This window comes from Rhinichthys klamathensis, unplaced genomic scaffold, assembly GCF_029890125.1.
Source record: "Rhinichthys klamathensis goyatoka isolate OS25496 unplaced genomic scaffold, OSU_Roscu_1.1 h1tg000395l_1, whole genome shotgun sequence".
Taxonomy (NCBI): domain Eukaryota; kingdom Metazoa; phylum Chordata; class Actinopteri; order Cypriniformes; family Leuciscidae; genus Rhinichthys; species Rhinichthys klamathensis.
Window position 1 is genome coordinate 2,685,399 of NW_026606897.1, and position 123,848 is coordinate 2,809,246.

Below are 123,848 nucleotides of genomic sequence, written 5' to 3' on the forward strand. Positions count from 1 at the left end.
AGACTATAAAACAGCAAATACAAGATCAAGACGTTCTCCAAAGACAAGGTACTCACAGGTAGACTCTCACAAAGTGTGACACAATGAACCGGCACAGGACAGCAAACACAAGGGGATGAAATAGGGGAACACTAATGACAAAGACAGGTGAAGCTGACTAGACAATAATGACGAGACGAGGATAACAAGGGGGCGGGGTAACGTAACGAGACAACACAAGCACATGGCTCAAAACACAAGACCATGTGCTTGCACACAAAACATGATTCTGTCATGATCCTGCCTCAAGACTAGAGAAAATCAAGGACAGAATCATGACAGAACCCCCACCTTAAGGAGCGGCTACCAGACGCTCCTCAAGGGGACATCAAACACGGGACATGACAGACTGAGACATCGACACAAACCAACAAAACATGACAAATAACAGTAACGGCAAACACGAAAACACAACAACAGGGTTAGGATGAAACATTAAAAATAATAAACAAGGAAGAGGTGGCGGAGGAAACACAGAGTTCATGGGGGGTGGTCCAGGGTGGATGGGTGTGCTGGGGGTCTTAGGTCCACGGGATGAGGGCTTGGGACGAGGATTCTGGGCGGACTTGGGTGGAGGCACTCGAGGAGAAGCCATAGGGGAACTAGACTGAGACAGGGTGACACGTGGAGAAGCGCTGGGGGAACTTGACTGGGACAGGGAAGGAGACAGCACAGGACAGGAGACAGGGTGAGAAGTAATCGACTCAGACTCAGATGTAGTGCTCATATTAAACTCGGAAGCGCTCTCCTGTGCAGTAGTGCTCATATTAAACTCGGAAGCGCTCTCCTGTGCAGTACTCTCAGGAGCTGGAGCAGCGAGCTCGGAAACAGCTCTCTCAGAAGTAAGCTCAGGAACTGTTCTCTCAGCAGCGGGTGCTGGGACCGCCTTCACAGCGGCGGGCTCTGTGACTGCAGCGGGCTCTGTGACTGCAGCGGGCTCTGTGACTGCAGCGGGCTCTGTGACTGCAGCGGGCTCTGTGACTGCACTCGCTGGAGTGGGATCTGGGATGGCGCTTGAAGAACGGGAGGCTCCCCCCTTCCTCCTCTTTCTCCTAGGTCGAGAAGCAGAGACCATCGCCGGAGCTGAGACGGGTTGGGGAAGCACGGCGGCGACTGTGTCATGCGAAGGAGGGGTTATCTCTGGCAGGATTGACTCCGACGCTGAGGACTCTGAAGGAGAGTCCCACGAGGTTCGCCTCCCTCGAAGACCGAAGGGGGTAGAAGAAGTGCCAGGAGTAGTGAGGGAGCCAGCCTGGTCCCCAAGTGTCGCGACGCCTATCATTCGACCCTCGGGAATAGCTGGCAGGCAGGCAGAAGGTGGAGAGCCCGTGGAGGAGCCCTGCTGCTCCTCCTGACACAAACAGTCCACCATGTCCCGAAACGGGCGGTGGACCAGCCTCTCCCGTTCAGCCAGAGGAGGGGGAACATTGAGACCTGCGATGAGGTAACGGTTGGTGAGGATCTCAGGTAAGAAAAGCCTCCTTGCTTCCACGGCCTGGGCATATCTCCTCAGGGACCTCTCTCCCTGGGGAGGGAAAGGAAGCTTGCCCAACTTGCTGTCGGCGATGGCCGACTGCCACCACAATTCCTGGTCAGTCGACTGTCGAATAGCAGGAAAAGACATACAGTCTGCTGGGTTCTGTTTTGGCCGGTTCATTCTGTTATGAGGGTGGAAGGTGAACCCAAGCGCAGACAGGATGCAGTGAAACGAAAGTTTATTATAAACAGAAAACAGGGAAAACAAAACCCACGAGGGGGCAAAACATGAGGCAATACAAACGAGGGATAACTAAACTAGATAACACTAGACAAACACTAGACTATAAAACAGCAAATACAAGATCAAGACGTTCTCCAAAGACAAGGTACTCACAGGTAGACTCTCACAAAGTGTGACACAATGAACCGGCACAGGACAGCAAACACAAGGGGATGAAATAGGGGAACACTAATGACAAAGACAGGTGAAGCTGACTAGACAATAATGACGAGACGAGGATAACAAGGGGGCGGGGTAACGTAACGAGACAACACAAGCACATGGCTCAAAACACAAGACCATGTGCTTGCACACAAAACATGATTCTGTCATGATCCTGCCTCAAGACTAGAGAAAATCAAGGACACGAGGGCAGAATCATGACAGAAATTAAATGATATTTAAATTAACTTTTTTCAAGACTAAAGCCTGAAGAAATGGCTGCTTTATCATCGTATTTTAAAATATATAGGCCTACACATAGAAATAGTTCTTTTAAATTTTAATAATATTTTACAATACGACTGTTTTTACTGTATTTTGTTTAAATAAATACAGCATTGACTTCTCACAAAAAACAAACAAAAAAACATTTCAAAAATCTGAATCATTCCAAACTTTTGACCAGTTGTGTACATTCAGTCAGTTGGTTTCACATTTTATAAGTTTAGTTTAGTAAGTTTAGTCTAAATAAAGATATTTTTCTCTTTTCATATATATAAATATTTTTTTTTAGAAAATACTAATTTTATTATTTAATAGTTTTCTTTAAATAGTTAATTGTTTATTATATATTTATATATTACATGTATTTATTTGCTTTACATTTTCTTATTTATTTTGTGATATTATTAACCAACAAAACCGTTTTACACACGCCGTATCCTTCATGCGCCATATAATCAGTCATTACGGCAGATTACACTCAAGTTACCTGAATGATAACAAATTCGCATGTAAGATGTCCGATCCCAGGAACTGCACGCGGAGAACAAGACAGCTGAAACTAACTGCAATTTGACATCGCGTTGATTCACATTAGACAGAAGAAAACCTTGAGGTTATTGGCAACAAACACAACTGTGAGATGTGTTTAATCAGCTCTTTGACTTAAATTGACCTTGGACTAGATTCACCTTTGATTGTGAACATGTCCAACAACAGTTGAATTATATTCATAAGATTGGAATGGTTACATGGAGAACATCAGTACAGGTGATTCACAGACACTTATATACATAGGCCTACGGTAAAAGCTTCTAACTATCTATTATATTTATTTATCTTTTTAGTCTTGTAAAACTGTGCAAATTAGAATATAAACTGCACTTTTATAGGTGTAAAATAAAGATTTGAAATATACAAGGGTTTTCCTCTACATTCATTCATTCATATTTATACTATACAAGGGGTTTTGCCTACTTGGTATTTATTTGTTTGTTTATTGCATTCTAAATGGATCCATATTTATATCAGTCCAATGTGTGTGTGTGTGTGTGTGTGTGTGTGTGTGTGTGTGTGTGTGTGTGTGTGTGTGGCTTACCATGACATAACCGTGATGTATTATAAGAACTGTAATCTGATTTTGATAGTTGCTTGACTCCAGTATTATGTCACAATTCAAGATGTATTTTACATTCACGTGAATGCAACTAAAAGTCAAATGCATGTCTCAAAGAGGTTTGAACGATTCTAAGAATGATCAAGCAAGGAAGTGGATTGGCTGTTTGATCTTCTTAACGGAATGTTCCATCTTCTCATGTCTTGAAGTGCCTGCAGGGATGGAAATGTTGATGTATATACAGCTTGGTATAATAACACACGCTTTCTCCCCCAACAAAGCTCATTGTTTTGCTCAAAGTGGTGGTTTACAACAGAAGAATACTTTTAGATAGAAACTTATTATTATTATATGATGCCCTGCAATTGATTATATTGTCAGAGGAAGTGAAATTTCACTATGGGCACTATAAGAGGTCATCTAGATTCTGAATCTTCAGAGGGTTTTTCCAGTAGCACCTCATTGCAGTACACGAGATCCAGGGGGCGGAGTTGGATCCAGATCAAGGGGTGGAGATGGGTAGGATTAGGGGTGGGGTTAGGGATCAGGGGGCGGAGATGGGTAGGTTTAGGGGTGGGGTTAGGGATCAGGGGGGCGGAGATGGGTAGGTTTAGAGGTGGGGTTAGGGATCAGGGGGTGGAGATGGGTAGGTTTAGGTATATATAAGGTGGGAGGAGTTGGATCTGGATCCAACTCCTCCCCCTGGATTTCATGTTCTGCAGTGAGGACCATCTCGGTTTTTCACAAAAAAATAAAAAAGATAAAAAGATTAACCCTTGGTCATTCTGGGTTTGACACGGATCAATTTTGACCCAGCATTAAGAATTATTCTATTCAGGTATTGAGATGTCATGATTTACATTCATAAAGCATGGGTTGATGTTCTCATTTACATATTTGCGATGTCAGTTTAATTTATTAGACAAACACATGACCTTTAAAGTCGGCATTAAATGAAAATTCACCCTATCTATTTTCTTGATGCATATTATCTTATTATGATCATCCATATTTATGTAAGCAATAGAGGCTGTGCTGTATCGTGAATAAGTAACGGCTGAAGGGCGTTGTTAGGCACGACGCGAAGCGGAGTGCCTAACCCTAACCCTAACCCTAACCCTGCTTTTATAAAACGGTTACCACACAATACAAATATTTAAGTAAAAAAAATATGTATTAGTGCAACTTTCATGAAGTAAAATCACTAAAAGCCTTCCTTCCGCTAGAAAAAAAATAGTCCCTGACCGTGAACAGCAACAACGTTCCAATGTGTAATATGCATGAAAGCTCAAATAAAAACAACATAGGAACTGCAGTGTTGCGCAGTGATAAATAGAACCGTTGGGTGAAGCGGTCATAGCCGTGTTTTATCATGAATAAAGCACAGCTATTGACCAATCAGAATCAAGGATTGGAACTTACCGTTTTATAAGTATATATATATTTCTCATACATATGAAAATGACAGACACGCATGTTTCTGCATAACATCTGCAAAGTTATGACGTTCAAAGTTCAATGCAAAGGGAGATTTTACAGAATAATTGCTTTTTAAGGACTACAACAAACAGCTGGTAGGGACTACAACGAGCTTCTTCCCGGGTTGTTGACATCACAAACCTTAAAATGTACATAAATCCTGCCCCCGGGAACACGCAACAAAGGGGGCAGAGGAAGAGTTGTTGTTGCAGTTTTTACCCCACCCGGAAAAAGTTTGTCCTAAGGCTGATGAACTTAGAGAGGTTAAAATGTATTTTTAACACTGTTCCTGAACATTATAACCTCAACGTTTGTCTGCGCTCCACATTTAATGGAGAACAGCTTCCAGAAGAGACTATGATGCATGCTATACGCACAAAAGCTTCTCCTGAAAGGCGTAGCCATTCCCATTTTGTCGGGACAATCTGTTGTTTATGGATCACAACTTGTAAGTAAAGTATGTCTTATTTGTAGCTGTGTTTTCTATTAACAGTTCCAATTATAAGCTTTATGTTGCTATGATAGCTATGATGTAAACGAAGAGCAAAGCTTTGCTTCCGCTAGCCTGCTAACTAACATTACAGTATTGATGTAGTGTTTACTTTAGCTTTTGTAAGCTCTTGCTTTTGTAAGACTGTTCACCGACCCTTAGGAAAATTAGCCATGATTTTGTGATCGATTACTGTTTGTATTACCGTAGTTTTCCAACAAATATGATTAAATGGTGGATAACATTGTATTTATAAGAAAATTACAAAAAAATATATCACTCTGAAACGTCCTGTTAAATCTGTGCTTGCAAAGTCTGCACAATCCTCTTGTTCGTTAACATTGTCAGGGTCTGAATCGGGTTTGAAATTGACGGCATCGTTAATATTTAAATCTCAGTAGAGCTTGTGGTTATGAAGGGGTGTGACATTTCCAAACATGCCTAAAGCTAGCTAACTAATCACAACACATTTCGTATTTTGGAAGGCGGGGCTTCATCGAAAACAATGTGTTGAACCAGACTGGGGAGAGAGGAGCTGTAATAGTGTAAAACATGTGAAAAATAATGCGTTTTTTGAACAATCAAGCATGAAAACATACGCTAGCACACCACAAAAACAAAATCAAGACTTCGTGAAAGGGCATAATTTAAAGCAATAGCCAATAACCTGGGCTTAGGAAAAGTGTAGAATGCCTATTAGAAAGTTATAATAAGCCATCGGGTCAAATAAAACCAAAAACCTTGTGATCTCAAAACCTGGCAACATTTAGACAAATACTGTACATAAGGCTACCACTGTACCACACTCAAGCGTTTATAAACCACACAGTGCATTATAATAGGCCTACTATTACCAACAGAAAGTGCACTAACTGTTTGAAGTGGAACAATGTAGCCATTACATAATGAACGACAGCATTTGTGAGTAGTTTATACAGTATGACTGCAGTGGTGAGGGCATGATGCCATGTGCGTCTGAGTTCTGCATTTTCCGTTGCCAACGAGGGAACTTGGGAAGGCCAGTATGTCTGAACATTATGTCATTTACTTCCTTAATGAGGTCTTGGGGTTTACGTTTGCTAACATTAGGAGACCGAATTACACTTTGTGGACCTTTGAAATCAAAATATTCAATGGCAGTGTCTTTACCCTATCAGTCAGCACATAATCTATTTGTGTGGTCTTGAACCAGATTTAATGTCCCCCCTAAATAATTTGTATCCCTTAAAAATCATATTTAATCACTAAAATTACATATTTAAAGTTTTTTCCTGTAAAAAACAATATTCATGCCTTAAAATTGCTTGAATGTAACTCTACACCCTTGCTTTATTTAGCATACGCGGATTTATTTGCCAAATATGCTATTGAGCCCCGCCTCCACTCACTCATACAGGGTCGTATTCGTCTACAAGTAGATGTACCAGAATGGTAATACGTTTTATGTATCGCTACAACATCAGACACATAACATGCGTGCAATTTTTTTTTAAAGTGCGAATATGAAGCTCCTACTCGAGGAGGAAAAAACATAAAATATAAAAATATATAAAAATATAAAATATCTGGTGCAGTTGCCGATATTTATATGGCCAAAAAGATGAAATTCTGATGCTTGTAATGTAAATCAATGAGATCTTTATAGACTACTTAGGCTACATAAAATGCATTGCATATGAATACAGTCACCAATCTATATCTCCCATATGTCAATGATGATTGAGAGATAAATAAATGTTCCTCAAAAACCTGATCATATTTGATACTCACTTTTTAACATGATTTTATATATACATATATATATATATATATATATATATATATGTATATATATAGGCCTATGGATCACCTTTTACTTAGTAAAAAAGTTATTCTTGCATTTACTACATTTATAAAATCATAAAAAAATTCACAGCAGAAAGCTAGACATTTTTAGACATTTGTTTTCAGACAATATACTTGCTGAAAAAGGTCATATGAATCAGATGACAGAAGGCATGTAGTTGATTGTGTACAACAGCAAATATTTGATATTTTTTTATAATTTAGAGGGCTTTGAAATGAATATGAAATATGATACAAGGCTTTAGGGTTAAACTACACAGCCTACATTAAACGGTTTCTGAGGTTCAACTTTCACCCCCAAAAAACGTGGCCTTGAGCAATAGAATCTGAATCTCATCAACAATCGCAAAGTCTGAGGTTGACAACTGACCATCCAATCAAATTTGACTATTTGCAGAATTGAAAGCAAAATTAAAGGCCGTAAGATCTGGAAAGCCTCAATGATGTAATGCTTTCACAGACATGTCCCATGGCGAGTTCCAGCGCTGGAAAAAGCAGGCCGATCAGGGTGCACAGCTGCCCATGCGCTCTGCTGTGGTGAGTTAGTACATGGGGCCCAACCCAACAAGGACCCCATTACACAGAACCGGGCACAACACCAGCACCAGCAACTTCTGCCAACAAACGTGAACAGGAAATCATGGAAAAACAGAGGCGGCGAGAGGGTGGGAGAGAGGGATGAAGCACATGGATGTGAACGCGAGTAAGAGGAAAGAAAACAGCAATAATGTAGTCCACACCACTGGGGCTCTCTATTACTGACGGAGAAACACTATAGTGATCGAGTCATCTGTGTGACCACATGGCCTTTTATAGCCTTTCTGCCATAAATGCACTGGCTAAATGTATATGACATTGAACATATACTGTATGCAAACGTATTAGGAGCTTTATGATAATATACAGAAGCTCAAAATCATTCAAATATTTATTAAAGAAATATAGAGCTTTATATGGACCACCCTCTATAGCCTATTAAATATAAATCACAACAACAACAAAAAAAGTTTTGGGAGCAGTATTCAACTACAACCCTTACATATACCCTATAAGGTTTTTACTAGGGCTGTCAAATGATTAATCGTGATTAATCACATCCAAAATAAAAGTTTTTTTTACATAATATATGTGGGTGCACTGTGTATAATTATTTTATATATATAAATACACACACATGCTTGTATATATTTAAGAAATATTTTCATGTATATACTGTATATAGATTTATATATAATTTATATTATATATAAATATAAATAATTTATATATAAATACTTTTTTTTTCTTAAATATACATGCATGTGTGTGTATTTATATATATACAAAATAATTATACACAGTGCACCCACATATATTATGTAAAAAAAACTTTTATTTTGGATGTGATTAATCACGATTAATCATTTGACAGCCCTAGTTTTTACGTTTATTTTTTTTAACAAAAAAGTGCTATAGGACTACAATGTTTCTGGACATGATACAGTGGTGCTTCAATGTTACAATGCTTATAATACGGATCTGAATTGTCGTAACAGTTCCGTTTGTAATTTCACACTGCCACCATGTGGATTTCTACTGCACTGCATTTGACTTCCTATGAACCGTTATTTACTGTTACTTCACATTTTATAGAAAGTTTTTTATTTACTGATGTTGATAAGGTACATATGCAGGTTATTACAAGACCTTGTTAAAATACCTCGACAACCCGCAGAGGAGGGAGTTTTCTGTGTTTGCAAAGCAAACAAAAAGTCCGTTACGTGCTTTTCAAAATCCACATTGCCAAACCGTAGCCTATACGAAAAAAACTAAATCATGTAAAGATGAATGGGTAGTGAAGATATGTAGTCTACACACATTAGGAATAGTAGCGATTATTTCATTTGGGTTCAAATGTGGAACTTTTCAATAGGAATAGGAAATTTCTATAATAAACTAATAAAGCTGCTATTATACCTAAACGTAGGCCTATTATAATAAAGAGAACAATTATAGTTTTAAATGACATACATTTATATTTTTTTCAATTACTTTTTCATATGTTTTTCATAAAGTGTTGAAATGTTGTATATATAGCCTAAACATTCTATTTTATTTGTAATAAAACTAATACATGTCAATCATTGTCTAATCATAGGCCTGTGTGTGTGTGTGTGTGTGTGTGTGTGTGAATACCAAAAACCCTTGACCTTGTGGGACTTTTATTTTTTGTCCCCATTGGAAAACAGCTTATAAATCATTACATTATAAATTTTTTGAAAATGTAAAAATGGAGAAAGTTTTCTGTGATGAGCAGGTTTAGGGGAAGGGTTAGGATAATTTTTGTACAGTATAAAAATCATTATGTCTATGGAAAGTCCCCATAAAACCCAACGTGTGTGTGTGTGTGTGTGTGTGTGTGTGTGATGTATTTGTATGAAGCTATGCATGCGTCTGCATTGTTTTAAATCAAATGTGACAGGGAACTGGGAAGCATATTTCACACACAATCATACTTTATACCTCTGGAAAGTTGACCAAAGCCATGATTATATCTTTATTTATAATTTTTTATTTTATTTTTTACAAATTCTGAAGTGTCCAAGCACAAATTCTTATGAAGCAGGACTTGTGCAGTAATTCATGTCAACAGGTATGACGTGTGTCAGTGGGCCCTCCTCTCCCTCTCCTGCTGCGTCGCGCGCTCTCGTCCTGCGTTGCTCCAGCTGCTGCCGCTGCTGCTGTTGTCTGCCTGCCTGACGGTGCGTGCGTGCGTGCGATCTCCTTTCCGCTCGCACCGTGCTGCTGCTCTTCAATGTAGCAAAGACCATGACAGGCATCGCCGCCGCCTCCTTCTTCTCCAACATTTGCCAGTTCGGAGGCTGCGGACTGCACTTCGAGTCGCTGGCCGAGCTCATCGTGCACATCGAGGATAATCACATCGGTAAGTGCGCTCGCGGAAACAGAATCGGTGCCGCTGCAGCGCGCGCAGCAATGGCCGGCTCGCGCGCACCACAATCTCGCTCACTTCCTGCGTCGCAGCGGCGCTGTTGCTAGGTGTGGTGAAGCGATGGGACTTCAGTGTTTTGCTCGATTTCGTGACGCTTATAGGTATCGATAGCACCAGTTCTGAACTCATTCGGGGTTTGTTAAGCCCCTTCAAAGTGACATGGTCTGAACGTGTAAACACAAGCGGTGGTATTACAATGTGAATGTTATTTTCTGCGCAAGGCCCCCAGACACGGAGCTGCTGCTGAGATGTATCCATCTCACCCGCTCAGAGCAGCTCATAAACACTAAACGCATGGATAATACGGATTAAAGTCCCCGAGAAGTGATTAAATACATGTTACTAATGCACCATCAGAGCTTCCTTAAAATGCTAAATGTAACGGGTACGTACGGTCATGATCCTTGCGTCATAATAATGATGTGCAGTGATCATGATGGACATACAAATGCATTAATAGGCTATAACATGCACACAATAGAAAGCAGTGGCATATCAGCATCAGATGACTATGCGAGTAGGTGTTAACTTATAGAATCATGCCCAGATATAGGCTATTATGTTGTGTGTATTAATGGTGTATTACAATGTCCTGTATGAAATATAGCACTATGATGGCTTCAATTTCAGTGCTATAAGATCTCAGTTGTCTCGTCAACAAAGTAATTAAAAGTAATTGTTAAAAGTAATTGTGTTTTTTACTGTTAAAATAAGTCACATTGTAAAATAAAAAGTCATAATTATGAGAAATAAAGACAGACAAAATATTAATTGCTGGCTGCAATATATTTAAAAATGTTTAACTAATTAGAATGAGTTGGGTTGAATGAATGATTAAATTACGGCTGTTTACACGACACCGTTTTCAACTAAAAACGTATGCCATTCGTTTACAGGACAACGGCGTTTTAGGTGCCTGAAAACGCAATCTTTTGAAAACGGGTTTCAAAGTGCAAGTTTTTGAAAACAGTCTCTGTGTGTAGCTACATAAAAAACGGGAATCTCTGAAAACAATGACGTCATGCACATGCGTATTATGTGTTCAGTCTATAGTTTTTCTTCGCCATCTAATGGGCTGGCAGCAGAATACTGCGTTTTTAGTCGGGTTTTTTTGTCGTTTTCGCGGATCGTTTTGACAATGGTGTCGTCTGCACGTGGAAAACTCAAAGGAAAAACTTCTTCGTTTTAAGTCCAATTTATACTTCTGCGTCGAACTCACGCCGTAGCTACGTCGTAGGCTGTGTGTAGCGCGCGTTCGGCGTACCCTGACGTGCACCTCTCCAAAAATGTAACAGCGCGTCAATTCTACGCGGACGCAAGCGCTGTGATGGGTCTACTAGAACCGCTCCCCGGGTTTCACATGCTCCCTCTGCATGTGTAATTGCGCGTCAACGCGGACAACGACGAGAAGTATAAATGAAAACCAACGCGTAGTCTATAGCGTAGAGGCTCCGGCATAGGTCCGACGCAGAAGTATAAATCAGAAGCATATCGTTGTTGTGTAAACGTACCCTTACGCATTAAGACTTCACTTGTTTCATTACTGGATGTAGATGAATCAAAATGTAACAGTCACTTGTCGCCACCTACTGGTGACAATCATTGAAGCGCTAAGTTACTTTCTAAAGGAGGTCTGCTCAGTTAATCGCTAATGTAGACATTGTATCCAAACTTTAAACTTTTATCCCAGTACTTTTGTGATAATATGAATGTTTGTAAGACAGAAATAAGAATACTGTGTAGTTGAAAAGACTGTTTGTAAAGCGGTTTCATACCTATACATGACAACTGCTTTCTCTGGCTCAGAGGCAGTGTGAACACAGATTTGAATGTTCCACTGTGATTTTGCCAAAGGTTTAATAGACAGCTGAATCGTTGTCATTTAAGAGTTAGATCGTGTGGGTGTTTGAATCGAGATCGCACTTTTTTAACGATTATTCATGCAACATGTCCAGATCTCAGTCATAAGGTGGCCCTGGAGCCTATCAGGGTCTGATTTGTTGTCATTCAGGGGTCGCACTGGGGTCAGGAAACCCTTTTGAATCCCAGCCTGCAGAACTCTTATCCAGTAGAACGGATGTGTAGGGTCAAGGCCCTTTTATGGCCTGTATTGCCTTGCTGAATCAATATAGTGTTATGGTTATCTTAATGCAGAAATAACTGTATAGATTTGTGCTTGTAAATGTGTGATAAATAAAATGGGTTCTTAAGGTTTTGCACAAAATCAACAGTGCTCGCTGGTTTTCTGGGCTGTTAGATACACAGAAATAGAGCGAAAGTAAACATGAAATGACCGAGGGCCTCTAAGTGACGTCTGAAAATGTAAGCATAGCATGAGATGGAATGCTGGTTTGCTTTGAGCACAGCTGAAAAAGGGTATTACATACCTGTCTGTCATTATCAATATGCTTTCTTGATATCTTTCATTTTTGTGTGATCTAGTCTCTATAGTGTTGATGGAATGTCTCAGTCAAGGGTGCTGGATCTGGACTCTGCTGCTGTAATTTAACTCCGTTGAACTACCTGTCCAGTAGACTCTGGCAGGAGCCTGTGTGGAGTGGATTTGTAAGGAGAAACCTGATTTCTAGAGACAAAGACCCCCCCCTCCCCCATACTTCCATGGTGACTGATGTTCCCTGTTAGCTCAGCTGGTCTGTGAGAGGGAGATCAGGAGAACTGGTGGAAATCATCAGTCCAGTCAACCGTTTTAGCCTGAGGTGCTTTCTGCCATCAATACACACTCTGCAGCTCAGAGACTCAGCAGTTGAATGAATTTTGCCATGTGTGCATCACTCTTTGAAAGTTTAGTGTGCTATCTCACAGAGTTTGTCAAATCAAAATTGACAATTCTTATTTTTTATGGAATATTGCAGTGTTTATTATAAATGATTTAATCCGAAATCGCAATTCCCCATGGTCAAAATCAAGTCCCGCCCCACATTTGTTTTTGTCCATTTCACTGGATATATGTCACAATAGAGATGAAAAGACTGTTTCATGCTGACTTTAAAGTAAGGCGGAAGTATTTGCAGAATTATGTGATCTAATGGTGCAAAATATACCAGTATCAGTTATAGATGTTAGAGATGAATTACATTTTTCATTATCAGTCCATGTTTGTATATTGTATATGATATTTATATTATTTGTATTATTTATTAATTAATTTGATTATTTTATTCATTTTTATTATTAATTATATTTATATTTTTATAATGAATACATTTTACTTTATTTAGATAAATCAGTATAGATTTTAATAATGGTGCATCCCTAACATGGTCTTTAATGTCTGATCTAAACTAGGCCTTCCTGTAGTTTGAAGTGTCAGATGCTAAAGGCTTGTTTTCAAATGAGATATTTTACATGCAAGTAGGTCATAAAGATTGTACAGGAGATATAGTAAGGGAACATTTTGCATACTAAATCAATCCTGCATATATAATCTTCAAAATCATCTGCAGTTGACCCAGTTCATAAGGACGCAGTGAAATCGCACAATTTATATTCACCTTGCTATGTAATATTTTGAATTTCTCTACTTGTCCCAACCTATGTTAAGGTCCACGCAACCTACGTTCAGTCATGCGACATTGATCTGAAGTGGAATAACAGCGACTGAAGGTTTTATCTAGTGATTGGGGCCATTACTATGCATAGTAGATGAGAGGCACCAACGAACGGCCCAATGTCAGTGGTAAAATTAACATTAATACTTTCCTTTTTAGCAGAATTAACCTTATATTAAGTACATTTAAGCAACCTCCACCGCCGTCCTGTCACTATGATTACAACCAATGTGGATGTGCACAGGGAGAGATCATTGAGCAAGTCTGACTTAAAAAATATGTCAAAAGCATGTTAAAGATGCACTCAGTAAGTAGCCTATAGCTGGGTATTATCATAGACAGTAAAAGAAATGGACACAGCGACCCCATAGACTTCAACGGAGAAAAGTGAAGTCAATTAGAAGCACTCACTTCCTGATTGCCAAGTGCACTGCGCAGGCTCAAACTGAGCTGGACGACGTAGATGTGACGTGAGCAACCTGTCTCACAGTTGTACGTCTTCTAGTAGCTGTGCCAAGAGGAATCTGAATCATTCCCTTCCGAATCTTGCAGAGCCGGAGATCGTGAGTATTAGCTGTCCATGAGCTAGCAGCAGGAGCAACTTTATGACTCTCTATGGGCTTCTCCCTTTACTTTATGCCTCCACGTCCCCCCGTTTGCGCGCGAGCTTCTACTTCTGTCTATACGGTAATTTCTGTACTGTGCGACAGAGAGTCGCGTGTTATGACGCAATCGTTAGCCTATTTTTACAGAAACTGCTTCTACGGGGCCATAACGTAAGATACAAGGTAATGGAGTCTTTTATACATAGTCGTGTTTCTTTAGAAATAAACAATGGACAAATGGAGTCTTTAAACGCCTCAGATGTAAAGTTATTCGCTGTCAAAGTGACGCCAAAATGAATGGGAGTCAATAGAATGCTAACAGCAAGTGAAGGCTTGTTAGCCAATGGCGGCCCCCGGGGAGACTTCAGTTTCCGGCTGGTGGATTACCCCCTTGGGTATTATTTGTCATACTAGTGTCAGCAGTCTTGGACTTTATACTGACACCTATTGGCCTGGATGCATTAAATTAGTTTAATAACTGATTCTGCTTCAGAGCAAAGTTCTTTGTTTATGTTGGGGGTAGTCGTGGCCTAATGGTTTGAGAGTCAGACTGGTAACGCAAAGGGTCGATTCTCAATACTGACAAGAAACGATTGTGGTGCCCTTGAGCAAGGCATCTAACCCCCAATCGCTACCCGGGCGCCACAGCTAAAATGGCTGCCCACTGCTCTGGGTGTGTGTGTCCACGGTTTGCTTTGTGTGTGTGTGTTCACTGCTCCTAATGTGTGCATTAACATGGATGGGTTAAAGGCAGAGGACAAATTCTGAGTATGGGTTACCAATACTTGGCCTTCACATGTCACTTTTTTCACTTTAAGTTCCTTTTTGTCCATGTTTTCTCCATCGACATTCTTGGAATTGAATCTCAAAATTGTTTTGTGTGTTGGTGGTTTGTTTTGTAATGAGGATGTTCTGTTGGATCATAAACGCGTTACTCTGGCCCCACTGTAGTTTAGTATGTAGTATATTGTTTGTTGTCATATCATTTGGTTTGCTTATGTCTGAAATCTTAATATAAAATTAAAAATATATTTACTTCATATATTTGAAGTCATATATTACAAGTCTGTCACGACATGGTTGGTCATGACATGTCAACATGGTGGCTTCCATGAGTGGGTGACCAGCCTGATTTTATAGAAAACTAATATGTCCTTATGTGAGTGAACTTAATTCTAATGACATTTCTCAAAAGTGTTGTTCATTCCTTTATGTGTAAAACGTTTTTTTTTAAAGTCACCCTGTGATGAAAATCAATCTTTTAAAGTGAAAACGCGAACTTTTGAAAACGGGTTTCAAAGTGCAAGTTTTTGAAAACCAGTCTCCGTGTAAACAACAAAAACACGAATCTCTGAAAACGATGACGTCATGCACATGCGTATTACGTTCAGTCTATAGTGTTTTACCGCCATCTAACGGCCTGGCAGCCGAATACTGCGTTTTTAGTCGTTTTCGCGGATCCGTGTGAATGGGGATCGTTTTGACAATGGTGTCTATATGCGTAAAACTCAAAGGAAAACTTCTCCGTTTTAAGCAAATCGTTGTTGTGTAAACGTACCCTAAATGAGGCAAGGCTGTAGTTACATTCAAGCTATTTTAAGGCATGAATCACTTTTTTTTCAAGGAAAAAACATTTAAATACTGTATGTAATTGTGATTAAAGATGAGTTTTAAGGGATAAAGTTATTGACGGGGGACTTTAAGTAGCAAATATTACTGTGTGCATCTTTAAATTCCACTGTGGCTGATTTGCATTTTTGTGTTTGCTGCGGTATTACTGTGGCTGAATGTTTGAGCGCAGGCTTGTTTTACAAAGACACACAAAATGTCTAGTTGCCACAATTGCAACACAAAAGAGCACCGCTCTAACAAAATAAAGTGACCTAGAAAAACATTACCGCTCCACTCAGCACTCTTAAACCTGTCGCTCTGAAAACTGATAGCCTTAGCCTGCCTGCCTTTGTTTAGCTTATTTTCAATGAAGGATTTATGTGCTAAGTTAAATTGCCCTGAGGACCATCATGTTTACATCTAAACTAAATGTGTCATCAACACACTGTGGTGCCCCATTCTCTGATGGGATGAGATGGAGGTCGATCAGCTCTAGGTCGCTGACCTGAGCTGAGCTTGTTTTAATGCCTCTTCTGCTCTCTGATCGCACGTCTCGCATGTGTCCGGGGTGTTAGTTGAAGGAGAGTGTGTCTAAAGTGACTTATTGCGCAGTAATGAGGCAATTAGTGTCCCGTGAAACCCCTCCCTCACCCACAGCCCTGCTCCTGGCGAGGTGTGAAATCTGGCATGGCCCCACATAGGCCTAATTACAAAGTGGGATGGTGGATTTTGGCCCCTCTTCCTTTTCATCTGGGGACCTGCTGCTAAAAACATTCTCTGTTTTAATTAACGCCCGGCTGAACAAAGCTCACATTCTAGCGGGTGAGGTGGGTTCATTGACAGGTGCTCTTGCATCCAGTAGGGGGCGATGGCACGCTATAAGAGAAACTGCATGGAGATTTGCGAGGTCGGGTGGAGAAATGTTGCCGATAGGCCTCATTGCTTACAACAAATGAGCTTGTGAAGTTTTAACGTTGTAATGTTTTATCACCTTCAAATTTTCCTCCGTCTTCAAGCAAATTCTAGTTTGTGGTTGCCACGCTCTCTAGGGTTTGATTGTTATATGTTACGAAGGCAACAATGTAAATACGGGGAAAGAGAAGACGGGGTGTGCTTAAAACTTTTACTGTTCGTACTTGTGAGTGTGGGTTCTGTAAGCAACGTGTCCTTCAAAAGATCCCTTCGAGACTATTGCTGGATGTGACAATTTATGCGATTCTTTTTCGACTTCCAGTGAATTTAAAACTGGCAGGCCGTGGCCTCTGAGGGGTTCACATTAAAAGTGTTAATATGACGTTGAGTTGATTTAGGAAGTTGAAAGGGTAACAGCGCTCAGAATAATTTTGACTACAGTGTTTAGCTAGCTTAAATCCTCCTGTTGATCGGAGACTATCATAAAAAATACAGTTTACACCATACGCTGAAGCTCTTTTTTAACATACACTGACTTAATCACGGTAAAAATGCCACCGTTTCTGAAACATCTGGCTTTCAAAACTTTGGCTTCATCCTGTTGGACAGAGGTCCAGTGTTTTTCTTCTTATTTATTTATTTTTATTTAAGATTTCAGTTTTGGTTGACTAGTAACCCTGCCAAGGTCTTCTGCTTTCAAGATGTCAGCTCTACAGGAGTGATCTCAGGTCTCTGAACAATGAACCTCTCTGAGTTCACTACACTGAGGGCTCCTGAAATGGCCTACGGAGAAAAAAAATCTCAACGGAAATAATAAATTTGAGCAGCGGTGACTGGTGCTCCCAGAGCTGCACCTGGTGAACCTAATTACCTCAAACCAACACCCCCTGTTCCCTCCCAGCCCTCCATCCAAACCCAGCGCAGGGCAGCTAATGACAGGAAGAGCTGATATTACCTGGATTAACCATGGCGGGGGGCTGCCGCTGATTTAGAACGTGTGTGTGTGTGTGTGTGTGTGTTGTGATCTTCACACGTACGAGACCACCCGTGCACAGAGAAGCAGCTAAATAATGTATCTTCTGATTCTGAATGACAACAGGTTACACAGCGTCAACTACTAGTGCAGTTTGGTTCTTGGAGTTTTTGTAATCGACCATGATTTATCTTTCCACGTTTTATTGAAGGTAATAATCATTCTATCTTAGTCACATATATTGCAACCCCCCTGGCTGTTATAAATATATCACAATATTGACAACATGGTTTGGTTTCCTTTAATGCTTTTGATGCCTAATGTGTCTGGTAGAGTAAAAAGAGGATTGTGGGTGGGGAAAAAGAGTGGAGAATACACTATTGACTAGGGTTGTGTCTGAAATCGCTCCCTATACCCTCATTCACTATTTCCTACATTACTCAACCAATATAGTTCACTTGAAGGAGTGAATGAAAACGAGTGAGTGAATTCGGACTCTGAGTGCGCCAAAAGCCCTGCCGCTTTTGCATATTTGTGCTCGCAACTATTTCAAATTTGGCAAACTTGCAGCTCCAGTTGTAATTAAAATATTTATCCTGAACTCTGTCATGGAAACTAGCATGTATAAACCGTAATTAAACAATTTAATAATAAATTAAAAAGGAATTTATATCTGTATGATATTACGCTGTAGCCACATTGGACCAGCACAGCAGTTTGTAAAATGGATGGATGGATTATTCAGCTGTCGGCACCATCTTCTGGTCAGACGCGGGAATTCATTCGGCGCGTGACTCACAGTGCATTATGGGTATTCTCTAGCCATTGAGTTGTACATATGTTGTACATTTGTTATTGGGGTGCATTGTGGGATTGAATGAGTGCACTCAATAATGTCCACTGTGGTCCATAAATGGTTGTTCCCTCAAATAGTGCCCTATTTAAGGGTATAGGGGCGATTTCAGACACAGCCTAGATCCCCAGCTGGCCCGAAAAGTGCAGCCAGTGCACAACACAAACACAAATTCACACAACTACACAATGAATGCCAAGAGTTTCTGAAAATAGTGCCAATTTCACATGTGTTTTTACTTTAAATCAATTAAATCATGCACACTACGTATGCATGATATATTGGTACCTTATCATGTATGCTGATATTGGGGATTTTTAAATGTTTTGTTCAGCATTGGACATTTAATTGTGCATGCTTATTATTTTTACATTTAGGTTAATTTTGACTCAAAACTCAGATAATCTTATTGCTGGTAATATGCTTTTTTTATACAGTATATATAGTTGACAGATGTTTTTTTAATGGGCAGTATACAGATATCTAGAGAGTAGGGTGACCAATGTCCGATTTAATACTATTATATATAATGCAGATATATATGTAATACAACTTCATGATGACAACTGAGATGTTAAGTATTCACCAATTTTGTTAAAGGGATACTCTACTGGTTTTTCATATTAAACTATGTTATTCCCTTAACTAAGACGAGTTGATACATACGTCTCTCGTCTCAGTGCGTGCACTACACAAAATAAAACGTTGCGCTTTTCTAAGCGTGTAAAATGGATAACTATATTGTATGGCAGAATACCATAGCAAGTGCTTGGGAGCACTTCGACTCGGCGCAGTAATATCATCACTCGTGAAAAATCCTGTGTGGAAGTGTTCCATTCAATAAAAGTGTTCTTTCTTGTTCCACAGAAGAAAGTAAGTCGTACAGGTTTGGAATGACATGAGGGTAAACTCAGTAAATGATGACAGAATTTAAATTTTGGGTGAACTGTCCCTTTAAATTCACTATTGTAAGCAAATGCTTATCTGTGAACAAGGTTGTCAGTTGATTTTGTAATTCATACAAGTTAGAACTAAGACTGTTTGAGATTGTCAGATGATGCAGATAATTGTTAGCCTAATTGGCCAAACTGTCTGTAGATCTATTCAACCTCTGAAAGTGTTCCTGGTCTTGAGCTCTAGTGAAATAATGTGTATGTGTGTGTGTGTGTGTGTGTGAGAGACCACCATGGTAGACCACCTGTTTGTGTACTTGTGGACCACCTCTCCCCGTAATGGGGTTCTGGTAGGCAGCAGCTCTGGGGCCCCTTAGTGACTTCAGGCCCTAAAGAACCTTGGCAATCCTATGTGTGATTTACGGAGTGTGTGTGCGGATTGATCCATGTGTGTGTGACTATATGCAGGTCTTCTTGTTTCTCCTCTTCTGGGGCTTTTTCCCTGCACGGGTCATATGCTCACGTACAAAACTCCTTTATCTTCTTGGCATAGGAACAGCGCGGTGCCTAATAATTTGTGTGTGTGTGTGTGTGTGTATGGCAGAAAGCTGTGGGGTCTTTCTCACAGTAGTTAAATCAATGCTAATGAAACACTTTAGCTGAGGTGCGGGCCGAGCTGAAAGCTTTAAACAATGAACTGAGACGGAACGACACACCTACATCCTACCTGCTCTCCAAGAACTCCAGCGTTCAGATGCCGATCGAAACCAACCCCACACTGGCCCTTATAATGCCATCGTCTGTGCTGTACTGTGAAGCATCATGTTTTTGGACAAATCGCATTTTATGCCGAAATGACCACCTCATGTTTTCTTGATCGGAAAGTCACCCAGTTCTCGATCTCATAAAAAAAAACACAACTATTTTACGAGGTGACGATTTCGTTTAAATTTATGAAAATTTTAGGGAAGAAAAGAAGGGAAAAACAGAGTATAAATGTATGTAGAAATGTACAAAAACATATGAATGGAATTGTACAAATTTGAAAATGAAACAGCTTCTCAATTATAAAAAAATATATTTGATTTTGTTAATCGGAAGTTGATTGAATGGTTGTATTTTGCTTTAGAGTGGAACAGTTGGGTTCCTGAAGTAAAAACTCATTTTCTCCATAAGGAAATTGACTTTGATCGATAACTTATTAACCTTTAAAGACAGACCTGTGAACTACGAGGTTGTCAATCCATCATGGCATTTGCTTCTGCTGAAGCCATCAGACTGCTTTATTTCAGGTTTTTTATTTTATTTTTTATAATCATGTTTAACAGCGGAATTCCTTGTGAAAAAATACATTACCCATGATGCTGTACATAAAATTAAACCAATCTAGACCAATCAAAATTAGACCAATCAAAAGTCTAAATAGCTCTTTAGCTCCGCCCACGCCAATGAAGCACTGCTAATGACATAATTGAATTGATCTCTCTTCACTCTCAAAATACTTTTGTGTGTGTGTGTGTATAGGCTTAGGCTATATATAAATTCAGGGTTTGAAATGAACTTTTTCACTCACTGGCCAATTTGGCTACAGAATTTTTAAGTTCATTCAGAACTTCTACTAGCCAAAAGAAAAAAAGAAATGAACCAGATTAACTACATCACAGTTTATATATGTCTTTGAATTAAAAAAATTGTTTTGCTCAAAATCAAAGTGTTATGATTCACCTTGTAGCTGATTGACATGGTTCATGGCTTTTATTTTTTTAAGAAAGACTGTTTTGAAATCCTTATATGGGAAAAATGAATGGAAAAAGTGGGCGGGCACTGTTGCACTCTTTTGGGTGATGTCACGTGAGTGACAGGTTTTCCCGCCCTCGCGCCAGTAAATACGTCATTAGAGATGTCGCTGCAAGTGGGAGGGGAAGTTGTCTTGAATATAGATTAAAAGGGCACATAACTGAACAGACAAATCGAATGCGAGAATCTGATCAAATATTCGTGCCGAACATTTGTCTTGTTGTGAGTGTGACCGAATTCCTATACCCACCAATTCTTTAAAACTTAAAATACCGTAGCATAACCAGGTGGCAGCGTCTGTGCCTGCGTAATTATGAGGTGGCAGGGCAGAGCCACGGAGTGTGTGATGCCACGCTGGCCGGAATCGCAGGTCTCACACGCCGGGGTGCCGCGTGGTGTCGGGGAGCTGAGACAAATATGGTTCGGGTTAAACGGGGCAGAAAGAAATGTTTACTCACAGCAGAAGCATAAAAAGAGGCATTGAGACGCATCACGGGGGGTGCACAGGGGAGGCTCATTAGATGAAACCGTGTTTTGGCAATGCTTGTGGTTAATGGTGTTGGAGAATGCCCTGAGAGACAGGCATCTGAAAAACATTACCCTGGCAGAGCCGCTGGTATGCGGGCACCGCCGACCACAGAAGGGACGTTAAGCGGATTTTTGCTCTTGTAGGCAATGGAACGCAGTTTAGAGACGTTTTAGCTGGGCTGTGTTCGAATGGAATCTTAAAATAATGACAAGCGAGTGTACTTAACCTAGAATGTTTAAAGAAAGCATTTTAAAATATACACATTCGCCACAAGGTGGCAGCGTAGTCCACAGTGGAGCATCAGGCAGGGACGCTTCGTGAGAGCATTGACCACATAATAAGAGGCCGTTTTGACAGAAAAGACCCAAAACAGATATCATCGTTTTTGAAGTCGACTCTTCAATATTCATAACTAAAACCAAGACAAAATCTATCTTTGCCATTTGGGCATTTGGATCCAGTTGGAGGTTGATCTGGGTGGCCCTGGAGTGCAGAAAATGAGCACATCTGGGAGGAATGGCAGGCAGAGAGCTCGTTGAGTGTGGTGTGACACTAACCAAATGGCTGTCTTAAGTTTTACCAAACAGCTATTGGATACGCTCTCCATAGCCCAGTCCAGTCTCTCTCTCATGCAGACGCTCTGGGAAGTGCTGATTTATTCCGCCGCTAAGCAGAGTTTAATGAAAAAAACTTGATTAATGGAGTTAATTGCCATCTGCAAGTGATTGTGGACATGTTGTGTGGCAGAATCTAGTATTGAGTTTGAAAGTCAATGACTTTAACAATAAAGTGAGTAATAGCTTCATTCTGGCAATGACACGTAAGCTTCCATAAACTCACTGACTCTGATGCCACAAAATGACTCTGGGGTGAGTGACACAGATTCAAACAGGTAAACAATGCTGTCACATGAAGAGTTGTATGCTTTTTGTGAATGTTGTGAATGTTCGCATATATTTTCATAGTACACAGAAAACCAAAAAGCCTCAAAGTGCTCTTGTTTGTTCTTTTGTGGTGTGTTTGTTTTTATCCATGTCAGTCTAGTAGTGAATTATTTATCTCTCTGTTTGGTTTAGATACAGATCCTCGTGTGTTGGAGAAACAGGAACTGCAGCAGCCCACATACGTCGCCCTCAGCTACATTAACAGGTACAGTACTATGCCTATATATGGTATTATTAGTATATATATATATATATATATATAAGAGAAAGATAGTTACACATATGAATGTACATACATTATGCACACACAGATACATTATATATATATTGTATATATTTGTACGTGTATGTAAAAGTTGTTTTTTATTTCATATTTCATAGATAAAGCGTATTTTCATTTTCCTTTTAGAAGGCCTCCTAACAGAGTTACAATAGTGTAAAATTCCTACTGTCAAATATTTCTGAGTAAATATTGTCTTTTTTGGCAAACGCCAAATTTTATTTGGATTAGTTTCTGTACTTTATTGTCCACAATGTATAAAATTTCTTTTGGAAAAACACAAACAGGTTTTATAAACAAAATACAAACGTAAAGATAAAACATAGTTTGAAATGGTATGCATTAAGTATGAATGAGTGTGTGAATGGGTGAATGTGAGGCAAATGTAAAGCGCTTTGGTGGCCATTGGGTCTGTGAAAGCGCTATATAAATGCAGTCCATTTACCATTAAAATATTAAAATGCATAAAAAAATGTACATATAGAAAATATTCAGCTAATTAATAGACTTCAGGTCATTATTAATTTATGTTGAATTGGGTTTTTCAACCTTGAAACTTACTGTTAAGCAGCCAAATAACAAAGATGATTCTCTTCATCATATATGGGAGCAGTCTAACATTTTTCTTAATGGGATTCTGTATTTTCTGGGAAATGGCCGTGTGGTCAAGTCTCCACTACATCCTCTAAGGTCAGTTTATGAAGCTATAATGAATTTCAAACCAGCACCCAAATTCTCTTCATATACACTCAGTTCGCTTGACTCAGTTGAATGTGGTTTGTGTAGGAATACTCAGAGCTCCAGTGTTAAAAACAGCTTTAATAGGCTGAATGGTGGTGGAAATTCTTGCAAAATGGAGACACTTTTGTCCTTGTATTACTGCTTTAAGTTGCTTCTACTGGTAATCTGTTAAATACACACCAGCCTTAATAATATCTGTGTGAACATTTATGCTTTATTACATAAATTTACTGACAGTTTTATAATGCAACAAAATAACTTGGAGCAAACAAGGTGTTATGAGGTGGATTTTAGACCCCACTGAATCAGCTGAATCACAACATATAGACTTATATGACAGATGGTTCATTTGTATAGAAGAAAGCTGTTGCAGGTTGTACCAGTATTTTGGAACTGAGAGAAAACATTTAATTTTTACTTTGTGGTCCTAATGGTTAGAGTTGGGACATGGATTGTACAGGAACACAGTACATCACTCTTGTTGGAAAGAATTGTGGGCCGTTGCTCACAGAACATGTTCTTGCATTCAGACACAGATAAATGGAATGCAACTGATCGAATGGAACAGAATGCAGATGTCTTAAGACATGTTTATTAAAGTTGAACCAAGACCAGTTTTAACTTGAAACAGACTCTTCCAGTCTAACAGCAAGGACGCCCGTCTGATACATTTACACTACTATTCAAAAGTTTCGGATTTGTACGATTTTTCAATGTTTTTGAAAGAAGACTCTGATGCTAACCAAGGCTGCATTTATTTGATCTTAAATACAGTAAAAACTAGGGGTGTGACAAGATCTCGTGCCACAATATTAAAACGTGACGATATTTCTCATGGAGGTGAAAAGCTGTCTGGTGATATCAGCATATTAAAACCACTTAAAAATCATAATATAGCATAGTGCTATTGTGAAATCACAAAGGCTGCGATTGAATTAAATAAACATGCGCTACATGTAAAGCGATTATTTGCTTTTGATAATTTTCCTCCTTGTTATTATATATGTATTTTAAGTCATTTGAAAGTCTATTGTTCACTTAGGTCTATTTTTATTACCACACAAAAAAAATTATCTGATTACTCGATTAACAAAATAATCATTAGTGACAGCCCGGTTTCAAGAAACGGTGGCGTGTTCCTTTAATTTATCTTTGTAAAAAAACTCATTGCTTAACTGGCTACTCTGCTGTCTCAGACACCGTGTTTGGGCCACCGTAACTTCTGTTGGTTGCAATTCACAACCTCACCACTAGATGCAGCTAAAAATTACACAGTGCACCTTTAAATACATTCCTTTTTTATTCATCTAATAAAGTTCACTTCTCTCTCTAGGTTTATGACAGACGCAGCACGGCGGGAGCATGAATCTCTGAAGAAGAAAGTTCAGCCAAAGCTGTCACTCTCACTGACCGGCAGCCTTTCACGCAATAGCGTAGCCACGCCCCCCCGCCACAACAGCGGTAACCTCACCCCACCCGTGACCCCGCCCATCACACCCTCGTCTTCATTCAGGAGCAGCACCCCCACAGGTAGTCCCATCAAACACACGCTCGTGCTGTTTATTCTGGCTTACACACACACACACACACACACACATTATCTGTAACGGCTTTTTATGTGCACTGTTTGTTGTATGCTTATTATATATATGTTTCCTAGAAAGATGAATTTTGGGTAATAACTGCATTAAACCTGCCATGCTTGTTTGATGCTCTCTTGTAATAGATAATAAAATAATCACAATCTGAGTCGCACACTGTTTTTTTTTTTCATAGCTGCTGTTTCCCATGGCCTTCTCTGGAGCAACATGTGCTCTCTCTCCCACAATTAGATGTTTTGGGCATTTTATTTGTGTGGGTTTGGAACACAAACTGAATAGTCTCCAAATTACTGGTATCATACTATTACTGTGCGTTAACCTTCTTAGACCTTCTTATGCCTTCCAGGCTCTTTCTCATAAAATGCAAATGCTTTGCTGCCTGGGCACAGTATTCTGATGAGGACTGTGAGAAAGATTACTGTACCAGTTTGCCTTAAAAAAATGAAATCACATGTTTTCTGGCACAAGGGCGGGACAACCTGTCACTCGCATGAGAACACAGCAATAGCAAAGCACAACCATCCATTCAATTCCTGATGGATAAAAATTTTTCTTTTCTTGTAGAAGCCTTTTCACTCTGATATACGTCACAATAGGGAAGATGAGACCATTTCTGTTTCATGCCGTCTTTAAAGCTTTTGTATTTGTGCTGTGGTGGCTGATGGGAAATGCTGTTTTCTGGTTCTGGTGGTGTAGTAGTTAAATATGTGGCCTAATAAGTTTTGAAGCATTGACTGTTCCATAACATGATCAATTACTAAATGATTCCTTGCTATGTGCTCTCAGGCAGCGAGTACGATGAGGAGGAAGCAGAATACGAAGAGTCCGACAGTGACGAGTCATGGACCACCGAAAGTGCCATTAGTTCTGAATCCATCCTCAGTTCCATGTGCATGAATGGCGGTGATGAGAAACCCTTCGCATGTCCCGTGCCTGGATGCAAAAAGAGATACAAGGTAAAAGGACTTCAAATAAATAGGTTCAAGTGTCTGTTCACTGTATATTTGTGAATGATCCTCAAGACCCTTATTGTTCAGATTATATACTTCAAGACATTTGTCAGGGTTTTGTTCTTAAAACACTCTTGTGTGTGTAGGACTTATTTCTTACGCATCTCATCCCAAGCCTCCATTGCTAATTCCAAAACGTCATTTTAGAGCTAGAAACGGAGGTTTGAGCCTCTGATAGCAGACTAATGCAGTTATTAAAGGGAGAGAGTGAATTACCTCAGTCCATGCGTGTCTCAACAGTGTTTAACATCAGCATCTCTACTAATAGTTTACCTGTAAGTTTATCTGCTCCAAGAATAGCGCCATTATTACCTTGTTAGTGAGAAAAGTGTACACGAAATGTAGCTTTTAAGTTGCTAAACTATTTTTTTGATAAAATCATCAGAGCAGCGCTGACAACACGTTTCTGTTCCGTGACCGTACTGTATGTGTGTGCATTTGAGTGGGAGAGAGAGCCGGAGAAAGAGAACATGTGCTTTCCGTGCATAATAAAATGTTATTATGTGGCAAAAAACATGGAAATAATTTTGTCGTTTTTATCCTATTGTTTACTGTATTTATTTGCTAGGTCTGTGTCATTGTGGGTTTTGGTTCTTTTGCTGTTATAGGCTGTAAGGACCTTTGAAATAACTGAAATTGTTTGGCGAAGTGATATGGAATTGTAATGCGGTCAAGACCTGCCTGGAACTACGTGCGTTTCCCTGAAAATAATTGCAGACCTCAGAACGTTTGTCAACCAATCAGATTCAAGCATTCAACAGCCCCGTAGTATAAATTATTTGAATAAATATATATATATATTCAAATAATTTATACTACGGGGCTGTTATATGTGTGTGTCTGTGTATATGTATATATATATATATTCATAATAATGTTGGTAATACATTTATCTTCACATATATATATATATATATATATACAGGTCCTTCTAAAAAAATTAGCATATTGTGATAGTTCATTATTTTCCATAATGTAATGATAAAAATTAAACTTTCATATATTTTAGATTCATTGCACACCAACTGAAATATTCCAGGTCTTTTATTGTTTTAATACTGATGATTTTGGCATACAGCTCATGAAAACCCAAAATTCCTGTCTCAAAAAATTAGCATATCATGAAAAGGGTCTCTAAACGAGCTATTAACCTAATCATCTGAATAAACTAATTAACTCTAAACACCTGCAAAAGATTCCTGAGGCTTTTAAAAACTCCCAGCCTGTTTCATTACTCAAAACCGCAATCATGGGTAAGACTGCCGACCTGACTGCTGTCCAGAAGGCCATCATTGACACCCTCAAGCAAGAGGGTAAGACAGAAAGAAATTTCTGAACAAATAGGCTGTTCCCAGAGTGCTGTATCAAGGCACCTCAGTGGGAAGTCTGTGGGAAGGAAAATAGTGTGGCAAAAAACGCTGCACAACGAGAAGAGGTGACCGGACCCTGAGGAAGATTGTGGAGAAGGACCGATTCCAGACCTTGGGGGACCTGCGGAAGCAGTGGACTGAGTCTGGAGTAGAAACATCCAGAGCCACTGTGCACAGGCGTGTGCAGGAAACGGGCTACAGGTGCCGCATTCCCCAGGTCAAGCCACTTTTGAACCAGAAACAGCGGCAGAAGCGCCTGACCTGGGCTACAGAGAAGCAGCACTGGACTGTTGCTCAGTTTTGCATGTCATTCGGAAATCAAGGTGCCAGAGTCTGGAGGAAGACTGGGGAGAAGGAAATGCCAAAATGCCTGAAGTCCAGTGTCAAGTACCCACAGTCAGTGATGGTCTGGGGTGCCATGTCAGCTGCTGGTGTTGGTGCACTGTGTTTTATCAGCTAGCTATCAGGAGATTTTGGAGCACTTCATGCTTCCATCTGCTGAAAAGCTTTATGGAGATGAAGATTTCATTTTTCAGCACGACCTGGCACCTGCTCACAGTGCCAAAACCACTGGTAAATGGTTTACTGACCATGGTATTACTGTGCTCAATTGGCCTGCCAACTCTCCTGACCTGAACCCCATAGAGAATCTGTGGGATATTGTGAAGAGAAAGTTGAGAGACGCAAGACCCAACATTCTGGATGAGCTTAAGGCCGCTATCGAAGCATCCTGGGCCTCCATAACACCTCAGCAGTGCCACAGGCTGATTGCCTCCATGCCACGCCGCATTGAAGCAGTCATTTCTGCAAAAGGATTCCCGACCAAGTATTGACTATTGAGTGCATAACTGAACATAATTATTTGAAGATTGACTCTTTTTTTGTATTAAAAACACTTCTTTTATTGGTCGGATGAAATATGCTAATTGTTTGAGACAGGAATTTTGGTTTTTCATGAGCTGTATGCCAAAATCATCAGAATTAAAACAATAAAAGACCTGAAATATTTCAGTTGGTGTGCAAGGAATCTAAAATATATGAAAATTTAATTTTTATCATTACATTATGGAAAATAATGAACTTTATCACAATATGCAAATTTTTTGAGGAGGACCTGTATATATATATGAAGATAAATGTATTACCACCATTATTTAAACGAGTTTATTGAGGTTTTCATTCTCTAAAAAGCAAGTTTACAGCACACACGTGTATCCCATTAACAATACCAATCACCAGTGGCACAAATGTGATCAAACAGTGAATGCTGGCCTCTCATTGTTTAGCCGTCAAAGACTTTATTAACACTAAGAGCTGTAATATGGACAAGACTGGTAGCTTGCTTGACATACATTTTAAAGACATACATGCAGTCCACTGCAAGGCCTGTGTGTTTTATGAGATTTTCCACTGCCATCTGGTTCTGGCTGCTGAGATAAATGATGTACAGCCTGTGAGAGCTGCATTCAGGCCGAGGAAATGCACGATGACAGCCTGTTCAGATGTGGCTTTATTCGTTTTCAGTCTTCACCTCTGTCAAACAGCTGACGGTTTCCTTCACGATTTCACACAACACTGGATGGTTTATGTCTGGAGTTATTAAAGGGCATTTTTAGTCACGCATCATTTTGTTTGCCATCATATTATTGATAATTATATGTTATAATATCAACACAGAATTTAAAACTGAATTGGATTGTAAGACAACATTTGTTTGCTCAGTTCCAGATAGGGACTGACAGAATTGTTCATGAAAACGGCACAGAGAGCACATTTGCAGCTTACAGTCCCTATCTGGAACTGAGTTTGCCTTGGACCTCAAACCCATTCCATTGGCTGAAAGAACTTTTGATGGATACTCTTTTCCCTTCCTGATTAGAAATCCTACATGCTGCTAACCAATTAGCTTGCTAGCTTAGCCTAAACCCTACGCTAATGTTCAATTATATGTTTTTATACACTACAATTTGGCGTTGGTAAGATTTGTTCAATGTTTTTCAAAGAAGTCAATACAGTAAATTACAATAAAAACATTAATATTGTGTAATATTTTTACAATTTAGAACCACTGCCTTCTATTTTAATTAGTGCTGTCAAATCGGTTAATCACGATTAATCGCATCTGACATAAAAGTTTGTATATGTGTGTGTGTCTGTGTGTATATAATGTATGTACACACACACACACACACACACTTTTATGTTAGATGTGATTAATCGTTTTGACAGCACTAATTGTAATATATTTTAACATGTAATTTTTTCCTGTGATGGCAAAGCTATATTTTAACTTCAGTGTCACATGATCCTTCAGAAAGCATTCTAATATGCTGATTTGGTGCTCAGGAAATATTTATTATTATCAATGTTGAAAACAGTTGTGCTGCTTAATACTTTTGTGGAAACTGGTACCTTTTTTCAGTATTCATTGACGAATAGAAAGTTTAAAAAACAGAATTTATTTGAAATCCTTTGTAACATTATTGTCTTTACTATCACTTTTCATAAATTTATTAGAAATATTAATTTCTTTAAAAATTCTTACTGACCTCAAACCTTTGATTGGTAGTGTTTATATTATAGATGCAGTTTTGTGGGTCAATCAAGAATTACTTCAAAACGAATCAAAACGCATCAGTGAATTGTTGAATTTTTTCCTGTGGTCAATTATGGTGAATATCTGTTGTGGATAGTGGATGATTGTCTGTTTTGTGCTTTTCTCTTTTGCAGAATGTGAATGGTATCAAGTACCACGCCAAGAACGGCCACCGCACTCAGATCCGTGTTCGCAAGCCCTTTAAGTGCCGGTGTGGTAAAAGTTACAAAAGCTCTCAGGGGCTTCGACACCACACCATCAACTTCCACCCGCCCGTCTCTGCCGACATCATCCGCAAGATGCAGCAGTAAAGAGTGCCAACGTCACACACACACACACACAGAACCGCTCCAAATCCATCCGCACCAGCAGCCGTGGCTGTCCATTAACTTTCATCCATCTCGTCCGCAGAGTTTTGGAGGACATCCCAAAAAGATTTGTCTCGAGGACGTTTTTGTCTGTATTTTACTCTTTTAAGAGTAAGCCTCATTTCCCCTGTTCATTCCACTCCTCACGAGGAGGAAACTTTAATCTTTTTATATTCCTCTTCCTCAGGGAAGAATCCCTGTATCATTCCGAACCTCCATGAGGAGGATTTGATCCAACCAATCCTTTCAAAACACTACACTCTGAATTGCATGCTTTTACTTTTTTGTTCATTTTGTATTATTTCTATTGCTATTTTTGCACATTCGCTATTATTCTTTTTATTTTCCTTGTTTCTTTCTTTTTTATGCAAGGTGCTTATTGTAAAAGACTGACGATATGTTTGGAAAGGAGATGATCGCGACTAGATTACCAGCCTCACACCGAACGGAAGACAAGGATTTGACGTGACGTCGGTGACTTTGTGAGAAACCGTAAGATAGGAAAGCCTTGAAAAGTCTAAATGTTTGTAATGTAACGATATCTACCCCTATATAAGCAACATTCATAGCTACAGATTGTGTATATATGCTATATTCTATAAGTGTTCATAGTCAGATCTAGATTCTATACTTTATTTCCTAAGTTTGATTTTGTATATTTTCATCCAAACTTCAGAGATGGATTGATTATGGATGTGCAGTTTTTCGGTTAATCTCAGAAAAGCACCAAATGACTCTCAGGTGACAAATCACCAGCATTTCACAACCATAATCCTGCCCGACTTCGATAGTATTTTAGAGTAAGCTGTTACACGCTTCCCGGGTCCGCTGTGGCCGGAGTGTTCTAGAGCGTTCTAGAACTCCACAGTGATCTTTAGGAGATCTGGTGAAGAACATAAAGCACTTTGTAGTGACCAGTTGCCAACCTGTTTAGGGCATTTTGTATTGCCAAGAAGTCTGATGCTGCAGAATGTTGTCTGCAAATCAGCTGCGAAATTCAAAGGACTAATATGGCACTTTGGAGGTTTCTGCTTCTAAGGTTTTTCTTCTTTTTCTTTCTAGCTAAGGGAATTCATTCTTTTGCTATACCTCCAGTGTGCTTGTTAGTTGTGAGATTATTGAAACTGGTTGCCTTGAATTGTGGTACACCACAGCATTCCAGTACAGTATATGTGTAGCCAAGTGATTCAGATTGTCTGTTGACCCTGATTCTGGCTCGTCTCTGGTGTTGTCCGTGTGACCTTTCATTGGGAAGATGTATAGTTCCAGCCAACCCAAAGATTCTCGAACCTTGAATCGGAAAGGTACTTGATTTGATTTGCTTTTGGACTTCACAGCGATCACAGCCAGATCAGGGCCTGCCAATCACTCATTATGACATCACTGCATGGACGTTAATGTTGTTGGAATTGCAGTGTCGGTTTAGATGCAACTTTGTAACAGTATTACACTGCCAGTATAGAGGGAAGTATTTGATATATTGTGTACTTAATGTATTGTCTCAATGTGAGTGATTTAAATTATATTTTCTTAAGTTTCTGGACAACAATGTTCCTACATGTAATGAAGTCAGACACCAGGGGTTGTTTTGGAACTGGTGACATTTTCTGCAACAAAATTCAAAAAAAAAAAAAAAAAAAAGAAGCTGCTTCGTAAATGTAAACATGGTTACATTTTAAATATTAAAATGGCCTTTGATCTGTTTAATGACTTTTCTTTGTCATTTATTCCCTCTAGGATTTTTTTAAATATCAAGCTTAAAATGTGGATTTAATATATATTATACACATGCACACATTACATTTTATATATATTGTAACGCAGTTCAGATGTTATGGGAAGAAGGAGGCGGGAACCGGTGAACATTTCACAAGTTTAATAAAATAAAACAAATACAAAACGAAAGTAAAAGACAGCAGCCCCTCACGGACGACTGCTGTCGCATTTAATAAAACAAAACACAACATAAGTTCAGGCCTGTTCCTCTCTCGATCTTCACAGTCGTCGCTCCTCATGCTTCCGCTCCTCCGTGAGAGATACGAGACCGGTGCGTCTCACAGGTGTCATTCATCATTAATCACGCCACCGACCTCGCACAGTTCTCTCACGTCCCTCGACCTCGTCCTGCTTGCCACATATATATATATATATATATATATACTGAACAAAATTATAAACGCAACACTTGTTTTTGCCCCCATTTTTCATGAGCTGAACTCAAAGATCTAAGACTTTTTCTATGTACACAAAAGGCCTATTTCTCTCAAATATTGTTCACAAATCTGTCTAAATCTGTGTTAGTGAGCACTTCTCCTTTGCCGAGATAATCCATTCACCTCACAGGTGTGGCATATCAAGATGCTGATTAGACAGCATGATTATTGCACAGGTGTGCCTTAGGCTGGCCACAATAAAAGGCACAATGCCACAAATGTCGCAAGTTTTAAGGGAGCGTCCAATTGGGATGCTGACTGCAGGAATTTCCGCCAGAGCTGTTGCCCGTGAACTGAATGTTCATTTCTCTACCATAAGCCATCTCCAAAGGGGTTTCAGAGAATTTGGCAGTACATCCAACCGGCCTCACAACCGCAGACCACGTGTAACCACACCAGCCCAGGACCTCCACATCCAGCATCTTCACCTCCAAGATCGTCTGAGACCAGCCACCTGGACAGCTGCTGCAAAAATGGGTTTGCATAACCAAAGAATTTCTGCACAAACTGTCAGAAACCGTCTCAGGGAAGCTCATCTGCATGCTCGTCGTCCTCATCGGGGTCTCGACCTGACTGCAGTTCGTCGCTGTAACCGACTTGAGTGGGCAAATGCTCACATTCAATGGCGTCTGGCACTTTGGAGAGGTGTTCTCTTCACGGATGAATCCGGGTTTTCACTGTACAGGGCAGACAGCGTGTATTTATATCGAGTGGCCCATGGTGGCGGTGGGGTTATGGTATGGGCAGGTGTATGTTCTGGACAACGAACACAGGTGCATTATATTGATGGCATTTTGAATGCACAGAGATACCGTGACGAGATCCTGAGGCCCATTGTTGTGCCCTTCATCCACGACCATCACCTCATGTTGCAGCATGATAATGCACGGCCCCATGTTGCAAGGATCTGTACACAATTCCTGGAAGCTGAAAACATCCCAGTTCTTGCATGGCCAGCATACTCACCGGACATGTCACCAATTGAGCATGTTTGGGATGCTCTGGATCGGCGTATACGACAGCATGTTCCAGGTCCTGCCAATATCCAGCAACTTTGCACAGCCATTGAAGAGGAGTGGACCAACATTTCACAGGCCACAATCAACAACCTGATCAACTCTATGTGAAGGATGGTGGTCACACCAGATACTGACTGGTTTTCGGACCCCCTCACCCGGACCCCCCAATACAGTAAAACGGCACATTTTAGAGTGGCCTTTTATTGTGGCCAGCCTAAGGCACACCTGTGCAATAATCATGCTGTCTAAACAGCATCTTGATATGCCACACCTGTGAGGTGGATGGATTATCTCATCAAAGGAGAAGTGCTCACTAACACAGATTTAGACAGATTTGTGAACAATATTTGAGAGAAATAGGCCTTTTGTGTACATAGAAAAATGAGTTCAGCTCATGAAAAATGGGGGCAAAAACAAAATGTTGTGTTTATAATTTTGTTCAGTGTATATATTTGTATATGTACGTGTGTGTATATATATATATATATATATATGAGTGTGTGTGTATACAGTTGTGTATAAGGGTTTATAATTATAATTATATATGTAACAGAGTAAAAGATAATAATTCAGCTGTTTCAGGCCACTTTTACACTGTTTTTATGGAACCCATTTAGTATGAGTATTCAATAATAATAATGATAACGTTTTGTAACCAGTATTAATTTTGTTTTTTTGTCTTAACAATATTGTCAAAGTTCTGGTGGGACAACTTCCAAAAACTTAAGTTCCCAAAAAGTAGTTATTTAAAATTGTACTATGTTCCTATAAAACTTTCCAATAATACTAATACTAATACTACTGTTATAAATATATTCTAATTGTTTTTTTGATTAATAATAAATGTGTTTTTTATTACTGATAATCCTCAAAATCAAGTTTTACAATGCAGTTTTATAAGCCAAGGTAAATATTTTAAATGATAACTCCACATGACCAGAATAAATATTGCTTAAGTAAATCTTTATTAGTTTAGATGTAAGACACACTCACACAGTAAGAGACCAAATGCATTTAACTAAAGAAATGGAACAACAAAAAAAGAGGTTTGTGATTTCAGTGCAGAGGAAATGTGAGCATGGAACTCAATTAAAATAAGTGACTTAAATAGATAAAGGAAAAAACGCTAACTCAAATAACGTGATTATCAAGGTTTATCTTTAAAAGCTTATTCTAAAATAATTTTATAATATAGAATCACCCTCTTAGCTGGTCACATATATGCCCTGACAGAAAAAGCTGTGCTCTGCCTTGCACAGAGTATAGTAGGTGATACCTGACTTTTACACTATTGAACCTGGGGACGGTTCGCAACAGAATGCTTTATTATGACATTTGCTCAGTGTTCCTAAAGTATTCTTCTCCACCTGCCCTGCCAACTTGATATGAGAGGCGTTAAAGTGAGCTACAACAAACAGTACAGTCCTATAGACAAAATTGATCCCCAACTAAAATGGACACAAATAAAAGACCCTAAAACGCCACCCATTCATTTGGAATTCATTAACAGTATCCAACCTTCACCTTGACTGTGTTTAAATAAAGAATCAGTTCTCTACAGATGAATGCTCAAAGCTAAACATGCTGTTTAAAGTGGCTGTTAACTGCAACACAAATGTGAATGGGAAGTGGAGGCAAGCATACTGTTTCCCCGACTAGAAGTTGAGGACGTTACTGTCGAAGTGGGTGAGGACATGCTTCTCGAAGAGCTGCTGGTCGCAGTCGAGAGGGAACTGTTCGCTGCACATGGGGCAGATCTTCCAGTGGCTCTCCACGTGCTCCTCAAACTTCGACTGGTCGTAATGAGGAGGGAAGATGACTTCACACAGTGGACAGCGCTTCTGCTCCCCACTGCAAGAGAGAGGAATAACATTAAACTGGGTGAAAGCAGGCTGATAAAAACACAAAACAAAAGACGTAGAACACAAATTGTGAATAAGTTGGTGCTGGACCAACAGGAGAGTAAACGGCAGTAAAACAACATCTGTGTGAAGGCGTTGTGGGTGGGCCGTTGAGCTAACGCACATTCACACCACAACCAAAGCTCAACCACATGATAGGTAACAGCCGTGAGGTTTGTGTGTGTGTTCTTTACCTGGGTTCAAAGCAGAACGGTATCTGTCCATCATTGAGGAATTCTGCAGGGTCAGTGGCTGTAGGCTGATCATTAGTTGGCTGGGGAGAGAAGAAAAACATTTCCTGTCAGCAAAAGCAGGAGTCGTAAAACACCTAAAAACCTATATTAGACAATTCACTGTGAATGATTAATATTGCGAGGAATCTTGTTGGTCTCTATATATGTGCAATTACGTTGGAGGAAATTGTAGTGTATTAGTTAACGGACTGGATGTGTTTCCTAAAAGCATCGTTAGCCAAATATGGTCGGAAGTTCTATCGTTACGGCATAATTTTGTGTGTATTTGGCCATGCGGACGAGAACTGTATTCGGGGCCGCGTGCTGTTCGAGAGGCAGTGTTATTAACGACAGCTTTCTGTGCGCAAGAATACAGCATTGAGTTCTTTGCGGCTTATTGTGCTTAACTCTTATTAACATTAAGCATGTCACAGTCATGTGTCCAGTCGATTCTCTGCTATCTGCGTTGTACTAAAACTTTGACTTTTATGAACTATTTAGAGTAGGCCTATTTAAAATTATTCAGTAATAATCGCGAGTCATTTACACTTGCAATATTTCAATAATTTTGATATAACGTGCAGCCCTACTTATAAAATAGTGCAAAGTATATAAATATGTAAAATAGTGCAAAGTCCTAAGATGCCATAGAAATGACAGGTAAAGCTGCTGACTGAATGAACCACTTGCATACAGGAGTAAAGTCTCTGCAAATGATATACTGCTTGTTAATGTGATTTTTTTTATTAATGGCTTTCTGTTGTTGGTCTAAATAAAAAAAATAATCATGAATTGCGATCAAGAATCAATTAATTAACAGACGTTATTACTCCACCGCCTGCGTGTGACATCATTAATGACAGTCCTATATTGTGGTATGACCATGTCACTACAGTTTTGGGAAATAGTCATGACTAGCTAGTTAATTTCTCAAACAATGCATCATACTATATGGTTAACCAGCGAGTTGTGTCATTGAGTAGGAAACACACCCCAGAGCAGCATCACATAAATATTGAACACTTTACTCAGGATTTAAAGCTGCAGTCCGTAACTTTTGGCGCTCAAGCGGTTAATAAACAGAACTGCATGCATCTTGCAGAAGAACATTGTAGCCTGAGATACTTCTCTCTGTTTATGTCTATGACGAGTCACGCAGGTGCTGGGATATGTGCAGTGGTAGCACCCGATCCAGTCTAAAATAGTCTGAATATGAACACTTACTATACTGTAGTGATTCAGGATAAGACAAAAACAAGGTTTGGACTACAGCTTTAAGGAATGGAATATATACTGTATGCAGAAGAAAGTCAGTCATACAGGCTTGGTAATGATGTTAATTTTCATTTTTGAGTCAACTATCCATTTAAAAAAGTATGCTTTGTGTTTGTGTTTAAAATGGTTTGTGAACATTTTTAATACTTTTGTATATTTCAGTCACATCAAACTTGGTGTGAATAGGCCTCAAGTCAGTTCAGATGAAAAGTGACTGTTTTACAGTAACTGACTGAAGCTATATCCACCATTATCCAAGCAAGGCTAATGAGCTCAATTAGTTGCGAGGGTGAGCACTTCCTTAATGGGTCTGCTCTGGGTTACCAGGGCTTTAATAATGCCAGCTTAGCTAAGCCCAGCCGGAGGCCAGCGCAGTGGAGAGAGAAGCGCAGATAAAAGAAAGACAGAGATTTGGGAAGAATTTAAACCCATCCGCAGTTCTGACTTGATTAAAACCTTAATCCCGCCTCTATATCACTTCTAACGGCTGAACGTGGAGGAAGCCCTAATGAACTCACAGTAGTCTGCGGCTCCTCTGGTTCCTCCAGTCCATCAGGGCGACTGAGGTTACGGGCGGGCTGTATGCACACCACATTGCTGTCCCAGGATGGGGGCCCAACTGGGGGCAGTCGGGGCATCTGGTCATCAGAGAACTCTCCATCGGCTCCATCTGTCCGGAAAGGAAACGTTTTAATGCCTTAATATCTAGATTTATACCTCGAGAAAACCCCCTAGCTCGAACAAATACAGTATAAGCATGTACAGTGGCCATAAACAGTATTTAAAGCCTTAGGTCACGCATGTTTTACGGTCATTATATCTGATACAAAATTTCAAACCAAATGGCATTTATAAAAAAAAAATAGTACATAGCAATTCTAGGTGTCAGTGTCATTAAAATTTTTATTTAAAACAATAGAGTGCAACAGTTCATGCCCCCTTTTTAAGCGGCGCTGGTTCCGGAAGTACTTTTTCCATTCATTTCTCCCGTAGGGATTTTTGTTAAAGAGATATAAGCCATGAACCAAGCCAATCAGCTACGGGGTGAATCACAACAATACAAACTTTGATTTGAAGCAAAACAGGTTTTGAAAATCAGACAAAAAGACAAAGGTACAAGAATGTGTACTTAACGGTTTTAGTGAGGGAAAGAACTACAATCCCATGAAGCCTTGAAAACACCATAATCAAACTAAAACCGATGGAGAAATATAAAACTACTCATTTACAAATGTTGATTACATGTATAAAAACAAAATATTATAAGTTTATTTCAAAATATGCATATATATATATATATATATATTTATATACTAGGGGTGTAACGATACACGTATTCGTATTGAACCGTTCGGTACGAGGCTTTCGGTTCGGTTTTCGGTACGCATTTTTAAACCGAACGGTTCGTTGGACCATTTTTCCTGCCGACCAAAATTTCGTTATTTCAAATGTAGGCGCGTCGCAAGCGCGCTCATAATAAGAGACGCTGGCGTGACCACAACATTGCCCAACATCAAATGGCAAATGTAATGTAAGTGGAACGAAACTGAGCTACTCGTTAATGTGTGGTTGACGGACCGTTTATCAGTTTGGACCAATGCAGCGCGAGCCGATCTTAATCATCAGCACTGTTACTACACAGCGACATCCAGTAAAGAAAAAAATTTAATTCACCACTGAAGTAATAACATCGCTGCGAGATCTAGTGAGAAACATTCACATTTCTCCGTTATTAACGGATCAAACAGCGCTGACGTGAAAACCAGGAAGAAACATTGTGTCATGAATGAACTATCCAGTGTCCACAGATCAGCAACATTCACCATGGATTTACTGTAGTAACACTACTAACTGTAACCATGGACGTTTGGCAGGAATAGTAGGCTATAATGCTTTCAAGTAACATTATGTCGGTTTTATTTTGACATTATGAATACAATTGCTGCCCTCAAATGTTAATCTGAACTAAAATAAACCTTTGTTTATAACTACTACAATATTACATTTCATTTTGTCCAAGGAGCTGTTTTGTTTTATATGCTCCTAAGAAAAGTCAAGTATAGCTCCATCATTGCTCAAAGTAAAAAAATATCATACTTTATGATGTTAGTTTTAATAAAAATATAATTAAAAAAATTAAATCAAGGAAACTTTTTGCTGTATCGAAAACGTACCGAACCGTGACACAAGTGTATCGTATCGAACCAAACCGTGAATTTTGTGAACCGTTACACCCCTAATATATACAAATATTTCAGTAGTATGAGACCATAGGGAGATCGACCCGATTAGGTCATTCGCAGTGCTTCATGGGAGTGGGCGGAGCTAAAAAGCTATTTTGAAGCATGTTGATTTTTTCGACTCTGATTGGTGTCATTTTCTTTACAGTATCATGGGTAATGTAGTTCCAGAAGAAGCAAATACCATAGATTAACAACCTCGTAGCTCACAGTAGGTCTGTCTTTAATCAATTTCCTTATGGAGAAAATGAATGGAGATTTTCCTTCCGGAACCCAACCGTTGCACTCTATTAAACGATTAAGATTAGTGGCAAAATATATGCCTTAAGGTTTAGTCATATTAGCGAAATTTTGGTGAGATATCTCAGGCAAAAAAAGCTCCGTTGTCTACAGTCAGCCATAGTGTAGTGATATAAAGTTCAGCAATATTAAAGTCACTTTCAAACTAGGCAGATTTATATTGGTCAACGCTGCAAATCCACATGACAAAATCTGCACGGGGAAATCTTTCGCTCTCATGCAGAATTGTCAATTGCATAGGTTCCCATTGAAACGGCTGGATTTTGCCCGCAAAAAAATAATAATCTCGCAACCAGGCTTACATTCTATGGTGCGCTCACTGATGTGTCTTCCTTCATTTATAAATGTTATCCCTTATTTAAAGTGAACAAATGATGAGATAATATCTTATATACCCCTGGAATCAGTAGAAGAGTATGGGTTCCCAAACATCAGATCAGTGGGACGCTGGGGCACCAGCAGAGGAGATGGGTCGTCTAGAGGGTACGGCATCGGGTACTGCAAGAAAACCGACTGCACGTCCAGACTGCCATCTTTCTTTCCGTGTTCTTCTTCCCTGCTCACACTCCTTTGCAACTCCTGAAGGGACACAGGGAACACCACGGCTGTTAAGTTTTGGTTGGCTTCAAAAACAATGACTGAAATCAATAGCTAATTACCTGATCCACACATTCCAATTGAAACTTTAATGCAAATTAAAATCTGAACCGGGTGAAATTGGCCTAAAAGGGACAAAACTGAAAGCAAAGTCTAATTTGAGGCCAGGCATGATGTATTGACAATAATTGAGAGTCAGGTCCCATTTTTCCACCCTTCTCTTCCTTCTTCCCTCTATCTTTGAGTCCAGACAATACATCACTCACCACAGTGAGCAGCGGCAGTGGCGTAGAGAAACTCGCCACCCTCACACAAACAGTTTAATTAGGCCCTTCATTAAAACTCCTCTGCCTGTTCAAAGGGAGGCAGAGCTCTGCCTTTTATTGAAGTCTTCGACAGGCGCCAATTTCATTTAGTCTGAACCTCAAATTGGGCCATTTTGCTTCTCGAGCGTCGAGTTTTGTGTTATACCTCGACTACGCGTCCCTCTCTGTGGTCCGGGGTAATTGAATGGAAAATAAGGACTCACTTGCACTGCTGGCCCAATTAGAGAGATATGTTAAACCCAAACCAGATCCTGAGAATAAAACAACAAGCAAGCAAAACAACTGCATTTTTAGATTGGCAGAGGCCTACAGAAAATGAAAACAAAAGCACGCACCCCCTCCAGTTTCTCTTTTTCTTTGGTCAACGCAAAAAGACTGTCCTTCAGCTCCCTGAGTTCTCGGCCCTTCTCTGCCACCTGGCTCTGGAATGAGAAAAGGTTATAATTTTTTAGATGAATTTGCTAAAAACCTTGACTATAGAGTAGTCACATATTATCGGTTAATATAATGTACGTGGCGAGGTTGGGGGGGACTGTAAGCATTGAGGGTGACAAGTCCCCTTCCAATAATCAGATATGGCCAAATTGCTGTCTCTCTCAATGTGTGATATTGGTGATGTACTGTTGTACTCGATTATCCACTGCTCTGTATGTTGTTAGGATGACAAAAACAGCACTCGTTAACGTAAAAACTGTTTGAGATGGCCAATCAAATCAAAGACAGGCTTTCAGAGAAGCAAAACATGAATTCCAGCACATCGCTTCAGTTTTTACAGTGAAAAAGTGTGAGGTAAGAAGCTAAACATTTAATTTTTGACAACTGTTACAAAAGAAATGTTAAATGATCAAAATAATAAGTGATGCAAATTCTCATTTCGCTGTTTTGAATTGAAAATATATAATTTGTGTGATTCATGCAATTTGTAATTGAAATTGACAAGACAAGAAAATTTTACGGATTTGATTGCGAGTATTGGAATGTAAGCATATTTTAAAATAACAATATTATTTACAAATACAAAAAAATTGATTACTTTACAATAAATTTTCTTTATTTCCTTAAAACACTTTAAATGCTTTAATTTAATAATAATAATTTTTAATAATATAATTAAATTCACCTCAAAATCAAAATGGACAATTCTTATTTTTTTATGGATTACAGTATTTATTATAAATTATGTATCCATGCAAATCATTGTTTTTTAAAAATTCATGTGCCCTTAATCTTTAATCAAAATAGCTTCCCTCCCTCTTGCAGCGACATCTCGCCTCTGATGACGCTTTTCTCTGTCTCTCACAAGACATCAAACCACAATCATTCAATGCTCTAATAATCAATTCCCCATGGACCAAATCAAGTCCCTTCTTACATTTTTCCTTGTTCGAGAAGCTGCTTTACTCGGATATACGTCACAATAGGGAAGAAAATACTATTGCAACTTTGACTTCATCCTGACTTTAAATAAAAAGGACCATTACATTTGTGATCCTGCTCCCAATCCAAAAAATTGATTTGGTCCCACCCAAAGTTAAAGACATGTTTATGGCCTTTCAGATAAGTTCGAGATCTTGAATCCACCGAAAGGGTTTATTTTGCAATAACAGCCAATAATTGCTGACTGTTCAATAACAAGATAATTGCATGAATGCATGAGTAAATAAATGAATGAATTTGAATTATACAGTTAGTTTATTATATAAAACATATTTCTGCCTGACTGACCACCAAATAGAATGTATTCCAGAGCCATATAATAACATGTATTCACTACAAATGTGAGAAATAAAAAATGATAATAAAGGAAATGTCTTGAAAATGCTTTCTGATTGCAACTGATATGCATGCATGCAAAAATCTCAATGATACAAGATGCCTTCTCTACTACTCATTTACATCTGTCTTTGCATGGCTCCATGTGAGTCACGCAGAGAAAAAGTCAACTTCGCCTGAAGTATACCACTGATCTGTACATGACCTTACTACTTAAACAGAACTGAGTCCCTCGCTCTGTCTCCTGCTGTGTAGGGAGGCAGCCAGCAGATGCATTATCCTTTCTTGATCCCAGGACTCCCAACTGTCCTTCCTCCACTGTCTCCATGTCTCGTGTAAACAGCAGTAAAAGTCAGTCTCCTCAGTGACACACTCATAAACCAGCACTGTCAGTGTATTTGTGCTAATGCAACAATACCGGGCTTGACTCAGAGCAGCCGTAAACAGTGTGGAGGAGAAACGGTACTAAGGTCATCCTGGATCTCTTATCAGAACATCTGAAGGTCTGCTTATCTGTGATCACATTTCCCCCTGATCTGAGTCATTTGGTTCTAAACTGTACAAAAGAAGAAAGAAAGGAAAAACAGCACAGCTTCCCTTTGTTGAGATCTTAGACGCTGAACATTGCTTTTGATATTTCCTATAGCAGAAAGAAACTACACTGTAATATTAGGATAAGTGGAGATAAAGGCGGCCTCAACAAGAAAAATATTAAGCATGTAAACGCTTGAATCCAACTATTTTCAACTGGATTGGAAAATACCTTGCACACGTGCAGTGCCGCGATTAATAAATGAATGAATAAATTATGCATTTATATAGCGCTTTATTATGTACATTTGTACACCCAAAGCGCTTTACAATCATATCAGGGGTCTTTCCTCACCGATCACCAGTGTGCAGCATCCACCCGGATAGGTGGAGAGGAGAGAGTGATAGAGACAAATCAATGGATGGAGATTGTTAGGAGGCCATGATTGATAAGGGCCAATGGAGGGAATTTTGCAATGACACCGGGTTTTTAATGACCACAGAGTCAGAACCTCGGTTTAAAAGTCTCATCCGAAGGACAGTGCTTTTTACAGTATATTCACATTAGGTAAGCACCCACTCCTGGCCTCACTATCTCAGGCTCAAACCTGCTGAGCTTCAGTGGTCAACCAGTCTTGGGCTACAGGGTGATATGGTGTTAGATTCGCAAGTTTACATGAGTGTTTATTTACATGAGTGTTTATTTACATCTCATGTCTGGCAAACTAGTCAGTGGAGGAATATATTTACTAAACCTTTGATAAAAAGCTATTCTGGCATACAGTATGTTATCTGTCTTTTTAGATATGTCGTCAAGGCAAAAAAAAAATGCAATTATGCTCTCGGAAGCTCTGGTGACATTATCGCAGTGGTTTTCTCTGGTTCTGAACACGTTGACCAGGCACTGTGCATGCCTTTAAGTATTGTTCCAGATAGAAGTAAACATATATGTTCAACCTTTAGGGTTCATATAAACAAAACTTTCAGAATCTGAAATCGAAAAATTCATTGAACAACGGTAAATGTAAACATACCTTTAGACTTGATGGAATCTGGCTGAGCAGTGGTCATCTGGTTGTCATCTGTCTTTAATAACATTAAGTCTTGAAGCGTGAATTTCAGAGTCGTGTAGCTCAAAAATTCACCCTTCCAGACTTAAAGGTAGGGTAAGCAATTTTTTTAATAAACACCTTTTGTTATACTGGTTGAAATTCTCTTTACATCCTGATAGCAATCAATACTAGAAGTGGTCTAAATATTAAAACATGCACATATATCTCCTGTGGAAGTCTCAGGACCAAAAATGTGTTCGTCCAATCATTGCATTCGGTCCGAATACAAAGATAGGATGTCCTACCTGCCTGTCAACATATGTATTTCCATTCCTCCAAGCATCCTGCTTGCGCAGATATCACACTTCATCAGTGCGTTCCGTAAGGCTATGCAAAGTTGTTGTAGTTGTAAACAAACAGCAGCCATCTTTTACAGTTCCTCCTGAACCAAAACAACAAGCTTATGCTGTGTTCACGCCATGTCGTATCCGTAATTACAAGATGACAACCCGTTACATTCTTCCAGGAGCTGTTCATGTCCTCAGACTCAGATTTATCCATTTCTATGAGTCAACACTATCAACGCCGAAATGAATCTGCAGCAGTCTGTGGTACAAGTCAGAGCTCTGATAGTTTAATGTACCTTATTATTGTAATGACTCTGAAGGGAGGGTGGGATCTCATGCTTTCAAAGCTAGCCTCTCTAAAATTGCCTACCCTACCTTTAATGTTATCTATGTTTTTGCAAAACATACTAGCATGTTAAGCCCAAATGTCCTCTAGTATAGTATATAATACATTTTTAGTTTAAACTCTGGACCAGTAGGTGACACTGACCTTGTAGCGATCCTCCTCAGCAGCCAGCTGCATTCGCAGGCCCTCATTGGTTTTCATCTGCTCCCTTAGCTTCACCTCCATCTTTGTGAGTTCATCGTTTATCATGCTGCACCGCTCTCTCTCCTCCTGCAGGGGAGTACGCTAAGTACTTTAGTATATCAAACAGATCCAGTATGTCAGAAACAAAAAAGAAAAAAGAAGAACTTACACTAAGCAGCTGTTTGCATTTCCTGTATTTGTCATTTTTGTCTGGCTCCTTGCTTGCACTTTTCAGCCTGCCGTGAATGATAGCATCTAGCACGGCATCTGAAGTACCTGGGCTTCCTGTTAGCGGTCCAGAGAACACAACAGCATGTCCATACAATGTTCCCAGACATCCTAAAAACATGGAATTTCTAGTTTGTATCGCTTAGTATGAACTTACCTGGTGCAGATGCCTCTGGACTGGCAGACAAAGGTTCAGACCCTGGACTTCTCTTCACCTGAGCAAAACACAAAGGTTGGTCTACTTTTAAAAACTAGCAAACCACTAAAAACTCAAAACCCAAGACTCTGCAGGTGGTATAGCTATATAATTGCAAAGTGAGGGTTTACTCACTCCTGGCTGTTCAGAGAGCTTGGCCACTTGTTTCTGGAACTTCTGGCATTCCTTATATTTGTCTTTATAGTGTTCAGCAGCCATCTGCAGCCTGAGCCGTAAATCTTCAACTTCTCTCTGCATTTCGACAACAGCTAACCCTTCTGTCTCCTTACACTGCCGAGGGAAAGCGAGATTATTCAGTTACACCATGAAAACAAAAACAGTTCCTAACATTCTTTAGTTAGAACACAGTATGCAATCTACGGTATAGAGTAGACTTATTCCTGGAAAGCGACGGGCTATCTTGATTAAGGCGTACTGGATTCAAGTGTAATTGTGGCCTGGTCAATAGGCTTTATGCCGAACATCAAATGAACAAACAGTAAAACAGGTCTCATTTGCATCCATTTGTCGGGGAAAAAGTGTTACAATTTTAGATATCAATCGGCATATGCGATGGAGAGCGGTTATGCTCATCTTTGCTTGCTCTTTTGAAGCTATCTTGAGTAAAACGGCTCTATATTTAACAAAGCATATACAAAAGACCTGAACCGGAAGCGATGCGACCTGTTTTACAGAATACAGAAGTTTGTTGCACATCACAAACATGATAAAACGGTCAAACAGGTGGGCATCTCTTTACCGCCTCCTGCTGGGTTGAGTTTTTCATCTCCTCCAGCTGCTTTTCCATGCGGCTGCACTCAGCCCGGGCCTCTGTCTGTCCCTTCTTTAATGACTCTGCCTCCAGGCGGATACGGTACAGGTCGGCCATGCTTCGGTCACGGGCATTGGAGGAGTCGCGCAGCTCAGCTTTTAGCATGTTTGCCTGCTGCTGGGTAGCCTGCAACTGCTCCTCTTTCTGCCTGAGCTGCTCCTTAAGAGCATTACTTTCCCCCTGAAAAACACAAAAATAACACTTATGTGAATACAAACCTACACAAATATGCACACATTTCCACATATCTACTGCTAATAAAGCTAACAGCAAAAAAATATAGCCATAATCTGTTTTCCAAACTGATAACTTTTCTGAATGTTGGCCTTTTTTGCCAATTTTATTGATACATACAAGAAATTATAAAAGAAAAGAGGTGGAAACGGGATCATGGAGCCTTCTTTTGAATTATTATAGAAAAGAAGTCTGTGATCATCAAAAGTTTCTGATTCTTACATGTCTTGTTCATAAAGATAATCTTCACAAATAAACACAACGTTTCTTAATTTTGAAGTCTAAATACAATTGCCAGAAGTAACTAAACTTAGGCTATAAACAACTACACCATGGATGCATTCAACGTCACCACCACAAAGTTTCTGACAGCTCTTTCCATTTTTATTAAAAATCTACAAGCTGGAAAGTTTGAGTTGAATAATTTGCAAGAGTGCAAGTACAAACACAATGAGACTGTAAAAATGGACTAGGGAGTAGATGAGTTTTCCTGTTCACCAATTCGTCCCATTTAGCCACTTGTTAGCAAGCACTTTTTCTAGACAAGCTTTATTAAAAAAAAAAAAAAAAAAAAAAAAAAAAAAAAAAAAAACATTAACGAGTTGAGTACTGATGCATTTTATGTTGTAGAATAAAACATGAAAATATCTTAAGCTTGTTTTAAGCACAGACCATTTTTCAGGCATTTAACCAAAAAAAACAATAACTCCGGTTGGAAAAATTGTAACAAATTTCCGGATTTTAAGATTCATTCCTGCAGCACTCTATACGAAATGTAAGTTAAGCAGAAGCTTTTTGTGTGTGTACCGAGGGTGAACTGTTGGCCAGTAGCTGGCGGTGCTGTTTTTCTTTCTCTACCAGGCAGGATTTGACTCTAGTGAGTTCCTCCTTCAGCTGAGCAATGGTGTTCTCCTTATTCACATCCACTGATTTCAGCATCTGCAGCTCAGCACTTAGCTTAGTGTTCTCAAGCTCCCGGTTCTTCAGGTGAATCTGTGCCAAACACACACAGATACTTTATTCAAGTAGACTGTTTGACTTTCTCTTTGCACATCTGCTCTGCAATAACCTGGGCACATGGCACATAAAACTAGCAGTGTACCAAAGCCAGTCCAGATCCTGGACGAACCCCCAATTATCCACACAATCTCTACAATGAGGTGTATTTCCGCCTGGTGAGGTGGTATGTGAGCTAGACCTAATTATAATGCAGCAGTAAGAGAGCAGCAACTCTGCTCCACCCCCACTCTTCTCTGTCTGTGCCTCAGGCAGCTGCTCTGAAGTGTGTTTCCGTGGCTACAGCCCGGCGTTAACGCCCAGTTCCTGTCCCCGCCACAAGAAAGTGGGGCTAGAGGGTGAGACAAAGTGAGTGATGGAGAGTGAGAATTACAAAGTGCAAGTCAGAGTAATTAGGAAAAGAATGAGGGCCTGTATTGCACTTCTCCATGGATAAATGCATAAGCCTTTTCAAAACAACAGCTCAAAAAATGTCTGTTTGTTGGTTTTAGGTAAATTAAATAGATTAGGGATGAAAAAGGAGATAAAGAGGGAATGAAGCATGGTATAAAAATGCCAAGAAATTATACTTAGGCATAGATAGGAGTCACTTTTATTAACTAAAAGTCAAAGTATTAAACCAAACAAAAGTTTAGGGTGCCACATTTATTTGCATTTGAATATTCAAAAGTTAAATATTTACCACTTTTTTTTTTTTGCTTCTGTGTAAAGCAATTTGCAATTGTATTTTTTAACTTGAAATTAATAAACAATAATTGCAAGAGAATCTGGCCTATAGTTGTTTGACACATTAATGTAGTTGTATTACAGACTGCAATTTGACTTCTATTTGACTATTTTATTTTATTAATGAATTATAGCATTTATTTGAATTCATGAGCGAGCGAGAGAGAGAGAGAGAGAGAGAGAGAGAGAGAGAGAGAGAGAGAGAGAGAGAGGAGAGAGAGAGGAGAGAGATGCGTGTGAATTACCTATGTGTTTAGCATCTCTCTATTAGCAATGAAGCTGTGAGTGTAATTGCTTCAAAACCAGTGATGTCACCCTCTCGTTGCTGAGAAATATAATGTAGTGAATCAGTAGCAAAGCTATTTTATTAATAAAAGTCGTGGGGCAGAGTTGATAAGTTTCTGTACTCCTGAATGTTACTGTGTGTGCGCAGCGTGTGTGTGCTTCAATGAAAATGGCGCATTAATATAGAACGGAGATTAAACTGACTTGGAACTACCTGTGTATTAAATGGTTTTATTTTACACCTTCCAGCCAATCAGAATCGAGTATTCAGACAGACCATGGTATAATGGAAAATGAAAGATTTTATCAAACTTTGATAATTGCCTTAATATTTTAAACAACTTAGAAGATAGTGATCAAATTAGATTTTATAAAAATTACCTGTCAAGTTCCGAATCTCTGCTTATAAGAATCAATTATGTATTTTGTATTAGGTACGTTATCGTCTCTGACAGACAGCATGTTGATAAAGCTCAGGCTACAATATTCACCCTCTTTTAGGAAAACCATGACATAGTCAAAACATCCGGTAGTGTGGGTTTTCCAGGTAATGCGTGAACTCCCTGGACCGTCGCTTCTCGTAAATACTACCGTGTATTGTGCATGTTATTTTTTGACAGACATTGATGCAGTGATATTCAAATGATTTGAATTTGAAAACAGATGGGTCGTAAGGTAATAATAATTTATTTCTTAGACAGCAAGTATTCAGTTACGTGATTGATGCCCATGAGTGTGTTATGTCAATGTTTCTAATTCTAATATTCCAACTGACAGCCTGCCTAAGTTTTTGACGGACATGATAACATGCGTAAGGGGTGAACGGTTTGATTTTTTATAAATATAAAATGTGCTGGAGATGTTCAAAATGCTTTTTGCATAATTGTTTTATGGAATGAAGTTTAATTTACGGCTTAAAGGTGCTCTATGTAACTTTTCTACTAAAATGAATCCTTTTTTTATTGCCTGTGTGTGAAGGGGTTGTAATCACACATTAAAATGATCCACTTGTCGAGTTTTGCTATTACCTCTGAAGGCCAGTATTCCTATTTCTATGTGAAGTCTCCGGGTCGGATTTACCGCGAAATCCAACGGATGTGACGTGCATGCGCGCTCCCGAGCCTCTCTCCTTATATACAGTCTATTGTAGACGGTCAGGGAGTTACGTCCAGTTAAAGGCGCACGTTTTTCGGCTTATATCTCAGTCAATCTTTGATCAATATTCCCAAGACTCTAATCGTTCGTAGTGCTGGACGGGGCCTTTCGAACGAGCCCACCCCCGAGGTCCATCTCGCCAGGCTCCCCGAGTTATAGCCGTTCGAAATCTGGGGTCCCAGCGAACGGCGATCCGGTAGGGGGCATCCCCGAGGCCCGCCACTCTAGAGTTCGGGCAAGGGTTCCCCTGGGACCTCCTCCCCCGAATTTGAGCTCTCTGGGTCTTTGCGTTCCAGAGATACGAGCGATTTTCTTCTGAGATCGTGACGTCACCGGCGTCCGCAATTTTGCAGCACGCCCGATGGTTTTCTGCTAATATCTCCGCGAAAACACCACCAAAAACTATGGAACTTATATGGTTCTTTTCAGCTCGATTAGATGGTCCCAACGAGCTCGGTGCTCGCCGAATCCGTCAAGTATTCGCCGAGATATTTGCGTAATAGACGGTATTGTCTATGAGTTCGAGCACGAGCGCTCTTGTAAAATTTGGTTGCAATCTGAAACATCACCACTAGAGGCCGCTAAAAGTTACAGAGCACCTTTAAATAAATTATGTTACTAAGACACTGATTTACATTCAGCTGTCGCAAATTTGTTGACTTTTGAAAATCAAGTTCTTTTTTCTTTTTTTACAAGGAAAGGAGTGGTTTTGATGCACAAAGTTGTTTTTATTGTCTCTTATAAATCAAAAATCTGCAGATCCTGTTATAATAAATAATAGTGAAAAATCACTTTTCCACAAGTATTCAGTTTCAGTAGTAGTGAAGTAAAGTACAAATTCCTTGAAGTGCAATTACTCAGGTACTTTACACCCCTAGCACAGAAAGCATATAATAACAAGGACGTGTGTGAAGTAGTGAGCAAGTAAAATTACCTTATAGAGCTCCTTCTCATCTTTCTCATTCTTCAGCTGACACTCAAGAGCCTCTTTCTCCAAGGTTAACTTCTTCACTCGATCTTTCAGGCTGTCAAATCAGAGCCATTATCAATCATTCACTCACACAAGGAACATATCTTGGATACGTTAAATAAACTCGTCAAAGTTCTCAAATCCAGCAGTGGATCTTCTAAAAAGATATGAATCTAACAAATCTAATCTACAGTTATGACATCTTCTAATCTAACGATCATATGTAAAACCAGTTACATGGTTTGTTATAAGGATGTCAAACGTACTGGTACTTTAATACCAAAGTCGATATTAGCATATAACAATACCAGTTTTTCTACAGTATGGCTAGTACCAGTAGTTGTGAGAACTTCACTGAGAAAAACTATACTACCATAAGGCTACATGCCTTTGTTTTGATTTAATCTGTTAATATTTTTTTTTTTTTTTTTTTTATGAAGAAATGGACCAATAGTATATTGTGTTAGCTGTGGTATTGAAATTGAAACTAAATTCGGTTTTCAATTCATCTTTTAGTGCTTATTCCTGTTCTGTACACACAGTTCAGTAATTTACGGGAGAGACAACCGCATTCTACAACCGAATTAATAAATGCAGGTAGTGACAATGGCATTTACAAAGATTCTGCGCAGTGTGTACGGAACCGAACTGAACAACTAGTTGTTCATGACGTATTTTAACATGCATCAGAAATGTTTCTCTCTTCTTTATGTGCGGTGGAAGAAATCACAGGGAAAGCGGTACCAGCCTTGACTCATTCATGTTGCAAGATCTTGCTAAGAAAAACAGCAAACAAGAACAAGTCCACGATAAACCGAAATAAATCCAAATGCTTCATGCTGAAAAGAAGACCAAAATATCACGACCCGCACCTGCGATAATAATAATTTAGGGGACTCACTCCCGCATTTAAATGTGGTTGTCACTCCTGAAACTTTACAGTGTGTACGTGGCCATTGAGAATCACAAAATGTAACTGGAATTGACTGGAAATGTTGGTATCATAACAACCCTAGCTTGTTAATATAAATCAACGAGATTTTTATAGTTTTCTCTGATTAGTTAAGCATGGCTACTTAAATATGGTTTAAAAAAAGCACCAGTCTAGTTCAGTCTCCTTCTGCAGGCCTTTCTGGGTGACTCCGATCAGATCCTCCTCTAACTGCAACAGTCGTGCTGTACTCTCCTCCATTCTCCTTTTCACCTCCTCTTTCTCCTCCTGCAAGCTCTGGGCAGACAACTGCAACTCCTGTGTACACATACAAACACATGAGCCATATATCGTTTTTTTCTTTGCGCAAGTATGTTGTCTGTCTAGCTACTGCAGAAAGGATGGGAGTTATTGCAGAAAAACTGTTGTGGCTTTTGAGTTGTGTTTGTGTGTGGTCTCTGAGAATCTGCAAACATGACTAATGGAAAAGCAGGTCTCCAAATCCCACTCCAGTCTCTTCTGCAGTACCACTTCATGTGCAGAATTTTTAGAATTATTTTAGCAGCACATAAAACAACATATAAAAGTGCGGTCATAAAATTAACAGCCAGAAATGGGTGTGCTTGTTTTCATCTTTAAAACAACTCAGCCTCAGAGCTGATACATTTATACTTATAAAAATTGCCACTTAAAAGCAACAAATGGTGCTGATGATTGTCATGTCTGTAAAGATGTAAATTATTATTAATATTATATTTTATGTATTTTTTATGTAAAGAGTCTGAAGAGAGACTCTCACTAGGGGGTGCTGACAGCCTGTGAACTTTATATTCTAAAACCATTTAACTGTATATGACATATTAAAGAAAAATTGCTGACTTTTTTTTTGTCATATTTGAGAGGGAAAATACTGTAAATATAGGATGATGGTTTTTTTTGTATATATATATTTAACCACTGCAATAAAACAGGGAAAAAGCATTTATATTTCTAAAATGTTATGAGGTCAAGTCAGGACAAAAAAGCCTGGAAAAAACACTTCCTCTTTTTAACTCTCTCTCTCCTGTCTCACCTGCACATCTTTCCTGAGCTGAGCGCTGCTCTCTTGCTCCAGCTCATATTCTTTCTGTAGTCTGTTCTTCTCATCAATCAGTTCATCCCTCTCTTTCTGAAATAGGTCCAGGTTTTCCAAAAGCTCCTTTTTTTCCTGTTGAATTTGTTCCATCTTTTGCTGGAAAAAGATCAAAAAGTGTCAACCCTGGCATGTGAAAACTATAATCTATAATCAAATAATCAAGAAATCTATCATTTTGAATTGAGTAGTTTGAATCACCTCCAGGTAACTGGCTTTAGTGGTGACCACAAGAATATCGGATCCTCCTTCATCCTCCACCGTCAGCAGTTCCTCCTCCGTGGGGCTGTTGGCGCGGAACTGGAAAGGAGTGCTGGCCCCACGGATCTCTCCCTTATGTGTCACATAGCAGAACTGGTAGAACTCAGCATCGTCATTTGGAACGTAGTAACCTGCAAAATACCCCAGAATCAAGCAGAGATTTAGATAATGGCCCTATTGTTAAAGTAGGAATGTATTACAACAAACCCGTTTATATTTCCCATAGGTATTAAAGCAAATGACTCTAATGAATGATAGCTAAGACTGAATGAACATAGCCTGAAGTCCATCCTTTACATCAAAACTTTACAGTTCCACAGCAGTTTTATGATAGACTTATGTCCATTCTGTTTAATGGTATTTTTTTCTCAATTGCCGTAAGGAATCCGGACTCATGCCACAAAAAACATGTAATCCCTCACAAAGATTCCAGTATGTGACCTGAACCACTCCAGTAAAACTGGCCCATCAACACTTCAGCCTTCTAATAGGAGGCGTCAGTGTTTCCTATTTTATTGCATCCGTCACTGCATACCCTGAACGCACCTTTGAGGGGCCTTCTCTTTGACACAACATTCATCGAAGAAATGGTTGCATACAACCCCATTTTTGACAATGTTATTTTACCTTGGAAGACCACAGATCTGTTAATTGCGGTTCCCTCTGTGTAGTTGTCTGGAAGAGGTGACCACAGGAAAGTGTAGTAGTCACGAGCGGTGCTCCAGCCAACCTGTCAGGAAGAAAGAGAGATTTTAAAAGGGTTAGTATATTTGTCTTAAAACTAAATGTTGAAATACTTTTTCTTTTCTCAGCGTAATATGCTTAAAACTGGCTCAACCAATGGCAGGCAGGCAGGAAACTTGTTTGACAATTACTAAAACACTTGTGTGTGCAACATTTCTTGCTTTCTTACAAATCAATAAGTCATCAGGGTGAAAATGGTGAAAATGTTGATTGAGTAACTTTTAAATGGCAAAACTGATTAAGTAGAGGGTAGGGTACTGCGGAAAACAAGGTCCTACGTGTGCATGAGAGTTTCTGTGTACAGAGCTTTTGTATGCGTATATGTGTGTGGGAGAGAAAGAGAGCGAGCGTTGCAAAATACTTCAGAAATAAAACAAAGTTGTTTGACATTTTTATCCTATTGCTTGTCAAATTGATATGCTTGGTCAGTGTATTTGTTTTTTTGTGGCTCTTTTGCTGTAAGTAAGCCACTTTGAAATAACCAAAATAATTTGGCAAAGTGATGTGGAACTCCAACACGTTCAAGACTTGCAACAATTCTCAGCAGTGTACTTACTGAAAAGCAGTCATAACCTCTGAACATCTGTCAACCAATTAGAATCAAGCATTCACAGCACTTGTTATAAATCTATACTCGTTTAAACAAAATCAAGAATCTAAAACCTCCATTCTAGAATTCTAGAAAATGAGAACTGATTAGTACTTGTATAACCTAGCAAATAAATAAACCCACTATCCACATAAACACTTAACATAACCCACATATATATAAGATTAATACATAAATAGGAAGACTGTAAAAGTTTCGTCAGGCTGTTGTGGTCTTGACCACTGCTTGATTCACATCATGCTGCAAAATTCTTTGGCACATTGTGCATTTTTCTCATCTCCATTAGTTCTAGCAGAAAGCCTTTGAGATGAGAGAATAAAAACATGGACTCGGCTGCGCTTTACGGGGCTAGTGAAACTCAGCCTGTCTGCCACGTGTTTCTTGCCAAACCCTCGTGAATATGTTCGGTTGAGGGAGCGCGGCTACAACTCAGCCTTAACAGGAAGAAGAAAATAGGTGAAAATTTTATACATACTTCAGAATGGAAACCAAGATGTAATTATATGAATTTTATGTGTTGTTAACTGATGGTTGATGAGGGGGGAGTACAGAAAATACATCCATAATTTCAGCCCTCTGTCATAAAACTGTCAAACAAAATCAGACTCACATCGGGCTGGCTGTGTTTGTGAACACGCAAACGCACAAGCCTAGTACCTGCTATTGGGATCTACATGGGAACTCTATAGTATTCTGGAAGTAACACACAGAGAGACACACACACACTAAAAAAATGCAAACTCACTACAGCTCAGTCATGTTAGAAAGCCGTGTGGCTTGTTTGCTCAAACCATAGCTGACCTCTATGTCCACAAGAACATTAGTGTTGCAGAAATCCCCTGATTGTATAAGAAAGTTGCCTGAGGTGCTGGAGCTGTAAAGAGCAGGAAGCCATTAAAGGCATAGCCCATACAGAGCGTCATTACTGCCTGGACCAAACTCCACTCATTAGAGACGTCTGGGGAGGGGGGTGGAAGGAGGGCGAGAATTAAGCCCCTGTGTGTCTCTCATTTAGGTCTGAGGAGTGAACGGTAACCAAATGGAGAAAAGATGGATGAGAATGAGAGTGGCATGAGAAAATACACAAGCACATTTCAGAATGAGCGCAGCTCCAGCAGCATTTGACAATAATGATAATGCACAAATAACAATAGACTACAAAACAATACAGTAAAAATACAGAGGAAAATGGCTAATTAGGATGATTACTTTAATTTCCTGGATTACAATTTCTAGTTTTATTTTAGTACTTACTTTTATTAGTACTTGCATTTAATAAAACTACAACAAAAAAACATAATAATACAAAACATTATTCTGTATTTGGATACTTCACACAGACCTAAACATTTATATAATTGCATTAGATACCAAAATATCAAACAAGCACACTTTTGAAGTAACACATAAAAAAAACGATACTGTTGTCACAGTATGGGGTTCCTAATGCAATAAAAAAAACGTATATGTATTATGCATATAATAAATGAATAAAACTCCACAGAGAACAACAGAACATCCCAGTGTCTGTGAGAAAGTACCTGACTCCCTGACTCAAAATGACGCACAGACTTGGCCCATGACTCTGTCTGTGCTGGCTACATGCGGCATTGGAACCAGCGGGTCTATATATCAGGATGCAGTACAGAGAACATCTACTGCGCTGACAGGATAATTATAAAGCAGTGTTCACCTTCTCCATGGTTAGTCTGATGGCGTGTTCTGACAATCCAACATGACGCTCACAAGTTTTTCAACTAGACACTCTCTGTAACCATTCCAACTTCAAGAGAGCCACAGGCAGCATGCCTGCCCAAACAAGAAACAATAGGTAAAAAGGCAAATTTCAATGACACCAAGTGGATTTCTCCTTAAATAAATCCCTACATGTCATCTTGTCATCACAGACAATGCTATGGCTTGGATAGAAGTAGTTGTCGCTTTTCATTGTTTGAATCAGAATTACACTGTATTAGGATTTTCTGATTTCAAGAAATGTACCCAGATTTTTCATAAAGCTGGCATTCAGGTAAGAACAGTTATTCTCCTGAACACTAGGTGGCAATGATAGCCTTGCGACTACCTGCCGCTCCAGGCTAATGACTCATGGAACAGGTCTTGCAATTTTCTGGTGTTTGGCATGGCTGCCTTTTGTCTGTCAACACAGACATAGCCATGTTAAGATTTATGATCTTGTGCCCTTCATCGCCAGAGGTTATTCTGTTTCTCTGGGTGTAGACAAACGTGAGTCAGTCAGTCAGCTCTGTTTGGAGGAACATACCTTTCCTTCAGGGTATATGAAGACACTGCTATCCAATGGCACGTTAGTGACGTCACATCAATGTTGTAAATATATATTATATAAGCAATTTCACATAACAATGATAGTAAGTTCCATCCTAATTGAGAAAATAAATATAGATTGACATTGGGAAGTAAGAACAATTTTCTATAGAACCGTTGTTCTCAAGGACCAACTGCCATTACTGCATTAAATGAGGAAGTTTAGCATTTGATATATATTGTGGCCTTCAAGTGGAGTCGAAAATATATTGGCTTTCAGAGTTTTAAGCATAATAAACATGACAGAAGCTTAGTGGATTTCTCTTTCAAAGCCTTTCAAACTTCCCTAAGTGTAATCTTATGTCATCACATGTGTCATAATAATAACAACGATTACCCAACTCAAAAGTAGGAGCTTCCCTGGTACACTCTAAAGCCGCAGTTCACACAGCAGCAGAATATGGTTGTCTGTCCTGCATTTGAGTCCTTATTAATATGCCTACGTTCACACACAGTTGAGTTATTTACAGGAGTGACAACCGAATTCTATAGTTCACACCAAACTCACACTCATAAATTTTCACATCCAACGTGAGTGAAATGCCAGCGCTCAATTGTCAAATCATCATAGGCAAGTAGTGGCAATGCACTGACATTAGCTTTTGGATCTCAGGAGTTTTTCCAAGGATATGTCTCCGACCGTTAAAACATTACATTTAAGTGAAAATGAATGGCAGATTAATATCCAGCATGGTGTGTTTTGAAATCAGTGAAAATTGCAGGTTTGTGTAGTACAACTACTATTCAGGAAATATGCTCAAATGGAGTTAAGGTTTTTCACCTGTGAATGTCAGAGATTTGTGTTTTGTCAGTCATTAGAACGGTCGCATCTGAGACAGTAAGCGGATCGCATTACGTTTTCATCAACTTGCAAGTTACAAAGTTTATTGTAGCTACGTGGGCGTTTAATACATTTGGACAAAATATTGTGTTATAAAAGGCTGTATTGGCAAATACCAAACTAAGACACTCTTCTCTGCTCCTCAAATACATGAAATATTAGCCATTACAAACATTGTGTTTTTTGAGTGAAGAAAACGCTGTACTCATTCAAAGAACCAGTTCTTCATTTACCCTTATACTGCAAACAAGCAGAGATGGTCTCCAAAATGTGTGCAGGGCAGTGCGCAGGTTTTGCCGACAGTTTGAGGATCCACTGGAGTTACGAGGTTTAGTCACAAGAAACGTAAAATACAGATTCTGCGAGTGAAGTGATTGATTTTTCCCCCTGTTTTTAAGTCCTGCCCACAACCGCATTCTAGGAAAACCCTCGCTGTGTGAACGAAACCAGACTGGACAACTAGTGCTCCGCTTTCCTCCCAGATATAAAAGCTGCTGTAGGTTAATGAAGATTTGACGGTTGAACTCGTGGATGATTGGACTCTTGTTGTGTCAAAGACTTTTCAGTTTTATGGATGTAGCAATCTTTGATATTACTTTGGTCACTGTTACTGTTGCACATACAGACAGTATTCAACACTGCTGTAAGTTGCTGTGTGAATGGGACATTGAGAGTCACACCTGTAAGTTGTAACAACTGACAGTGTGAACGTAGCCTAAACCTCTCAAAACCAGATATTTGACTATCGCCATAAAGTCTCGTAGCTTCTTCCAGTTAAGAACCCCTTAGAGGAGAATATATGTATATATGGATGTGTGAAAATAATATTTTATATAGCTGTAATGCACCACATTAGAAGGTTCTCTGAATAATTTACAGCATTAAAGGTCCCGTTCTTCGCGATTCCATTTTTCAAACTCTAATTAGTGTGTAATGTTGCTGTTAGAGCATAAATAATACCTGTAAAATTATAAAGCTCAAAGTTCAATGCCTAGCGAGATATTTGATTTAACAGAAGTCCCCTTTCAAAGCATACAGCGAACGGCCGGTTTGGACTACATCCCTCTACTTCCTTTTTTAATGACGTAACTAGAACAGTTTTTTGACTAATCTCCGCCCACAGGAATACACAAAAAAAGGGGGCGTGGTCTTGTTGCGCTCCCACGGAGAAGAAGCACTTCAGCTGCGCATGCATCTCCAATTTATGGTAACAGGCGTGACCTTTCCGGGCAACTCGCGATAAGCTGCTGTCGAATCATAACACAGGAACCGCTGGCACAATCAGAACTCGTTACGTATTTCTGAAGGAGGGACTTTATACAACAAGGAAGTCATCGGGCCGTTTTTTGGACAGTGAAAACTGCGGTATACAGATAAGTAAATTGTGTGAAAAATACTGTGGTTTTTACACGCGAAACATGAACACATGTTATATTGCACACTGTAAACACAATCAAAGCTTAAAAAAAAACATGAAGAACGGGACCTTTAAGTGAAAGAAAATGTTCCTTCCACTTGTAAACAAAACAGACATTATAATTAAATATGCCAAAATGATTCAGAATTGAATCCAATCAAATGAAAATTGGACTCAAATCTACCGCTTGTGAATCAGAATTGAATCAGATATTCATTCATTCATACATTTCATTCATTTGAAATCATATCACTTAGTGCTCAAGGACATATTGTTTTTTATTCCTTGAGCAAAACTTTAAATATCTTTGAATAATTTAAATGCCATGAACCTGACAAACTCAAAGTCAATCAGAACAAAACTGGTGATTTCAGACAACTCTTCTGTGTGATACGCATCAGTTCAGATGGTCTGTGGACTTTGGAGATTTTAACCCACCTTCCAAAGATTTAAAAGGGGTACCTGTTTCTCATGGGGGGTGGGATTGTATCTTTTAATCAAGAACACTGGCCACAATGTGATAGAACTGCTGAGAAGCAGCAGCCTTCCTGACAGCTGGCCATAAAACAGCTTCATCAGACTCGCTATATCACACGCAAAGTAAAAAGTTCTAAAACACCACTTTGATCTGGCCGGATCCGAATCCAGATACTAAACCCTGACAGTGACCACACTCAACTCCCCCTCCACTAACCTACAGCAGTCAGATGTTCTCTTTTATTTCCTCTCATCGTACAGTTCACATCCATAATGCTGTTATACAGTTTGTTTTATGTTCACTCATCCAGCAGTAGCTGGGGAACTCCAGAAAGCAGAGACGGAGCCAAAACACCCCACTTATTCTGCCAACCCACATATTTCATTCCCATGCACACCGTCATGACCACATTCGCGTTCAACTACACTCCGGCATGACTCACTGTTTTGTGCCAACATAGTGGAATTTTGAAACTACCAGTTGGTTGTAATATTTTATAGTTTTCTTTTTTCTTTTTCACTGCCGAGCAAACTGCCAAGATCTTTCACAAATACTCAAACCGCATTCTGTTTGGGTAGTAAATGTTCATGCTCACTTGTTGAAAACCTTGTTAGAAGGGGAAACAGTTGTGACTGAGATTTTCCTGGATATGATTCACAGTTTTTCCCGAATAACATGAACAAGACATGCATACCCCATCGGTTCAACATTTTCTTCAGGTTTAAAAAGAGACTGATTTCCTAATGAGCTCTCCATAAAAACATTTGGTAACACTTTAGTGTAGGGTCCAATTCTCACTATTAACTAGATGCTTATTAGCATGCATATTTCTAGGATATTGGCTGATATTAGTACTTATAAAGTAAGTATTAATGCCTTATTCTGCATGATTCTACATCCCCTAATCCTACCCAATTCCTAAACTTAACAACTACCTTACTAACAATTAATAAGCAGTAATTAGGAGTTTATTGAGGCAAAAGTCATAGTTAATAGTGAGAATTGGATCCTAAACTAAAGTGTGACCAAACATTTTCCTCAAAAACCATAGCAGACGAACAAATTAATGGCTTGCAGGGAAAAGAGAACGTAAAGAGACCTGGCTATATAGCCTGCTTTAGAACCGGAATCTAGTATGCATCAAGCACAGACATTTAGTTTACTTTACATATAACATCAGTTATATGATCTAAAACGATACCTACTAAAAAGCAGTCTTTCTGGGTCAGACTAAAGTGAAATATGGTTCTGAAAATCATTTACTGCAGGAAACATTTAAGTGACCAGCAGTAAATCCAATATTATGTTAAGCACCAGTAATGGCGGCTCCCCAAATATTAGACTGCCAAATATGACGGCAGGGCCTTGTAATTTTCACACTAGCCCCTTTTCCACCGAAGCATTTTGAGAGCCGGTTCGGAGCCGGTGCCTGCGCGCGAACTAGTTCTTTGTGTTTCGACAGCCAAAGAACCGGTTCTCGGCCAGGAAAACTGGTTCCCAAGCGGCACCAACTCTTTGCTGGACTAGAACCGTTCTTTTACCACGTCATGCTTACGTCGGGGGCTGGGCGCGGGTTTAGATGTGTTCTAAACATCTTTTCTGACCATAATATAGGATCGCAAAGCCAGGAGAAACATTTGCAGAAACACGATGTAGTCCGCCATTGTAATTGTTATGCTTGAAGTTGGCGCAAGCGTTTCTAGTTTTTTTTTTTTTTTTTTTTTTTTATTGAAAACATTATGTAAGCAAAGAAAAAAACAGTCACAATATAGAACAAATAAATGGAAAGAAAAAAAAGACAAGACATGGGTACATAACATATCATAAAAGATTACATATCAAAGGAAAAGATTAAAAGACTTACATATTTCAATTGTTTTTAAAGCCTTCTTGGTACACGAGTTAGAGATAATCCCAAAGTAATGTTGTACTTGCAAGCGTTTCTAGCTAAGACGTATGGCTTGGCGACGTACACAGTGACGTAACGACGTCGTTCGCTGGGCGCTCTAGTCAGTGGAAAAACAAACAGGTTCTGAGAAGGTTCGCAAGTTGAACCAACTCCGAACCAACTTTGAACCAGCACTAGTTCCGAACCAGTTCTTTTTTGGTGCATTTTCTATGCACAGCCAATTTCGCATTTAGCCTCAGTGGCACTGGCCACCACAACTTTCGCAACTTTTTCGCATGGAAATTGTGTGAAAATTAAGCACAGAATTAAAGAGAATAAAAGAGTGTGTGTGTGTGTGAGAGAGAGAGAGAGAGAGAGAGAGAGAGAGAGAGAGAGAGAGAGAGAGAGAGAGAGAGAGAGAGAGAGAGAGAGAGAGAGAGAGAGAGAGAGAGAGAGAGAGAGAGAGAGAGAGAGAGAGAAATAGTCCATTTACATTTTTTGGAGAATCTTAATTGTAAGTGGCAGTGCCTTGTTTAAAGGTGGAATGGTGATGAGATGAAACGGAAGACGACAATCTCTTATCTATACTTCTTTTGGTAGATACTTCATATTCAAGAATTGTACAGAACATGGCAGAAAAGCAAGGAAAAAACAGAGGCAAAAAGAAAGAGAGTGTCACCTTGAATATGCCGACCCAATCCTTGGGATTTGGTTTAATGAACTGCGTGAGGGTGTAATGGCATTCTAATGCTGCATGAGGAAGGTAACTTTTCCCCACATTCTGGAAGATGACATGGGCAAAATTGGACGTTTCCATGGTGCTGCTTGCTACTGTCCCCTCCAGGAATAAAGCCATCTGTCTATCAGCAGCTGTGTCTGTGGGAAGACAGGACAGAAGAGAAGTGAAACAGAGAAGAAACACCTAAAAATATTCTGTGCCAGATTCTACAGTAATCTAGGGCGAATGTCTTTAAGAAACATTATGAATCAGGCAATGCCAGTAGCATAACTGACACCTTGGTTTCCCTATTTTTCTAATTTAATTAGGCCTACATGTTGTTAAATCTTCTGATAATTGCTGTACAATTAAAATTTTCAAAATCACACACAAGTAAAAAACGGTCATCCAGATATATTATTGTAAAATGCTCCTGATGCAGGCACACTGGGTCTGTATTGACTGTACATACGCCCACTTGTTACCCAAAAAATAAAGAAGCTGATACAAAATATTGATTTGAGTTGAACTTGAACACCCTTTAATGTGGGGGTGTGCAATATAACGATTATAGATCATGAACGATTAAAATGTCTCCATGATCTGCTTTTGAAGATCATGATCGTAGTAACGTTTCACATCGTTTCATAGTATCAGTTGCAGTTCTAGCACCCCCGTCCCAACATACTGTACACTGCGACATGAACTTATGCAACAAGTTTTTTATTTGCATGCGTTTTAATTCCTTGCCAGTTAAACTTTTAATTTGCACGCTGTTCTTACTTTTAAATCTTTTCTGAACAAGTACACCGGAAGCAGAGTCACACACCGTCACAGATAGTACTGAACTAAGTTCTCTTTCGCATCTTATTGTGCTTAAGGGGGTCCTATTATGCCCTTTTACTTGATTTTTTTTTGCGCTGAACTAGAATATGTTTTCATGCTTGATTATTTTTCACATATTTTACATTATTACAGCACCTCTCTCTCCAGTCTGGCTCGAACACGGTGATTTCGATTAAGCCCCTCCTTCCGAAATACGAAATGTGCTGTGATTGGTTAGCTGGCCCAGTGTGTTGTGATTGGCAGCGCTTAGCGTGTGTTCAGGAAATGTCCCGCCCCTCCATACCTGCCAGTTCTTCTCTAGTGTAAATATTGAGGATGGCGTCAATTTTTTTGAACCAATTCAAGCCCGATTCAGACCCTGACAATGTTAACGAACAAGAGGATCGTGCAGAACGAATTTCATGCACAGACCTTGCAAGTACAGATTTCACAGGACGTACGTTTCAGAGTGGTGTGTTTTTTTGTAATTATCTTATTCATTAAATATGTTATCCACAATTTAATCGTGATATTTGTCAGAAAACTAAGTTAAAACAAACAGTAATCGATCACAAAACCATGGTTAATTTTCCTAAGGAGCGGTGAACCAACAAAAGCGAGAGCTTACAAAAGCAACAGAAAACAAGCTGTTCTCTAAAATAAATTAACTCGAAGTTTGTCAGCCTTAGGAAGGTCAAACAAATGAGTTTTGGAAAAAACAGCATCTCTTTGACATAGCGACAACACTGTCTTCTCATGCAGCTCAACCAGGCCTTGTCCCTTTTTTGCGTTTTCCGTGGGCGTGGATTATTTAAATGAGCAACATTATGACTTCATAAGATCCGGAAAAATCCCGTTGTAGTCCAAACAAGCCGTTCGTTGAAGTTCTTGAAAAGGGGATTCTGTTAAATAAAATATCTCCCTTTGGAATGGACTTTGAGCTTTGTAACCTTGCAGATAGTTTTTAATGCTCAAACAGCAACATTACACATAGGGATGGGACGATTACCGGTTTCACGATAAACCACGATAAAATGTCCTGGCGGTTAGTATTATCGTTTAAAATTTAATTATCATAAAAACCGTGTTTGATTATCGTGATTTTGAAAACTCGCGGTAAATCCTGTCCAGCCAGAATCAGTCTGACGCAGGCGCGAGCACTCAGCAGGCGCGCAGATGCAATGTTGTTTTTTTGCGCGAGAAGACATGGCGGAAGGCAGTGACAGCGCACGGGAGATTTTTCAGCCATCCAAGAGGACAAAATCGGAGGTATGGTCGTATTTTGGCTATTACAAGAGTCCCGAGGGCAATTTAATCGAGGATGGGCATCCTGTCTGCAAATCTTGCAAGAGGAAAGTCGCTGCAAAAGGGGGAAACACGTCAAATCTGCTAAGTCATCTAACGTTACGTGACAACCACCCACTGAGTTAATTTTTACCTTAATACCACAACTAACTTGGGCAAATAATTAGACAAATTTATTGGAGATGAATTATTTCATTATCTCACTTGTAATTATTGCAAAGCTTCCACGAAGAGAAAAGTTTTACAGCAAGTGGATTTGAGCCAAGACGAACGAACATATTCAAACTATTAAGGGTGACATTTAAGGGATAATGTATTGTATTCATTCATAGTAAACTTATTACAGTTTTTTTTTTTTTTTTTTACCACAGAAATAATTTAAGGGACATGAAATATTGAACTGTGATTAACTTAATGTTTTTAAATCTTGCCGGTTTATAAATCCATTATACAAGTTACAGTGTCCAAATCAATCGTAAAGTAAATGTGATCACTACAACAATATTGTAGTAGTATTAATACTAAATTACTCTGATTTAATTTTCAAAACAGTCAAAACTGAGACGCAAGACATACACATTTGAATGAAACCAGAGATCGCGTCCACGGTGATCCGAGACATGGATGTGCGCTGTGTAGTGCGTTGCTATTTACAACAGTCATTATAAGTATTCCAGTAGTTTAGTCACCCTGACCCAACCAACATATGTTGTTCATTTAAAGTGTGTGTGCGTGCGTGCGCGTGTGTGTGAGTGAGAGAGAGAGAGAGAGAGAGAGAGAGAAAGTGATTTATTATTTATTAATAATAATAATATTCAGTCATAATAACTTACACACATCCATAAGTGTTATTATCAATATTAATGATAGGGTTTAATGACGGGTTCATTAAAATCTGCACTAGGAAAACTTATACCTCACTCTCAGGGCTCCATGTTAATGTTAATATAAGGTTTATGCTTAAAAAAGTGCATAGCTGCTAGCCTGCTAATTGTATTTTTTTGTTTGTTGATTTTCAAATGTTTTCAGGGTGAGCATCAGTTCTTTTTGAACATTTCCATCTCATTTTAACAAAACCGTGATAATATTGATAATCGTGATAACTTTGGTCACTATAATCGTGATATGAAATTTTCATACCGTCCCATCCCTAATTACACACTAACTAAAGTTGAAAAAGTGGAAAAGCATAATAGGACCCCTGTAAATTGTTGTGGTGCATCAAATACGCTAACCTTGAGATCAATTGCAACAGTGCGCTTTAAAGACAGAGAGCGAAACTCTCAAGCACTCAGAGTGTTCAAGACGAGTGAAGACGAATGAAAATATCTGTGCTAAACTTATACATAGCCTCTAACTCAAACTCAAGCAAAATCTAACAATTATTGAGTCGCCTAGCTAGCATAAAAATTTTGTCTCACATGCGAGTCATTTACTTGCATTGAAGAGGGTTGATTATCAATACTCAAACAGTTTCATCACATTCTAAAAATGTGTCTATGGAGGGTGGCTCAAAGAGAAAAGTTTTGATTGGATATCTACAATTGCAAGAGATTATTCCAAATCAAGAACTAGGCAAAACATTGGATAGACACCAAATACACAAATAACAGTTCACACCTTTGCATCTGAGATCAAACAAGTAATTTCTATGTAATTGATGCTTACGGTGTCTTAAATAAATTGAGTAGGCTTAATAATAGGCTCCCATAGCACAATCATCTAATATATTTAAAAACTATAAAACTCAGCAAGGCCTGCCCGGACTTGAATGAAGTATGCGAATCGGAACATCACGATGTAAGCTGACATTAGTATTGCTTGATTTTTTATTGTTTTAATAAATATATTGTGTTGTCATGCAACCAGGAAACATGGTTGTGAAATCTTTTAAAAGGTTTTTTTAAGGGATTTTTTTTTAAAGTGGCCCTTTTATGCTTTTTCAAATATTACCTTTCATGCAGTGTGTAAGGTTGTGAACATAAAGGTTTGCAAAGTTTTAAAGATCAAAGTGCACGAAAAATAAAGTTATTGGGCCTCATTATCAATCCAAGGTAGAAACGAGCGCAGAAATCATATGAAGTCAGGGTTAACGTGTGATTCATTAAACATTTGTACGCTGCATGCCAATCCCATCGTACGAATGATCGCACGTTGATAAATGTGGCGGCTCAAAACAATCTACATTTAAATATCATTCCCCTAAAAATTCACCGTTTAGAAGCCTTGCCCCTAGAGTTTAAGAGATGGAGAAACATAACCCATCCAAGAAGAAGTAATAATCACATGAAAGAGAAATTTATCTTACACCAAATACACCTGTTAACCTCGTAATTATAAACAATTAAATTAATTTATATGAACATTAAAAAAGGGTAAAAAAAAAAACATTATATTATATTATATTATAAACATATAGCCTAGGCTATTTTAGTTCCCCTCACTCCACAACAAATCCTTTTATCGGTATGCTATTCAGAACAGAACAAGAATAAAAAAATAAGTAGCAATTCAGTTATAAAATAAAACACAAATAAGGCTATAGTTGCATTCATTATAAACAATATCTAAACATCAAGCCAAAATTAATTTATTTACAGCAAAACTAAAACGGCATTGGGCTCGCGTAGGCTAACTCTCTCATTCGGCACAAATCCAAATGTTTCCATATTCGCGATCAAACATTTGGTTCCTAAACTTTTATTCATTATGTAGCCTAAATAAGGCTTTGTTCTTCACTCGTGTTCCAAATCCACGTAAAACATAGGCTAATCTAAGAAAATTAGTTCATTTTAGTTTAATGATGATTTTTTTTTCTGCCATCCTGTGGCTGCGCTACAGTAGGCTATATGAACACGTTCTCACTCATTCAATTGCTATTAAACCATTCCAGCGCAATAAGACGCAAAAAAACTGTACTGGCGCGCTGTTTGTGAAGCAGCTCACCACACTGTGAACAAAGATTTCTATTTCAGATAAATGCTGTTCTTTTGAACTTTCTATTCATTCATCAAAGAATCCTGGGGAAACTGTTTTCAAGATTGATAATAATAATAATAAATGTTTCTTGAGCAGCAAATTATCATATTTGAATGATTTCTGGAGGATCACGTGACACTGAAACACTAATGATGCTGAAAATTCAGCTTAGATCACAGGAAAAAATAACATGTTATAATATATTCAAATAGAAAACAGTTATTTTAAATTGTAATATATTTCACAAAATTACGGTTTAGTTTTTTGTTTGTTTTTTTAAATCTAAGTTACCAATCCCAAACTTTTGAACGGCAGTATATATATGTGTGTGTGAGTGTGTGTGTGTGGGTGTTATATTTTTATCCATATGAAGTATTGAGTTATGGTGTGAGGACAGGTGGTTCATCAGTGAGCGATGTCAGACTGGAAATGTTACTATTTTAAGTTATGGGATAATTTGTCCTGTCTCTCAAGAAATTGTTATGTAAGCAATAAGGTACGAGAGGCTGTGCTGTATCGTGAATAAGTAACGGCTGAAGGTGCCTGACTGCAACCCCTTCAGCCATTACTTATTCACGATACAGCACTTGCCTCGAGTACCTTATTGCTTTTATAAAACGGTTACCACACAATAAAAATATTAAAGTAAAAAAAAAAATGTATTAGTGCAACTTTCATGAAGTAAAGGCCTTCCTTCCGCTAGAAAAAAAATAGTCCCTGACCGTGAACAGCAACAACGTTCCAATGTGAAATATGCATGAAAGCTCAAATAAAAACAACATAGGAACTGCAGTGTTGCGCAGTGATAAATAGAACCGTTGGGTGAAGCGGTCATAGCCGTGTTTTATCATGAATAAAGCACAGCTATTGACCAATCAGAATCAAGGATTGGAACTAACCGTTTTATAAACTGTATTGAGTCACTCACTACTATAGATCAATAAGTGCAAACTTTCTCCAAAGTAGTAGGCCTACACAGTGTTTGGACTTTGGAACTTAGAAAATGTTTACAGGAATGCGGATTGAACCCTTAAGGACACAAGTCAATTTGATCTTAAATCAAGGGGCACTCAGCTACTCCATATTTCTCAGCTCCCTCAAAGTTCAAGATATTTTTAATAAAGACTCTTTAAAGGGTTAGTTCACCCAAAAATATTCACCCTCAAGCCATCCTCAACGTATATGACTTTCTTCTTTCAACCGAACACAATCGGAGATTTATTCAATAATATCCTGGCTCTTCCAAGCTTTATAATAGGAGTGAATGGTACCCTAAATTCTGAAGCCCAAAAAAGCACATCCATCCATCATAAAAGTAATCCATATGGCTCCAGGGGGTTAATAAAGGCCTACTGAAGTAAAGCAATGCATTTTTGTAAGACAAAATATCCATATATAACTTTATAAACTGTGACTGGCTTCCGCTAACAGCCGTACACGAGTCTAGTTCCGGCAGAAGAGTGACCTCGCTCTGACCTGACGCATGATGTATTGACGAACGCGGAAGAGCAGAGGATAGAGCAATACAAAACACTGGCCATAAATTAGAAGTCTAAAACGAGAGAAATGTCAGAGGGTTTTGAAATAAGAGAAGAGGAGCTTAAGTTTATTGCCCAGCCCTATTTGTTTAAACCATGAGAGGCGTCTACTCTCACCTAAGCTTACACTACGCCTACATCCTATGTCATGCTTCGGGTCAGAGGTCACTCTTCAGCCAGAACTCGACTTGCATACGGCCATTACTGGAAGCCAGTGATTATAGTTTATAAAGTTATAAACATGGATTATCTTTCAAAAATGCATCACTTCGCTTCAGAAGGCCTTTATTAACCCCCTGGAGCCTTGGTAAAGCCAGGATATTTTTAAATATAACTCTGATTGTGTTTGGCTGAAAGAAGAAAGTCATATACAGTGTACACCTAGGATGGCTTGAGAGTGAGTAAATTATGGGATCATTTTAATTTTTGGGCGAACTAACCCTAAAGCATATTAACATAATAATTTATTAATGCAAACTGCATTTATTGTAACTAAAGCCCCTTTCACACAGAGATTCCGGAAAATACACGGATAAAGTGACCCGGGATTTGACCCGGGTTCGTTTGATTTTGCTTCATTCACACTGCCAGTGATTTGCCGGAATCAGAGAGCGCGTTCACACACAACCCGTGTATGTTCCGGAAAGACGCGTGACATTTTTTCGTTCTTTCTTGTATCGATGACGAACACAAACTTTCTTCTAGAGTAACTGAGCCGCACCATAACTACATCATTGCAAAGGCTTGTGAATCCTTACTAAGACACACCCCTTATACGGCATTGGTTCTGGCTTTTGTTCACACAGCTCGCGTTCCGGGTCTGAACACGGCAATGTTACTAGGTCCCCAACCCGGCATCGATCCCGGCATCAATCCCGGGTCGTGTTTGGGTTCACACAGAAGGCACTCTGGCAATTTGCCGGGCTCAAAGCGCTGTGTGAAAGAGGCTTAAGGTAACTGGGTAAAATTATTATACAATTATTATTACCACATCTATCAAACACTAGGAAATGTACCTTTTTTAAGGTTTGACTGAAATGCTCGCTATGTCTCACGCTCATATGGAGATGATGACTCAGTGAGGAATGAACAAAGTCTGCTGATTGTCAAGGTTTTTTTTTTTCCTGCATGGTTGTGAACAGTCAACACTAACCACACTGATAAGATAGAGTCATTTGTTTTGTAATCATGGTGATTCCTAAATAATATTTCAGTGGCAGAGAACGTGTGTATAGTGGTTTACCTGACTAGTTTGTAGGCATTAGGTGAAAAATGATTGTAAACGTGATGTACATAAAAACCTTATTTTCATATACTTTACTAAACTGTCACATATTTTTTTTCTTATTTAAGAAAGAAACAACGTCATCTTATGTATGATAAGAGAGCTGTAATTGGAGCATCAGAGCAAGGATTTGCTGACACTACAGAGACTCGGTCAAGCTTTCAAATACAGCTGAGCTCTACAAAAAAAAAAAAATCGGTTATTTTTTCACACGACATATTTCAGCATGCGAACGAGTGAAAACTTCCGACAATAGCACATAAAAATAATAACTCCTTTCTCAAATAAAAAATATTATTACCTTTATCCGAGTAGTGACGTCACCCGTGACGTGTTCACTAACTTGAACTGTAAAACCCTTCACGTTTTCATGTTTACACAATAATTTAATGTTAGCCCTGTGACAACAAAACTAACTTACATTTATTGCGGCAATTTAGTTATAACTTCCGTGAAACTAATTTGCCTGGCAATCCAAAGGTCGTCACAACAGATTATTGCCACAACACAAACAAAAGTATGACATTAGATAATATAGCAACCAATTAATTAGATATATGTTTAAATGACTGTCAAAAAACGATGTACCTCAAAACTACCATTTTTCACTTTTTGGACATTAATGTGTTTCTTTAGGCCGAAATGACTAGCATGGACACTTGCAACTTAATTTTAGTGTTTATCATGTTGTAACGAGAAAAAAATGTTAGTTTAATAAACGATATTCCACACAGAGTATATATTCTATGTATATTTACACCAAATATAGTCTATACATCAAGTTTCTATATTAACAGTTAGCTAAGCTAGTGTTAGCGATGTAGCTTGTTAGCAGGATTTAGCCGTCTGGCTAAACAATAACAAACCACAATGTCAAGACAATTGCAGCTCATTAGCTTTTGCCATTTAATAAATGTTCAATCATCCAAAACCAACATCCTATTTGCACTTTATTTCTCTATAAAAATAGATCAGTTAATATCTTAAGTCGAGTCAAAGAGTGAGGCCGATAGTTAAGGAATAACCCGTATCATGCTCCCGACCAACTGTTTTTCACCAAAACAGAGCTCAAAATTATATTACAAGTTAGTCAAATAAAATCATAGAAGATAGAAAAGACTAATACTCATACAGACCTTTAATATAAGTAAATAAAAAGACGGTACAATACCTCATTATAATGCTGAAGTATCACAAAAAAAGCCCAGCGCTGTGTTTGACGCACTTTCCAGTCTCAGCGCAAGTAGTACATCCCCTGTCTGTCCGTGTCAGTGGTTTCCCGGAACAACACGATACCAACAGCACATATCTTCGACCATCATCAGGCTATGACTAACGTATGAAACTACCAGTAGAATAATTATTTATGTTTATTGTGTAAGTGAAGATAAAGCATTTAGTTGCGCGTGCTTCAGTTATTTTACGATAAACCACTGACTTAAAATGTACAAATGTTTCATGATTTCATATTTATTTATTTTTACAAACAACAAAAACAACAAAACTATAATTATTGAGGTTCTTTGGTTATAACTTCTGTGAGGCTAATTTGTCACTAATAAATTATTGGCACATTAATAGAAACATGACTAGTAATATCTTATATTAGGCCTAAGTTTACATGACTGTCAACATATGATGTACTCAAACTCTAAGTTACATGTTTATATTTATCAAGTAACCTTAACATATTCAGTTATATTCTCGCGTTGTTTTATAGATAAATTAAATTCCGTACGAGTTAAATGTCCAAAGAGTAAGTGACGTTAGTGGAACAATAAGACAAATGTATCTCTATCTGTTTGCATGTACAATTAAAAAACAGAAACGCAGTAAAAACCTTTTTATTAAATACAAATAATAATAGTTTGTGGAGATTAATTCAATAACAGACTAAATAAAGGCAGTTACAAGTTATTTATTTATGTTCTAAATAAATCTATTATGAGATTTTGAGGATGTCCCGCCTTCCCTTGAATGCCATTGGATGAAGAGATCCGAGCTGAATAAAACGTATGGAGGCACATGTGTCAATCATCGATTATCCAATCGCGTCACTCTAAGTCGAAGGTCAAGAGCGAAGCAGCATGGCCGCTCTGTTAAGGGGTTCGAGGTGTCTAGTAGGAAAGTGTCATAACCATGTCAGCGCCGTGCAGGGTAATGTGTCTGTAATGTTATCTTAAAATTGTATGGGGTTTTTTCTGCTACTGTGGATTTCCATGCATATTTTCCGTCCAGCAACATCTGATATAATGCAATGCAGTGGGAGCGCTCGATAGCTGTTAGGCTAAAGTCACAGGCGTGTGTATGTCAATGAAACACAGTAGACAGTTTGTAAATGTCACCAGAATCTGCCACCATTGAACTAAATTATGGACCGTTGTTAAATTGTTGCATTTGCTAACAAGTCTTTTCCGATAAATGTGGGAGTGAGATGTCATGTCATTAATAAATCAAGTTCATCTAAACAGATTGCAAATTGTAAAGGGACAAAGCATACTTGAGATTCAAGTAATATAAAAGCATTTGATTGAGTTTTTTTAATTGAGCTCTTGTGATCTGTTTTAATTGGTTGATTTTTTATTTCTGTCTTATATATTAAACACAGGAAATGTTTAATATTAAATCTTAAAAATGTTGACATGTCAGCCTCTTGATCAACATGCACAGACTTTGCACATCTTACTTTGATTATATTAATCTGCTTTTAACAAGTTAAATGCTAAAATATCCCATGTGATATTCTAAATTTGACACTAAATATATAATTCATGTCTCTTCTTAGTCTCCATCAGGTCCATGGCCTCTAAAACCCAGGTGGGCTTCATTGGCCTGGGGAACATGGGAAACCCAATGGCAAAGAACCTCATAAAACATGGATATCCAGTGATAGCCTCAGATGTATTTCCAGAGTCCTGCAAAGAGTTACAGGAGCTTGGAGCTCAGGTCAGGATAACGGACATAAAACGATACTTGGTCACATCTGACTTGCGTTAAACACCATGATGTATATGCTTTGTATGATTGATTACATCTTAGTTGTTCCTTTGGATGAGCCTCTCTGACTGTTCATGCTCTTTTCTCAGATCCTGGACAACCCTGCGGATGTGGCGGACAAGGCAGATCGTATCATCACAATGCTTCCCTCCAGCCCCAATGTTGTAGATGTGTATACAGGCGCAAATGGTATTCTGAAGTAAGAACATCATTTCTGTACAGGCTAAATAATCAACATTTGAACATCAGTTTAATTAGGAAACTAACTTTATTCCTGAGTTTTAAAAAAGTCAAATTCAAAATGTATTCTGCTAAACTTAAAGGAACAGTTAACCCAAAAATGTAAAATTCCATAATTTACTCGCCCTCAAGCCATCCTAGGTGTATATGACTTCTTTGACAGCCGAACACAATCAGAGTTATATTAAATAATATCCTGGTTCTTCCCAGCTTTTTTTTTTTTAAAGAAAAAAATTCATATTTAAAACTATATACTATACATAAACTATAATCACTGGCTTCTGGCAACGGCCGTATGCATGTTGAGTACCGGTGGATAGGGGTGGAACGGTACATGTATTCGTACCGAACCGAAACGGTACGGGCGTCACGGTTCGGTGCACGAATTTACACGGAGAATACACGGTATAAAAATAAATAAAACTCGCATGAAAATTAATTAATGTAATGCGGAACTACTGTTAGATACGCGGGTTCTTTAGGGACACATAATCTGTACCATCGGCTTATAGCTCTGAACGCGCGTTCACTTCAAACGTTGGCTTTATACGCGCGTCCTATTCGCTTTGGACTAGCGTCGAACTAGACGCGATAGACGCAAATTTAACGCTCTATTCGCGTTTGGTGTGACCGCATAATGAACAGGCTGCGATGTCAAGATTGCAATGCTGGAGTGTGTGTGTGTGAGAGAGAGAGGCGCGGCCGCGATTGAACAGTGGAAACATAAAAAACATACTCCGTCATTTTGTTCATACAGATCATTAAACCTGCAAAGTGTTTACTTATATTTGTGTACACTCGCAATAAAACACAACATTGTGCTTTTGTCACACTGTAAACTCTTGTCAAACTGTAACCTACAACTGTCACCCAACCAAAATCTCTCTCTCTCTCTCTCACACTCACACTCACACTCACACTCACTGTTTTAAAAGCAAAACATATTTATCCAACTCCATTTCAAAACAGTCTGTGGGTCCCATCTTTTAGACATTCATCATATCGCATTGGTTTTCATTTCTCGTCCTCGGAGCACTAATCTTACACATTCTACATTGATTAAAAAAGAAAATCGAATGCTTTTTTAATGGTAATATTATTTTATACAGAAATCAATTATTTATAATTCAGATGAGAATAATGTTACATTGTTAATTAATAATGTTAATTAAAATTAAGGAAAACAAATATATTTATCTGAAATATAGCAAATTAATTTTAAATTAATTCAGGTACAATTACCAAACATATCGCAAGGTCTTTTTGTCTTTTTATTAATTTAATTAATAAACGAATTATATAAAACTATTGTCAGTGCACTACAAATAAACTGGTTCTATGCCTTTATTAATAAAACTTATTTAAAAAATACAATGCCTTCTGCATTTTTGTTTTGCTTTTCCCTCCATTGTACCGAAATCGTACCGAACCGTGATGTCTGAACCGAGGTATGAACCGAACCGTGACTTCTGTGTACCGTTCCACCCCTACCGGTGGAAGAGTGACACTGCACAAATAGCCTATACAAAGTTTCCCGCTGTTTGCACGTATAACCTTTCTCCTACATTGGTTCTTTATTTGTTTTAAACGATAGACACAATAATTTGGAGACAATGAGCATATGAACCGTTGTGACGCTTCTATTTATCACACAGTAAAAATGCCCCTCCCGCGCCCAAAACATCGTCTGTGGATGAGAATCTGAAACGAGAACTGGTGGGACGTTGTCCTGCTCCACTTCACAGACGCCGAGTAAGGGGCCGTTCACACATCACGTCTTTTTTTGCGCGCTCAAGTTCGTTATTTGAAATGTAGGCGTGCGGAAAGTGCGCTAATAATGGAAGCAACGCGGTCGTGACGCACGTTTTTTTTTTTTTTCAGGCGCAGCGAGATGAAAAAAATCTCAACTTTCCACCCCTTTCAATCCGATCGAAATTATTTGTAATAGAGCAGACACTGAGTTTTTTTTAATGGGTTATCTTATAGCCCTACTTGTTTTTAATGTTTTTCTGAAATATATGTATTGACTGCATGATCATATCACCGCCATCCGAGCCACAAATTAAAGCTTGGCGAGCCGCAGGAGGCTATGAGTAACACTGACATCGCTCCTCTTCTCTTTTATCGAAATCCTGACATTTTTCTTTAAAACATTTTAGACTTCGAAATTTGTGAGTGGCGTTTTGTTTTCTAACTACTACGCCTACATCAGCCGTTGCCGGAAGCCAGCGATTATTAGTTTACAAGTTTTAAACTGATTTCATAGGGCCCTTTAATATCCAGATTAAATGGAATTTTAGCTGAATTGATTGTGGTGAGAAACTTTTTTTCATAATTTAAAGAAATGACACACGTGCTCTGTACCGGACAGGTCTTGTATTCTAAAATCTTTATTCAACAGGAAAGTGAAGAAGGGATCCCTACTCATTGATTCCAGCACTATTGATCCAGCTGTCTCCAAGGAGATGGCAGTTGCTGCAGAGAAAGTGGGAGCTGTTTTTATGGATGCCCCAGTATCTGGAGGTGAGATGGCAAAAACTCTCACTTCCTTTCCAACATCATACGAAGGGCAGCCGTAGATGCGTAGAACTCGCGTTGTATGCGGTAACCTTGATCTGAACCCTGACTGCACACAAACCACATATGCAAGTGTAGACAATGTTAAGGTTTCATAAATCACACACCCATAGTCACAGTTACGAAACTAGTCACTGTCTGGGAAGAGGTACAAGTACAAATCTTTGGCTTCAGTTCAAACATTGTGGTTTTCGCAAATCACAGGTTCATGTTAATAGTGGAGTTCCAATTCTAATCATAACCATCCTCTGGCTTTTATTTGTCCGTGCTCTATTGAAAGCTACAACAGTGTAGTTTGCTAAAGATAAATGTAATATTTAAATGTAATTGCCAAAGATACATTTATATTTAAATATAATTATTAGAATTTCTGCTAACAGGGACATTGAAAGTGAAAACTCATGCCAAAAAAACAAATCTAGGTTTGCAAAGTCAAATTTCAGGACAAGTTTTATTATTTCTGTCCTCTGTTTCAGTGTGTGGTGGGTGATTTGCAGGTTTGTTGGTAGGAAAGTGTTTTATCACCTGCCTCATCTTGCCCATTTTCTTAATCCAGCCATTGGTGTGGACTCTTTGAGTTATAGACTAAATCAAAAGTCAGCATCTGGGAATTGATCTTATGACCTCAACTTATGGTGGAGATGGAGACAAGTGCTGAAAATCAGTGACTAATGTGGTTATCACTCATGTAACTCTTATTTTAGAAACCTATATATATATAGGATAAAATTATAGGGAAAATGGGGAAACTTTTCTGATTTGTTTGGATTTGTCCATGCTTGTATTTCTGACCTGACATGGGGAGAATAGACTGTAGTTGTGTCCCAAATGACATATTATACGCTATGCACTTTTACTATGCACTATATACCAGAGATGTTCACAAGTCATTTTTTGGAAGTCCAAGTCAAGTCTCAAGTCTTTGAGGGCCAAGTTCAAGTCTCAAGTCTTTTGTCACGAGTCCAAGTCAAGTCTCAAGTCTCTATTTCCATCTGATCTGTCCCCGTGCTGAGAGACACGAATTTGGAAACGTGCTAAGAGACACGAAAAAAAAATAGAAAATCGTGTCCGTGTACACAAATCAATAGATTTAAATTTCGTGACTATTTCACAAACTGCCATGAGTGTGTTGCGACATCGTATAGTCTAATCTTATAATCTACTTAACACATCCCTCTAGCCCTCGGACCTGGTGAAATATTAAAGGGATACTCCACTTTTTTTGGAAATAGGCTCATTTTACAACTCCCCCAGAGTTAAACTGTTGAGTTTTACCGTTTTTGAATCCATTCAGCCGATCTCCGGTTCTGGCGGTACCACTTTTAGCATAGCTTAGCATACATCATTGGAGTGGACAAGACCATTAGCATTTCTAAAAAAAAATGACCAAAGAGTTTCGATATTTTTCCTATTTAAAACTTGACTCTTCTGTAGTTACATCGTGCACTAAGACCGACGGAAAATGTAAAGTTGCGATTTTCTAGGCTGATATGGCTAGGAACTATACTCTCATTCCTGCGTAATAATCAAGAAACGTCACTGCCGTACCATGAGAGCAGCAGGCGTAATGATATGACGCAGCGCCTGAAAATAGTTCCGTTGTGTTGACGGAAGGTGGCCTATTTTCAGGCGCTGCGTCATATCATTACGGTCTTAGTGCACGATGTAACTACAGAAGAGTCAAGTTTTAAATAGGAAAAATATCGAAACTCTTTGGTCATTTTTCTTTTAGAAATGCTAATGGTCTTGTCCACTTCAATGATGTATGCTAAGCTATGCTAAAAGTGGTACCGCCAGAACCGGAGATCGGCTGAATGGATTCAAAAACGGTAAAACTCAACAGTTTAACTCTGGGGGAGTTGTAAAATGAGCCTATTTCCAAAAAAAGTGGAGTATCCCTTTAAGTGTCACATCACTTTGTGATAGTTAGCTTGTTACTGTACCTGTGACGATATATGCTAAATTTAACGTCTCTTTCACATTAGCAAGTGACTGACCTATCTGGGTGCGTTTTGATGTGCCTGATGAAGTTCGACGTTGTGGATCCGGCATCATTTATCTTGGTGCCACACACCTTGCATGTAGCTGTTAGCTTACCACCACTGTTTGTAAAGTTATTAAAACCAAAACTAGTGACAAAAGGCACAACTACGGGAGGACTTGGTGTCGCCATCGTCAATGCATTTTATGATATGTGAGGGCGCGCATGCACGTTGTATGGCAAAGGGCAGGGGACACGGCATGCAGCTCATCATACACTTTCCCAACGTATATATGCGCCAATAAAAGAAAATAGAAATACATTAATGAATTTAGATTTTAAAAGCAATAATTGCATGAAAACAGGTTGTTGACGAGTCTCGAAGCTCAAGTCTGAAGTCAGCTGTTTGTGCGACTTAAGTCCGAGTCTCAGACTCGAGTCCCCATCTCTGCTGTATACTCTATAGTAGTGTATGAATTTTTATGAGGTTAGTTTGGCCTCAAGCATTGGAGTCTGGTAGCCCCTCCCCTTCTGCTACACAAGGAAATCCATGACAGAGTTCAACGTTCCACATTTAGTTTTGTGCTCAAATCATCTGGGGTTTTTTTTTTTTTTTTTTTTTTTTTTTTTTTTTTTTTAGTGTGAGTACCCTACTCTGTTTACAGTATAAGATGGTGAAGAATAGCACTGAGTTTGCAAATCTGGACACACTGTCTGAATCTGTACAGATCTACATTTTTCAATATTCAATAAAAGATCATTTTGACCTAAATAATTGAATGTGCCAATTTGCCAAACAAAGGTTTTGTCCTATGTCGTTACCAAGACTGAGTTTCATGAAGATAGGCCTTGACTTAAAAGGGCAGCAGTGAGGTTTGCGAACTGAGGAAAGTGAAATTAACTGGACAGAGAATGATTCAAGCCTTAGTTTTATTTATCCACTTTGTAGCCTCATAAGACCAACTTTCTTTGAGCATCCTAGTGTAGTTGCTTTAAAGGTGCTCTATGTAACTTTTCTACTAAAATGAATCCTTTTTTTATTGCCTGTGTGTGAAGGGGTTGTAATCACACATTAAAATGATCCACTTGTCGAGTTTTGCTATTACCTCTGAAGGCCAGTATTCCTATTTCTATGTGAAGTCTCCGGGTCGGATTTACCGCGAAATCCAACGGATGTGACGTGCATGCGCGCTCCCGAGCCTCTCTCCTTATATACAGTCTATTGTAGACGGTCAGGGAGTTACGTCCGGTTAAAGGCGCACGTTTTTTGGCTTCTATGTCTCAGTCAATCTTTGATCAATATTCCCAAGACTCTAATCGTTCGTAGTGCTGGACGGGGCCTTTCGAACGAGCCCACCCCCGAGGTCCATCTCGCCAGGCTCCCCGAGTTATAGCCGTTCGAAATCTGGGGTCCCAGCGAACGGCGATCCGGTAGGGGGCATCCCCGAGGCCCGCCACTAGCTTTCGGGCAAGGGTTCCCCTGGGACCTCCTCCCCTGAATTTGAGCTCTCTGGGTCTTTGCGTTCCAGAGATACAAACGATTTTCTTCTGAGATCGTGACGTCACCGGCGTCCGCAATTTTGCAGCGCGCCCGATGGTTTTCTGCTAATATCTCCGCGAAAAACACCACCAAAAACTATGGAACTTATATGGTTCTTTTCAGCTCGACTAGATGGTCCCAACGAGCTTGGTGCTCGCCGAATCCGTCTAGTATTCGCCGAGATATTTGCGTAATAGACGGTATTGTCTATGAGTTCGAGCACGAGCGCTCTTGTAAAATTTGGTTGCAATCTGAAACATCACCACTAGAGGCCGCTAAAAGTTACAGAGCACCTTTAACTGAGATTTATACCTTTGCTTTCTTTCCTACTGCACTGAATTGAAGATATCCACTTCTACACTCAACCTGGTTGGGACAGTTTTAAGCTAAACGGTATTTGGAAAGAACTCCTACAGTCATTTCTGAACTAGTGTTGCTTTTGCAGTTCGGTTATCATATTCGTTGATTTGATTCATCACGCAAAAGTAGTTGTCCCTTTATTTTTTCTTCACAATCTTTGAATGTTGTGAAGTTATTCTGTTGCTAACTTTGTATTGTTGGTGTGAGATTGAGGCGTTCATTGGCACTAGCAGTGATTGACATCACAACTGTTGACTTTCATCAGGGCAAAGCTTAAACATCCTCCATTTCTGTAAATGTTTAGACTTTAGACAGATTTATATGAACTGAATGCTTAGACATCACTAGGACTATTCACACTCCGTTTAACCACGGATCATTGTTTTAACCCCTGCTTTTAAAATTGTCAATAATTACTAACACTTATGTCGTTCCAAACCATTATATGATGAACAGGTTAAATTTAGCCTTTTATTCACACATAAACATTTATCAGCGAACATAAACAGAAGCTCAACCAAACCTGCTTGACGTGTGAGAACAAGCCTCTTGTGGAAGCTCAAACGTGCTGCGTAACGCGAGAATGAACCTCATTGGTTCTCACACGTCAAGCGAACATGCTTGAGCTTCTGTTTACCACAACTGATGTGTGAGTTAAGTTTATATGTGGAAAAAAAGCCTAAATTAAATCTGTTCATCATATAAAGCGATCGTGTTTCGATCTCTCTCTGAAGTTTTACGATCTCTCTGAACTTTTTGAAGAGTCAAAGTGATAGTTGCGTAGCTATCAATGGAGGGAAATAAAGCTCTCAGATTTCGTCAAAAAGATCTTCATTTGAATTTCGAAGATGAATGAAAGTCTTGCGGGTTTGGAAAGACATGAGGGTGAGTAATTATTATTAATGACAGAATTTATTTTTGGTTGAACTATCCCTTTCACAGCAGGTAAGGGATCGTTTCACACTTTTAATTCAGAAATGGGGTTAACACCGCGTTTTACCTCAGGAGCAGGATTAGCAGTGCTTTTGCTGTTAACCCCCGCATTGCTTCGTTTCACACTGTACAAGTTTGGCAACGCAGTGTTAGAATGTTATGACTAGATGCTTAGCAACCGACAGCCAATCGCATACCTCATATTCACATGCTTTGGACAGTCACAGAAACATTATGCATTGTATAATAATGATAATTTATGTTGGAAATGCCAGCTGGAGATGGGTACCTTTCTACACTGTATTTGGGAATGTAGTCTGGTCAAACCATTTTGGATACAAGTTATAGATGTTATAAGTTGCTGGTATTAGGCTTATTAGGTGACAAATCCCAAATGTTTCAAAAGGTGTATTTTCTGTTATTATGGTATGCATCACATTGGCCAGCAGGATTGTTCTAAGACATTGTAAGACAGTGAGAGCCCCAGAATTAAATGAGTGATCCAGTGCAATGGTGGAAATTGCATCGTATGAATCTATGCTCCTTAGCAGAGTTAAATGTTAGAGAGGAGGGGGGTGTCTCCCTGGGATGAGCTTTGGTCACATATTACAGTCAAAGATCAAAATGAATAGGTTTTTATAAAAAAAACTTATTTTGTATTTTCTTTTATCGTTAATATGTGCCTATTAGGGGTGTAGCGGTAAACAGACAGTAGTGCAAATTACAGTTTGTGCCACCTAGCAGCATTTAGCCAGTTGGTAGTTGGTACAGTTCAGTCTCCTTTAGTGTATTAAGCACGAAGCATAAACAGAATGCACTCTTGCATAGGTCTTTAATGTTTTGTAGGGCTGATAAAAAATAAAAAGGTATTTGGACCCAACCAACTACAAAACTGAAAAGCATATCTTGTGTTAAAGTACAAAATGAATAGAATAATAAAAAATAAAACGTGTGCAGTGAAAGTTCATACGGTGACAATGGCAGATGCACAAAGTTCAATGTTATGCTTTTTCAAGAAATTGCTGGAAAGATGAGTGAGTGTGTCTACTTCACCTTTCCACGAGGAGACAGCGAATGAAGTGGTACCTGAGGCTTCCCTGGACACGCGTATTTCATCACTGGACTGTAGTAGAGAGACTTCCGAGACACAAATCGGCACCATTCCATGATTTTGATTCCATGATAAGAATGTAGTATATAATTTAACAGCGGGAATGACGGATACATTCCTATAGTGTTTACGTGTCTCGAAAGTTACAAATAAAGCCACAATAAACTCGTGGAGCGAACTTGTCAATCATCTTGATGGATGACGCAGAGGAAACGCTGACCAATAAGAGGACAGTTGTACTCATATGTGACTTGCATAAACACATTTTGGTACACTTTGAAAGGTTGCCTTGTAAAAGTGAACCGAACCAAGAAGAAAATGCAACATTGTAACAAATTAAGTCCCTTTTTTGGAACAAAAACAAATAATCTATAGGGGTGAAAACAGCCTAAGACCAAGGGTCTGTTTTTATTTGTGTATAGTACACTCACAATAAAAACAAAACATTATGCTTTTTTTAAATAAAGAAAAGATGACTTCCATAAATTTGATGCAGTGGTTTGCAACCTTTTTGACTCTTAAGACCCCCGAAAGCATGTGAGCATAGCCTGAGAGACTCGGTTCCGTTTTGAAGAAACGTTTAAGGCTCAGAGAGCCTATATATACGCATATATTCTTTAAATAGGGTAATATACATTCATATGAACTTTAAATGGCAATCAGAATTGGCTGTATAGTGTGATGTACTGTACACATACTTTTCTCAATGTTCAATTTTGTGTGCATCTTATAAACTTGACTGAGGTGTGAAAACTGCATGTGTTGTCGCGTTACAAGAAATGTTTAACTCAGTCAACAGCTAGTTTGTGCTTTATGACGATCCTCCTTTTTAATCAGGAAGTTGTTCCCTCTGGTCTTTGGGCTCATAAAAACAATGTGCTTCTAGTTTGCTTTCCTTAAATTGTTGCCTCTCCCAATTCATATGCGTCAGTGGGGTTTGGCTAACATACCGTTGGACCCGCTCTTGGTTTGTGATACAGTCATAAGAAATCCACAGACCTGCTCATTCTCTTTACTTAGACCCTCCAGACATTATTCTGAGCTCCGTGTTAGCGCCTGTGAAGGAGGCTTAATGAAACGTGAGCCACAACAAACTGTCCCTGACGTCATGCGTGTCTGTGTTCACAGCAGATGGCGAAGTGCTTGTGTATTTATAGAACTTTCCTCTCTAAGAGTAATTATGGCACTTCGATGGTGTTACATTTTAAAGACCCATCCTCTCAAACTTTTAGGCTTAAAACGGGTTACTGGTGAGATGTGGAAACAATCACATTAGGACTATAGTCACCAATTAATTTAGTCACTTGTTCATGCAGGTGATTTGCTCATTCTCTGATTGGCCATTTCACTGACACTTTTATGCGAATCTCCACATCCATTTTATTTGTTACAATGCTCTTCTGTGAAACTTGTATGTCAGTTTAAAAGGTTTGTTCACACCTAAATTTAAATTCTGGCATCATTTACTCGCCCTCATGTTGCAAACTTGTACAGACTTTTACTTTCAGAACGCAAGGAGCTGTTTGAAGAATGTTTCAGCTGTTTTTGAGCTTACAATGAAAGTCACTGGCTTCTATCTTCTAGTATTTTCAAGTTCCAAAAAGAACATTAATCCATACGACGTCTTCTGGATTGACTTAGAATTACTTTGTCTAATGAACAAATCCAAATTTAATAGTTAATTATCTCAAAAAAATCTAAACAACGAAGACAATCACATTAAAACGGACACAAACCTCAAATGTCAGCTAACATCAAACCTCTTTGGTTCTTGGATGTCACATGACCAAGCATGACATTAAGTTTGTGTGACCATATTTGATGTATTTCAGAGTGAATAAAGGCTTAATTCTGTTCATACAAATCTGTACATCTTGGACAAAAACAGCTCCAACTTTCTTCAAAATACCTTATTTTGTGTTCTGCAAAAGAAAGTCAGTCATACTGGTTTGGAACAATATGAGGGTAAATAAATGACAATTTTCATTTGTGTGAACTATCCCTGTGATGCAAGTAATTTAGCTCCCGGTTTCACAGACAAGGCTTAAGCTTAGTACCAGACTAAAATTCCTGTTTGAGCAGTTTTAACCAAAAGCAACTTGCACTGACATATTTTAAAGGGGACCTATTATGAAAAATTCACTTTTACATGGTGTTTGTGTGTTGTCAGTGTGTGTAAACAAACACCCTATAATGATAAAAATCCACCCACTCTTTTTTTTTTATCTCCATAAATCATAAGCATTGTCTCAGAACAAGCTGTTTGCAGTGTCTATGCAGTGATGTCACAAATGCTTAGGCCCCGCCCACGACTGCTGATGGACTCTGCCCTATTAGCATAAAGTGAGCTGTACACAGACTGCCATGTTTATCTCCTCGCCAGAGCATTTAACAGCAGCATTCAAGTAAGCAATGTATTCTTATTAAAGCTAATAATTTATTCAATTAAGAGCAGTGAGTGATTTTCTGTTTTTCTTTAGTAGTTTGATTCATATTAACAGCATATATAGCAGTAGGTACTGTATATTATGCTGCTGCTTTCACTTTAATACAGATCTAATATACACATGCGATTTCTTTACTAGCTGTTTACGTTCACAGAAATAACTGACTGTGTTTGTGAACTTTGTGTGTTTTGACATAACATTGTGTATTTGACCGTTTTAGCGCAATAAGTTGTGAAAGAGAACTTGGTTTAATACTCATGGGACGCACCGTCTGACAGCCAGCTCCCTGTGCGCGTGCTTCGGATATGTGCACTCAGAAAACCATACATGGTTTTAAGTTTAGACTGATATGATTTTAAAGGGGTCATATAATGGTACATGCACTTTTACAAGTTGATTGTACTGAAATGTGTGTTGGCAGTGCCTGTACACAACCATCATAAAATGATAAAAATCCATCCAGTGTTTTTGTTTTAATCTCCTTGTATGTTTTCCCCTGCCTCAAATTGAGCCGTTCGATTTTGTGACGTCACACGCTCGGAAGCCCCTCCCACGATTGTTGATTGACAGCATCGTTTCAACACAGACCCGCCCTCGCTCGTGACGTGAGGGAGCTGTCAATCATAGTCTGCGCGGACCGGCGCGGTCATTGTTGATATGCTGGAGCACTGTCTATGAGCAGAATGGCGTCTAAGCGATTGTGGTGTTCTGTTCTTGGGTGTAATAACGAACACAGCAGTCATTTTAATGTTCCTAAATCCGAACCGCTGAAGACGCAGTGGCTGTGTTTGTTTTCGAAGGGAATATTCCCCACGAGCAACGTCAATGCTTTCATGTTTGCGCGAATCATTTCTCACCAGACTGCTTTATAAACGAGGATCAGTATAAAGCTGGTTTTGCTAAGAAGCTGCTCATGAAAAAAGGATAGGTACCAGCTATTCGTGTTCCTGCTGAACCTCTAGAACAACTGAAGTGAGTGTAACGTTTTATTAAACTTTAGATTAATATTTATATTAATCTTTGCAAATCGCTAGCTGTACGCTTCACAATGAATGCGTCTAAGGTTTACACTTAGGGTACATTACGGCATGTTTTCTATGTATGATGTTCTCAATATAATTCATAATCCCACGTTTATACTGAACAACGCGTTATGGTTGTTGTGTTATTGTGTTACAAACGGTGTACACACAGAACAGAGGGGCGGGGTGAGCAAAGCTCATTATCATTTAAAGTCATATGCACTGAAACAGCGTGCTGAAAACAGAGCTGTTTTTGGCCAAGTAAAATAAGTGTTTTCTTACATTACTAATGAGAATTTTTAATTAAAGTATATTACAAACTTTTAATTTAGACCCTAAAGAATCATACTAGCTTGTACAAAAATGGCATTATATGACCCCTTTAAAATGCATGCAGATAATAAACTTTCATGATGATGAAGAACTGCAATGCCACGTGAGAGTGTTTTGTTAGTTTCTGGCAGAGTATTCCCAGGCAGGAGCTGTAAAGGCTCCGCCCTCTTCTGGAAAGCTGGATGGGAGCAGCAGCTCATTTGCATTTAAAGATACATGCACGAAAGCAGCATGTTTTTTTCTTCCACTCAAAAATGGGCATTTACAACTTGGTTTAATAAATGATCTGTGGGGTATTTTGAGCTGAAACTTCAGACACATTCTGGGGACACCCGAGACTTCTATCACATGTTGTTAAAAGGGTCATAATAGGTCCCCTAAAATATCAGTGCCATTGTTTTGTCTGAAGATACACACCAGTGATGTTTTTTTTTCTAAGGCACATTTATAAAATCTACTTAAATACCCTAATTGAATTAAGGCTTAATCCTGGCTTAATCTGTCTGTGAAACCAGGCCTAGGTGTAATATGAATGATTTGCATTGTTTTCTTTATTTTTCTCAGGTGTTGGTGCTGCCAATTCAGGTAAGCTCACCTTTATGGTGGGTGGGCCAGAGGAGGAGTTCAATGCAGCCAAGGAGCTTCTGACCTGTATGGGCGCTAATGTGGTGTACTGCGGCCAAGTTGGCACTGGACAGGTACAAACAGGATGTGATTAAGAATATAGTGTCATTCTTGGAAAGGTGCTGGTTTATGCTGGCCAGGGGTTCATAATCTTTCTTCCTTGTTTGTAGGCAGCTAAAATCTGCAACAATATGCTGCTGGCCATTGGGATGATTGGAACAGCAGAGACCATGAACTTGGGAATCAGGTGTAGTTTACAATTATTGAATTACTTTATTCAGTGAATGACTTCAATAATACAGACATGACTACAAAATCTTAATGCTGTTACTTTTGCTACAGATTGAATTATTTTCTACTTTTTAGCCTCTTATTATTTATTGGAGATTACTTTGTGCAATCACAGATTAGGGCTTGATCCGAAGCTTCTTGCAAAGATCTTAAACATGAGCTCTGGCCGCTGCTGGTCAAGTGACACATACAACCCTGTCCCGGGAGTGATGGAGGGAGTACCCTCAGCAAACAACTACCAGGGTGGCTTTGGAACTACACTAATGGCCAAGGTTTGCTTTCATATAAAAATATATTTATTAACTTTTTGTGATCATTTTCGAGGTGGTGCTGTTTGCGTACTGTGTATTGTTTTCACAGTTAAAACTAGGGAAATGTTCACCTTTTAAATTCATCTGGTTTACAGTATCAATGTTATTCATACACATTCTTCCTATTGTATCATGTTTCCCAATGTTGTTGAGCATTGTGTAGTCTCGCTTTAGCCACAGAACTTCAGACTGACAGGAGGAGGTCTGGACTCCATCGCAGCTTTCATTGGCCAAGCACCGCCCAGATGCCGTCTGACTGACATGTAAAGCAACCGTCATGTTTAGGGGCGAGAAAATGTAACATCGATGACCGACCGTACAATAACAGACCAGCATGTCTGTTGGACGTATTTTAAAGAGTCTATGCCGTAAAATTCACATACTTTTGAAAATCCAGCATTTAGTTGATCCTGATAAGTGCTCATTGTCACGGTTGTAAACACGACTGATTTCTTCTTCCATGAGGGGGTTTGGCAACACAACGGCTTTGTTTTCAGGTGGTCCGTTAAAGAACGCGGCATGTCTCCTAGAAATCCTGTAGAATTCAGATGACTTTGAAACTCCTGAAGTGTTTCCAATTTTGTGTACTATATTTATCAGATGTCTGAGGGCTAAGACTAAAGGCCCCGATATACTTCAAGCGAAATCGTTTCGGCCTGATTTTGTTCAAAATGACACCACATCAGTTTGTTGTTTAAAGTTCGTTTTGGGAGTTCGAAACTGCTTTCCAAAGTGAACTTTCTGGAAAATTTCTCTCCGACTGTTAAACACCTTTTGTACAACCATTGGTCTGTGGCGATTACGTAATGGCTTGGTGTGCGCGGAGGCTCCGACGCCTTTCACGTGGAAATCTTTTCTGGTTCTTTTGGCCTGTTCAGTCGGTCGAGATCAGGTGTCCGTGAGTGAAAACATGAACGCACTGCAGAGCTGCTTTACAGTAGAAAATGAAGTTGTACTTCTGATGAAACGAGACACTGACTCCGTTTTTAATGTTTAATACGGTAAAGCTGCTTGATTTTAAGCTATATCTATTGAATAAAATGTATATAAATAAACGTGGCTTGACTTTACTGGAGTGCTGTAGAGTTCGTGCAAACATACACGATGCTATGATCAGATGCTTTTCTTATGCTTTATTAAAATGCTTGCTGTCTTAATTTTGTTGTGTGTTTGTTATTGAGGAAAGCGCACAGCACATATTTACATATTCATCTAAACGCCGCTCATCAGAGTGGGCGGTATCAGATGTTCGATAGCAGTAGCCTATTTCGTTGGTCACGTATTTCAAACTTCGTTTCACCCCTAAACAAAGAACTTCGCCGTGAGTAAATTGGGGCCTTAAGCACTGTTTTTTTAAACATGGCATGTTAAACTTGGTCTACTTTTTTAAAATTGTGTCGATCCCGTATTCTGCTCAAACGGGATTTTTTTTTTTTTATGCAAAAATGCGTCTTATGGGGAATCCAATTGAGGCCACCTACTTGCTAGTTTATTTTTTAAATGTGTAGTTATGCACATTCTTCATTGACTTTTTCTGACATTTATCCTCAGGATCTGGGACTTGCTCAGAATACAGCAACCAACACAAAGACCCCAGTGCCGTTGGGCTCTCTGGCCCATCAGATTTACCGTATGATGTGCGCACGCGGCTACGCCAGCAAAGACTTCTCATCTGTCTTCCAGTTCCTTCGAGAAGAGGAGGGCCAGTAGATGGCAACACTCTATGCCCCTTCCACAGCCTTACCCAGCACTACCTGCCTTGCACATGACCCGACTTGCAAAACATTGACCCAACTATGTGATTTCATTGACATGCATGTGCTGGGAGCCATGAATGATTGAGTGAATGAATTAATGAATTAATACATGTGTAGATTGAAAAGACTGTGTGTTTGCACTTGTTTGTTTTAGGCTGTAAATTCCTTATGGAATTATGTTACTCATGTGGGCCTACCATGTACAATTAGTAATCCACCAATCAATTGATGAGATGCTGTGAATTGAAGTTTTGTTCTGACTTTTTCTTACCTATGCGGCTGTTATGTAGGTTAACGAAAGATTAAAAATGTATCATTTCATTCTCAAAAACTCAGATCAGCCATGACACTCCTTAAAGCTTTCTGATAGCAAACCGGTTTGCATATGTACAATTTTAGTTCTGTTCTCAATGTGTCTTGAGTCATATTTGGGGTTGGCTACTGTTGGTAATTGTAAGTGGTGTTGGATCTACATCGTATTTATGTAAATTTAAAACACCTGGAAATTAAAGCAGGAAAAATCTGTTGATTTGACGTTAAGACTGTGGCGTGTTGATACATGAATACACATCCACATAACACCAATGTTTCATTTGTACATAAACTCCAAGGGTTTTAAAAACCTGGAAACTGAAGTGGTATTGCCAGGGAACTTAGCCAGGTTTACAATTAATGAATGTAGCTAACCAGTTGAAAGTTATTCAACACAGTACATTTGATCTGGTCTCCTCTCCTCAAGGTCACATGCAGTGGAATGTCTTTTGATGCTTTATGAAGCCTCACCTTGAATTCTGTGGCACGTAACATGCACATTGCACAATAAAGATGAGTCATCAAATACTAGGGATCTTTTGCACATCAAGGAAATTGTAATATTTTTGTTGGACTTGAGGGGAAAGTTCACTCAAAAATAAAAATTCTATTATTTTCTCACTCATGGTGTTCCAAACCTGTGTTTTTTTTTCTTGTGGAACACAAAAGGAAAATATTTTGAAGCTGTTTTTGTCTGTACGATGAAAGTTGATGGGGTCTAAAACAGCATTAGACCCCACTGACTTTCATTGAGTGGACAAAAAAAAAAAAAATCATCTTTTGTGTTTCAAAGACTAAATGGGTTACGGTTTGTGAAGTTCAAGGTTTGGAACCCAGTAAAAATATTAGAACAATTAAAAATAAATGTGTAATATTTGTTTCTGTGCCCCGGCTGGCTTCGGTTACAGTTGGTGAAGCTAATGATACAGTCAAGAGACATGACCTTTCACTCTCACTTTCTCTCTAACTTGTTCTTCTTAGCTCCTATTTCTCCCTTCACCCTCAGAACTTTTCTTTGCCGCCTCATAATCTCTCATTGTCTTTTGCTTCTTTTCACACTCACTTTTGCTCTTCCAGTTTCCAAAATGCAGTCAGCGGTATGTTTCTGATCTAAGAGCCACAGAGAGGACATAGTAATGCTAGAGGTCACATGATCACAGGACAACCCCATAAAAAGTCCATTAAGCATGTAGGCCTAAGTGCTGTGTTGTTATCTAGTTGGCAGGTCTTACAAACAGAGGACCATGGGGTAGTTAGACTACAGACAGCCCAAAACCCGGTATCCCATTCCGGTTTGAACCATTTAACGCATGACAATCTCTGGTCATTGAAACACCTGAAGAAAAAAAAAAAAAATCTCAGGCTTTTCTTAGAAGGTAAATATTTTCTAAAATGAAACATTTATCTTCTAACTGTTGTTCCTTGTGCTCTTTTTATTCGAATAAGTATTCGTTTAGTTTTCTCTTCTGTATTATTTTTGGCAAATGTGATCGTGAACAATCATCCAAACTGCTTAAGGTCACGTGGTGAATAACACACATTCATGCGACATTTTCTGCGTCGATTGTTACATCTCAATTCCTGTTTCGTTATTTTTGTATTTTATTCAATGGTAGCCTATATCCTTTAAAGGTGTATTGATTGCATAAAACATGTTTCTAAAAATATCCAACAGGTGTAAACTCTTATAGGAGATGCAATGGCTCTTAACGATGCTTTTTTTTTTTTTGTTTACATGAAAGCATTTGTTTTCAGGAGGTTTTGTTTTCACTTAGGTAATGCTTTAAAAAAAAAAATCTGAAATGACCAATTACAATAATACATATTAGACATCCTTCAAAAGCTGTCACGCTATGTGGTGAATGACCGAGTTCTCAAAAACTCTCAAACCCTTAACAAATCGTCTGATTTAAATTTCTTTTTCATCTGGCAGAAATAAGTACAGTATGTTTAATGTCTTTTAAATAAGGCTTATTGTGTGGACCTTGACACGAGCTCCAGGTGTGGTCGAAATACGATATATGTAGCTACTACTAGGAGTTTGAGTAGGCCCTATTGGTATAATGTGAAGTTGTTAGGTTTAACTACTTGAAGAAAGCCCTCACTATCTTTATTTCTAGAACAGACAGGCTTCATAATTCGGAAAACAGAAACACAATATATATAGGCTAGCTAGACGTTTAGCTGAGAAGACCTGTGTGTTTACAAGATGGCTCGTTGCCTTTATATTTAGCCCATGGCTAAATATGGCATATTGTTATTATTTCACATATGGCTATTGTTATTATTTTACATATGGCTATTGTGTTGTTCCAACAAAAATAATTTTGCATGTAAATTGAATATTACCTTATTGGGACAAAAAAACATATAGCCTACTGTAGCAGTTTCCAATTTATTAAAAACGTTTTATTTATAATTAATAATATTTACGCATGTACACTATCATTTAATTGTATAGTCTGGACTGGAACTTAAAAGAGTAGGCTACAAATGAAAATATTTAGTCAACTATTTTCGCTGCTATGTCGTGCTATAACACACGTGTAACACACACACACACAAATAAAACTGTTTGGTTTCAGAGAAAGAGAATTATGCATGTGACGGATGTTTGGACTTTGAATCATGATGTGCCAATAAAACAATTTCTTCGACCCTATTTCATTAAAACATTAACTAATGTTATGCGATCTTTGCTTAGGGACAACATACAAAATAGATTATTAAAATATACATTTTCTTTTTTTATTCGTTGAGGTAACGTTTCATCGTTAAAGGTGGTTGGCGATATTTGATCAGAACTCACGGTAAAGGGAGCAATAATTCCACATTACTCTCAAAATAAACTGGACATCCGGTTAATTGCATCGAATTTGTGACGTTTATGAAAATAATAATTTAATTTAATTCCAATGCAACAATAACGTCAGAAAAAGATGTCCCTAATATGAAATCGGTTAAAGTAAATTAATAATTAAGATAATTAATAATCAATTACCTATATTAATAGCTTGCTCTGCATGTGTTTTATAGATGTGTAGGCTATCTGGCTATAGCTATTCAACAAAACCAATGCCGTTATTTCAATTTATAAAATACATTTTTGAACATTTCCAGTAGCTCATTTTAAAAGATTACGCGCACTGTCAAACCGCGTTGAACGAACATTTGATTGAAAAGTGATTTTTATTTTATTTTTATTAATTAAATAAGCTACCTGTTCCCAATATCAGTGTGTGTCTGAAATATGTACAGGTAACACCAGGTGAGATTTTAAGCCACTGTTCTAGTGTACAAAATAAGGACTGAAGGTTTCGTGCCTTTCAAATATTTACTTTTAATATAGGCTACAGCAGCCCCGACTCTGCCTATATTGGTTTTCATGAATGTTTGCAGAAGATGAATAAAAGTAGGCTATATACCTCGTTTAGAACCTGAAATTAACATTTTGTAAATTTGTCTAAAATAGGCTATAGTTCACTCAGTTTCAGTTCTTTGCTCATGTTTTTGAGAGGAAATTAGATCCAAGCCTCGTTGTTTAAATTGTTTAAAGACTTATTTCAGTCTATTCCAATTACACACATAGGCTAGAATGTTCTGCGATCCACATATTGATTTAAATTATCCCAAATCTTATACAATTGTCTACAGAATCTCACAAATACCAGTGCATCTATTTTTAATAAACATCATCTTAAGAACTTTGTGATTGTGTAGGCCTATAGCCTAAAACAATAGCATGCAAGAATTTAAATTATCCCAATCCTCTTCTTCTGCATCTCACTAATGCCAGTGGAGCATCTCTTTTTAATAAACATCATCTTAAATCCTTAATATGCTGTGTGATTGTGCAGCCTAAAATAGAATGCATACATTAGTCATCAGACCTTTACTGGCTGGGCTAGGACGAACAAACACGACAATTTTTTTTAAAGTTGATGAATAATGTAGCCCATTACCGGTTGTCTCAAACTTCGAGGTAGGCTAAATGTAGCTGTGCATTGAATCTTCTGGGTTTAGTCTGTGCACCAACAATTCTCACATCCGCCTGTTTGATGACTTTGTCTTTACACCGTTCAGCTATTGTGAGAGAGGGTCGGACAACGCTGAACGCTAATAGCTCAAGAAACCTTAAAAAGATCAAATAGGGACTTGGCGCCTAACATGCCCGTGTTTCCACGACACCAGCGAGCTTATTTCCTGTGTAGCTACTTTACTTTGCTTGTAGCGAGCTATACAAACGGCTGCCCCTCGGTAACTAAAAATGACCTGATTTTTTATTTTTATTTATCCTTCATCTGTGCATCTAACAAACAGCTATGCTGAATGCATAATAGTTATTTTAAATGTAGGCTACCTATATTGTTAAAAGAAATCACCATATCTATCGTAGGCTAATTGTAGCCTACTGCAGTATTCTTGAGGCTGATATATTATTCATGAAAGTGACAGTTTGTGAGCTATTGTAAGCGACTCAGTTTCTGAGATTAGGTGGAAAATATAGGCTATTTGTTAACTATTTAAAGGATCGTTCCAAAATCAAGGGGGTTTATTAATTCAATCGCAACAAGAAACTTACACATTTCTGTTTAAAAATGTATCATGTTTAAAATTAAAATTTTAGACTGTTTCGCATAGTCTAACTCACATAGTCGCTCACCGTGTGCTAATTTAAGAAGAAAAGTGATTTGAAAATAGACTTAAATAAATGAAATAAGACCGATAATGAATCCTATGGGATTTTTATATCATTTTTATTGAGGTAACAATATATAACATAACAGTAATTATAATAATAGTCTCCTACTATGATGATAACAGCGCTGTAAAAATAGTTTTAACATTGCTTTAACTCAAAATAAGTTTATAACTTTTTTTAAATAAATTATACAACTCATATTTTTAAAGTCAGTATAATGTAATTTAAGTGGAAATGACTTAAAACACCCAATTTGATTGTACTTACAAATTTAAGGCATCAAAAAAATTGTGTAATAATAACAACACTGTAAAAAAAATATATTATTAATAAGTTATGACAACATGTTTTTACATTGCTTTAACTCAATTTTTAACTTTTTTATGCTATAAGATCCAACTCATTTTAAGTCGATTTAATATCATATAAGTTGAAATGACAAACATCCATGTTGATTGTAGGCTACTTAAAAAATTAAGGCAGCAACTCTTTTTAAATTTCTTTTTTTCCCCTTTTTTTGTACAGTGAATAGCAATAATAGGCTATAATACGAAGACTGATTACCTCTCTTTACTCTTCTCGCTATTTAATTCCAGCAGTGCCAGACCTCTGTGCCAACAAATAACCAGAACTGTAATGGAAACATTGATCAAGAGACGCTAATGCTGAATCTGTGGCATCATAACACAAGCACTGTAATACCTGTGTGCTCCTGTTTACAATTTACCCGGAGATGGTCGTTTCCTGCCAGACGGTCTAGCCTTCAGTGACAACAAGGGCCCTGGCTAGACTGCAACTTTCAACTTGACCTTGGCCTCCAGCCGTGAGTAACTCATATGTAAACGAGGCTTGCCAAATTGTGGGCTGGATTTCTAGCCGTATAGAGTAATAAACTGGTGGTCATTTTCATAAAGTGTGATTTGTTATTTGACAATTTCATGGGCTCGAAATAGTCGATGGCATTACAGAGACGGTTCCCTGTAGCGGTGCAAAAAGGAAAGAAAGAAAATAGCCACTTTAAGACTTTTTTCTGTTCCTTGATTCATTTGCGTGATCAATATTTTTGGAAGACAAAATTAGACTGAAGAAATGATTGCTATTCTAAAATAATAATAATAATAGCCTAATAAACCAAAACAGTTGCAGGCATGTTACTACAAAATAGAGAGTGTTTCTGAAACGCACCAACTAAACGGTACGCTATCCGCGTTATCTTTTTCATTACTGTTAACTGTATTTTTATAGTAGCCCATATGAAAATGTGATATTTGCGAATTTGCAATAATCGTACTGTTAAAATAGTTATATATGAAGGTGCGTAAAATGCAGTGCCGTTGCGCAATGGAATGCCACTTGGTTTCCTCTTTAGGATAAAGCTTATCATCAGAATCTTTATAGGTATTTTTGACCAAATCCCTCCACTTTGTTTCAGTTCAGTGCAGTATGTTTGTCTTGCTAGATCGGCGTTATCTCCAGTTTAGACGTTTATCAGCCTCTTTGCATGTCACGTGCCTCCGCTCGTCCAATAATAGTTGGATCTTGACGCACACGGGACGCATGGGTATCTGTTACTCCACCGATCCACTGCTTCTCTTTCAGTCTTGGGGAATTCTAAAAGAGCTGCTAGGCTCCATGTAGGGCGTGCTATGACAGCGTCTTTACTCCTCCATTCCCGCTGGATTGACCCGGTGATGTTTCTCTATGACAACGGCTTGGATGATATGAGCAAAAACATGGAAGGATTTGTAGGAGGCAATTTTGCTGCAAATCAGTGCAGGAATCTTATTGCCCACCCGTCTTCTTTGGCCCCGAGCACATACTCGTCGAGTGAGGTGCCAGGGTCGGGCATGGGAGAACCTGTCAAACAATGCAGTCCGTGTTCGGCCGTGCAGAATTCTCCCAGTGCGTCTTTGCCCTATGGATATTTTGGCGGCAGCTACTACCCGTGTAGGATGCCCAAGTCCTGTCCGCAGCCCACCTCCTATGGGGAAAAATACATGGACACGTCTGTTTCTGGAGAGGAGTTCCCTTCTCGTGCTAAGGAATTTGCCTTCTACCAGGGTTACTCGTCTGGCCCTTACCAGCCTGTACCGAGTTATCTCGACGTGCCAGTCGTACCTGCCCTGAGCGGCCCTGCGGAACCGAGACACGAGTCTCTTCTGCCTGTTGAAACCTACCAGCCCTGGGCTATCACGAACGGGTGGAGTAGTCCGGTGTACTGCCCGAAAGACCAAAATCAGTCAACAACCTTATGGAAATCGTCTATCCAAGGTAAAAATGCTGCACTTCTGCTTTATCGTGAGAGGGGGGAAAAGTTGCTGCCTTCAAATTTTTTTTAAGTACAATCAACTTGGATGTTTAAGCCATTTCAAATTAATTACATTAAATTGACTTTAAAAATGAGTTGAATCTCGTATAACATAAAAAAGTTTACATTTGCTTAACTTATTTTGATGAGTTAACGCAATGTAATACTATATATTGTCATAACTTTTTGATCATACATTTTTTTACAGTGACCTACACTGTTAAAATGCTGGATTGTTTCAACCCATGTTTGGGTCAAATATGGACGAACCCAACCCCTGGGTTTAAAATGTTTATTAAAAAAATGTAAACCAACGGTAGGTTTGTCCATATTTGTAGGAAGAAGATTCTAATCAATTAAAACAGGAGCTTACTGGAAATTCTTCATCTAAAAAGTACAAATGCATGGTCTACAATTTGTATAGGTTATTCTCATCACTTTTCATGATTGCAATATTATACATTTTTTTTCATTTAGGCTATGTTTTTATTTTTATTTGTGCATGTTTTACTTGAGGCATTTTGGTTGCACTGCCTTGGAGACACATACCAATGTTTTTTTTTTATTATATGCTGTATTATGTGACACTTATACTGTTTTTGCAAGCAACCTCATTTTGGTTTTGATCTGATTCTGACCCCTAGATACTGTCTCAGGTACCGATGGAGCGTCAGTGCGTCGAGGGAGAAAGAAGCGGGTTCCCTACACCAAGGTTCAATTGAAGGAACTAGAACGAGAGTATGCCACAAATAAGTTCATCACTAAGGACAAACGAAGAAGGATATCTGCTCACACAAACCTGACCGAGCGACAAGTGACCATCTGGTTTCAAAACAGGAGGGTGAAAGAGAAGAAAGTGGTCAACAAGTACAAGGCCATCAGTTAAGCTTTGGGGGGGAAATGTAAAACTGAAATACCAAAGCGGTATAAATGGAAGGACCTTCAACATTATTTATTCTGAAATCCATTCCATCATCTGTTCCACGTCACGAGATTATGCGGAGATGCGCAGGAGGGAAAATAATGTGTAGCTTGCCAATACACTGACATTGTTTAAGCGAAGATACTGCTCAAGAACAATATACCCATATTCACCACTTGCTTTTTTATTTTCTTTTTAATCTATGTCTTTGACAGAAACACGTGGGAGGATTGTAAATTCAACTCAACACAGTGAACGAAAATCAGTGAAGTAAACAGACAAAACCATGGCAATTCGTGTATTTTTTATTTTTACACATCACGTTTCCATAAAAACAACTGAACCTTTCAGACTATGCATATGCATGCTACGCTAACTGTACACTAAATTTACCCAAAGACTGTTTCGAGCTTTTATTTTCTTTCTTTTTTACCCCATGCGCACATTTGTAAATAAAAAGTCGCTTTCATGCACCTGCGAAATATACAAATTCGCATGTGTTACTCCAGACACTATGCAAATAAAACTCCCCATTTTAAGTGATGTATTTCAATATTTGTATCTTTATAATTATTCCGAATGTCAACTTTTTTGCCAAAATGTTTAGCATAAACATAATAACATAGCCTATATCAAGAAGCCTATATCTAGGCTATTTATTTTGAATGTAGCTATTTATATAGCTAATTCAATTTCCAGAAAGTAATGAGCAAAATAGAAGAATCAGTTGCTAATAAGAATGAGTGAATAATGGCTGTAATATTGTTGTCTTTCCCCAAATCCCTGAGAAGTGTTTTTTCATATATACAGTATATATATATAATTGTTCTGCAATAACCCGTTTCCATGCGCGTAACAGTGCTGCCATCTAGTGGCACAAATATGCATTTGCCTTGACTTCCTGCAATTGGATCATTGTTCCTCATAAAAGTATTCGAGATCCGAAATCTACGAATACTGGGTTTATGTGTTTGAGTTAATAGTTAGCAAAGCACCAAAAAGTTATAATACAATTTTTTTCCGTATTTTCAGTCATCTGACTCTACACACTTAAGAAAAGGTTCTACAGAATTCTATAGATTCTGTCAGGCGCTTCATATAGGCTATACCCTTTTAGTGGTTCCCATCATGGTATATTTTAGTGGATTTAATTTTAATTAATTAATTTAGTTTTAATGACATTTTATAAATTAAACAGCTCGTAAACATAATTTTTTTATCACTAGAAAAAAAATCGAAATAACCTGTTAAACATTAAAGTATTATGCAATCATTTAAGACATTTCTCCTTATATATAGAACCTTTATGGTGGGAGCGCTCTTTAAAATTTAGTCAAGAACCGGGTTCTACAGAAAACCTATGAACAATTTTTTTTTTAAAGACTTGAAGATCAGTGACTCGGATTCCAAAAACAGGTAAAGTTGGGGTAATATCACTGTGTGTGTGTGTGTGTGTGTGTGTGTGTGTGAGTGTTTTTTTCTTATACCATGCAAATTAAGCTATACTTTAATCTGAATAACATTGTCAAAAATAAAAATCTGAAGGAGAAAGAAGTGAGTGAAAGGCAGAAGACAGAGTATGCCTGATATTGGTGGTAGCCTATAGCTATAATCTTTTTCACACAATGCTCAATTTAGCCAAATACAGCTAAAAAAAAAAAAAGACTCCCAATTTAGCCTTTGGAGTCACTCTGAGGTAGGCATATTGTTTTCCACAACAAAATTACAAAATAAGGTTTTAACTGAGTAGCTACTTCTAGAATTCCAACAAACAAATATTTATACATACAATGTTAGCCTATATAGACATCATTTTAAAACAAACCAAAAAAGAACAAGCAAATAAATAAATAGATACGTAAATAATAAATACCAACAAAAAGTTCCGTTGAAATCAGCTTCCAGAGAAAACGGAATTAGGCCTACACCTAAAATAAATAAAATAGAAAATAGGCCTAAATAAACACACGTACAATTTCCAATCAAATGTGTGAACTGAATAAAATTATTAGTGACATAACATTTCCCGTTTCAAATGTATTCATTTCTGACAGTCTTTTCAAATAATTTTAACTTCAAATAACTATTAGACATAGGCTAAGATTACTTGCCCAACAAATGCATTTTCAAATACAAACTCTCGTTGTACATATGGCAATTGCTCAAGTTAAATGCAAACCAAAACCACCAAGACATCAATAAGAATAAAATACAAACACACACACCAGAAATTAAATGCAATAATAAATAATCCAGTTTATTTTTGTGTACTGGGCTTTTTATCTTTGCATTTTCGAAATTAATTAAGTCACATCGTGCAACAATGTTTCACCGCCAACGTTTTTAATGGAAAACGGTATAGCAGCAGTTCATTTCTGCACAACTTTTTCAAATATTATTATTTAAAGAATAGGAAATAGTTTTACTACCATCCACTTATTTGTGATTGTTACAGAGCTGATACAATTGCATTTCAAATAAGCTGATACATTGTTAATATGTTTCATTAACAATTGATCATTGATTCTATTCTATAAATGCATAAAATAACAACACCTCTAGATTCGTTATGCAATTTTGTCGTTATGGCACAAGTAATTCGTAGCCTATATCACTGTATGAAGGCTTCTGAATAGTCACAAATAAATGATCAGGATCTATTTGTGGGATCTGAAGGCAGCCTATGAGCGGCGGTCTGGAAAAACGTCTGAGCAGACGGAAAATGTGGAGAGAAGTAAGCCTACATATGGACGGGATTTACAATTTGCGTTTCAGTGTATCAAAGGGCATTTCAATTTGGACTGTGCTGCCACCCAAAGGCACTAAAAGAAATGTAATTTCAGTAAACCAGTAGTTCTCAAAATTGGGGATGGTCTGTGTAAATTGAATTCAGATGCTGTTGTCTGAGTTTATAACATTGCTATAGATATTATAAACTTCAGCTTATCGAAAGAAAATGGCTAGTGTTTATATAGGCCTATTTGGATATGAATGCTATATTCGTTTTACAAATATAGGATAATGTATAAGATGATGCCAGAACACACACGTTAAGATGCATGTCTCATTACTTTACTGAAATAACAAGCAACAACGACAACAAAGCTCTTCCATTTCTCATGCAAAACATTTCAACATTAGGTGCTTGTCTAATAGGCTAATTTCTGCAGGCCTATAGGCTATAAAAATAGCCTAAATATAATGTTTACAAATAATTTTTTATTTATTAATTATTATCAATTAATTATTCAGAAAAACACCTCATACATACATACGTCTGACTTATAGGCATAAGCAATTGGTGCACACAAAATTATAAATTGTAATTCAGCTTTGAAAGTTACATAATTTGTGCACTTTTCTTTACAGACGCAACATTTTAGTTTTTTAACTAAAATGATGATGACGAACAAAGCGTTTACTAAACTAAAATATTTTATAAAATTTGTTTTACTAAACTATAAATTATAACATTAATTTATGAAACGCGCCTTTTCCCTAATTTATATTTAGATAGGTTTCAATAACATAAATTAGACGAAAGTGTGCTATTTTAATACTTTTTTAAAGCGTTTTATCGCATTTTCCTCCCAGTGAAGGGCGCATTAAGGCCGTTCATATCAACATATTTTTCAGCCACAGTTTTATTTCACTTGTTTGGTTTCTATGCAGGTCTGCACTTCTGATAAATGTGGTCCCCTGTAAAACTGTTTTGTTTTCCCAGGTCAGCGTGACATCAACGTCGACACTCACCAAACTTTACCGAGCAAGTGCAAGGCAAAGGTTGGGTTTAGGTTCACTCGTTACCAACCTTCTTCAGCCAATGTGTCGGGAATCAGAAAACAAAAGCAGGGGGGTATTATTTTCTATAATTCACACAAATCGTAAGTGGTTACAGAGTAAAAACGTATAAAGACATAGGGCATTAGCCTATACATTTTCAAGCCTTTATCTTACGTCATTCCCATGTAAATATTAAAAGTGGGCCCTCAACTGCACTGCGACAAAACATGCAGGGAAAAGACGATCAAACCCGGTAAATGCACCAAAGCGGAAGGACACCCCGACAGTAAAATCTCATTTTCACATCAAAATGACATTGTCGTTTCTTTTTTTAATCTTAATCACAAATTGTGCAAGATTATATTCGTCGAATGCATTCTTTTTTAAATATAGACTCTTGCTACAAACTATTTTGTTATATAATGGCAGGTTTATAACTATATGGCATTAAATTAATTTAAAGTGCCATTTCTATTTATAATCTTCGCATTCTCAAATTGTCTAGACGTCATTAAACACAAGAACATAATTTAATTATTCCAACTTAAAGAGCTTTGTATGGCCAAATCTAAATTTCTTTAAACGCATTGAATTGAAATTAGTGTTGTGAAATTCACTGCATTTGCCAAATAGGATTTTGCGCGAGCTTTACCGCGCTTTTACACGACATTGAACTATTTACAATTTCAGAGGAGACTTGGGTTGTTAAAAAATCCAAAACCCACAACTTTTCAAAGTGGATTGAGTCGAACACAGAACAAATTTATTTGTTCTGAGTAGAAGTGATGACAAATTGGCTTGGACTGTACCAATTACTGTGCCTCTCAAGAAAGAAGTGCTAACTTGATCCAGTGCGAAAAGTTAAGTTTATCGGTAATTTGCCTAATTCCTTCCCTAATTCGGGTGAGTCAAAAACAATGCTGAATACAATGCCAAAGTTCCGTGCAATACAATCAAGCATATAGCCTACTCGTGGAAACCCTCAAACCTCATCCGGGGCGCTGTTTGGGCTATTTGTAAACTACCACTTACTATGTGGAAGTGACCATCACCCTTGAGGTCTTGCTCACAAACTCTCAAAAAAGCCAAAACGCAATGTAAAGATTAAATCATTTATTTGTGGAGTCATATGGAGCCAGGCGTGGGCCTAGTCAACAACGCTACACTGAATTAACTAGGCCTAGGCCTACATCTATTTTAACTCTATAAATAGCCTAGCTAGATTATAATTACTAACCGAAACATGCATGATCACCTTATGAACACGTGCATTTGATCTTGTGGATTTAAGCCTGGAAGAAGCTAAAAACAGGACTCTCACCCGATACAACGCACGGGGCCGTTGTCTCCCTTTAATATGCTACTGTTACCCGTGACTTCAGGTCTCATTGAAGTTCACGAATTCCAAGTAGGTGGCGTCTCATGATCACTCTCCGACGGCCATGGCTTGTCTGAGCTGACAATGGCTGGAGGAAGATACCAAAAGCACCATAAAACCACGTCTGTCTTGGACTGGTTTTAGTTTTTGTTGCCTCCCAGCACAAGATTCGGCTACTCATTAAAAGCTATATTACCAACGAAATCAGCGTGGACAATATGGGAAAATGCGAACCATTCTAATCTCACAAAGAGCGCATTTTCGTTGTTGACCACATGCACTCGCTTTACATGCTTCTCTTTTTATTTTATTTGTTCATAAATGTATGTATTTTGAGATTTTCGGATATTGTTCATGGTTTAATCCAAAGTAATTCTAGGGGGCCTTAAGCTAAAACTTAATGGGCCTCAACCGTGGTTTCAAGCCGCTTCACTGCATGACTCTAGTGCCCAACCCGGGCAAATTCTGCCTTTGTCTTGCCTTATACACAGACTATAGGCTACCTTAAAAGATTTTTTTGGCAAGCGTAAAACGCTTCATGAATTCTGCACAGGAGAACGCAAATGTACCCTTATTGTAAATTGTGTTTTTGAATAAATAGGCTACTGTGGGTATGTGAAAAAAATGATTAAATAAAGAGGCAAAAAACAAACAAACATATAGCTAATTTATGTATAGGTTTGAACCAAATGGCGCTCAAAACAAGTCTTGTACTTGTACAAGAACGTGTACTACTCATATTATGTAATTAATTAAATAGCCAGATTCTGCAGTCAAAATTAAAACTCATATTATTAAAACTAAAACAATCTAAATTAATTGCAATTGTATGTAGCACTCTTAAAAATAAAGGTATCTTAAAGGTATCTTAAAAATAAGGTTTTTTATTGGCATTGATTGTTCCATGAAGAACCTTTAACATCTATGTAATCTTTCCAGTCCACAAAAGGTATAGTGGAAAAAGGCTCTTTGTATTTTTAGAATGTTCTTCACACTAAAAAAAAAAACGTTTTTTTAAGACCTGTTTACTGAAAAGTTCTTTGGGGAACCAAAAATGGTTCTTTTATTGAATCTCTGCGAAAACCCCTTCTGGAACCTTTATTTCGAACAGTCTGATTATAAATAATACTAGCTCATCATCATGCTCATGCAAAGGCACCTTTTGTAAAAAAAAACTCCCTTGTATTGCTTCAACATCATCTAAATGTCCAAATATAGTAAAACCTCAGAAGGGCTTCAAATGAGTAAAAGCGTAATGTATTCTTGCGCGAATTGGTCGAAGGATATTAATTGTTCTGAACTGACTATTGTGAAATAAATGCAAATATATGAAACACATAACGTAATTCTGTTTTATTTCCCCCACACAGCCTTACCATTATGTTCGATTTAGTTTATTACATGCAACTCTCAATTAACAAGAACCTCACTTGCGAATTCAAATTGTACACATCGCTGCGAAATATCCTTTTTGTTCCTTCCTGGCATCTTAATTTTTAAGAGCCAATACAGCGAGAGAGAGAATTACAGCGAAATTATGTCTGAGACTTAATAGAACAAATCCATAAACATGAGAAGCCATGGTAATGTTTAGTAAGGCGCGTTGGCTTTAAGCATGCGGATGGGTTTCTCCAGCAATCCAAAGTGTCAACATAACCAACTGTGGTCCACTGCATGCACACGTTCATCAATGAAAGAATCGCTCACTCCACGACTTGAACATCTGCACATGTTGGCATACAATATTCAAAGAGGTACATGTCAATTTCTGCCCTTGGTCACATGACTGGCGCTCTCTGGAATGGATGGAGATGGATCTCCACGTCAGCTCACGTCTCAAAAAATTTCTGCTCGGCGGATCTGCTTCAAAGCCAGTGAAGCTGAAGCACTTCTGTACGACGATGCGAGGCAGTACTATGGTTGTGGCGTGCCCAACCAAGTGTCATGATGGATTTTGATGAGCGGGTACCCGTTGGGTCTAACATGTATTTGCCCGGCTGTACTTATTACGTGTCTGGGACGGAATTTTCCAGCCTTCCTCCTTTTCTGCCCCAGACCCCGTCTTCATGCCCCATGACATACTCATACTCCACGTCCAGTTTGCCACAAGTTCAGAGCGTTAGAGAAGTGTCTTTCAGGGACTATGCCATTGACACGTCCAGTAAGTGGCACTCCAGGGGCAATCTGCCACATTGCTACGCGACCGAGGACATGGTGCACAGGGACTGCCTGTCCAATCCTGGAACTCTGGGGGACATGCTATCGAAAAATAACTCGGTTCTTTACCACTCCAACACGAGCCATTCGGCCAACGTGTATCATGGCAGCGTGGGGAGGAACGGAGTGCTTCCCCAAGCGTTTGACCAGTTTTTCGAGACAGCGTACGGGAACGTGGAAAACCAGCCGAGCGAGCATCCGGTGGACAGAGCGACCGGGAAGGCGCCTCCTCCGCCCGCGGACTCAGGCAGCGACAGTTGCCGGGGAACAGAGGAGGCAGAGCGGTGTGAAGAAACCAGCAGCCCGGAGCCATCTTCCGGTAACAACGAAGAGAAATTCAGCGGCAGCAGCGGCAGTACGTATTCAAGCAGTTGCGCGAGAAAGTTTCTGATGTAACGTGCTGTTGTTAAAGGTTTTATATGCTGTTTTATAAGCATATAAGGTTTACAGAGGGCCCTGTATATTTACCCTAACAAAACTTTGTTATAAACGCGAGATCACGTGCTCGAAATTGAAATTGGCCGTGAATGATAGGCCATTTCCTTTCGAGTCTTCGAAAACATGCTTTCAAGACTTCATTACAGTCGGGCTATTTGTTAATGCAGCGTTATTTAAGAGATCATAGATATCCTGTGCTTATTTATCGCCTCTGACTGCACGTTGCACGTCAGGGAATTTAAAGAGCATTTTTGTTTGGTATTGTTCTGACTTGAGTTCCTGTTAAATATTAAAAGGCAAATCTTATCAGTTTTCTAATGTGGTTATTTTTTATTATTATTATTTTTTTTACTTTTGTGGTGAATGAAAAGAAGTGAAATGTTAAGCCTCCATTATAATCAAATGAGCCTTCACGAGTGTGTATAGTTGTAGAACTCGATTTTTCATTAAAATAGCAATTTAAGGGCTGAATGTAGACTATAATGTGTTATTACTGATTTAGGGGCCTATCGTTTAATTATTACAGTCAGATTTAGATAACCGCAACAGTTTTTTTTGTGGGGGGAACGGCAGTTGGGTGTATAGCCTATTAATAAGCTATTCAGTTGTCTCTTTTGTAAGCATTTATTTAAATTGTATATTATTTCTATGCAATTATTTAAATTTAAAGGTCAAAGGCATTGACTGTCTTTCTTCTTTATATTGCAGATGGACAGAAGACACGGAAAAAAAGGTGTCCTTACACGAAATATCAGATCAGAGAGCTGGAGAGAGAATTTTTCTTCAGTGTTTACATCAACAAAGAAAAAAGGCTACAGCTTTCCAGAATGCTCAACCTCACCGACCGTCAGGTCAAAATATGGTTTCAAAACAGAAGAATGAAAGAGAAAAAACTAAACAGAGACCGTTTGCAGTATTACACCACGAACCCTTTGCTTTAGATCGGAATCATTTATAGGGCGAGATGGTTAATTTCAAGTTCGTGGATGAACATTCCGGCTCCCAGAGGAGATGCGAGCTTTATTCCTCTGAAAGACTTTTTCATCCATAAACATTCATTTATATTATCTGTAATCTTTTCCGTTTGAATTTAAAACTATTATTATGATGTTTCATTTTATTCAGTTAAGTGACTATTCAGTTTACAGGGATTTTGTTTTTGATATTATTATTATTATTATCTTACCAAGATCTGTAGTTTTTACATATGTGTCATATAGCAGTATAAGTATATGCTTGAAATTTGTTTATATGGAAAAAAATGTTTGGGAGGGCAAGATACTAGTGGACATGAAGGTGATTTCAATCTGTTAAATAGGTAACACTTTACAATAAGGTCTCATTTGTTAACATTACTTAATGCATTAACTAACACGAATTAACGATGAACAATACATTTGTTACAATACATTTGTTATTTATTAATCTTTGCTAATTATAAAAAATACAGTCGTTCCTTGTTTGTTCATGTTAGTTCACATTGCATTAAGAAAAACATTTGATTTTAATAATGTAGGCTATTAGTAAATGCTGATATCAACATTAACAAAGATTAATAAATGCTGTAGAAGTGCAGTATTCTTAGTTCATGTAAACTAGTGAAACCTTATTATAAAGTGTTACCGTTAAATACTGTTCCTTGTGTTTTATAGGCCTACATTATTAGAAAAAAAAAACTTTCTCATTGAATGACGCATATTTCATGAGCTTATTGTGATCTAAATGCATCATGAGCTCTATATTCTCTTATAGCCTACTTGAATTGTGTGAACTTAAAGTGTATATTTGATATTACTCGTCTTACTGCGCATTCTCCAGTAAAATCGAGCCACTTAACACTTGTGTTCAAAATTGTCCAAAAAAAAAGAGGCAAAATTCTTATTTATTTTTCAACAGACATTAGGCATTAAGGCTAAAGCAATAACTGAACCAGCACGGACACTGCTTGAGTCCCTCTGAAACCCCGAACCTCAATTGTATTTTAATTCTGTGTTTTCTCAACCCTTTTCTTTAAAACGTGTGAAAAAATATATATATCAATGTTGCAGGAGCTCATTCATGTTCACAATAATCTCTCATGTTTATGACGTCTCTTCAGTGTTATATATAAATCAGTCTCTTGAAATATCTCGTGTTTTCTCTCTTTTTCCTGGAGCAGTATCAAATGTTTGATGGATATTGCGTTATATTGCCTCCACGCGTTTTCTTTGATTCAAGGATCAAGTGTTTGCCGTTATTAATGCCTCTAGTATCCATTACGGAACTGCCCAAAAAACATGGCTGTGTATGTTTCCATGAATCAAATGGCCTTTCAACAAATTGTTCCATGTCGAACATCCAGATAAGTCTTCGTATTATATTGGTGTTTTGAAAGCATGTATAGCTAACATCTAGACAAACCTTCTTGAGAATTAAACTCTAAGGAAAGTTCTTTTGTCTTGCATGAGCAAGTCTCGTTACTTCATAATTTTACAGTTTCCCTGTATCAATATATCGATGATCCAGTGCGAGAGGGTCACAAATCTGATATGGCTTATGCCACTCGGAAGTCTAATAAACCAGGGCGAGCCTGGGTGACCGTAAGATAATAAGGACTGTTTTACGCGATGACCCTGACGGTTTGCGCATCCTTTGAGGCTCGATGGAATTTCGCTCTAATTACGGCACATCCCCCCGTTGCTGCAGCAACTCGGCCATAAAACCAGTCTTAGTCTGGAGCATTTGTAGAATTGGAGCGAGGTGCCATAAACCGTCTGAGAACCAAGGTTATTAACTGTGACTAAGAGCTAGAAAACAACGGCTGGAACCATTGAAAGCTTGTGTTCACGGACTTTTCCGCCATCATTTGTCTCAGTGTCCCATCATGGCACCACGACTGGATTGTTCACTATTTCGCAGCGCCGACGATACACTTCATGTACACTGGGTGGCGCACTTTAGATCAATGTCATTGCCGGGTATCTAAAATCCCTGCTGAAACATGTTTACTTTGTGTGCGGGCAAAGGACAACATCTTCGTGACTATACAAGGCACTGTTTCAGGTAGGCCTAAATACAGCCAAGCTACCATTTAGATATTTTTTTTGTCAGCATTGTATTTATTGATTATTATTTTTTAGATAACCATAACACAATAATGTTCCAAACGTAGCCTACATGTAAAGTTTAATGATTAAAAAAACCTTCATTAAAAAAACAAAAGTTGTAACTAGTTGTATTAGTTCGAAAGTGTTTGTTTGTTCCTGATATCAGAGCTTTTTTTTTTTTTTTAAGTAGGCTAATTTTGAGAAATTGTAGACCTGTTTTGATTCTTGTGGCCTACCTTGATGGCCTATAGTTTTTTATTCCAAAAGGTTTCCTAAGCAATATAAAAAGACGTATTTTGCGGATTATTTTGATGTGTTAAATAAAAAAATAAAATTCTCTTTATCTCTTTATTCGTCTTTATTGGCTAATTAATAGGCTATACAATTCCATTGACTTTTAAAACAATGCCCGTTTATTTCCTGATGCAGAAAGTTGCCAGGCCTAAATAAATATAATGTAATAAATGTAATCTAAATAAACGTAGCCTATTCCAATCATTAAAATTAATCTCTCAACGTAGCCGAAAAGGTTAACTTTCAAATAATAATTATTTAATTTTAAGCGATAAAAAGCCTGTCTCTTATGGTGACATTTTCACTCGTTAATATTCCACAATGTGATTCAAAACATGATTATTGGAGCAGGGACACCAATTTACTATCAAGAATTATTTTTAGTTTAATTAGTTTATTTCTTTATATTGGTGTCCCATTTTTTTTCAATGGTTCTTTCGAGTCGAGTCCTTCAATTGTTCGATTTAGTCGCTTTTTAAACGCGCATGGTCATCTTGTTATCAGAAATATGTTAATTTCAGCTATAAGACGATTAATGATATGGACATATAAATATAGGCCTATCTCTGGATCTTTGTGGAAATATCAGAGTAGCCTATTTAAAACCCGTTGGAAAAAAAAATTCAGAAATAAAGTAACCACATTTTTCAGCCACATAGACCGAAAAAAGGGGGGGGGGGGGGGGGCAAAAGTAACCCAAATCTGAGAAAAGAAAATTGTAATTGTATTTCCTGCAATTAAATGCAAATCAAATGACATAGCCTACAACTGCGGACATCAGGCTGCTTTTCAGATGGAAATATCCCCTGAACGTCAAAAATAGGCAAAGGTGAATCACATTCAACAATTGCGTTAAAATTGCTATCGGAATTGCTATTGAAATGCCATGGGTTTGTGGTTTTGTCTCTATATGTATGAAGGTTATTATAGCTTTTAAACGATTTGTCTCACAATTGTAATTATAAAGCTTAAATAGGCCTATATGTAGCTTTAAGATGATCACATGCTAAATGTTTATAATATTCTATGGAAATCCACATCCGCCTCATTGAGTGTTTCTGAAAGCCGCCTCTCCTTTTGAACTTGAGTGTAAATAAATTGTTTTGACCCACCGCGTGCATGAAAACCAGAAGAGCAGTCTGTAACTCACTGTTTATGTGCTTAAAGGGCTGTTGGGGCAATTACAGTGTATCATAAAGGTTTACAATTTTAGCACTTGATCTCCTTTTCGATACCTTGTTGCTTTTTGGTTTTATACGTGGCTCACAAGGCTCATCGGCAATGTCAGTGTTAACGAAGTCAGTGGTCGTAAACATAATGCTGTTCAAGTTAAATTCTGTTTTTATTCGCTTATACTTTCCGAAAAACGAGTGATCAGGTTAATGTAGATTTGACTTTTAAAAAAATCTAGCTTGAAAAAGATATGGGACACAAGGGTTACGTGCGCACAGAGGGAGGAGTCATCGGTGCTCGTTGCGATTTAATTGGCTGTTAGCTCGCAACGAGTTGTATAGTTATCAGTAATTATATTCAGCATGTTTTGCACAAGAAATGTCATCCAGAAAGGGCAATCTTCTTCCACCGTCAAATTATACCACAAAGATGTCATGCTCCGATAGTCCATCTGGAAACTCGTTTCTGGTAGACTCCTTGATCCACGGAAGGGCCGAGGGAAGTGGACACTACTACCAAAACAGCGGAGTCTACTTGCAGCCGACCTCAGAGTATTCTTATGGACTGTCGAACTGTGGCTATTTTTCTGGACTCAAACGGAACGAGGGCAATTCGCAAAATGTAGTACCTGCTACATGTGGGCCATATCAAGGCATGGAAACATGGCTGGAGACGTCGAGGTCCTGTCGCATTGAACAGCCTAACAACCAAATTACCCCACGCTCGTTCTCGCCTACCATAAAAGAGGAAAACTCTTACTGCTTATACGAGTCTGAGAAGTGTCCAAAAGACACCGTTACAGAGGATATATCGTACTCGCGGCTGACACCGAACTCATGTCCATCTAGCAACAATAACGGCTGTGTTCCGGTGCCCGGTTACTTCCGTCTATCTCAGACGTGCAGCACATCTAAAGGTTTTCCAGACAACCAGTCTATATCGACTCATCTTGCTGCTGCTGCTGCTGCTGCTGCTGCTGCTCAACGCTCGAGCCGATTTGACAGCTCTCTTTCAGCCATAGCAGCAGAAGCGAGCCGGGAAGAGAGCGAAGAACCCCCCGCATGCGCACCATGTGCCCCGGGAAGAAACAAGGAGCTAAGGGGGTCCACTGGCACCGCTTCATCTCCCGAGCCACCGGACAGCCCGGAGAAGGCGGTCACTGTTACTAAAGGTTAGTTTTGTTGCCCAGTCTTAAAGTCCAACGGATTTTGGACGTCCTTTGGGCGCGTATGGAAACATTAACGCCTTTGCGCGCGATAAATATATGGATTTGTTTTTTTGTAGATTCCATATACAGTAATATTTTTATTTTAAACACCCCATAAGGCAAGTTTAGTAAGCATAATCATGTGCGTGATTCTTCTCATTTAGAAATAAATTTCTGAGGAGGTGCAGCACGCCCAAACCAATTCAGCTTAAGTCATTGTGTCTGTCTGTAATCCTTTACACATAACACAGCATTCCATCGAGACAAATGCAATGTATTTTGATTGTTTTTTCTCTAGTTTTTAAAGCACTCGTTTTTAATAGCATACAGACCATTTAAAACATATTGCTCAAAATATATAATTTAATAAAAGTGCACATTTTATTAATGTTCACACACACATTCACATAGCACTATATTCCTTTGTGTCAAACGCAAAACTGTGCTTCAGTTTCCCAAATGTATCTCATTTTTTTTAAACGATCACATTAAACGTTCAAAAAGCAAATAGGGCCTATTGCTCACGAGTCACGACCCATGGACTATCCCCATTTTCAGTATGTATTTAGCAAGCCTGTTTTTCATTATGCTGTTTGTGACAACTTGAGATCTGGTGAGATCACCTAATGTGGGTTATAAAATAATTCTAGATGCATATGTGGCGAGTTTGTTTAGTTACATTGCCCGTGAACAATTTTTTTATACTTCTAATCTTTCCACAAGAAACGACCGATAAAGCGTCGCCATCAGTGCCTTTATAAGGCAATTGTTCTAACAAAAAAAAAAAAAAAACATAAAAAAACGAAATATTGATTTAAAAAAAATCTATTTTAACTTTCAGATAATAGTAAAACACTAAATTAATAAATTGTACGACAATATTATTAATATGGCTACACGCAATAATCTCACAAAGGTCATCATTTACATTAAAACAATGTTAGAAGAACATATTTACGCAAGTAGCCTATACTAATAGGCTATAATGTATACTTGATGTGCCTAATTATTTTACGGATTTTGTTACTTTAGTCGGTGACACTAAGGTGTCTTTGTTACACTGCAATAAACATTTAAGTTCTGAGTAATATTAAGTAACTACATGTACCTACACTGTAAAATTCTGTTTAATGTTTAGTTATGACAACAATTTTTTACATTGCTTTAACTCATCAAAATAAGTTAAGCAATTTTCAACTCATTTTTAAAGTCAGTTTAATGTAATTTAAGTTGAAATGACTTAAACATCCAAGTTGATTGTACTTAAAAATGTAATGCAGTAACTTTTGTTCGAGTGTTGTACAGGGTTATGGTTAGTTGCATGTAATTATGCATAATTTATAGTTATTGCTATAGTAACTACATGTAACATATGTAACAATGACACTGTAAAATAAAGTGTTACCCTTTAGTCATTAATTGGTAGACTATAATTAGGCGTATTGAGCCTATTATAAAGTGTTGTGGAATGGGGGCTAATACTGAACTAATATTTTCCTCACATTTCCAGCAGGAGATTCCAAAAGTGAGAGTACAGCTAACTGGCTGACTGCGAAGAGTGGCCGCAAGAAGCGATGCCCCTACACCAAACACCAGACACTAGAGCTGGAGAAAGAGTTCCTCTTCAACATGTACTTGACACGAGAGCGTCGCCTCGAGATCAGCCGCAGTGTTCACCTCACGGACAGACAAGTCAAAATCTGGTTTCAGAACCGACGGATGAAGCTGAAGAAAATGAGTCGAGAAAACAGAATCCGAGAGTTGTCGACCAACTTCAGTTTTACATGAAGCCTCTTCGCTTTATAGATCTCTGGCGCCCTCCTCCTCCATCAGCTGCAGTGGTAGCCATACAACAAACCGTCTCCGTAGGTGTGTGTGTGTGTGTGTGTGTGTGTGCATATATGACTTGGTGCAAGATACTATTGATAACTTATTGTGTGTCGTATACTGTTGACGTTTTTATCTGTTTATGTATAATTTTATTTGACATCCCAGTCGTCATAACATGTCATGGTTATTTATAAACTGTCAAGACTTCACTGTAAAAGCAAGAGAGGAAAATATCTATGCTGAATGTGTTCATTGTACATAGCATTCAGACTATATTGTACATTTATTGTATATAATTGCGATATTTGCATGTTGTAATAATAATAAGTATTATGGAACCATTTTAAATAATAACAATACGTTTCTTCTTAAGTACGACCTTGTCATGTAACCTATTTGCTGTTCTAGGCATAAGTCCAGTTCTTAGAAACTTGTATAGTTATAAACATGACGGGACTTCCTATATTGTTTTATCCGGATTGAAAGGTACAATCTTTCTGAAAACACAGGCTGGACTCAGATGTAAATTAATTATTCATATACGTGGCAGAAAATAAATAAAGGCATGTACGTAAAACTAATAGCCAACTTTTAAACGATTCTTTGAAACACTCCTGGTTTTCTTTATAACGGGGATTTGTAATGGAGTAATGACTGTAATTTTACTGACTGTAAAATTAAATGATTTATATTATTTCATCTGCACAGTACTGGTCCCGTGAAAAGTCACACAAAAATTATTATTCCAATCATTCCTATTCCTGTGACAAATCTATTCCTGTCGACATACAGATTATTTAATCTAATTTAAATACGAGGGAATATTCCATGAAAGGTCACAATTTTTTTAAGCATTGGTAGGATCACAGCAGTTTTATTGTACTTATTTGCTTGTGCAACACAGAATGTCGATAAAATAAATAGATACAAATACAGCGTCGCCTTCTTACTTATCTCCTCAAGCAAGAAACAAAGACAACTGCTAAGTGATTTAGGTAGTTTCATGTTGTTGGGCTCTATTTTACATCCCCACAACAAGAAACTGTCTTAATTGCCTCGCAGTGAGATTCAGCACAACAACCAGACAAATATGTTGCGGCGAAGTCTGAGAAGAGTTTAATTAGAACTAGTCTAGCTAAAACAAAAACACCAGCATGCAATTCTCAACAACATTTTATATATTAACGACGTTTATATATTAACGACGTTAATGAATGCGTGAATTGCACTGTTGAACTGAAATCTTTAGATCAGTATAAAAAGTAAATGGTGGAGTGCAGGTGTAGATAGCAAGGCCTCGGTTACGATCAATGCACTTTGGCCAAAGCCGCGTGCGCATCGGAGACTTGAGAGCACGCCCACATTGCCGGATGCGTCTGCTGGGCCGGAGGAAAAAAACACAAAGGCTTTATTGGCCATATTCAGGCCAGACAGCCAAGTTACAACCCGAAGAAAAACAGAGTAATAGCCCCTGTTATAAACAGAGTCTGTTGAAGTGCCCAGAGATCCACTCTTCCGAGGACAAGATCACATGCTCATTGACCAGAGGGAGAGAATTTGCTTCTGGTCGCCAATGGTTGTCCTCTATTGTCAATGTTTTCAAGGATAAGGCTAAAAAAGAGTGTACTGTTATCAGCATTAAATTAAACTATTTCCCATTATAACAACAATGTATATAGTCACAGTTTACGTTACAATAACAACGTTTCTGATTTTCAAACACCACGCAGGCTGTTGTTTATATTCTGAGTGATTATAACATATGCTGTCCAACGATACGTTTATGCTTAAATATAACACTGCAATACAAGTCACTATTTCACTGAATAAAGCCAAAAAATTGCTGCCTACAATTTTTAAGTATAGCCTACAATCAACTTGGATGTTTAAGTCATTTCAACTTAAATTACACTAAACTGACTTAAAAAATTTAGTTGATTCCTTTATAACCTATTAAAAAAGTTGAAGATTGCTAAAATTATTTTGATTAGTTAAAGCAATGTAAAAACATGTTGTCATAACTTATTAATCATATTTTTTTACATTGTGGGATATTGTAAAACAAATATTTTCTGCTATATATATTATCTTAATAACGAATACAAGAACAGTATAGCCTTGCAACAAAATTGTGATTGTTCCATAATATTGTGATAGATGATTTAAAAAAAAAAATCATGATTGAATCTGTTTTTGCAGGGTTGACCATTTATTAATTTATTTATTTGCACCGTTTTAATCTCTACATTTTAATATTTCACAGCTGTTGTAAGATTTTATTTTGATGCGTAAAGCTTAATTTTAAATATAAAACAAATTGTCTATTTTGTAGAAGTAGCATCTGATCTGAAGTTTTTGTAGCCCTATTGTTTGTTTTTTTCTCAGTTAGATTTAATTCACAATCAGTCGTTCGCGTTCAGATTTAGTTTAACTTGTGTGCACATCCAACGCTATCTCATCTGAGGAGAAGACTGAAGGTTTGCGCGCGCGTTATGACTGACTGGTCACTTAGCAGGTCATATCTCAACCATCCAAGTGGCACTTATTGCCATATAAAGTATACATACGGCTCACGTAAAGATCATTTTTATGTCTGAACTATTTTATGTCTCCTTGTGCTCGACTAGGCAATGCGGAATACGTGTATTCATCATAGGTTTTTCTGCAGAATTTGTGAAAAATAAACATGTTCTGTCTAAAACAAGGTTGATGTTGAACTGGACGTCAGTGATTAAGCTATACAATGATATGACAACGTAAACGCCTTTAGGGATTTATTTTATTATTGCAAACAGTAGGCCTACTCCATTAAAATTTGGATACGAACTTCTACAACGACGCGTCTCAAATAACCATTTTTGTTACGCTCGGTTATTAGATGCTGAAGTTTAACAACATTAATAAAAGCAAATCCACCTTCATAAAAGCATATGGCTATACCATTAAAAATATGACTTGTAAAATGGAGGCCATTTAACCGTGCGTACTGGCTAGGCTTTCCCCTTTATCTCCCACAGTCACGTGTCTAGCACATCCAATCCAATCTCTGCAGTGATTCAACTTATCAGAGGTCTGTAGTTCACCGCGAAGTCAAGTAGGCTAGTTAGTTACTTGATTTCAACGGATTCTGCTTTTGTGGCAGTTTCATTGTGGGTGTATCCGTCCGGCTGCTCTCTCTCTCTGCTTGTTTTTTGTTATGTCGACATTGGGGACACTGAGTTACTACGCTGACTCACACATTCCACACGAGAATGACGATCATTTGGCACCGAGGTTCTCATCTGGACTCTTGGTCCAGCAGCAGGCTCGCGAACTGACGCTACTTGAATATGGCGAACAGGAGCCGTACACTTTCCAGGCCAAATCGTCAATTTTCGGTGCGTCGTGGGGTCCCGTGCCAGTGCAGCCCACAGGCGCATCTATCGCCTACCACCCGTACATTCATCACCCATGTTCAACAGGAGAACCCGATGGATCATCCGTGCGTTCCTGGGCGCTAGAACCGCTTCCTGCCCTTCCTTTCACGGGATTATCCACAGATACGCACCATGATATAAAACTAGAACCACTGGTTGGGAGTGGTGAGTGCACCACGCATACACTCCTTGTGGCCGAGACTGACAACAATACGAGCCAAGCAGAGAGGAAGGTACCTGACGATGCGGTTTCCAACGGATCACAGGATGACAAAACTCCAGCAGAGAAGAAGCTAGATATAGACCCAAGTAAGTGCAACTATCAGAATGTGTTTTGATATGAACAGGCTCCATTTTTGGCTACTCAAACAGACTAAACAATGGGAGCCGGTTTGAATTGTAATGAGAGAAGAGATATATTGTAGATTGTTATGCATTCATATATCAGCTATCCAGCATTTTCCAGTAGCTATATAGGCCTAAAGCTAAAGGTCTTCTAGCCCTTTCTTTTTTCTTTTTGTTCTGTGTGTGGCAATAATCTGAATTTGCATTTGACAGCATATATGCCTGTTTCAATGGAAAGTGTCCAGTAATTAAAAACCACACATTTGCATTAATATAGACAACTGCATGTCATATTTTCAAGAATTATTTGAAGTGCTGCCCTAAATTTAGAGTGTGGTTTTAGACACAATACATTGGATTAAATTGTATAAAGCACAATTATTGCATGCAATCTGGACTGTTTTTCTTCTAACAGACAGTAAGGCCCTTGTTTACCCTTCATTCAAGGATGCCAAAAACTGTCACATAAAAATTTCGATCATATAAACTATATTACCCGCAGGCCGGAAACATTTAATCCATGATATTGCTTTCCAATTTCTCAGCATATAAAAAATTATAGTCAAGTAGCCTTTATTTTAGACTCTTCTTTCTTCTCGCGCGCTGGCCATAAAATGGCCGCAGTATTTTTCAAGTGGCAACATGACTAGCTCTTTCTCTCCGACCCTTCTTGCAGATAACCCTGCGTCCAACTGGCTGTACGCGAAGTCCACTAGGAAAAAGCGCTGTCCATACACTAAGCATCAAACTCTCGAGCTGGAGAAAGAATTTCTGTTTAATATGTACCTCTCACGCGACCGTAGATATGAAGTGGCAAGACTCCTAAATCTCACCGAGAGACAAGTCAAAATTTGGTTCCAAAACCGTAGGATGAAGATGAAGAAATGCAATAAAGATCGTCCAAAAGACATTTAAAAAATGGAAAGCTGTAAATGCGCACTGCAGATGTGAATTAGCCTGTCTTTTCCCTCATGCACAACAACAGTAGATTATTATTGATAGCCAACATTTTGTAATGTTAGATTGCACAAACCTTTGATCTGAGCTTGTATATATATAAATATATATGATTGTGTCTTTGTATACAGTGATAGTTATCTTATTTGTTCTGCTTGTTGTAAGTTTAGCATTTCGCATTGTGTACATTTTAAATGTTACATTTAGTTTTTTTAAAGTAGCCTATACCAGTTCATGATTTCAGGGAAATAGTTTCTGCGATATGAAATGCTGATGATATGCATGACTATTTTTTTATTTAAAAATAAATTGTAGCGTAATGTATCAATGTTTAATGTGACTACCTAGATGTATTTGAACTACCTATGTATTGAGAGGAATTAATTTATGTTGTGTTTGTTCGTCTTTGTAATATTTCAGTGAATTTTGTAACATTTACGTGCTTGTAATGTTATATGTGAAAATTGCATACGCCAATACCTCAAATCAACAGTGTTAGTTCTTTTCAAATTAAATGTGTACATAATAAATACATTTCTGATAAACATATTTCGTTAAGACTCTCTACCGAAGGTCTCTTCGAAAAGAATACTTTTTCTTGGGTTTCATTGGTTACAATAATTGCTAATGAAGTGCAAATCTGCATCGATAGTGCAATAAGTTGTAACTAATTGCAGTCAAGTGTTTGTGTGGTATAAAGTACCAGAATCATGAAAGACTCGACATTAATAAATCGTCCCTGAACGAGGTTGACAATGACTGCTGCAATCCCGTGCTATTTTTACTCGAGAAATATTTTACCGCCCTCCAAACAGTTTTAAACTTCTCATGCGCGCGCTCATTCTACTGTTATCTTGCAACCCACTGTTTAGTGTCCTGTTAACGACCAGGATGCCGTTTATCCGAATAAATAAAGCTTAGTTCGATGCTCGTAGACAGGCCTGCCTGCTCATTCTATTCGTGCCTCGCCCCTGCAAGCGATATTAGTGGCCGTGCGGCAATAAACCACAATCACAGTCTTAACTGTTTATGGGGTGCAAAGCGATTGAGGGCGGAACTACGACTTTTTGTAGGCGTGTCAATACAATTACATTGGATATATTTGATACAATTTTGAATGTACGTTTTTTATTCATTTAAAATTAAAGTTTTATTTTGTATTACTTTTATTGTATTCTTATTAATATTATTATTATCATCATTATTTGTATTAAATAAACACAAAATAAGGGAAAACCGAAAGCAAAGAAAACTATAGGCTATACCTTGCTTGCAGATCTTCAAAGGCTCTAACCCAGACAGCATCGTAAAATGGGGCTCAGCCACACTGTCTGTTTTTTCTCTGCAAATTACTTTATTACTCCTCAGCAACAATTAAAACGTTGCAGAACTGATCACCCATTTGTTGCGGAAACAAAACTATTGACGCATTGTACTTTTTCTAACGCTGTGTCCAGTACTAGTTTGCATTTTGGTAATTTAAACGTAAGCATACTTTAAAAAAAAAAAAAAAAAAATTATTTGTTTACTTTTTATGAACTCTTGTTCTGTTTTTGAAGCCTTAAAGATCATAAAGGTGCACTCGTTTTTGCTAAATGGTGTGATGACTAGGAATTCTAAATATTTCCGTTTTGGTAAAGGTGCTCCTTTATTTAACACCTGATCCATCAGTGAATCAGCTCATTAAAAAAGTGCTTCATGATCTATATTTGGTGTGTCTGATGAGTGAGACACCAAAATTGGGCAGTGCTGTGGGGCCTCCTTGATCAGAATTGGGAAACATTATATTGTATTTTAACAAACACACTGGCCAAATGAGCCACAACTACCATTAAATGAGCCACTACCATTAGTATCCAGCAGGTGGCGACAGCGGTTTGTTTCAAAATACCAAGTGACAAAACGGATTCTGCACCTATGATTCTGCATTACAGCAACCAACAAGGGCCGGCCACGAACAAGACTTATTTATTGATGCAAATATTTCAACAACTGTCCATTAAGGTTCAAAATCATTTTTGGGGGAGTTAAAAAGACCTGTGGACAAAGTGAGATTGAATTCTCATTTAATTTAGTTTTTATTTTGAGCCTTAATGCAAGACTTTCAAGTTGAACTGATAATGATAATATTACAAATGCTTCATTAAGAACCCATATCATGTGCATCTAATTTTATATGCTGTTACCCTTTGATTTACATAAGGTTTTTTTTTTTTTTTTTTTTTTACTTCAACCATTAAACCTACATCACGGATTGATGTTTGGAAAATTATTTGAATTCGCTTGAATGCTGACCCCTATAATGTTATATACAAGTACAAACATGACCTCCAACTATGTAGTTTCCCTCTGTTTCACCAATAAATCTGGATTTTTTTGTATTGCTATCTATGGTTCCATGAAAAACCTTCCACCATCCATGGAACCTTTCCACTGGACAAAAGGTTCTTTACACTCTTAAAAATAAAGGCTTCAAAAGAAAGTTTTCACAGTGATGCCATAGAAAAACTATTTTGGGTTCCCCAACAAACCTTTCGGGGAACAGTTCTTTAAAAAAAAAAAATTTGTATGACAGAACCTATACAGAACCTTTTTCCACTTTAAAAAAACCTTATATGTCCAGTGGAAAGCATGGATGTTACAGGTTCTTCATGGAACCAGATGCCAATTTATAAGAGAGTATATAATGGAAAAAGGTTCTTTACATTAGAAATGTTCTTCACACTAAGAAAAAATGGTTCTTTAAGAACTTTTAATTGAAAGGTTCTATAGGGAACGCAATGAGTCAATATGGGACAACAGCCAGCAATTCAAACCATCACCTAATTTTATTAAGTTGAACTTGAAAACAAATTTAGTATGGTAGTAGGTCCCAAAGTGCTAAACAGAGATCAGAGGGGTGTACTGGATGTTGTATGTTTGCAAATGGATTTGTAGCCAAATGGAAAATGAGAAAGTGCTAGAATGTGTTGGAGTGTACTGAAGCAAGGATACACTTTGTAGCTTTGACCTTTGTACCTATTATTAGTACATAATCATGCACAACACACTAAGGTGGGATTGCTGATGTGAGCGTGGGCCGGACTGCTTTGAGAGGAGGTGGAGTGTCAGGTTGGGGTTAAAGCAGTTAATGGGATCACCCCAAAATTAAAATAATGTCATCATTTACTCACCCTTATGTCATTCCAAACCTGTATGACTTTCTTTCAGAAGAACATTTGGTTGCACTTTGTTTTACAGTATGTGTACTTACAGTGTACTTGCCTAAAAAGTACTGGTAACATAAGGTAACATGGATTAAGGTTAGGTTAAGTAGGTTCAGTGTTAGTAGTTATTACCAAGTTATTGCAATTACTATAAGTTCATATATTATTATGTACGGGAAAAAGTGCTACAGAACATTTTAGTTCAAACAACACTGGACCCATTCATTTTCATTGTATGACCTAAGGACTCAAAATTGTGGAACAACCCCTTAAGTTTAAGAGAAGGAGAGTAAGTGCACCAGGTAGACATAGACACTGCATAAGCTGCTAAAACCTCAAAACGTGACATGTTTATTTCTTAAATATATGCAAGAATAAATTAATATTTCACTGGAAACCTGTTGGCTACACGACCTATGGGAATTATATTGCAAATGTTAAGATTACATGACAGGTGCAGATTTCAGTGCACTTGCAAATGTCAGTGTATTATTTAAAAAGTAGATAATTGATGGTTTAATTTTAACATTTACTATGCTTGCATATTGTTTATACTGTGTTGTATCAAGGTGGAGGGGAAGAGCTATTTAAGAAGAAGCACCTTACGGTCTTATGAGTGGTCTGGGGCCCCTTGTTAATCCACGAGCGGTAGCCTATAGGCTAAATAGACTAACGACGCATTTGGGAAAGAGGCCGAAGTGATAAAGTAGCACTTACGAACTTCGGTCCCACTTAGCCCAGTGTTTCAGGAAACCAGACAGTTGTTTAGTCATTTTCCTCTTTCACTAAAAAGAGTAAAATCCGTTTACGTATCACGGTGCTTGATGCTGTCTATGTCACTATATCGGAAACAATATGTAAAGATAATGCAACAAGCCTACAACACCGGCGTTACATTATCGTAAAATACCGTATGACGTTAACGTCATACGGTATTTTACGATAATGTAACGCCGGTTTCCCGAACCAGAACATAAATCGCTACAGTTAGGCCTCATTAAAACTTAAGTGCATCGCTACGAAAACCAGCTCAGGAACTAAGGCTGGAACTTTCGCCAATGCGTTAAAGAAATAATACAATCAACACGAAAGTACCGCAAATATCGAAACAAAAATTGCACGTTATCTTCTAAATTATATATAAAAAATATAAAATATAAAAAAATAAATATTCTGACTTTGGTTTTCAAAAATATTCATACTCAGACAGCCTCATAGTGATGAATTAAAGATAATGTCATGTCATATAACTGCTCACATTGTGTATCATTATAAAGGACAGTATTTACTCGTCTAATATTCGTTACGTTATAAGCAGGGCGGTTAGCAGAAAGGGCAATGTTGAGCCTCCGCTGATCCTATATAGCCTAGGCCTACACGCTATTGTTTATAGGAAAACTGATAGCCTAATAATCTAACAATAAACGATTTTTAAAATTGATGCTGCACTTAAAATTTACTTCTGATTGTTTTAGGCAAATAATACTAAAACAATGAAGGCTAATCATGAATCGTAAAATATCATTGGCCTACAATAGCCTATAACAAATGTAGCATTATTGACCAATCTATTTCATGCCTCCCTACGAGTAGGCCTACTGAACACATAAAATATTATTTTCCAAAACAATTACAATAATTGCTTGTTGTTGCTACTCCATTATATGCTAATCCAATAGGCCTACTTTGCATACAATAAGACATTTTCGTTCCCTGATGCAAGAGACTCATGACGTCCCCCCAAGGATCAGACACGATTAGCCAGTGATATGGTCAACGTTACTCTAGATGTTGGTCCATTGGATCACATCACTCTAATAATTTACAATCTAACCCACAGCTTTCCAGGCAGGTAAAAATCGCTATAGAGACGCATTTCATGAGATCGTTTAGTAAATCGATTTGCATTTGGTCTCCTAATTTTTGTTCGTAAATGTATTGATGAAAAGAACCCCCCCAATATATAGATAAGTTTGCAAAACCCTAGACGTTGGCTTACAAAGTTACCCTGCGTTATTGTCTGGTTTTAGCATTAAGAAGTTCTAACAAAATTGTTACATTTTTGTTAACGCCGGCAAGTCAAAGGATCTTATCTTCATGGTGCACGAGCTCTCACAACGTCATATCCTAAATAAAACGGCATGATTCTCTTGTCGGGCAGGGGTATATAGTGCATATGCCCGGAAATGACATACACCTCTAGCACAACAATAGGAGCTTGGAGCTCGTTTACGACCCAGTGCAATGTGTGTGGGTAGAGGGTCATCCATCAAACGCCACTGTTGCCAGAGCTACTGCCTTCGCAGACATCATAAACACCCCATATACGCCTCACTCGCACTAATTTACAAAGCTCACTGAGAAGGATACAGACGGATCAAACCCTGCTTTTACAGAAGCGTAAAGATTTGCAAATGTGGTTGGACCGAAGCAGCAGAGATAAAGTCCATTCAGCTGACCATATCTCATTCACATGGCATACTGTCATACTTATATTCAGAAATAGGCCTATATAATACAGTGTTATTTACCTTAACTCCATTCATCATTCAGATATATGTGTTATTAAACAGGCCTCCGAATCTACATAAATCACCATAAAGAGTTATGGTGATTTATGAAACGAATTAATTCGCTTAAATAGACAATATAAACCCAGGGAGAAACTATTACATTGCATGTACAAAAAAGAAAATCTGAGAAATACGGTCAGTAACACACTTATTATATTTTTTACCAATGAAAAAATAAAAATCATTTTATATTATTTTGAAGAAAAAAAAAGGTTTTACAATCTAAACACATGAATAATAATAACAATATGCCTATAGTATAAATATAAAATATATTTACCCATTTCAATATGTAGGCTAACCATTATTTAGGCTACATATTGGAATGCGTAAAGATATTTTATTCTCGGAATCTATTAATGCATTAGCTTTGAATGTAACTCACTCAACGCTTCATTTGTTTGCTGATCCAACGAGCCAAGTTTTCACTGTTAACTTGTGCTTTATGACCGTCAGCATTCATTATTTAGTCTAACAGACGGTCAGCGAGGCTGTCCATCGTGCCAGACGCATCCAAAAAGACTGGTGCTGGAACATCTACTCAGCACGTGGAGGAAAATCATACAAACTGCCAAATAATCAAACAATTATTTAATATCTCATTTAAAATGATAACACTTATTTTAAGAAATACGCTGGTTTGCCCTTTTAGAAACACCGGCTTTAAAACGCAACAAACAGAATTGTTTCTTATTAGTATTTTATTTGCCAGTCATGAACGTGAATTAAAATGTCGAAATGTTATTTTTTAATTACACACACTGAAGCATTTTTAAAGGCTACATTAATTTGAATTAAGGTAACTCACATCAACAACATTATCTCGACATTGAGAATTTTACTCAATCCAATAAACAAAGATTGTGTATAAGAGTCTGATAAAATATTGGAATTAAATTCGAATTTGACAAATATTAAAACGTCTTTCTGATAATAAGCACATGAATTAAAATACATTTAGTAGCCTATTCATTTACATCCATTAATACATTTGCAAATACATATGAAATTTACAGTTCGATTGCCAATTTGCAAAAACAAAAATATGCTTCATTTAAAGCACTGCAATTCAATTTGATATACTCACAT

The 123,848-nt window shown here is 38.2% G+C and overlaps 7 protein-coding genes across 11 annotated transcripts; 6 read left to right on the plus strand and 1 right to left on the minus strand.

Annotated features, from left to right (window-relative positions):
• Positions 1 to 9,840: 9,840 nt before the first annotated feature.
• Positions 9,841 to 30,918, plus strand: jazf1b (JAZF zinc finger 1b). The gene is made up of 5 exons (XM_056234413.1): positions 9,841 to 10,096; positions 22,981 to 23,053; positions 25,203 to 25,399; positions 26,257 to 26,426; positions 30,581 to 30,918. Exons 1-5 carry the CDS (start codon positions 9,982 to 9,984, stop codon positions 30,755 to 30,757), a joined length of 732 nt encoding a protein of 243 aa, XP_056090388.1. The 5' UTR covers positions 9,841 to 9,981; the 3' UTR covers positions 30,758 to 30,918.
• A 4,073-nt stretch (positions 30,919 to 34,991) lies between these two features.
• tax1bp1b (Tax1 (human T-cell leukemia virus type I) binding protein 1b) lies at positions 34,992 to 71,342 on the minus strand. Of its 4 annotated transcripts, none has more exons than XM_056234404.1 (18): positions 71,260 to 71,340; positions 62,118 to 62,314; positions 53,745 to 53,847; positions 53,058 to 53,248; positions 52,797 to 52,955; positions 51,894 to 52,042; positions 50,758 to 50,848; positions 47,448 to 47,633; positions 46,335 to 46,586; positions 45,710 to 45,865; positions 45,536 to 45,593; positions 45,320 to 45,435; positions 45,112 to 45,237; positions 41,254 to 41,340; positions 40,391 to 40,574; positions 37,974 to 38,125; positions 36,142 to 36,221; positions 34,992 to 35,897 (listed from the first exon to the last, which is right to left on the minus strand). In XM_056234404.1, exons 2-18 carry the CDS (start codon positions 62,292 to 62,294, stop codon positions 35,702 to 35,704), a joined length of 2,463 nt encoding a protein of 820 aa, XP_056090379.1. In that variant the 5' UTR covers positions 62,295 to 62,314; positions 71,260 to 71,340; the 3' UTR covers positions 34,992 to 35,701. The 4 variants fall into 4 exon arrangements, with proteins under 4 accessions (XP_056090379.1, XP_056090378.1, XP_056090381.1 ...); XM_056234403.1 differs by having other exon boundaries at positions 45,710 to 45,868; XM_056234406.1 differs by lacking the exon at positions 47,448 to 47,633 and having other exon boundaries at positions 45,710 to 45,868; positions 71,260 to 71,342.
• Positions 71,343 to 72,100: 758 nt separating this feature from the next.
• On the plus strand, positions 72,101 to 89,150 carry hibadhb (3-hydroxyisobutyrate dehydrogenase b). The gene is made up of 8 exons (XM_056234410.1): positions 72,101 to 72,245; positions 72,874 to 73,034; positions 73,175 to 73,284; positions 75,727 to 75,848; positions 86,194 to 86,327; positions 86,424 to 86,500; positions 86,660 to 86,816; positions 88,407 to 89,150. Exons 1-8 carry the CDS (start codon positions 72,176 to 72,178, stop codon positions 88,563 to 88,565), a joined length of 990 nt encoding a protein of 329 aa, XP_056090385.1. The 5' UTR covers positions 72,101 to 72,175; the 3' UTR covers positions 88,566 to 89,150.
• A 6,027-nt stretch (positions 89,151 to 95,177) lies between these two features.
• Positions 95,178 to 97,409, plus strand: hoxa13b (homeobox A13b). Its single transcript, XM_056234412.1, has 2 exons — positions 95,178 to 95,897; positions 96,579 to 97,409. The coding sequence occupies exons 1-2, from the start codon at positions 95,273 to 95,275 to the stop codon at positions 96,818 to 96,820; spliced, it is 867 nt and encodes a 288-aa protein (XP_056090387.1). The 5' UTR covers positions 95,178 to 95,272; the 3' UTR covers positions 96,821 to 97,409.
• Positions 97,410 to 103,633: 6,224 nt separating this feature from the next.
• hoxa11b (homeobox A11b) lies at positions 103,634 to 105,970 on the plus strand. Its single transcript, XM_056234457.1, has 2 exons — positions 103,634 to 104,589; positions 105,381 to 105,970. Exons 1-2 carry the CDS (start codon positions 103,962 to 103,964, stop codon positions 105,611 to 105,613), a joined length of 861 nt encoding a protein of 286 aa, XP_056090432.1. The 5' UTR covers positions 103,634 to 103,961; the 3' UTR covers positions 105,614 to 105,970.
• A 3,144-nt stretch (positions 105,971 to 109,114) lies between these two features.
• On the plus strand, positions 109,115 to 112,843 carry hoxa10b (homeobox A10b). Of its 2 annotated transcripts, none has more exons than XM_056234459.1 (2): positions 109,115 to 110,396; positions 111,946 to 112,843. In XM_056234459.1, the coding sequence occupies exons 1-2, from the start codon at positions 109,604 to 109,606 to the stop codon at positions 112,218 to 112,220; spliced, it is 1,068 nt and encodes a 355-aa protein (XP_056090434.1). In that variant the 5' UTR covers positions 109,115 to 109,603; the 3' UTR covers positions 112,221 to 112,843. The 2 variants fall into 2 exon arrangements, with proteins under 2 accessions (XP_056090434.1, XP_056090433.1); XM_056234458.1 differs by having other exon boundaries at positions 109,120 to 110,396; positions 111,943 to 112,843.
• A 2,483-nt stretch (positions 112,844 to 115,326) lies between these two features.
• Positions 115,327 to 117,525, plus strand: hoxa9b (homeobox A9b). Its single transcript, XM_056234433.1, has 2 exons — positions 115,327 to 115,987; positions 116,700 to 117,525. Exons 1-2 carry the CDS (start codon positions 115,459 to 115,461, stop codon positions 116,936 to 116,938), a joined length of 768 nt encoding a protein of 255 aa, XP_056090408.1. The 5' UTR covers positions 115,327 to 115,458; the 3' UTR covers positions 116,939 to 117,525.
• The last annotated feature ends 6,323 nt before the right edge of the window (positions 117,526 to 123,848 follow it).

Excerpts from the sequence above, each read along its gene's own strand:
- hoxa13b (XM_056234412.1), top strand. The coding sequence starts at position 95,273 with ATGACAGCGTCTTTACTCCTCCATTCCCGCTGGATTGACCCGGTGATG. Across the intron at positions 95,898-96,578 it reads ATGGAAATCGTCTATCCAAG|ATACTGTCTCAGGTACCGAT; the intron begins GTAAAAATGCTG and ends TCTGACCCCTAG.
- hibadhb (XM_056234410.1), top strand. The coding sequence starts at position 72,176 with ATGGCCGCTCTGTTAAGGGGTTCGAGGTGTCTAGTAGGAAAGTGTCAT. Across the intron at positions 72,246-72,873 it reads CCATGTCAGCGCCGTGCAGG|TCTCCATCAGGTCCATGGCC; the intron begins GTAATGTGTCTG and ends GTCTCTTCTTAG. Across the intron at positions 73,035-73,174 it reads TACAGGAGCTTGGAGCTCAG|ATCCTGGACAACCCTGCGGA; the intron begins GTCAGGATAACG and ends CTCTTTTCTCAG.
- hoxa10b (XM_056234458.1), top strand. The coding sequence starts at position 109,604 with ATGTCATCCAGAAAGGGCAATCTTCTTCCACCGTCAAATTATACCACA. Across the intron at positions 110,397-111,942 it reads GGCGGTCACTGTTACTAAAG|CAGGAGATTCCAAAAGTGAG; the intron begins GTTAGTTTTGTT and ends TCACATTTCCAG.
- tax1bp1b (XM_056234403.1), bottom strand. The coding sequence starts at position 62,294 with ATGGCTTTATTCCTGGAGGGGACAGTAGCAAGCAGCACCATGGAAACG. Across the intron at positions 52,043-52,796 it reads AGCTCAGGAAAGATGTGCAG|GAGTTGCAGTTGTCTGCCCA; the intron begins GTGAGACAGGAG and ends ATGTGTACACAG. Across the intron at positions 47,634-50,757 it reads ATGAGAAGGAGCTCTATAAG|ATTCACCTGAAGAACCGGGA; the intron begins GTAATTTTACTT and ends TGTTTGGCACAG.
- jazf1b (XM_056234413.1), top strand. The coding sequence starts at position 9,982 with ATGACAGGCATCGCCGCCGCCTCCTTCTTCTCCAACATTTGCCAGTTC. Across the intron at positions 25,400-26,256 it reads CAGGAGCAGCACCCCCACAG|GCAGCGAGTACGATGAGGAG; the intron begins GTAGTCCCATCA and ends ATGTGCTCTCAG. Across the intron at positions 26,427-30,580 it reads GATGCAAAAAGAGATACAAG|AATGTGAATGGTATCAAGTA; the intron begins GTAAAAGGACTT and ends TCTCTTTTGCAG.
- hoxa11b (XM_056234457.1), top strand. The coding sequence starts at position 103,962 with ATGATGGATTTTGATGAGCGGGTACCCGTTGGGTCTAACATGTATTTG. Across the intron at positions 104,590-105,380 it reads ATTCAGCGGCAGCAGCGGCA|ATGGACAGAAGACACGGAAA; the intron begins GTACGTATTCAA and ends TTTATATTGCAG.
- hoxa9b (XM_056234433.1), top strand. The coding sequence starts at position 115,459 with ATGTCGACATTGGGGACACTGAGTTACTACGCTGACTCACACATTCCA. Across the intron at positions 115,988-116,699 it reads GAAGCTAGATATAGACCCAA|ATAACCCTGCGTCCAACTGG; the intron begins GTAAGTGCAACT and ends CCCTTCTTGCAG.